We start from the raw sequence: 131,287 nt of genomic DNA, 5'->3' as shown, positions 1-131,287 counted from the left end.
CATGAAAAGATTTTGAGTGTAAGCAGTTGGAAAAAACTGTAACTGATGCCCATGGAGCATGTTTATCTATAACTTTTAATTTCTCAGTATAAAAGAAATTCCAGGCATCATCAACATAAGGAATTAAATCCATCCTGTTCCAAATAATACATAACAAATCTTGAATAAATACATCATTATTCATATTTTTAAATTGTCTTACCTTGATTATTTTAGGTGGTAGACGAGGTAACCTTATTTTCCAGGTACAAAAGATAACTGAGTGGTCACTAAAGCAATCAGATAAAACACCTGAATCAGCAATTATTTTGGGATGCGTGACCAGAATCCAGTCTAAAAGAGACCTGGAATTTCCAACCACCCTGGTAGGTTCCCGTATTGAGTAAGATTTAGGCTTTCAAACTGATTCCTCTCTTTCAAAGAGGAACTATCAAGCCACTTTCGATTGAAATCTCCCAATACTATAATTTCGTCAGAACAATTTAAAGAATTAATAGTACTAAGAATATTATTTGTTGATTTTGAAGGGTCATATTCCAGACGGATATCAGGTGAGAACTTTGGGTAAAAGGTAAACATAACAGTTATAGGTGTGGCAGATGTTTTATTAGTATATTCAGTCCAGCCCGATCTCATCCCAAGGCGTCATATACTGACGCTTTGACAAATCGTCTACATCCAACGCACATGGCACCCTTTAGCGTCAATATGAGACGCAGATAGAAATGGGCCAAAAGGCGCCTCCTAGCGGTCTAACCCTAACCCTACCCCAGACCTAAACCCAACCATAACTGTGCGTGTCATATTGACGCTAAAGGGTGCCATGTGCGTTGGATGTAGACGATTTGTCAAAAGTGTCAGTATATGACGCCCTAGGATGAGAATGCGTTGATTCAGTCTCACTTCTTAATGATTTAAATATGTTCTACCTGTTTTTTTCCGTAGTTGAACCCATCGATGCGTATACAGCCAGACTCCCCTCATTTCCATAAATCTCCTGGCTTGAAGGACAAGATTCACTGTGTGGTGTATGTGATCGACACCAGCAAAGTCCTCTCTGAAAAAATTATTGACAAGTTTGTGGTTTTTCGAAGGAAAACGTACTCGGTTACTAACGTAACCTCGGTTCTCTCTAGAAAAGGGAACGAGTACTACGTAATATCTTACGCTAGGGGAAAAAATCTTTTCCACGAGATATTGAAGCCAAAAATTATCCTTGATTTTGAAATAACGTAAAACGCGTTGCGGCAGCATGCAGACATAGGCAAGACGGCTCGCACGCCTATTGGCTGCCCTGCGGCAACTGCAGCAGCCTATCGAGAGAGGCCTCTCATGACGTCAGATCCAATGGGGGCGCTTCGCGCCCACTACGTCACGTCCCGCCAAAACAGGCATGGCTTGGGCGTATAAATATAGCTCGACAGGCTGATAGAGAGAACCGAGGTTACGTTAGTAACCGAGTACATTCTCTTACGAGAGGTCTCTGAAGAGTAGGTTTCTGAAGAGCATTTTTGAAGCCTAAAGTGGGCGGAGCCGACCGTCGCCATCTTGGCTTCGCGTCACCGCTCGTCACTCCCGGATAACAGAATATGGGCAAAGAGGCGGAGCTGAGGAGCCTGGCTATCTGAAACCACGCCCACCTAGCTCGACGTTATGGACTTAGCTCAGGCTTGGGAGCTAATGCTATATGCTACTCACAGTACCAAGTTTGCGACTGCACAGGGCCTCACGCTAAAGTGACAGTTGATGATTAAAATCAGAATGCCAATTAAAAGGTCCTGTTTTTGCCCTTCGAAATATTATAATAGTTAAAAGACATAGCTACAAGTGAGACTGTCTATCGTGATTCTGTACAGCTATTCTGCTAGTTGAAAATGTATTATGCAGTAACTTTACAATATTACTCTGAGAGTGTGTGTGACCGTGATTATGTGCATACATGTCAGTCACTCTTTTATTACAGTCTATGGTCCGTCAGGGCGGCATCGCTCGTCAAGTTCGTAGAGAGCTTTATTATTCAGACCATTTTAAATTCTGGTGTCTCGTGGAAAAGAGTTTTTCCCCTATAGCGTAATATATTACGCAAAACGAGAGACGTCTCATAGGATAACCAACGAGCTGGGTGAGGGAATAACAATAATGAATTCGATTTAAATTAATTTTAAGTGACATTTGAAATTGTGACACTTGACAATTTCAAGTGTATTTTGTCATTTAAATAATAGAATATTAGATTTTCAGCCTCTCTCAAGAAACCGGAGGTTAAGTCCCTTTCTCAAGAGCATTTCTTGATGTCTTCTTCTGTACAATTAACACAAATGTTTAACCACTAGAGCGGTTTCATCCATAGGTTAATGATCTCTGGGATTTTATAGCACTTAAGGTGTTATTCTGTACTTCAGGTATTCCTCAGCTGGTTCTGCTCACTAAAGTGGATGAGGGCTGTCCCTTAGTGGCAGAAGACCTGAAAAATGTCTACCAGAGCCACTATATCAACAAAATGGTACAAATGAATGTATATATGACTTTATAGTTAGTATTCTATACACCTTCACATCTTGTTCTTGAGTATTTCTGATGAACTGTTTTGTGACAGGTGCAGGAGGTGAGCGCTCAGCTTGGAGTTTCTCTGTCTGCTGTGATCCCAGTGAAAAACTACTACCAAGAACTGGACATAGACCCTCAAACTGACATACTGCTTCTAAACGCTGTTGTTCAGATACTCAGAGCCGCTGAGGGCTTTTTTGATGATTTTTACAATCCAGAGGAGAGGTCTGAATAGAGCTCAGTCTCGTTTGCTTGTCTGACCTAAAGATGGATGTAGCCTATTATTTGTATTAACAGTTTTTATTTTTCGGTTTACACACAATCACATTTATATTTGTTACGGTCTGTGGTTTGAGTGTTTTCCTCTCTGTATATGCGTAACATCATTACTCATTTCATCTCTCTGAGTAGGCCTATATGTTAGTTTAGGTTTACCCTTGTGCTAAAAAGTAAAAGTGTTACTTATTTTTAAGGGCGGACGTGGCCATTTGTAAACTCAATGTGTTTGGTTTCTGGTGTCATACGTTGAATTTTTTTTTATTGTTGTTTGTTTGTGTTTAGGTCATTTGCTGTTAAGCCATTTATTATTATAAATGGCTTATTTTTATAATAATAAAGAGATATTTTATAATAATAGAGTTCTTTCACTTTCTTGTTTCTCTGATGAAACATGTTTCCTTTTGCATCTGGTAATTTGTTTTTGTAATAAATGTTTCAATATAATTGCATCCTGGTTTCATGTGTCCTTTATGTTGCTTTCACCTTTGCAGTACAATTGTAGTCGGTTGATTCCAAATTACATGACAAATACTGTAGTTATAGCATAATCCATTACATTACACATTTAAGTAATATAATCTGACTACTTTTTGATTCCTTTTGATATAACTTATCACATTGATTTGACTGGGATAATATTGTACCATATTGATATAAAATACAAAGAGAAAGAAAATATATGAATAACATGAAGTGCATTAAATGTTACATTACGTCAGGGATTTCCCAGACTGTGTGTTTTTTTTTAAAGAACTCCAGGTTTGTGAGATTAATGAAAAGCATTTTTTAATGAACTCATAAAATTTAAAAATGAAAACAATCAAAATAAATTACTAGATAAAAAATATATATACATATTACTTGTTTACCATGTGACCATTCATAGAAGAGTGAACTTAATTTCATTATTTATTATCATAATAAATGTAATATAAATATTTTGGTTGTTGTTGTTTTTACAGGGCAGCAGAGCTACAGTTTAAAGATCAGAAATGTCCTTCATTTTAACTTGATCTGATAGAAGCTTCATTAGTTGTCATTACTAAGCTATTTTGTCTTCTCGAGTTTTAATTATGAAACATCACATAACTGATTTACTGAACCTGCCAGAAACAACTCTGCAACGGCACGTTTAATTTTTGTGGCGTAGGCTACGAGGAAGTGCAAGTTGCGTTTCCCTATAAAAGAAAGTAATCTCTTTCGGGGTAGAGAAGAAAGCAGGCGATTCTGAGGACTTGTTCCAACGTTGTTCCAACGTGAGCTGTTTTCATTATATATTTTTTTATATTTCATTTGCATACTTAATATAATTTGATCAATTTTATTATTTGAGTCCTTTCGGATTAATTTGGGTGCACGATGTGGCAATAATCTAAAGCTTACGTTGCTCTTTTATGTGTAGGCTATAGCATACATATTTTATATCAAAATACTTTTCAAGAACCTTTCCTTTCTATTCCATTATAACAGCATTCTTTAAAATGTTGGTTGAATGTTTTTCAGATCATTATGAGCACCATCACATCCAGTTTGACAAAATGGCAGAAGATGAAGCTCTGCTCCTTGCTCAGCCATGACAGACTCAGCCTGCTGTTCAAAGCCAGTGTGCATGGCTACAATGTCAATACATTTCACCAAAAGTGTAATAAGCAGGGGCCAACAGTTATTGTAGCTTACAATAAGTCTGGATATGTTTTTGGAGCTTTTACTAGCAAAGATTATGGTCAAACTGGCCAAAATGTTGTGGATGACAAAGCTTTTCTCTTCAGCTTTAATGACAAAGAGGTTAAAGAAGCTCCTCTCCGTGTGTTCAGTGGAAATCCCCAGTATGCTTTCACTGACACTGGTCCAAACTTTGGTTCTTTAGTGTTTCTTTACAATAACACAGCCACCGTCTACAGTAATCCAGCAACTTACAAATTCGATCCACATAAGATGCATGGGTATGACTTACAACTGACAGAATGCGAGGTGTACAGAGTTGAAGGTTTGTAATATTTCAGATAATTGCTGAGAGAATTTGTGCACTTTTAGAAATGGTTGTGTGAATATCTGGTTTATTCTGCTTTGGATTCTCACCAGACTGTGGAGGACTCTTGGAGAAACCATGGAGAAATGTGCAGTGGAACTCTGAGTGAGTGAAGCAAATTTAGTGTCTTAAAAGTAATTTAGATGTTAATTTGGTCTGTTGTCTTTATTTTAAGATCAAGGTATTTTACTAAATGTTACTGACTGTGTTCCTTAAGGAATTTGACAATGAAATGATTAATTATTTTAGGACAAAGAAGGCGCTCTTTAGCATCATCTCAGACTGGAAGCCTTCTGTTAGCTCAGTTAAACAGGCTCGGATTCTACTGGTGGGTCCTGTTGGTGCTGGGAAATCAAGCTTCTTCAACTCTGTCAAGTCTGCATTCAACGGTTATGTGAGCAGCCAGGCCAACACTGGCACTGCTGGAACCAGTTTGACCACTCAGGTAGAAATACCCTGATAATTATACCTCTGATATTTTACATTGGGAAATATTGTGTAAAGTATTTTAATTAGTTATATAGTTATATATGTTCTGTATTAAAAAGAATTGCTATATATTTGTGCCATGTAGTTCCGCACCTACCACATAAAGCCAGGCAGCGGTGTCAGCCATGTTCCCTTCGCTCTGTGTGACTCGATGGGTCTGGAGGAGGGTTTGAACAGCGGTCTGGATGTGGATGATTTTGTCAGTATTTTGAGGGGTCATATTCAAGACGGGTATCAGGTGAGAACTTTGGGTAAAAGGTAAACATAACAGTTATAGGTGTGGCAGATGTTTTATTAGTATTTTTAGTCTCACTTCTTAATGATTTAAATATGTTCTACATGTTTTTTTCCGTAGTTGAACCCTTCGATGCCTTTACAGCCAGACTCCCCTCATTTCCATAAATCTCCTGGCTTGAAGGACAAGATTCACTGTGTGGTGTATGTGATCGACACCAGCAAAGTCAAACTCCTCTCTGAAAAAATGATTGACAAGTTTGAGGTTTTTCGAAGGAAAACCAACCGGCTGGGTGAGGGAATAACAATAATGAATTAGATTTAAAGGAGAACTCCGGTCAATTTTAACATTGAGCTCAATTTTTTGTAAATTTGGAGTGCTGTCAATACAGAGAACGACGACAAAAATCGGTGTTGCCTACACCGTGTTATCCTCTTTTTAAAATTTGCACCCTATTGACTTGAATGGGGCAAGTTTTAAACCTGCTTTTATCCTCTTAACATCCTTGATGTGTCATTACAAGTGCCCAGCCATGTTGAGTGATTCCTTGAGAGTGAAGGAATCAATCTTTTATTAAAGATATTAATAAAAATTATTTTAATTCAACAAGCGCACATACCTGTATTTACTTCCTGTTTTCGGTCGAAGTCCACAGTAGTCGACTGTCGAGTTCACGCGCGTGATCATAGGTAACTAAGATGATTTTTCACTCAACAAGGAATCACTCAACATGGCTGGGCACTTGTAATGACACATCAAGGATGTTAAGAGGACAAAAGCAGGTTTAAAACGTGCCCCAATCAAGTCAATAGGGTGCAAATGTTAAAAAGAGGATAACATGGTGTAGGCAAACAGATTTTTGTCGTTATTCTCTGTATTGACCAACACAGTCTCACCCCAAAACGTCACATACTGACGGGTCTTGACCATACGGCAACATACGACGAAAAGGGTACCCTTTAACGTCCATGTGTAACGATTCGGGTTATGGTAGGTTTAGGTATGCGTTAGGGTACCGCTAGAAGGCGCTGCTGGTGCGCTTATGTCTGCGTCGCATATTGATTGTTAAAGGGTACCCTTTTAGTCGTATGTTGACGTATGGTCAAGACCCGTCAGTATGTGACGTTTTGGGGTGAGACCGGGCTGTATTGACAGCACTCCAAATTTACTAAAAATTGAGCTCAATGTTAAAATTGACCGGAGTTCTCCTTTAATTGAATTTTAAGTGACATGAGTGTTTTGTCATTTAAATAATATAATTAATTAATAGCTGAAAATAGATTTTCAGCCTCTCTCAAGAAACCAGAGGTTAAGTCCCTTTCTCAAGAGCATTTCTTGATGTCTTCTTCTGTACAATTAACACAAATGTTTAACCACTAGAGCGGTTTCATCCATAGGTTAATGATCTCTGGGATTTTATAGCACTTAAGGTGTTATTCTGTACTTCAGGTATTCCTCAGCTGGTTCTGCTCACTAAAGTGGATGAGGGCTGTCCCTTAGTGGCAGAAGACCTGAAAAATGTCTACCAGAGCCACTATATCAACAAAATGGTACAAATGAATGTATATATGACATTAAAGTTAGTATTCTATACACCTTCACATCTTGTTCTTGAGTATTTCTGATGAACTGTTTTGTGACAGGTGCAGGAGGTGAGCGCTCAGCTTGGAGTTTCTCTGTCTGCTGTGATCCCAGTGAAAAACTACTACCAAGAACTGGACATAGACCCTCAAACTGACATACTGCTTCTAAACGCTGTTGTTCAGATACTCAGAGCCGCTGAGGGCTTTTTTGATGATTTTTACAATCCAGAGGAGAGGTCTGAATAGAGCTCAGTCTCGTTTGCTTGTCTGACCTAAAGATGGATGTAGCCTATTATTTGTATTAATAAGTTGTATCTTTTGGGTTTACACACATAATCACATTTATATTTGTTACGGTCTGTGGTTTGAGTGTTTTCCTCTCTCTGTATATGCGTGACATCATTACTCATTTCATTTCTCTGTTAGTTTAGGTTCGCCCGTGTGCACCGGTGTTACTTATTTTTAAGAGCGGATTTGTAAACTGAATGTGTTTGGTTTCCGGTATCATCAGCTTTATTATTTTGTTATTGTTATTTGTTTGTGTTTGGGTCATTTGCTGTTGAGCCATTTTAGAGTTATTTCACTTTGTTTCTCTGATGAAACATGTTTCCTTTTGCATCTGGTAATTTGTTTTTGTAATAAATGTTTCAATATAATTGCATCCTGGTTTCATGTGTCCTTTATGTTGCTTTCACCTTTGCAGTGCAATTGTAGTCGGTTGATTCCAAATTACATGACAAATACTGTAGTTATAGCATCATCCATTACATTTGTCAAGTCAAGTCAAGTCATCTTCATTTATATAGCGCTTTTAACAATGTAGACTGTTTCAAAGCAGCTTTACAGTAATAAACGGATAAATTAAGGTAACAGAGATTGTTTTGGCTTCATAGCGGTTCTTGAATAAATATATTTTCCAGCTAAAGTTAGTTTTGATTGATTCACTTCCGTCACAAGGATCATTAGTTATTAAATTAGAGACCGCTAAGACGACACCGTTCTCTCTTACTCAGACTTTAAATGCGAACCTGTAAGAAACACTGATGGCGCTCATGTGCACATCAAGAATTAATTCTATAGTTATGCGCATTTGAATATATGTGCGCAGGTTTGTAATTCCCTACAAACCAAGCCTTAAAAAATTACTTGACTGGCCTTTTTTTTTTTTAAAAAGGCAAAAAAATGTGTCTACATTTTTTAGACAGAATTTTATCACTTCAGGGATACGCGAAACCGAAATTATCCCGACAACGCTTTATCTATAGAGTAGGAAAGGGATCCTTCACAGGGGAGAGACTAGTTGGCACTTCAGCACTGCATTGTCCTCGGGTCCAGATGAAGGTCCTTCATCAGATCTGGATACGGCCTGGATCCGGCAGGCTGCGGGAAAACCTTGGGATAAACAAAGACACTAAAATTAGCGTAGATGCCATTCTTCTTATGATATAACGAGTACATCAGGATTTATGGAAGGTGTTCCCATTTCCGGCTGACCTAATCTATGCAGCCTAACATTGAATTATAGAAGTCTATAATGTATTACTGCATGTGAATGCTAGGTCAAAGAGATGTGTCTTAAACTAGTTTTGAACATACATGTTGTCGATTTAGATGAATTAACGAGTTTAGAAAATTCTTCCTCTCCTATAGCAATAAATGAATCAAATTTTTCCTCAGGGAGACTACAATGCACTCCCTGATGTGATACTGTAGTAGACGGTTGCATAGTTTTAATTTTGTCCCTGATATTATCAATCTTATAAGTGAAGAAGTTCATAAAGTCATTACTGCTGTGTTGTTTGGAAACTTCTGGGTTTGAAGCTTTCTTTTTTCGTTAGTTTAGCCACTGTTTCAAATAAATACCTAGGATTATGTTTATTTTCTTCTCATAGGGTTGAAAAATAAGCAGATCTAGCAGCTTTTAAAGCCTCTGTGTGCAATCGAGCTCTATTTCCATGAAACGTGAAATACCTCTAGTTCTTCTAAGCTATCTGGATGCTGAGATGATGAAACTGATTAGGAATATTATTGATAAAGCAATCTTTAGTTGCAGAAGTGATAGGTCTAACATATTTATAACATGGAGTCGCTTTTGCAGCCTTGGCTAAATGTAATTTACATGAGACTAGATAGTGATCTGAGATGTCATCGCTCTGCTGCAGTATTTTTTTTAAAGAACGGCAGGTTTGTGAGTTTAATGAAAAGCTATTTTTAATGAACTCATAAAATGTAAAAATGAAAACAATCAAGAAAATTACTAAATAGATAAAAAATATATATACATATTACTTGTTTACCATGTGACCATTCATAGAAGAGTGAACTTAATTTCATTATTTATTATCATAATAAATGTAATATAAATATTTTGGTTGTTGTTGTTGTTTTTACAGGGCAGCAGAGCTACAGTTTAAAGATCAGAAATGTCATTCATTTTAACTTGATCTGATAGAAGCTTCATTAGTTGTCATTACTAAGCTATTTTGTCTTCTCGAGTTTTAATTATGAAACATCACATAACTGATTTACTGAACCTGCCAGAAACAACTCTGCAACGGCACGTTTAATTTTTGTGGCGTAGGCTACGAGGAAGTGCAAGTTGCGTTTCCCTATAAAAGAAAGTAATCTCTTTCGGGGTAGAGAAGAAAGCAGGCGATTCTGAGGACTTGTTCCAACGTTGTTCCAACGTGAGCTGTTTTCATTATATATTTTTTTATATTTCATTTGCATACTTAATATAATTTGATCAATTTAATTATTTGAGTCCTTTCGGATGAATTTGGGTGCACGATGTGGCAATAATCTAAAGCTTACGTTGCTCTTTTATGTGTAGGCTATAGCATACATATTTTATATCAAAATACTTTTCAAGAACCTTTCCTTTCTATTCCATTATAACAGCATGCTTTAAAATGTTGGTTGAATGTTTTTCAGATCATTATGAGCACCATCACATCCAGTTTGACAAAATGGCAGAAGATGAAGCTCTGCTCCTTGCTCAGCCATGACAGACTCAGCCTGCTGTTCAAAGCCAGTGTGCATGGCTACAATGCCAGTACATTTCACCAAAAGTGTAATAAGCAGGGGCCAACAGTTATTGTAGCTTACAATAAGTCTGGATATGTTTTTGGAGCTTTTACTAGCAAAGATTATGGTCAAACTGGCAAAAATGTTGTGGATGACAAAGCTTTTCTCTTCAGCTTTAATGACAAAGAGGTTAAAGAAGATCCTCTCCGTGTGTTCAGTGGAAATCCCCAGTATGCTTTCACTGACACTGGTCCAAACTTTGGTTCTTTAGTGTTTCTTTACAATAACACAGCCACCGTCTACAGTAATCCAGCAACTTACAAATTCGATCCACATAAGATGCATGGGTATGACTTACAACTGACAGAATGCGAGGTGTACAGAGTTGAAGGTTTGTAATATTTCAGATAATTGCTGAGAGAATTGTGCACTTTTAGAAATGGTTGTGTGAATATCTGGTTTATTCTGCTTTGGATTCTCACCAGACTGTGGAGGACTCTTGGAGAAACCATGGAGAAATGTGCAGTGGAACTCTGAGTGAGTGAAGCAAATTTAGTCTCTTAAAAGTAATTTAGATGTTAATTTGGTCTGTTGTCTTTATTTTAAGATCAAGGTATTTTACTAAATGTTACTGACTGTGTTCCTTAAGGAATTTGACAATGAAATGATTAATTATTTTAGGACAAAGAATGCGCTCTTTAGCATCATCTCAGACTGGAAGCCTTCTGTTAGCTCAGTTAAACAGGCTCGGATTCTACTGGTGGGTCCTGTTGGTGCTGGGAAATCAAGCTTCTTCAACTCTGTCAAGTCTGCATTCAACGGTTATGTGAGCAGCCAGGCCAACACTGGCACTGCTGGAACCAGTTTGACCACTCAGGTAGAAATACCCTGATAATTATACCTCTGATATTTTACATTGGGAAATATTGTGTAAAGTATTTTAATTAGTTATATAGTTATATATGTTCTGTATTAAAAAGAATTGCTAAATATTTGTGCCATGTAGTTCCGCACCTACCACATAAAGCCAGGCAGCGGTGTCAGCCATGTTCCCTTCGCTCTGTGTGACTCGATGGGTCTGGAGGAGGGTTTGAACAGCGGTCTGGATGTGGATGATTTTGCCAGTATTTTGAAGGGTCACATTCAAGATGGGTATCAGGTGAGAACTTTGGGTAAAAGGTAAACATAACAGTTATAGGTGTGGCAGATGTTTTATTAGTATTTTCAGTCTCACTTCTTAATGATTTAAATATGTTCTACATGTTTTTTTCTTAGTTGAACCCTTTGATGCCTTTACAGCCAGACTCCCCTCATTTCCATAAATCTCCTGGCTTGAAGGACAAGATTCACTGTGTGGTGTATGTGATCGACACCAGCAAAGTCAAACTCCTCTCTGAAAAAATGATTGACAAGTTTGCGGTTTTTCGAAGGAAAACCAACCAGCTGGGTGAGGGAATAACAATAATGAATTAGATTTAAATTAATTTTAAGTGACATTTGAAATTGTGACACTTGACAATTTCAAGTGTATTTTGTCATTTAAATAATAGAATATTAGATTTTCAGCCTCTCTCAAGAAACCGGAGGTTAAGTCCCTTTCTCAAGAGCATTTCTTGATGTCTTCTTCTGTACAATTAACACAAATGTTTTACCACTAGACCGGTTTCATCCATAGGTTAATGATCTCTGGGATTTTAAAGCACTTAAGGTGTTATTCTGTACTTCAGGTATTCCTCAGCTGGTTCTGCTCAGCTGAAGTGATGAGGGCTGTCCCTTAGTGGCAGAAGACCTGAAAAATGTCTACCAGAGCCACTATATCAACAAAATGGTACAAATGAATGTATATGACTTTATAGTCAGTATACACTGTTCTCTTTCACATCTTGTTCTTGAGTATTTCTGATGAACTGTTTTGTGACAGGTGCAGGAGGTGAGCGCTCAGCTTGGAGTTTCTCTGTCTGCTGTGATCCCAGTGAAAAACTACTACCAAGAACTGGACATAGACCCTCAAACTGACATACTGCTTCTAAACGCTGTTGTTCAGATACTCAGAGCCGCTGAGGGCTTTATTGATGATCTTTACAATCCAGAGGAGAGGTCTGAATAGAGTCTCGTTTGCTTGTCTGACCTAAAGATGGATGTAGCCTATTATTTGTATGAATAAGTTGTATCTTTTGGTTTACACACATAATCAATTTAATAATTTAAATTATTAAATAATAATAATTTATTTGATGTGTTGTTTCTGTGTAGCCAGCAGTCGTCCGCAAGGGGCTGCTGGCTTATATTTCATTGTATTTGTATTTGTTTATTTATTTATTGGCCGACATCAGAGAACCTTGAACTTGATTAAATTTTGTTTTATCATAATAAATGTTATATAAATATTTTGGTTGTCAGTCAAGTCACCTTTTATTTATATAGCGCTTATTACAATAGGCTACATATTGTTTCAAATTAGCTTGCAGAGATAACAGGAAAATAATGCAACAACGTTTGTTTCCAGAAGAAAATATCTCAGTCTAGCTTAAGTTCAGTGATTAATTTTGTTGTAAAAAAAAAGAGAGAGAGGAAAAGTGATTAATTTAGTTAGCTCATTTATAGTCTATATAGCCACTTTGGAGAAAACCGTGATGTCGTCCAGAGCTGCGTTTCCCAAAAGCATCGTAAGCCTAAGTTGATCGTAAAAACGATCGTACGACTGATCTTAATATTATGGTCTGTTTCCCAAAAGCATCGTAGCTTAAGTAGCACTTGAAAATCTACGTAGGACTACGAGTGCTCTGGAGTAATCGTACATCCCCAAGTGCATCGTAAAACAGATTTATGAGGTCACCTGCAGGACAACCGGCAGATTACACTTTTATCTAGATATAACACACTGCAACGTAAGTAATATAGGCCTAATAATGTTTTGATTGTACTTATTGTACACTTTATTTTACTAGTTTTTTGTTTACATGAATTTATAAATGAAATAATTAAAAAGGGAAGAAAAAGATAGAAATACACACCTAAATTAAATGAATTAACAAAAAAATATATAAAAGAAGTAATGTGGAAATTATGCTTCAAGGGCAATATAGTGATGAATTTAAAAAAAATCTGTCAATAACGTGCACGAAAACCAGCCATGTATTGGCGATTTTGTGGAGTGTAGTAAGTGAGGAGACAAGAGACGGAGATGCGTCGAGTCAACTTTACTATCCACTTCAATATAACTATCACCAGTACAGCGAGTGATATCAAAAACAAAACACAACGTCAAAACCGGAACTCGTCATCATTTTAACCTCCCCTTCCTTAAAGGTACAGTCCCTGGTGAATGTCTCTTTCAGACTTCCTTGTGGGTCACTACACAGGCCCCCCCAGAATTCACCCATAATAACAGGCCAGGCCGAACATGTACCCCAAATAGAACAGTCCACCACATAACAGTCCCTCCAACAAAGTCAACGTACAGGGGGGCGGACTGGGCGGCCATATCGGCTGCGCCTAACAGTAGAGGGGCCAAGGGCAAGGGGCGGGGCAGGGGGCGAGGTTGCCGCAGGGGGCGAGTTTGCCGCAGGGGGCGAGGTTGCCGCAGGTGGGCGCCCCCGCCGCGGGGGAAGGGCCAGCTGAAGCGGTTCGCCAATATCCACATGAGCAGGCTTGAGACGGTCAATAGCCACCCGCTCAGGCCTGCCCCCCATATCCACAACAAAGTTCTTAGACCCCCCCACCAGGACGCGGAAGGGCCCATCGTATGGGGGCTGCAGCGGTGTCCGATGGCCATCGTGGCGGATGAAAACATACTTGGCCAATGGTAAATCCTTGGGCACGTAGGACCGGGGAAGGCCATGGTGAGACGTTGGAATAGGAACAAAGGCGTCCGCAATGTCCCGAGACGCAGCCCGATGAGAGGCTACTGACCACGGGGCCGTGGCATCTGGAAGAAACTCCCCCGGGACGCGCAGAGGCTGGCCATACACCAGCTCGGCCGATGAGGCTTGAAGATCTTCCTTGGGGGCGGAGCGAAGGCCAAGCATAACCCATGGGAGGCGGTCAGCCCAGTCGCTGCCCGTAAGGCTGGCCCTGAGCGCGGCCTTCATGTCACGATGAAACCGCTCGCACAATCCGTTGCTCTGTGGGTTATAGGCTGTGGTACGATGGACCTTCACCCCAAGGACCTCGGCGACCGCAGACCAAAGCTCCGATGTGAACTGCGGACCTCGGTCCGAGGAGAGGTCAGACGGTGTGCCGAAACGGGCCACCCAAGCCATAATGAACGCCCGGGCCACTTCCGCTGACGTAGTGGAGGACAGGGGAACTACTTCTGGCCACCTGGTGGTCCTGTCCACCATGGTGAGGAGGTAGGTGTAACCACGGGAGGGGGGAAGTGGGCCCACCAGGTCCACATTCACATGATCAAAACGTCTCTCTGGCACTTTGAAGGGTGCCAAAGGAGCCTTGGTATGACGAGTCACCTTTGCGCGCTGGCACGCCACACAGGCCGCAGCCCAGGCCCTGACGTCCCTCCGCAGGCCCGGCCAGACGAACTTGGCCCCCACCAGCTTGGTAGAGGCCTTCACCCCCGGGTGGGAAAGACCATGGATGGCATCAAAAACTTTATGCCTCCAGGCAGCAGGTACCATGGGGCGAGGTTGCCCAGTGGAGACGTCGCAGAGGAGTGTAGCATTGGCCGTGTCAAACATCACATCTTCCATAAGCAGCGCCGTAGGGCCCGTCCTGTAGGCTTGCACCTCAGAGTCCGCCATTTGATCCGCAGCCATAACCGCATAGTCGAGGCCCAAGTGGACGGAACCAGCGACCGCCCGGGAGAGGCAGTCGGCGACGAAATTGTCCTTGCCAGCCACGTGCTGAATGTCAGTGGTAAACTCGGAGATGGCCGAGAGCTGACGCTGCTGTCGACCAGACCATGGCTCCGTAGACTTGGCCATAGCAAACGTCAGCGGCTTGTGGTCAACGAAAGCCGTGAACCGCCGACCCTCCAACAGGAAACGGAAATGACGTGTGGCGAGGAAAAGACCCAGGAGCTCCCTGTCGAAGGCGCTGTACTTCCTCTCATTGTCCCGGAGCTTCCTGCTGAAAAAGGCCAGCGGCTGCCAGGCTCCGCTCACCCACTGCTCACACACAGCCCCAACGGCGTAATCAGAGGCGTCCGTAGTAAGAGCAACTGGGGCGGTCGGAGACGGGTGCGCCAGCAGAGCAGCGTTGGCCAGCGCAGTTTTGGCAGCATCAAACGCATCAGTCATCTCTGGGGACCAATCCAACACGTCCGCCGGTCTCCTACCCCGCAAGGCGTAGTACAATGGACGCATGAGCTGGGCCGCACGGGGGAGGAAACAGTTGTAGAAATTCACCATGCCCAGGAACTCCTGCAGAGACTTCACAGTGCGTGGGCGTGGAAAACTGGCGACGGCCTCCACCTTGGCAGGGAGGGGGACTGCCCCCTGTGGGGTGACGTGGTGGCCGAGGAAAGTGATGGATGACCGGCCAAACTCGCACTTATAGCGAGCTTGGCAGAGTCGAGGCGCCGGGCTCGTGCGTAGACTGGGGGGCCCACCGTGGTGATGTAGTGCTCCACGCCATGCTTAGCCACCGCCGATGAAAACGTGGGCGTGGTGATGTCAGGGAACTCAGCAAGTAGGCGTTGATACAGGTCCCCGTTGGCCAGCGTGTTTGACAGACAAAGCGCCCCTGTCCCTCCCAGCGTGCAGGGGTACGAAGCAAAAGAGAGGGCGTCGATCAGGCGGCAGTTTGTAACATCCACCAACAGTCTATAAGCGCAGAGAAAATCCGCCCCCAGGAGCGACGTAGACACAGCAGCCATGACGAAGTCCCAGCCGAAACGCCGCCCGCCGAAACACACTTCCACATGCCTCGTGCCATAGGTACGAATGGGCGTGCCGTTAGCGGCGTCCATCGGGGGGCCGTGCCCGCCAGCCATGGTGTCCACAGGCTGCGCTGGCAGGATGCTGCGCTGAGCCCCAGAATCGACCAGCAGCCGCCGGCCGGACAAGGTGTCAGTGACGAACAACAGCTTGCAGTCACGGCCAGCGCCCATAGCTGCTAATGAGCGCCGGCCCTGGCTTTTCCCTGGGCTCCAAAACTGCAAGGCTGACGACACTGCTTGGCTTTGGCCCCAAACCTGGAATGGTAATAACACCACCCGTCCTCACGCTGTCGGCGGGCCGTCACAGCCGCTGCAGTGTCTGGGTCGTCCTCCGAGGGTGAAACAGACGTGCGCTGGGTGGGCAGCAGTGCATGGACAAACTGCTGTCGGTTGGCGAGGAAAATCCTGTCCGCCTCCACAGCCAGTGCTCGGTAGTCTCTGGAGGAAGGGAGGGGGGAACTAGCCAGTGCGGTGCGCACGGGTGCTGGAAGCTGCCGCAGGAATATGTGGGCGAAAAGGAATGAGGGATCCACCGCGCCCAGCACCGCCAGCATCCTCTCCATTAACTCGGACGGCTTGCTGTCGCCCAGGCCATTCAGGGACAGCAGGCGGTCTGCCTTCTCCAGTTCTGACAGTTCAAAGAGGCTCAACAGGAACGTTTTAAGTGCGTCGTACTTGCCGTCAGCTGGAGGAGCCTCTAACAGCGCCATAGCCCTGGCCGTCGTCGAGGCATCTAAGGCCGCTACCACGTGGAAATACTTTGTAACGTCCTGTGTTATTCCTCTCAGCTGGAACTGTGCCTCGATGTGCTGAAACCACGGCCGTGGATTGTGCTGCCAAAAGTCCGGTAACTTGATGGTGGCTGCGTAGATAGCGCCGACATTAACCGGCGCCGCGGCCGCAGCGTTGTCACCACCGTCGTTGTGAGACATAATTCAGCCGTGTTCAACTCGCGTCGGGGTCACCAAATGTGGAGTGTAGTAAGTGAGGAGACAAGAGACGGAGATGCGTCGAGTCAACTTTACTATCCACTTCAATATAACTATCACCAGTACAGCGAGTGATATCAAAAACAAAACACAACGTCAAAACCGGAACTCGTCATCATTTTAACCTCCCCTTCCTTAAAGGTACAGTCCCTGGTGAATGTCTCTTTCAGACTTCCTTGTGGGTCACTACAATTTCTTGGTTGGCCATCATGTGGTCCCATGCCATCTTAGTCGTCCTCCTCTTCCACCTCTTCATCTTCCTCCCTGTTAAGTAAGGGCACTCTTTAAAGTCCGCGTGAACCGGAAGTTGCAAACGACTTTTCTCAAGTGTTGTGACGCATTTCCGAGTGAAACGGAATATTGAACAGAGGGCAGGGTTTTACTTTAGCGCTCCTCCTCTCCATCTCTGCTCATAGCAGAGTAACGGTTTGAGGGGAGTGGTTAAGCGATTAACCAACCCAAGTAGTCAAGCCTATGTCATCAGAAAAGAACGCCATTCCAGACCCGGAAGTAACTTTTCAGACTTTGATTAAAGATAACTTCGGCAAACAATTTTTTTCCGTGTATTAACTTGCACGGATTAATTGTTCACCACAAGATTAGTAATATCCGCTAACAAAGTAAATAGGGTCAATTTTGATTTCATGCCGACTTTAATGTAATCTTTTTGAAAGGTATCTTTTTTTTCAGCCATTTTGTCAGTGCCTCCGCCTGTAGGTGCTTTATATAGACTTGTCTTGATTGCTAATCCACAACAAATGACGATTATTAGGTTAAACGTTCAGAATAGGAATACATATAAGGTTATATTTCAGCACTTCGCAAATGGACAGCGACTCTTAAGTACTCAGAGTCGTGGTGTATGTGATCGACACCAGCAAAGTCAAACTCCTCTCTGACAAAATGATCGAAAAGTTTGTGGTTTTTCGAAGGAAAACCAACCAGCTGGGTGAGGGAATAACAATAATGAATTAGATTTAAATAAATTTCAAGTGACATGAGTGTATTTTGTCATTTAAATGATGGAAATTCAATTTACAGTCTCTCTCAAGCAACCTGAGGTCAAGTGCCTTTCTTAAAGGGATACTCCACCGTTTTTTCAAATTAAACTATGTTATTCCCTTAACTAAGACGAGTTGATACATACCTCTCTCGTTTCAGTGCGTGCACTTAATTAATCTGGGGCGCCGCGACACTTTGATAGCACTTAGCTTAGCCCAGTTCATTCATTAGGGACCACACAGAGATGAAGTTAGAAGCGACCAAACACCTCCATGTGTTCCCTATTTAAATACAGTTACACAAGTAGTTACACGACCAAGTATGGTGACACAAAATAAAACGTGGCGCTTTTCTAAGCGGGTTAAAAAGGATAAGTGTGGCGGAATAGCACTGGGAGCACTTCGACTCGGCGCAGTAATATCATCACTGTAATATCATCAGGAGTGATGATATTACTGCGCCGAGTCAAAGTCCTCCCAAGTTCTATTCCGCCATACGTTATAGTTATCCATTTTTCCCGCTTAGAAAAGCGCCACGTTTTATTTTGTGTCACCATACTTGGTCGTGTAACTACTCGTGTAACTGTATTTAAATAGGGAAAACGTGGAGGTGTTTGGTCGCTTTTAACTTCATCTCTGTGTGGTCCCTAATGAATGAACTGCTATCAAAGTGTCACCGTGCGCCAGAGCGATTAAGTGCACGCACTGAACAGGTATGAGGAGAGAGGTATGTATCAATTCGTCTTATTTAAAGGGGTCATGACATGAGAAACCAAATTTGCCTTGATCTTTTGGTATAAGAGGTCTTTGTACCATTAAAACGTCCTGCAAGTTTCATAGCTTAAGACGTCCTCCCCATTATAAACGAATCATTTATTTAATCACGGTACGAAGTGACGTACCAGCGTTTGCATATTACCGCCTCCAGCACAAGACAACTACGCTTTAAGCGCAAGACAACTACGTTCATTTCGTATCGTTGTCGCGCCTCACAAGTGTTCAGTCGACGGACAGCGAGTGGGTCTGTGTACAGGGAAATTACGATGCCGCAGATGTGCTGTTCCTGGCTGTGGACAAACAACATCTTTGAATACGCTGCGAAAGATCCAGTCGTCAGGGAAAAATGGATGCACTTTATTTTTTGCGGACGTCTCAGTCACGGCAGGGTTAGTTTAAGCGTTTGTTCTATACATTTGAAGGATGACTGTTTTGAGCTTTGCCAGAAAACTGTTGCTCAAAGATAAGTCCGTGCCGACTATTCTGGGCTCAACATCGACGACGCAAACTCTAAGTAATGTATTTAAAACTTTAAACTACTTTTTAAATACGCTGAAAGATCCAGTCGTCAGGGAAAAATGGATGCACTTTATTTTTTGCGGACGTCCCAGTCACGGCAGTGTTCTATACATTTAAGGATGACTGTTTTGAAGAAAAAATCCCAATATGATGCTTGGCTTTGCCAGAAAACTGTTGCTCAAAGATACGTCCGTGCCGAATATTCTGGGCTCAACAACGACGACGCAAACTTACTTTTTACCATGGCTAATATAAACACATTTGTATAAGAGAATCTTGAAAATATGTCGCCTTTCTAGTAGGCGTACGTGATAGAAAATTAAAAATGTTGCCTTTATCAATGCTGCATCTTCAAATATGGCCTGTGCATTTTTGTCCGTGGTACACCCTATCATTTCATTGGAATTAGTTAAATAATGTTAAACTGTTAGCAAATTAAGCTATAGGATAATTATGCAACAATAATCCGTTTTCAAGTGTCTCGGGTTAATTTTTTTTTATTAATTCAAAATAGTTTCACTTTCCATGTGGACACGGGTTGATCCAGTCTTCGTTGTTGTGGTGATCGTTCATTTTCCTCTGATTCCGGCTCAAACATAAGGTTTTATCATTGCAAGAGCCATCGCTTCGCATGCATCACCCGCTAATAAACAGTTGCGCCGAATCCGCAAATGTTCTGTCTGGGGGCGTTAATAATTGATGCATAGGCACTGACGTTAGCCAATCATAACAGTGGGCGTTAACACTGAACTCTTAAAGGGGAAACACCCCCAAAACAGACTGTTTGAATCAGAGGATGAGAAACAGGGTGGGAAAAGGTCATAAATCACTACATTTTAAAAGTTTTTTGTAAAAAAAAACTATAGTAATATTATATTTGCACCTAAGGGAACATAATAATAAAATAAAAAAAAACATGTCATGACCCCTTTAAGGGAATAACATAGTTTAATATGAAAAAACTGTGGAGTAGCCTATCCCTTTAAGAGCACCTCTTGTGGGGATTGAGTGTAAATCTTTAACCATAGAGCTGTTTCACCCACAGGTTAGTGATCTCTGAGATTTTAAAGCACTTAAGGTGTTATTCTGTACTTCAGGTATTCCTCAGCTGGTTCTGCTCACTAAAGTGGATGAGGGCTGTCCCTTAGTGGCAGAAGACCTGAAAAATGTCTACCAGCGCCACTACAGTATATCAACAAAATGGTATATATGAATATATATGACTTTATAGTCAGTATTCTAATCACCTTCACATCTTGTTCTTGAGTATTTCTGATGAACTGTTTTTTGACAGGTGCAGGAGGTGAGCGCTCAGCTTGGAGTTTCTCTGTCTGCTGTGATCCCAGTGAAAAACTACCAAGAACTGGACATAGACCCTCAAACTGACATACTGCTTCTAAACGCTGTTGTTCAGATACTCAGAGCCGCTGAGGGCTTTTTTGATGATTTTTACAATCCAGAGGAGAGGTCTCAATAGAGCTCAGTCTCGTTTGCTTGTCTGACCTAAAGATGGATGTAGCCTATTATTTGTATTAACATTTTTTATTTTTCGGTTTACTCACATAATCACATTTATATTTGTTACGGTCTGTGCTTTGAGTGTTTTCCTCTCTCTGTATATGCGTGAAGTTTAATCATTTCATCTCTCTAAGTATTTGTTAGTTTAGGTTCGCCCTTGTGTTATGTGGATAGCAGATGAACCCAAGCGCAGACAGTATGCAACACACAATGTTTAATTAAAGACAAAAACAGGGAAAACAAAACCCACGAGGGGGCAAAACATAGACAGGAACAAAAGACTACTTTAGACAGACAACATAAGACTAAGATTCAGAAAATAAACTAGACACTAAACTAACAGTAAAGACAAGATCAAAAACTACTTTCCAGACAAGACTTACAACAGGTAGCTCACGGGTAGTTTCACACAAAGTTTGACAACGTATGATAGACAATGAACCGACACAGGACAGCAAACACAAGGGGATTAAATAGGGAGAAACTAATAAATGGCAACAGGTGAAACTGATACAACAATGAAGGCTAACGAGGAGAACAAGGGGGCGGGGTTAAGTGACGAGACAACGCAAGCACACATGCAGCCCAAATACAAGGCCATGTGCTTGCACACAAAACATGGGTCTGTCATGATCCTGCCTCAAGACTAGAGAAAATCAAGGACACAAGGGCAGAATCATGACACCTTGTGCATGTGTTACTTAGGTTTCACTTTATTTGGATGGTCCCTTTAACACATTCTGTTGTCTATAAGTAACATTGCCCCTTCATGTCTACTAACTATCATTAGAGTAGTAGAGCATTAGTAGACTGGTAGGGTTAGGGTTAGAATAAGTTGGCATGTAGTTGCAAAGTTACTTATAGTCAGTAGTGTCTGTTGGAGGAGCATCACAATAAAGAGTTTGCTGATATTAAGCAGACAGTCTATTAATACTCTAATGAGAGTTAGTTGACATGTATTTGCACAGTTACTTATAGTTAACAGAATGTTCAAAAGGGACCATCAAAATAACCGTTACTTATTTTTAAGAGTGGACGCTGCCATTTGTAAATTTAATGTGTTTGGTTTCTGGTGTAATCCGTTTAATTATTTTTTTTATTGTTATTTGTTTGGTTCATTTGCTGTTAAGCCATTTTAGAGTTATTTCACTTTTTTGTTTCTCTTATGAAACATTTCCTTTTGCATCAATTTGCTTTTGTAATAAATGTTTCCATATTGCATTCTGGTTTCATGTGTCCTTTATTTTGCTTTCACCTTTGCAGTGCAATTGTAGTCGGTTGATTCCAAATTACATGACAAATATTGTAGTTATAAGGTAATCCCTTACATTACACATTTAAGGTAGGCTATAGCCTAATATAATCTGACTAATTTTTGATCAGGCTACTTTTGACCTAACTCATCACATTGATTTGAATAGGATAATATTGTACCATTGTGACGTAGAGGCGGGGACAGTCGGATCCATTTGCAGATATTTATTAAAGGAGATGACAAACTGAGAACAAGCAGACAGAAACTCAAAAGATGTCAAGGGCAATCCAGAATCGAAGTCAAACACGCATTAGTCATAGGCAGGCAGCAAAGGTTCACAAATGAGTCCAGAGTCCAAGTTCAAAATACACAAGATCAAGTCAAAGCACTCAGTAGCAAGAGATACAAACAAAGACAGAGGTTTGGTAAAACAATACTTCACAAATGAGAACAGAACAGTCCAGATAAAGGGGTGCTTAGGGTGCACAGGTGAGACTGATGAAACCATAATGAGGTGATTAAGGAATAACGCAGGAAGAGAGTGCCCTCCAGTTGTTCATGCGGACACTCCAGCTGGCATACATGACAACCATTGATATAAAAATACAATGAGAAAGAAAATGTATAAATATCATGAAGTGCATTAATGTTACATTATGTCAGGGTTTCTAAGACTGCGTTTTTAACGAACTGCAGGTTTGTGAGTTTAATGAAAAGCAATTTTTAATGAACTTATGAAACATCACAACACTGAATTGCTGAACCTGCCAGAAACAAACCTGCAACGGCACGTTTCATTTTTATGACGTATAGGCAACGTGCCGCAAGTTTCGTTTCCCAAGAACGAAAGTAATCTCTTTCGGGGTAGAGAAGAAAGCAGGCGATTGTGAGGACTTGTTCCAACGTTGTTCCAACGTGAGCTGTTTTCATTATGTTTTATTTATTTAGTTCATTATAATTATAATTTGAATTATTTGAGTCCTTTCGGATGAATTTGGGTGCATGCGGGAGCAATAATCTACGTTGCTCTTTTATGTGTTGGCTAATAGGCTATGTACATATTTACCAATATATTCAAAATACTTTTCAAGAACCTTTTCTTTCTATTCCATTATAACAGCATGCTTTAAAATGTTGGTTGAATGTTTTTCAGATCATTATGAGCACCATCACATCCAGTTTGACAAAATGGCAGAAGAAGAAGCTCTGCTCCTTGCTCAGCCATGACAGACTCAGCCTGCTGTTCAAAGCCAGTGTGCATGGCTACAATGCCAGTACATTTCACCAAAAGTGTAATACTCAGGGGCCAACAGTTATTGTAGCTTACAATAAGTCTGGATATGTTTTTGGAGCTTTTACTTGCAAAGATTATGGTCAAACTGGCCAAAATGTTGTGGATGACAAAGCTTTTCTCTTCAGCTTTAATGACAAAGAGGTTAAAGAAGCTCCTCTCCGTGTGTTCAGTGGAAATCCCCAGTATGCTTTCACTGACACTGGTCCAAACTTTGATTCTTTACGGTTTCTTCACAATAACACAGCCACCGTCTACAGTAATCATGCAGCAACATACATATTCGAACCACAGCAGATGCATGGGAATGACTTACAACTGACAGAATGCGAGGTGTACAGAGTTGAAGGTTTGTAATATTTCAAATAATTTATGAGGGAACAGTGCACTTTTAGTAATTTGTTGAATGCCTGGTTTATTCTGCTTTGGATTCTCACCAGACTGTGGAGGACTCTTGGAGAAACCATGGAGAAATGTGCAGTGGAACTCTGAGTGAGTGAAGCAAATTTAGTGTCTTCTTAAAAGTAATTTAGATGTTAATTTGGTCTATTGTCGTTATTTTAAGATCAAGGTCTTTTACAAAATGTTTCTGACTTACTGTGTTCCTCAAGGAATTTGACAATGAAGTTAATATTTTTAGGAGAAGGAAGGCGCTCTTGAGCATCATCTCGGGCTGGAAGCCTTCTGTTAGCTCAGTTAAACAGGCTCGGATTCTACTGGTGGGTCATGTTGGTGCTGGGAAATCAAGCTTCTTCAACTCTATCAACTCTGTATTCAAGGGTTATGTGAGCAGCCAGGCCAACACTGGCACTGCTGGAACCAGTTTGACCACTCAGGTAATGCAACTTGATTATTACACCACTGATATTTTACAGAATTAAATATTGTGATTGGTTATCTCTATTCTGTATTTAAATGAACTGCTAAATATTTGTGCCTTGTAGTTCCGCACCTACCACATAAAGCCAGGCAGCGGTGTCAGCCATGTTCCCTTCGCTCTGTGTGACTCGATGGGTCTGGAGGAGGGTTTGAACAGCGGTCTGGATGTGGATGATTTTGCCAGTATTTTGAAGGGTCACATTCAAGACAGATATCAGGTGAGAACTTTGGGTAAAAGGTAAACATAACAGTTATAGGTGTGGCAGATGTTTTATTTATGTTCAGTCTCACTTATTAATGATTTAAAGGAATTCTACATGTTTTTTTTCTCTTATAGTTTAACCCATCGATGCCTATACAGCCAGAATCCCCTCATTTCCACAAATCTCCTGGCTTGAAGGACAAGATTCACTGTGTGGTGTATGTGATCGACACCAGCAAAATCAAACTCCTCTCTGACAAAATGAATGACAAGTTTGCAGTTTTTCGAAATAAAACCAACCAGCTGGGTGAGGGAATAACAATAATGAATGAGATTTAAATTAATTTAAAGTGACATGAGTGTATTTTGTCATTTAAATAATAGAATATTAGATTTTCAGCCTCTCTCAAGAAACCGGAGGTTAAGTCCCTTTCTCAAGAGCATTTCTTGATGTCGTCTTCTGTACAATTAACACAAATGTTTAACCACTAGAGCGGTTTCATCCATAGGTTAATGATCTCTGGGATTTTAAAGCACTTAAGGTGTTATTCTGTACTTCAGGTATTCCTCAGCTGGTTCTGCTCACTAAAGTGGATGAGGGCTGTCCCTTAGTGGCAGAAGACCTGAAAAATGTCTACCAGAGCCACTATATCAACAAAATGGTACAAATGATTAAATATATGACTTTATAGTTAGTATTCTATACACCTTCACATCTTGTTCTTGAGTATTTCTGATGAACTGTTTTGTGACAGGTGCAGGAGGTGAGCGCTCAGCTTGGAGTTTCTCTGTCTGCTGTGATCCCAGTGAAAAACTACAGCCAAGAACTGGAAATAGACCCTCAAACTGACATACTGCTTCTAAACGCTGTTGTTCAGATACTTAGAACCGCTGAGGGCTTTTTTGATGATCTTTACAATCCAGAGGAGAGGTCTGAGTAGAAGGTTCTGGGTGTATGTTAGAATTACAAAGCATACCTCTGTTTACAATCATATTGTTTTAGGTGATAAATTCATCTTTGTTTGTGTAAGGTCTGTTGACATTTCTACTGTTGCTCTTAACATGCAAACTATTGGTGATCCAAAACATGCAATCAGATGTCTAATATTAAAAGCTTTCTTTTCAGTTTGAGAGAACAATTTGTGGTTTAGAATTGAAATAAAGGTATTATTAAAGGTCTCATGAAGTTTTTTGTTGTTGTAAAAGATAATGAAATACATTCACATTGTACAGTATACAACAATGAACCGTTTGAAGGCAATTGTTTGTACTTGATCTAACCCTTAAAATATACTTTTGTTTATGTAACCTAATGTAATTATAGATTCATTTAGTGAAATTAAATTAAAAACCAGTTAATTTAGAAGCATAATATTTAGGTTAAGTTGCAAAACACTTTTTGCAAAATGCTTAAACTCACAGTACAAAAACTTCATTCAGTCTTCATGTGAGATTGCCTTTAGAGCAACTATGTTGCAGTCATCTCACGGGGGCAGATATTTCTTCCTGACACCCATCCTTTAAGAATCCTCTCATTCCCAATGTTTACAACCATACAGATCTATCCACCTGGTTTTGCATTGCAGAAGTAAGCTAATTTCTCTGAATTTGTGAGACTTCTGGTTCATTAGCCACTATAGGTAAATAACTAAGAATTATTAAATAGAAACAAAAGTGCTACAAACCAGTGTGTTTATAATTGCAACAATACATTAGAATAATATGGAATAAGAAACAGCAGTTTGCAATATCAGGCAGCATAACAAGCTGTTTTGTACAGCTAAAAATAAGCGGATGACACCAGAAGCCAGACACATCAAATTTGCTCTTACGTTAAAAATAAGGTGGATGATGTCCTCTGTGGCTAGTTGCGTATTAAATGAGTCTTAAAAGTTAGTCGTGTAATTGTTTTTTCTTTAAGACTAGTCAAAACTTTTTTTCAAGACATTTAAACAGGTAAATTTGTATAGTTTGAATCTGAAAAGTAAAGCTTTTCAGATTACCCCTTGACTAACTGTTGGTCAGACAAGTTCTTAAAACTCAGTCTTAACATTGTGACTATGTTTATGCAACTGTAGTTCTTAAAACTCAGTCTTAACATTGTGACTATGTTTATGCAACTGTAGTTCTTAAAACTCAGTCTTAACATTGTGACTATGTTTATGCAACTGGCCCTAAGGTCTGAGAGAATATCCTTCTCATCATTTGCGAGACTCATTTCAGGAGTGCTCTCATGAAATACTTTTCTTCTCCACTAGTAGGCCTATGCTCCTCCTTTTCATACTTTGGCCGCTTTCCCTTCTCGTTGGGCCCAGGAGAGCCTTCTGGTGACCCAGCTGGAATGGGGGTTATTTGTGGGGCTCCAGGCAGAATCTGATTGAGAAGGGTTCTGTTGGCCGCTGCCAGCTGTCCTGAAAGAGTCCAGAGTTTTTCTGAGCCATGTGTTCTTAGCAGCCTGAAGTTCAGTCGTCACAACTGCGTTTTGGTGCTCCAACTCCTTCAAGATGATAAACAAATGATGAAAAAGAAAAACAATTTTTAGCATAAAAGTATGCATTTAAAATCATTAACATGACACTTCAGTAACACTTCAATTTATTAACGCAAGTTAATGCATTATATTATGAACAAAGAACAACATTTTTAACAGCATTTGTGAATGTTCATTTATAAATTTACTATTGTTCACTGAGTCATGTTATTCACAATAAGTGAAGTGAACTAATGTTTATTTATACAACTTGAATTGTTAAAAAAATATTGAAATAGATTAATACATTTGTAAAAGTATTGCCCATGGTTTAAAGAAATGTAAACTTAAAATGTTAAGTAGGCCTACAATCAACTTTGATGTTTATGTCATTTCAATTTTAAGTCATTTTTATATTATGTTTATATAATTTTGTATAGCTTATAAAAAAGTTGGCAATTGCTCAACTTATTATTTTACACCTAATGTTATTTTTATTAATTTCTTTTATTTTACTTTTCATTTTATATTTAGTCCTACATGAAAAATTATAATTCAGTTTTTCTTGGTTAATCAATAAAGACTTTCCCAGAATCAGAAATGTTTACAAACGTTGTAAAGCAAAATGGAGTAAAAAAAAAAAAAAAAAAAAGTGCCAACACAACCGACTTGACAAAGGTGCCAACTTTGATGTAGAAAAGTTAGGGCTGTCAACTTTAATTTAACGTCCTCTCGACCATTTGGTAGAGCACATTTTGAGTCACTATATTTTATTGAGAGGAGTACCTAACTTAACTCAAGCTGATTGAGCCATCTCTACCGTCTGAGGTACGTTAAGACAAAAATCCACTAGATGTCACTGTGTCAATAAACAGCACTTGTCACAACACTTCCTCAAACATGGATTTCAGAAATTCAAAAATTCAGAAATTTTTTGGTGAAATTTTGCAATTTTTGACATATACACTTTACAAAATTATGTTACTTGGTGCCATGAAAAAACTTTAGTTTGGTTTTAATCATTTTTCAAAAACATGCTCAACCTATTTGATTTGGCACATAATGGTTAACTGTCACCCCCCTTTTTTAGAAAAAAAATTCAAATGCACTATTAAAACTTTGTTGTAATTCAAGAATGCTTTGGATAAAGAAAACACTCAGCACATTATTGCTGAAGTGAAAGCACTTAAAAAAATTGAAAGTAAAAAGTAATGGAAGTTTACATTTACATTAAATCAAATAGACTGTACTTAATATTTTTTTCTTTTATATAATATATATATATTACAAACAATTTTTTACTATAAAGTCAAAGCCATATATCTAACCAAGTTGTGTTCCAAATTTGAAGTTGATGTCACAAAAATTGAAGTTCCCATGAGATTTTGTTTAGGTCGGTGACATACATTCCATTGAATGTAATTGTATCCTGCCTCACAAATTAATACATTTCTGTCCAAATATCACTTCTGTCACAAAATATGGAACATTGAGACTCAGATAAATAAAGAAGATTTAATATACACAAATATTTGATTTTGATTGTTTTTAAATAAATTAGTATTATAATTCATATTTTCATAGTTCATATGAAAATGTGTATAGGCATTTTTTTTTTTTTTTAACCTTTAAGTGTCATATCAACCATTTGGTAGAGGTCGATATTTTTTAAATTAGCCTTTAATTAAAATTACGGGATGTGTTGAAAAAAAAAAAGACAATGATTGTGGTTACTAGCATCTAGCGACATAAGGAGATAATACATTTTTCAAATGCCTTTTTCTTGTTGGGACTGTGAACAAGTTAAGGCGTTAACTCATGCGATTAATTTTTTCCAGTTTAACTCGTTAATTTTTTTAACGCAATTAAAACAGAATTAAAACAGTGTTTTTCTGTCATCCTTTAGCCAGCGTTACTTAGCCTACATTATATGATCACGCTTTTCTTCATGCAAATGCTTTTAACCATTCAAGCGCGACAAGACAAAATAGAACACGCTGGCTGTGAATGTCCTGACACACACTGGACCTAGAGGGGCGCGCGCCAGTATCGTGAGTGAATCGAGTTCTCTTTCGCGCTCGAACGAAAAATAACACTACACTCACAATTATGCTAAAATTTCCGTTTTGTCGAGTATCCTCATAAAAGCAGTCTTAAATACGTTAAATAAAGTCTTAAAGGGATAGTTCACTTTAAAATTAAAATTCTGTCATCATTTACTCACCCTCAAGTTGTTTCAAACCTGTATTAATTTATTTCTTCTGCTGAACACAAAGAAAGATATTTTGAAGAATGTCAGTAACCAAACAGTAGTCTGTACCCATTGACTTCCATAGTATTTTTTTTTTCCTACTATGGAAGTCAATGGGTACAGACTACTGTTTGGTTACTGACATTCTTCAAAATATCTTTCTTTGTGTTCAGCAGAAGAAATAAATTAATACAGGTTTGAAACAACTTGAGGGTGAGTAAATGATGACAGAATTTTAATTTTAAAGTGAACTATCCCTTTAAATGAACGTAGCCTAAAGAGTTGTGAGAGAACAAGAGGCGTGTGGTGTGAGATAAGGATATGTCTATATTTAATTTATAGCATAATTATGTTTGATACCTTATACAAAATATGGCATGGGTTGATTTGAGGATTGTTTGAAGTTCACTTAAATTAAAAGTTGTTATATTTTTTGAAGCCCAATATATGTCAAAAAAAATTATAGCTTTCAATTACACTGTATTGTTGAATGGCTATAATTAATATATAAAATGGGATCATTTTCATTCAGACATCAGTAGCTTTTAGTTTCAGATACTGACCTTCATTCATAAAAAGATGCCATTAAACAAGTATTTAAAATATACTGCCTTTATGTTGTCTCTATATTAATTTGGAGATTAACTGTTAAATGATTACATTATAAAATATATCAAAAACTTAAGTGTTTTTAATTGTGATTAATCATAGAACAAAATGTGTGATTAATCGAGTTAATTTTTCAATTGATTGACGGCACTAAGAAAATATATATTTAAAATCTTCTGAAAAAAGAAGAAGTTCCAAGTCACATGCTTTTCATCAGACTTTCATGCCTTACTTGTATCTTGCATTTGGACTCCACCATCTGTAGCTTGGTCTGGGCTAGCTCTCTCTCTAAGTCTTGGACCTGTTCTCTGAGAGAGGCCTGGACTTCCTCCTGAGCAGAGCTATCTTCACTCTCAGAGCACAGCCGAATTGATCCATCCATACTAAAGATGTGTCTGCACCGCTCACACTCCAGCATCTTGCTCTGATATAATAAAATGTATACAGTGCATGTGAGAAAATAGTCTTGTTTAAGGAGAAACATGATACAATAAGACTGACGGTGAAGGTCAAGCTGCTTTGAGGTCAGTTTGTTTCTTACCTTGATAACTGCGAGCTCTCTGTCTGCTTGAGCTTTCTGGTTTTCAAGATTAGTGTTCAGTTGGGAGCAAATCTAAAGGACGCAAGAAAATGGGCTGAAAGTTGGCATCAAATGCAACAATGTTTATTGAATATGCGGAGTTGTAATTGGACGTTTACCTGCTTGTAGTCGGCGATGATGTTGTTTGATCTCTTAATGTCTGTCTCAGCTTTGTCCAGCTCTCTCCTAAACATCTTTTTTAGCTGTCGAACACATCAATGCATTAGACAAGGGCAAAGCATGAGCTCTCTTTCACAGAACACTTTACTCCTCAGGTCAGTGATGTTAAAGCACCTGTGAAGTCTCCTCCTCCTTTCCCCTTTTCTCCTCCTCTGTAATCCTCAGAAGCTGTTTGGTTTTTAACAGCTCCTTGGTTAATTCATCCACCTGGTCCTCGGTCTGAAAAACACACCAGATCTATCTAAACACGCTCAGAAAATAAAACGGAAAATGAAACCAGCCTATTGCATATGATGCATGATAACTCGTAATAATTTGACAGACCTGATCTAAAGCTGTCCTCAGTGCAATCTTGCTGGTGACAAGTTTTTGTGCAAGATCATCATTTTCCTGCTCCAGACGCAAACTGGTTTCCTGAAGCATACGGTTTTCTCTCTAGAAAAAAAGAAAGAAAAGCATTAATGCCACAAATCTACAACCCTGAAGTATTCAATGCATGAGTATGAAAGAGCCGTAGTTTTGTAGAGTGTTGCAGAGCAGGACGGAAGCTTTTTGTTTTTGTCAGGGTGTGATCACTTACCTCATACCTGTCGAGTGGGTCTTCTGGCTGCAATAGGTTATCTCTTAATTTGGGCTTTTTAGATGGCACCTGTTTAAAAAGAAGATTCAAATAACTTTCAAATCATATCTGGTAGCCTATACGCAAATCTAAAAGGCATGAAAGGAATGCAACATCTTCTAAGTACTGATTATATAATATTCATAGTTGCAATTTTATTGATAATTTTTCAAAATGAATAGATGTATTTAATTCATATAAATCACACACACACACACACACACACACACACACACACACACACACACACACACACACACACACACACACACAAGGGGGTTTTGCTATCCTTGTGAGGACATTCCATAGGCGTAATGGTAAAAATGGGAATTTATACTGTACAAACTGTATATTCTATCCCCTTACACTGCCCCTATCCCTAAACCTACCCCTTACAGGAGACATTCTGCATTTTTACATTTTCGAAAAAATATAATTTAGTATGTTTATTAACCCGTTCCCCTCATGGGGACCGCTGGCTGGTCCCCACAATGGAGGTGATTTCAGGTTTTACTATCCTTGTGGGGACATTTGGTTCCCACAATGTAATATAAACAAAAGCACACACACACACACACACACACACACACACACACACACACACACACACACACACACACACACACACACACACACACACACACACACACGTACATATTTATTGAACTTTTAGATCATATCAGGTGCAAAAATCTTAAAGGCATGAAAGGAATGTACAGTAACATCTCAAGTATGTATGTTAAGTTCATAGTTAAGCATTTCTTGCTATTTTATAATGACTTTTTTTTCATTTAATTTTTTTTGTGTATATATATAATGCATATATATATAAATATATATATATATATGTATATATATATACATATATATTATACACCATGCACGTATATTTATTATAATATTTATGTTCGTGATCACCAAGGAGTAAACATCTTAACAATAACTGATCACAAACACACAAATATATTTTTTACAAGAGATTTTAAAATAAATTAATAATAATAACCATGCTGTTGTGCTACTCCTTTAAATATTCCAGCATGCCAGCTTTAAGTCAACATGTGACAAACGTGCGGTCCAAGGTTGCTGAACTTACCACTTGTTTCGGTAGCGACTCCACCACTAGACTGGCCAGGATCTCCTCCTCTGACATTTGGTCAATAATATAGGCATCATAAGCAACAGCAATAGACACTTCTTCCATCATTTTGGCAGGCGAGTAGAACACAAGTGATCTCAAAATACAGAGTAGGCCACTGAACTTGTCTGGAGAAATGACAACAGGTTTGACAAGCAACTGTCTATATCTGTCTTGTCTCAATGCAAGCCCAGCCCTACCATAAGACTATGGGAGGAGTTTCATTTCAGTCCACCTTTGTCCTGTGGTTCTTCACTTACCTAGCAGGTATCAAAACACTATGGCCTTCCAACTGCTCCCCGTTGAACTTCCTCACAGTATTATTCCACAATCCGGCTGCCAATACTAATTATTTCCTCATTGCTAAATCAGGTTCCAGAACAGATATGTTTTTTTCAGTTTTTTTTACTGTCACAGTTTAGAGTTTGCGAGCCTGCCTGTGGCTTCAAGCACAGGGCTAAAGACTGTGAAATTGAAATTCTTGCTGTAATCCTGCAGGTCGCCCCTCACACAAAAACACTGTGGTTTGCCGGGGACAAGCAGGTGCCAGTACATTCCTCCATTCCTTAAGCTGCTTATATCTGGCTGCTGTATATGTTCAGTGGGATTGATGGAGGTTGAGAACTGCTGTTTTTATCATTTCACTGCAGCTTCAGGGAGGCATCGTGCAGATATTATTAATCAAAATGGTCAAAAACACTAGTTAGTTTCTTATAAAACTATACCTTTGCTTCTTTGTCTGTTATGCATAGCTAATCTGTTGTGGTCATCAGCTTGAACAAAGCCGAGCTAATAAGGCGAAAAATAAGAAGGAGAGAATGAGAAGGGGAATGTGAACAAAAGTGGGGGAGGATGTTATTAGTAATTGAAAGAAGGGAGGAGAAAAGAGCAAACAGTGTTCAAAGGTTCTTGTATTGGAGGAGGCGGAGGCGTCCAACTCAGTCTTCAGGTATCGTCATGAACCTGCGAAACAAACAAACAAACGCACAACTGTCTCCAACGGTGAGGTGGGAGTGGCTCTCACCTCCATTTGCTAAGTGTGCTGCTCATTATGGCTGAAAACTCATAGTGAGTCAGTGGAAAGCTTCACCATGCTGAGAGTGAAATTATTTTACAGTTGCTGAATTGCAATGGAAATGAGATGCATCAAACAGCTATTTGCTTAACAAGATCTTAAACTGGTCCTTCAAGTCGTTTTACACAATCACAATGCACAGATAGAATGCAGTCCCAGCCCTGCTTGACACTCCCGGTTAAGTATCTTCAGTGCTTTTAAATATCAAAGTGAAAGAAAAATGTTGCAAAGATAAAACGGTAAGATTAGTGGATTCTGGTTTTGTCAAAATGACACTAATGTCTGTTTACTCGAGCAGTGGTTTTGTACACTACCGTTCAGATGTCTGGTGTTAAAATAAATACTTTTTATTCAGCAAGGATGCATTAAATTGATCACAAGTGACCGTTAACATGGTTACAAAACAATTCTATTTCTAATACCTTTTTAACTTTCTATTCATCAAAGAACCCTAAAAATATATAGATTTTCCACAAAAATATTAAACAGCTCAACTTTAACATTTACGCATTTGGTAGACACATCCAAGGAATTCATTTTATCAGTCCTTTTTTTCCTTGAGAATCAAACCCAATGACCGTGAGTGGCACCTGTAGCGCCATATGCTACAGTTTGAGCTACATTTCTCAACATTAATAAGAAATGTTTGTTGAGCATCAAATCAGTATAACAATGATTTCTGATGGATCATGTGACACTGAAGCCTGGAGTAATGATGCTGAAAATTCAGCTTTGCCATCACAGGAATAAATTCCATTCAAATAAATACATTTTAATATTATTTGCTGTATTTTTGATCATTTAAACGCAGCTTGGTGAACAAGAGACTTCAAAAGCATTAAAAATCATATTTTACCCCAAACTTTTGAACGGTAGTGTGTATGTTTGTATCAAAAACTTAGTTCATAACCCTCTTAAATTTTTATTAATTCTATCCTTAAAGCTAAAATGTTATCATTTTAATTGAGCAGTTTCCATTGTAAAAACACCACATGACCTGCTACTGGGGCACATTGTCACAAAAGGGTCAATGAAATGGACAAAAAAGTGGAAATGTTCAATTAGCTTTTTTGGAAGTAAAACATTTTATAACCAGTCTTTTTCATAGTTTCCTGTAATCCACAGCTAGAATATAGCAACATAAATAGGAATATGGAAGAAAAACACAATTAAAGCAAACAGAAGCATTGGCAGTCAGTTCGAAGATACAAATATATAGAGAGACTTGACAGGAAACTTTTCAATCATTGAAATAATTTGATCTTTATGTACATGTATTTTATAGATGTGAAATGGCTTTTATTACTCTGATCACAATTGACCAATTTTATAAAAGTCTACAGGCATTTATAAATGCTTTATTTATATTCAAAAGCATTCTGTGAAATATGTGCACAATAAGCTACTTTTTTTCTTCAGTATTTTAAACCATAGACTGATGTACTTCCAGATTTTTGCACCCCCCCCCCCCCATTTTTGCCAAAAAAGTATTCCCATGTAAAATAGAAGTGCCTTTTTGTGATTTGTAATGTGATCCAGTAACTAACAAAGAGTGTTTAAGACAGAGTAAATATCGACATCAGAATGCACAATTCATAAACCAATGACTATTGAAACAAGTATGTGAGAAAATATAATAATTTACATACACACTTTTGCAAAGACAAGGAAACTATTGTTCCTATAAGTATCACTTCGATAAGAACAATGAAATGTTTTTCATATTTTCCAGTCATTTTCTCTCAGTGACTTTGCCCTAAGAAGATTTTTTGAAAATGTTGTGCATAAATCTGAAAATGATATGACATTGGAGATATCAGCAACTGCACTGAAATGTTCATTTAAAAAGCTCTTAATTGTAAAATAATTATTATAATTAAAATAAGTGAGAATGAACAACATATGACTCCAACCTCAATCTTATTTGATTTTTCATTTTCAACAACTGTCAACACACATTTCACACTGTGCCACTGTGAATTTTAGTTGATGTGACATATATTTAAATACGAATTAACCAATATATTCATCATCAGTAACTCATTTGACATTTTCCCAACAGATCTTCATACATTAAGACAAATTACATTTTGGTTCATTTCTCATCCTAAAATAAGTGTTTCAAATAAAAAGATTCAGCATATCAGGGGCTATTCAGATAAAGCTGAATGTCATGCTTTTCCCAACAAAAGTACTTTCTTTTAAAAGCTATTAAAAACTTGTGAGGAATGTTTGCCTTTTATGTCACTATAAACAATGAAATACTTGAGATGAGCATAACGCTTCCTTGGGATGCTCCATTTCTTTTTTATAAATTTTAAATATGCTTATATATCTGACTTTTCCAGATAAATAAAATATCCTATTTGCATTGACATTTAAAGGCCCAAACCCCCACAAACACTTCACGTCATATAACACACAGCCCCCACAGCCGAGAGAGAGAGGGAGGGGTGTGCAAGAAGAAGAGGTAAAACAAAAGACAATGGAAGACTGAAGACGGCCTTAGACCTGCGTGGAAGAATGACATGGCATCCTGTAGGTCTTTATGACTCTTGGCGCAAGGAGATGGCACGGCAGATGCTCCGGTTCACAGAGGCAGCTCTGTCCCTGGGTCCATCTCCGGGTCTGTGAGGGTCAGACGTCAGTGCTGATGGCGCGTGTATTGGTGTAAAAGTCTGGCGTACTGCGGTTGCTCAGCACGGGGCCGTACATGGCGGCCAGACCAAGGGCGGTGGCGCCATGGTTCTCGTAGTGAGCGGGCATGTAGGACAGGCGTTCGCCGCCATTACGCATCTCATCCGAGCCACGGAGGTAGTAGGGCGAGCAAGTGGGGCAGTAGCTTTGCTGCGGAGCGGGGTCGTAGGGCAGCGAGAGAGGTGTGACGGCCGCCCCGTCCACTCCCGGAGCGCTGCATGCGTTGCAGGCGAACTGTGGCTGAGGATCTCCGACCGAGCCCGCCTCCCCTTCTGACTCATTCCTCTTACAGCAGTAATACTGGGATGGAGGGACAGTTTGATATACAGGGGAAACAAGATCAGGAATTGGCGCTTCAACACAGATCTTCCTCAAATTGTTGAGTAACATGCTGAGTGTACTTGAGCACGAAACACAGAAAGATTCTGGAACGGATTTTAGTTATTTACATAATAGTGCTGTTCAGTCGTGATGTCATTTAGGTCAAGGCTAAAACAAAATTCAGTACTTTCTTATGGGTTTTTGATTATTTTTTGATACATACTCTCTTGAGTAGGTACTTATTTTGAATAAGCAATTACTTCACGACCGCTAAAAAAAGTATGTTCGAAATAGTATGAATGTAATTCGGATCAGCATCAGTTCATTAATTGTCTCCCGTGACCTCACCATCGTATGCACACTTCAGAATTTTGCAGGAAGTAGTCGGTCATCCGGGTGATTTTGCCTACTCTTTTATGAATACTGTGAATTAGGACATACTTGTTTTGTCACGTATGTTACTGTTTTTCACCTACTATATAATTTGAATGCAGCCATTTCTTGCAAACGTTCCCACGACTTTTCCTCATTTTAGTTCAATTGTAGCTATGTTGAATTACTACGTTCCCTCGTTTTTTTTTGTGGTCTCAAATTCAATTGAACGAAAACTACTGAACGAATTAGCATATTGTGAAAACGAATTAGCACAGCGTGGCCATGATTTACCTAAAATGCGGAAAATAAATATGTCATAGCCTACTAAATTTGTAGCCACCATTTCTATTTTTGTCATTTGTCATCGCATGTCATTTGTGGACCTCTGTACTTATCCGTTGTTTTTGAGCGTTGCACTCAGGTATATTGTGTCCCGCTCATTACATTCCAAAAGAAGTTCAATAAAAAAAACAACAACGCAAAAAAATCTGTTTACCTCCACTGTCTTGCATCTCACGTTTTAAACACAAAAACGCGATGTGTGTGAATAGTCCCTTATAATCCCTGTAAATGAAATGTAAATGCAATGCTCACCTGGAGTCTACAGTAACAAAGCACTGCAATGATACACAGGAGTATCACTGTTGCGAGAATTCCTCCGGTTATGACAACAGTTCCAGCTGTCATCCGACCAGATCTCCATCAAACCCTGAGAGCAAGGCAGAGAGAGGCAATTGTCTTACTGAAACTTCATTTCCATATGTAAAAACAGACTGAAACTGCTTTGTTAGTCCATTCACAACACCAAAACAAAGTTGACCATTTGAAACCATTTTAGCTAAATAACATTCTTAGGACCCCTGATTCATGCGTGGATGGATGGGATTAAACTCAGCAGCACTTACATTAGAAGAGAGCAGAGGGGACGACAGGCCACAGGGAGTTTGTATTGCTGCTTCTCCTGACACACTGCTCATCGGTCGCAGACGCTCACCAGTAGAGTTCCTGGATATCACAAAAGAAGTGGAACATGTGATATGTAAAAACAGATTTGTTAAACACTTCTATTTCAGCAATAGGATAAGAGCCACAATAACCATTCCATCCAAAAGGAGGCAGTATAATATAAGATATCACCACAGCACAGTATACTTATGTGGCATCAAAGATTAAGAGGTTCACAAAGGATCTTTTTTGCTTGCAGATTATTTAAATAGTAATGTAATAATTAAGAGAAAATTAAAACATATATATTTAACAAAGAATGTGTTAAGAATTATGGTTATATCTACAAAAACACTGTAAGCGAAATATACAGACACTTGTTCAACAGAACAAATGCAACAACCTAAGGTAAACTGAGAGGCGACATTACTACAGGGCACTTTGTAATAGGGCATTGTTCAAATATAAATCAAATATTAAATAAAATAATCAATGTCGCCTTAAAGGGTTAGTTCACCTAAAAATGAAAATTCTCTCATATTTACTTACCCTCAACCCATTATACTGTAAGTGTATGCATTTCTTCTTTCAGCCAAACACAATTGGAGTTATATAAAGAAATATCCTGGCTCTTCCAAGCTTTATAATGGGAGTGAATGGTACCACAGATTTTGAAGCCCAAAAATGTGCATCCATCCATCCATCCATCCATCCATCCATCCATCCATCCATCCATCCATCATAAAAGTAATACATACTGCTCCAGGGGGTTAAATAAAGGCCTTCTGAAGTGAAGCGCTACGTTTTTGTAAGAAAATATTAATATTTATAACTTTTTAAATTACAATCTCTAGTTTTCGGTAACGGCCGTACGCGAGTCTAGTTCTGGTGGAAGGGTGACCTCTGACCCGACGTATGACGTATTGACGAGAGGAAAGAGCAAAACAAAACACCAGTCAGGAATTAGAAAAATTTAAATTTAAATTTTTTAAAGAGAAATGTCGGAGGAAGTTGTATTTTTTGCCTAGCCTTATTTGTTTGAACCGCAAGAGGCGTCTACTCCCCCCTAAGCTTACGCTACTCCTACATCCTACGCCATGCATCGGGTCAGAGGTCACTCTTCGCGTATACGGCCCTTACCGGAAGCCAGGGATTATAGTTTATAAAGCCATATATATATATGGATACGCATCACTTTGCTTCAGAAGGCCTTTATTAACCCCCTGGAGCCGTATGGATCACTTTTATGATGGATGAATGCGCTTTTTTGGGCTTTAAAATCTAAGGTACCATTCCCTCTCATTATAAAGCTTGGAAGAATCAGGATATTTTTTAATATAACTTTTTTATATTGACTAGCAGGCTCTAGTTCAAAATCAGGGACGTTCTCAAACCCATCACACATACTCTTCCAGTCCATTTTTTTTTTCTCAGAGTAAAAGCACTAAATTATATACAGGAATGGTGGAATGCTAATGCTGTTAAAAGCAATGTGCCATCTATTCTCCCTGGAATGTGTCCAAGCAGCGAGTTCCTGTCCCCCTGCGTTCCTTGCCAGCGGTTAAACTGGAGGAAAGTACTGATCTGGGTTCTTGTGGCTGCTGGAGGTCAACCCCCCCATCAGTGTAACAGTGACAGCAACGGGCCACTGATAGGACATGTTTGGACAATCACATAGCCTGATGAGCTAGACAAGGTCGCGGTAAGTACACAGAGACCATCTTGGCAATGCAGCTAATTTCTTTTAGAATGCAGCTAAATTATCTACTAGAATAGGGAAAGGCTTAAAAAGTTTGTTTAATTTTGTTTGCTAAGCTTACATAATGCATGCATGAATAGTCAGCCATGGGCAACAAAAGCGGAGCGAGTAGATATTGAATCTGACAATTCTGACTTTTTTTTTCTCACAATTGAGTTTAAATCTTGCAATTCTGACTTTTTTTTCTCAAATTTGCATGATGTAAACTCACAATTTTGAGTTATAAATTGCAAGATAAAAACTTGCAATTGTGAGTTATAAAGACAGAATTGCGAGATATAAACACAATTGAAAGGAAAAAAGTAAATGTTGCAATTCTGACTTTAGAATTTATTCAGAAAAGTCAGAATTGCACGATATAAACTCGCAATTGCGTTTTTCTCAGAATTGCATTATAAAGTCAGAATTGTATAATATAGACAAGATATAAACTCGTAATTGTAAGAAAAACGCAATTGCAAGTTTATATCACAAAATTCTATAAACTTGCAATTGTAAGAAAATTTCAGAATTGTGAGCGGTTTTTTCCTGTTATAACTCATAATTGCGAGTTTATTTCTCTGAATTCCTGAAAAAGAATTCAGAATTGTGGGATATAAACTCATAATTGTGAGTTGCGGAACCGAGGGCAAAATAAATATATATGGTGTTATTGTTTACAATTACAGTCTTATATTCAGTAATTTAAGAGATTTTAAAATGTTTATGATATTATTAGAGACACAAATATTCTCACAAAGCAAAGAATCTCCCCCCTCTGTTCCCCCCTCGTGCTAGGGGCGTGGTTAGTGAGCCAGAGCCATCATTCTTCACATGGCACCACAACTTCCAATAGAAAATTAAACTGCAGTGTAGCCATCGTTCAACCTGAAGAGGACAGCACTCAAACGTTTTTACACCATATATTGTAGAATTAAAACACTTTATAGCCAAATGTCAAAACATTTACTCGAATCAATGAACAGCCCTAATAAAGCCCCAGTCTTACAGATCATTAACTAAAAAAAGTTGTTTCAGGGTTTAGTTAACCTTTAACACTAACTTTTCCAATAAAAACTAAAACAAATCTAGTAATTTTTGCTTATGGTTTAACCGAATCATCGAAGGTTAAGAGATTAAATGCAAAAATGTTTTATTTTATTTTATATATTTATGTTTGCATAGTATTCTGATTCTGCATTTCACTGATTTTATTCATTTTGAGGAATATTGAATCTTTTTTTTGTGCAAGTGAGAAGAGTGCACGCTCATGTTTACACACAACACCTCTGCACTTTGATTTCGAACAAGTAACTTAGTAAAGTAAAGAAAACAAAGTAACTTGCGTTACTTATTTGAAAAAGTAACTCAGATATTTTGTTGTAAAATTTTAAAGTAATGCGTTACTTTACTAGTTACTGTACCTGAAAAAATAATCTCATCATGTAATGAGTTACCCCAAAAATGTTTGAGATTAAATTACTTAGTTTTACTTATCTTAAAGCATCCACTAAGAAAAGTCTGTTATAATGCACAAAACAATCCGACTAGCAACCAGACAAATACTGTAATATTGTATGAAAAAGTCCTCTGAGGATTTTAATTCAATGGATAAATGCTGCGTTCACGCCCTGATGGCTGGCTGGTCTTAGCTGTCTCGCAGGCTGGTTTTAGAGGGGTTTTGGACACTTTTTTTAGCTGGTCAGGCAGATCTTAGCTGGTCAAGCTGGGAGACCAGCTAAAACCAGCTTAACACCATCTTGGCCAGCCTGGAAGACCAGCTTAAACTAGCTACTTCCAGTATAAACCAGCCGTTTTAGTTTTTTTTTCCAGCAGGGCGCCATGTCGTGGTTACTGTAATTTCGAAATGACAACATGTGACATTCTACTCAAAGAACTCTACTGAATTACGTATTTCTATGGCAACACTATCAACGGCTAAATGAATCTGCTGCAGTCAGATGAACACTTTGTACTAGTTGAAATCTCGTTATTCGTATATGTAAATTTCTAAATTTGAGTTAGTTGAACATAACTGATTCATGCATTTTCTGTAAAGCTGCTTTGAAACGATGTGTATTGTGAAAAGCGCTATACAAATAAATGTGAATTGAATTGAATTCATTACAAAAATTACGACATGGAGTGTGTTTTCCCCCCGTTTCACTGCCCGTTTTCAACGCAAAAATGTGTTCTTTGTGAATAGCCCCGAGTAGTAGTAGCTCAAGAATGTTTCGTTCAATTTGTGACGACACATGAGTTGTCTGAGACAGTCATCCGCTATTTTTGACGTGGCTGCACATGTAAAAGATCCTTTCGTAATTTGTTATGTGACGGCCACATAGGCTCAGTATCTGTAATCGGGATGGGATTAGTTCACCTCCCGAGTACTGTATGTTTCATTCACTAGTCCAGTAGAAACTGCATAAGCAACGTTTGCGTAAGTGGACACATTCGAGGGGATTTGGCTATTGAAAATGTAACATTTACATGAAATCTGTAAATCAATTCAAAATTTACAGCTCGAACAAACAAAATTACGCCAATAAGGGTTATTACATTTTGATAAATGGGATTCAAAGATCCAAGTGAGTTAAATGAACTGAACTTCCCATCACAATTAAGAATAGTATGCCATTTTGAATCCAGCCACTGTGACGATTTTACCAATTAGGTGATCAGTTGATCTTTTATTTGAGAGCTACAGTAGGTGGGATTTCCTTTTCATAACACCGACGTACAAAGAAATCTTATTCATTTTCCAATGTATAGCCTGCCTCTTTCTTCATACACCCAATATGACTGACCATACATACTGCATAACCATATTACAGATAAAACCACACTGCAGTGTACACTGAAGCCAAAAAAGCAGAACCATTAAATTGAGCAGTGCTTTAAATTGGTCAAGTCCCTGGAGAGATTTTTTTGTAAATGGAGAGTCAATTATTCATAGCGAAAAGTAAAAGACACCACTAAGCGCAATGAACACTGAGATAATACTCCTACCATACCTTTTGTTTGGTGGATTATATTTCGGTGTTCTTGAGGTGAATGAAAACTTAAAAAAAAACCAGGCCCGTCAACGCTGATGATGGCTTCCCATCGTCAACACAAACATGTTCATTAACAAGAAGCACATGGTGTACATTGCAAGAAATTGTTTGTGTTTGTATGTTTCAATGTGTCTATTCATGAAACATGTATAATAATATGAGATGATCCCATGTAGATGCATGTGTATTATGGCATGTGAGGAGAAGCAGACGGAGATGAGGTGCAAGAGGAAGTGTGACCCGGTGCAGACCTTGTCAGCATGCTCGTTTATCACCTGGCTCACTCTACACCAATGAGTCTGCAGATCAATACACAGATGCTCGTATATCTCCGTTGCCATGGTACCCAAGGCTGCTGACCCACTTCTCCCCAAATACCCCAGCACCCATCTCCTTCGCCCTTTCTCTTTTTGCTTTCCTTTTATTGTAATTTCCCCTCCATTTACCAGTATATTCAGTGCGTCACCAGTATATGTCAGCCATCTTTACACTGTGAAGGCAGCACAGGAACCACATCTGAAACGGATTGGATCGATTCCTTTTCTTAGAGCTCTTCCTGCCCGATTTCAGGTGAAAAATCGGATCTATTGGAGACGTCCAATAGATTACTTAGGCACGCCGAAAGAACACCACAGACACAGTACAATCAACATAGGAAAATCTGACAGTAAAACAAGCAGCTGTGAAAAATATGATACACTGGTGTTTTGCCAGTTGAGAAGTTTCTCTTTTAATTCCTTTTATAACTATACCATCTTGATTTTTTATCTCTTTTAATCCTTTTTTCCTTGCTTTTATTTGTGAAAAATCCCAGAAATAATGGTTTGGCCCTATGGGTGGGGTCCCTTTAACTCTGATTATTAACTGATTATTTAAATTCCTTTCTGTGTAAAGCACTTTTAATTACCATAGTGTATGCAATGTGCTATATAAATAAACTTGTTTTGAAACAGTATATATATATACTGTTTCAAAACAAGTTTATATATATATATATATACACTCATACATGTATAAGGTCTTATGAGCCTTTCACCAGCTATATTTTTAAATATATAGATTCAATTTATGTTCATCATGTCTGTGAAATTTGTTCTGTCTCAGTTGTTAAAATGCTTTATGTACATACAAATATTTGCACGTCAAGAAAAAAAAGTTGAAAAGTTTTTTTAAACTACAAATATATATAACTATAAAATATATATATAGCATATTTTATACTTTATGCTGCATTGCGTCTTCACAGACACCTTTTGATCTTGAGAACATTATAGAGTTCTCTTCACCTGCTCACTTCATCTCACCTGCTCAAGTATCCCGACTTTCTCTTTTTCTCTCCTTGCCTCAAAAAATATGTCAGCTCTCACTTCTTTTTAAAGAACCACATGATGCCACTTCCCCTCAGTGCTCTCTGGTAGTGTGTGCTGTCTGTCCTTCCTGTCTTTGCTCCAGAACAGTTATGGACTTTTTATCTGGCAGCTCTATCTGACCTCTTATCTGTCCGACTGCACCAGGCCCAATATAGCTGTGGGGCTTCCACATGTTTATGACACAAATATGTCTGTAACGTTAAAAGCAAAATCAAATCATATAAAACCTGACAGGAAAACAACATTGAACTTCATTTAGTGTAAAGAAGTTGCATTAATGTCTCCAAACAAGAGGCTGTCATATAACTAAATGTGAGCAAAATAACATTTAAATGAATACTCACTCGAAAGCTGCTTTTTTACGGTGTTTGCTGTTTTTTTTACTGTTTTAAGAAAAGCAAATGATAAACACATAACCTAGTTTGAATAAACACTATAAACACCAATAACATTAATAAGATTTATATAATAAGATTTTTATTAAGATTAGCAAAACTAATAGTAGAATACAAACTCTGCTATAAAGACCAATGCTGCATTTGGTTTGAAACTTGCTTCGCGACTGTTAAAAGTATGTTCTATATAGTATGAATGTTTGTAGAATGAAATTCAGAATCCGGCATGTTGTCACTGTCAGTGGCATCAGTTGCGTCGCTTCACTGTCATTCATAAATCCTCTCCTGTGGCCTCATGGGATTGCAAAGTCTCCATTAGATGCACACTTCAGAATCACGGCGGAAGAAGTACCGGTAAGTCATCTGGGTACTTTTTAGCCTACTACTGTCACGGGTATGGTGCGGATGAAGACAGGCTGAGGCCCAAAGTTCCAATTCAAACTTTTACTAGAATCAAACTTAAACGAAACTGGTACAAGCAAGGGTAACACATCCAATACAACGTAACATAAGCAAACATTAGCATAAGCATTGACCGACAACTCAAGGGTGAGAGACAGGAACTTAAATACACAGAAGACAACGAGTGACGACAGGTGATGATGATGATGATTAACAAAGACTAATTAACTAAACAGGTGACGAAAATGAACTAATGAAAATGACGACAGAGATGATGAAAACACTGAAGATGGAAAACAAACTAAAAGTCCATGATAAACAACAGAAAACACATTAACAATGTGACAGAACCCCCCCCTCCCCCCAGGCGCGTCCTCGCGCCGTAAAACATCCAAAGGGGTGGGAGGGTGGGCGCCCTGGAGGCTGATGAACAGGTGGCCGATCTGGAGCAGGAAGCCTCCAGGGCGGAGCAGGACGTGCAGGTGGCCAGGGCGGAGCAGGATGAGGGCGTGGCCATGGCGGAGCAGACGGACCCTCAGGCGTCCATGGTGGTGAGGACCCTTCGAGTGGCCACGGCGGAGACGACCCTTTGGGCGGCCATGGCGGTGAGGACCCTTCGGGCGGCCATGGCGGTGAGGACCCTTCGGGCGGCCATGGCGGTGAGGACCCTTCGGGCGGCCATGGCGGTGAGGACCCTTCGGGCGGCCATGGCGGTGAGGACCCTTCGGGCGGCCATGGCGGTGGCCTATAGCCCCCCCCCAAAAAGTACTTGGGGAGAGTGACAGGATTTGGAACCGGCTCAGGGACAGACACCGGCTCAGGGACAGACACCGGCTCAGGGACAGACACCGGCTCAGGGACAGACACCGGCTCAGGGACAGACACCGGCTCAGGGACAGACACCGGCTCAGGGACAGACACCGGCTCAGGGACAGACACCGGCTCAGGGACAGAAACCGGCTCAGGGACAGACACCGGCTCCAGTGTGTGCGCAGCCCACACACACCACATGGTTGTGGCCATGATGGCCAGACTCGCGGTCACTGAGGACACAGGCGGTGGATACATGGCGTGAATAGTCTCTGGGCTGGACGGGACCAGCGGTGCAGGAAGCTCTGGGCTGGACGGGACCAGCGGTACAGGAAGCTCTGGGCTGGACGGGACCAGCGGTGCAGGAAGCTCTGGGCTGGACGGGACCAGCGGTGCAGGAAGCTCTGGGCTGGACGGGACCAGCGGTGCAGGAAGCTCTGGGCTGGACGGGACCAGCGGTGCAGGAAGCTCTGGGCTGGACGGGACCAGCGGTGCAGGAAGCTCTGGGCTGGACGGGACCAGCGGTGCCGGAAGCTCAGGGCTGGACGGGACCAGCGGTGCAGGAAGCTCTGGGCTGGACGGGACCAGCGGTGCAGGAAGCTCTGGGCTGGACGGGACCAGCGGTACAGGAAGCTCTGGACTGGACGGAACCAGCGGTGCAGGAAGCTCTGGGCTGGACGGGACCAGCGGTGCAGGAAGCTCTGGGCTGGACGGGACCAGCGGTGCAGGAAGCTCAGGGCTGGACGGGACCAGCGGTGCAGGAAGCTCTGGGCTGGACGGGACCAGCGGTGCAGAAAGCTCTGGGCTGGACGGGACCAGCGGTACAGGAAGCTCTGTGCCGGGCAGCGATGAGGGCTCTGTGCCGGGCAGCGATGAGGGCTCTGTGCCGGGCAGCGATGAGGGCTCTGTGCCGGGCAGCGATGAGGGCTCTGTGCTGGGCAGCGATGAGGGCTCTGTGCTGGGCAGCGATGAGGGCTCTGTGCTGGGCAGCGATGAGGGCTCTGTGCCGGGCAGCGATGAGGGCTCTGTGCTGGGCAGCGATGAGGGCTCTGTGCCGGGCAGCGATGAGGGCTCTGTGCTGGGCAGCGATGAGGGCTCTGTGCTGGGCAGCGATGAGGGCTCTGTGCTGGGCAGCGATGAGGGCTCTGTGCTGGGCAGCGATGAGGGCTCTGGCGCAGGAAGCTCTGGGCTGGACGGGACCAGCGGTGCAGGCGGCTTGGAGCTGGACGTCAACCGTCCAGGGTCGAAGAGGGACCAAAGCGGAGAATGGTGTCGGGGTCCATCTCGACCACCGCCTCTACTGCGGCCTCCACGGGTCCCGCGAAATCTGGCCAGACGGGTTCCCTCAAACGACCCTCCATGGGCAAAGGCTGGGAGATCTTGGCTCTCCTTGGCCAGGGCGAAAATTCTTACCCATTCGTCCATTTTAGATTGGTCGGTCAATCTGTCACGGGTATGGTGCGGATGAAGACAGGCTGAGGCCCAAAGTTCCAATTCAAACTTTTACTAGAATCAAACTTAAACGAAACTGGTACAAGCAAGGGTAACACATCCAATACAACGTAACATAAGCAAACATTAGCATAAGCATTGACCGACAACTCAAGGGTGAGAGACAGGAACTTAAATACACAGAAGACAACGAGTGACGACAGGTGATGATGATGATGATTAACAAAGACTAATTAACTAAACAGGTGACGAAAATGAACTAATGAAAATGACGACAGAGATGATGAAAACACTGAAGATGGAAAACAAACTAAAAGTCCATGATAAACAACAGAAAACACATTAACAATGTGACAACTACTGCTTTATGAATAATATGAATTCGGACATACTACTCGACTCACACACTGTTTTTTGCCTGTAGTATGGAAGTAGCCATTCAGATGCAGGGCAGGTTGCAGTCTAGTCCAGGCTGGTTTATATAGTGCGATTAATTCTAGTCTTGTTGGTCAGCTTGGGTTAGTTCACCCAAAAATGAAAATAATGTCATTAATGACTCACCCTCATGTCGTTCCAAGCCCTTAAGACCTCCGTTCATCTTCGGAACACAGTTTAAGATATTTTAGATTTAGTCCGAGAGCTTTCTGTCCCTCCATTCAAAATGTATGAATGGTATACTGTCCATGTCAATAAAGGTAATAAAGACATCATCAAAGTAGTCCATGTGACATCATTGGGTTAGTTAGACATTTTTGAAGCATCGAAAATACATTTTTGTCCAAAAATAACAAAAACTATGACTTTATTCAGCATTGTATTCTCTCCCGGGTCTGTTGTGAATCTGGGTTCACGACTCCGCAGTGACACTGCTGACGTAAGACGCTGCTGACGTGTTATCTGGTGCGCCCGAGCTTCGTTTACAGTCTGAGGGAGACGCACGATGTAAACAAAACAATCTTCGCAAACATGTCTAAGGATTTCGACACAGAGGAAGACTTGCATTTTTTTGCCCATCCATATTTATTTGAACCCGAATACTACACGGACGAGATAACACGTCAGCAGCGTCTTACGTCAGCAGCGTCACTGCGGAGTCGTGAACGCAGATTGACAACAGACCCGGAAGAGAATACAATGCTGAATAAAGTCGTAGTTTTTGTTATTTTTGGACAAAAATGTATTTTCGATGCTTCAAAAATTTCTAACTAACCCACTGATGTCACATGGACTACTTTGATGATGTCTTTATTACCTTTATGGACATAAACAGTATACCGTTCATACATTTTCAATGGAGGGACAGAAAGCTCTCGGACTAAATCTAAAATATCTTAAACCGTGTTCCGAAGATGAACGGAGGTCTTAAGGGCTTGGAACGACATGAGGGTGAGTCATTAATGACATTATTTTCATTTTTGGGTGAACTAACCCTTTAAGAAGCCTGGTGGAGCACCAACATCCAAAACAACATACAGTATTCTGGTGAGCAACTACTGTGGTCTTTTCAGCAGCAGTGTTGTTTTCTTAGTGTAAATAACCTCATATATCACTATTTAAAGTGGCAGCAAAACAGTTCACGTCACTGAGCAAGCTAAACAGGACAAAATAAGTGTCATATATAGTTAAAGAAATGCTAAATCTAAATGGCTAGCACTGAACAAACTCCTGTTTGACAAGTTGAACCCTGTGCGACTATCAAACAAGCTAATTTCCCTCAACATTCTCATTTTCCTTCTTTATGATTTCACCAGCTTTGCAACAAAATCACAGCAGCATGGCGCTAATAGAAAATAACTTGCAAAGAGCTGAGACTGCACTCTGTATGGACAGCCCAAAGGGCCATTATTGGAACTGTCCAAGCTTTCAGTTACTCTAATTGCGGTTCTAGCCTTAATAATATACACTTTAACCACTGGGTCTAATAAGAAAATGGTAAATGGTAAATGGACTGCATTTATATAGCGCTTTTATAGACCCATGGCCACCAAAGCGCTTTACAATTTGCCTCTCATTCACCCAGTCACTCATACATTCATACACCGACGGCGGTGTCAGCCGTGCAAGGCGCCACTCAGCTCGTCGGGAGCAGCTGGGGTTAGGTGTCTTGCTCATGGACACCTCGACACTTGGTCCAGTGGAACCGGGGATCGAACCACCAACCTTTCAGTTTGTAGACAACCTACATGAACCACTGAGCCACTGCTGCCAAAAGAAACGAGAGACGGAAATCAAATCCCATTCAGCGTACATTTTCTCATAATCCTTTTTCATTGTAGAGAATTCTCTTACAGTGGGCTGGTTTCTTAAAGGATTTAGAGAGATCATGCTCAGCTTCTCTTTGGGAGCTGAAAGTAGAACTGAATTTAATCTTATCACAGGTCATTGTAGATTTTTTTTTTTTTTTTTTATTGTATTCCTTGTCAGATCAGACTCAAAAATAGATTAATAATAATAATTCTTATACATCAATGTGGTAACTGATTCTATCTGTCAAATAAATGAGCATTCTGTCATCATTTACTCACCCTGTCATCCCAGACCTGTATGAAATGAATCTAAAGAAGAAACATAATCTATATTATTGGAACCCATTGACTTTCATTGTATGGATGAAAAAAATCTATGAGACAGTTTTCTAAATATCTTCTGTTCCACTGAAAAAAAAAAGTCCTACAGGTTTGGAACGACATGAAGGTGAGTACATGACAGAATTTAGGGTGAACAATGCCTTTAACACAAGATTAACATTTAAAATTTTAAATGCCTTTAAAGGGATAGTTCACTTTGAAATTAAAGCGTACCTGAAGTGCATCCAAAATGTAGGTGTCTTTGTCTCCGCAGTAGTTTCAATTTTGATATTTTTAGGTCAAACCGTTCTTGTCTGTCAGTCATATAATGCAGGTATATAGGTACTGTCTCCAAAAGCATGCAGAGATGTCTCTAATAGCATGCAGAGAAAAGTCCAAATTAAAAAATTCCCCATCGTAAGTGCACATTGATGGCCTAAGATGGCGCGAACTCATCTGTGAGTGTTGAGTTTTCACTTATTCCCAATTTGTAAACCTTCTATCTTGACACACTACTCGCTTCATTGTTCAGGTCAATCAAAGGCATACGTTGAGCCGTACAGCCAATCACACGCGTTTCTGCTGAGTTTAAAAATGCAACGTCCAATCGAAGGCGGTTAGATCAGTTTCCGGGGAAGAAATCTGGTGTAAACAGATAATTTGGACGTCAATGTGTAAAAGAGATAAAAACTATATAAATACTGTTCGTTTTATCACATAAACCGCTTGTTTCGTGTCTTAGGCCATCAATGTGCACTTACGATGGGGACTTGTTTCATTTGAACTTCTCTGTGCATGCTCTTTGAGGTGGTGACCATACACCTGCATTATATCAGACAGACAAGAACGGTTTGACCAAAAAATATAAAAATTGAAACTACTGCGGAGACAAAGACACCTACATCTTGGATGCACTTCAGGTAAGCGAAAACATTAATTTCAAAGTGAACTATCCCTTTAACATTTTGGAAAAGTGTCAGTTAATAATATCAAGTAGCTGACAGCTGTAAGAAGTAACACTAAACATGCATATATTAAATACTCCCTGATGTATAGAACCACTCAGTTGAGCTCAATGGGCTCTGACACAGTCAATGAGAGATATTTAAGGAACTATTTAAAGGAATCACAGGAGCGACTGACTCATTGAGTTTTATCAGATCAGACTGTGAGAGTTTTGGAGATTCGCTGAGATTCGACTTTGGAGAGAAACCGATAATACGAGATAGCTTGCTAAGCTCCTTGTTCTCACCTTCATTTTACTTATTCCACCATCATAAAGTCTGAAGATCCTGGTTATTCAACTTTAATGTCTTTTGGATTGATTGAAATAGAGCTATGCTTTTAGTTCTTGTTCAGTTTTCCACATCTATCGTCAAAAACCCCCACAACATTTTAGAGTTTTTTATAATACAAATAAAACCTCCAAATCTATAACGTCTGATGCAGTTTTAGCTTCTCTCTCTGTATGCCAGCGGGTCTCTGCTGCCTGATTTATGGACGGCCAGCATGCACATCCCGCCCCAAGGACAAATCAAGAGACAGCTTCAGATGTCAGGCTATAAAGCAGCTGCTGACTGGGTTCTTATTCAGCAATTGCCGCTACCCCACTTAATTCACTGGCGTTTATTTAAAGCACAAAGAGAGACTATCAAACATTGAGTGGTGATTCTTTAAAGAAATTTTGATGGACATGGCGCTCGTGGTTTAAGGTGACAGATACAAATGTTACTGTCAATCAGTGTGAAATTGATGATCTCAATGTGCTTTGAAGAAGAAAAAAAACTTAAGGTGAATATATATATATATATATATATATATACACACACACACACACACATTACATTATTTTATTTTTTATTATGTGAATAAAAATTTTTATTTACATTTTTTTATTTAATTTTTATTGTGAATTTTTAAATAAAACACACGTTTATTTTATTCCGCTTTTTTATTTCGTTCAAAGATGATAATGTAAAAAAAATTTTTTTTTTATTATTTAAAGCTCATAAAAAATTGAGATGTTCATGTCCACATGCTACATTAAAGCAAAACATAGTTTTAAGAAGTAGTTATATTGATTTAGCAGTATTGTGGCAATTTTTGCAATACTGCAAAAAAAAAAAAAAAAAAAAAAAAAAAAGTTTTATATTAGTTTGAATTGTACCTGTTAACATGTCACTATTGTCACTTAATGTATAAATGCACATATATTTGCTTAAATAGACAAGCTTGATTGCTTGTATCATTGCAAAATGTAAACTATATTATCACCCAACACAAAACATTTGACCTGCCTTGGCATATATGAGCAGACAACTATGTCAGGACAAGAAATCAAATAAAAAAAATCATGTAAAATAAATACATACAACAAACAGTCATAAAATTTAAATGCATGTTCCCACATTTCAGACAGGATCACTGACAAAAGCTCCAAACCAACCTGCGGCAAAAGCTGCAATGCTAATGGATTCATTCAGGCGAAAAATGAACTTTTTAAATCATTGTTTACACAGCGTGAGTCAAATAAAGTGAAAATGGCAACGCAGTCAAGTGTGCACATGTCCAACTCAGCAATAAGTGTTAAACTTCTCTCTTTGGATAGCTCAAGCAATACCGAGCTGATGACTCAGATGCCGTGTGCTCTGTTCACTCATAAACGCATTGTAATTTGTTTTTGATGTGTGTTACATTAGTCAGCAACAAACAGAAACCACCGCAATCACAATGCTGAGAGGCTTCTCCTGACAGCTTGTCGGCCTGATCTATGATGTCACTTATAACAACGCTGTGGGGAGATAGTAAGGTGAACGTCCTTCTTCATTATTAAAATGAATCTCTCCTCCGCAGCCATGCAGAGCCAGTTCTGGCGCTGTGAAATGGAGAGGCAGGAGCTCTGATCATTTTTGAATGAATCCCTTCTCCTGACTCCTAAATAATGGCATGAATATTTCGGTGTGGAAGCCTCTAACTTTGCACTTGAAATCATGGCAAGCCTGCAATTTTAAAGTCGGCCCTTTTCAATTATTCAAATATCATTCCAGTAACAATATTTTTCCATCACGAGGCCATTTAGCCAGGTAGCGAAGGAAGGATTTTTCACCCCATTCTCTTCAAAAAGCACTCATCTCTGCTGTGTATGAAGAGAATATATTTATGTCTAAATCTGGGACAGTTGCATGGATTTCAAAAATGAACAGAGAAAAGAGGAATATCGTCACTCGCTTTTCTTTGTCGGAGAGAAATGCAATCATGTCCATTTATACCATATAGGTAAGATTATTATTCCTTTTAATGTCAAAGTTGTTTCTAACTAATTGCATGGATGTAGTCAAATATGAAAGTTTAAGAATCTGCCATTGAAAACCAATCTTAATTGGCAGCTAATCCTAATATTGGGGTACACTGTAAAAAAATATTTTCATGATTTGTTATCACAACTTTTTATCCTTTGTCAAATCAACTTTCGATAACTAATGTGTGAAGATAACATACTATTTTGAGTTTCTGTTTATTAAACCATTCTTCATTGTATTAACACAAATTTGTAATTACAACGTACTAAAATGTAAGGCAACTTGCTTTTTAAAGTTAAACCAACATTTTTTTTTTTCAAGTGTACAATAATGTCCCCCTCATTGTCTATAGTTTACGGTCCTGCAAGCAGTTCATAATGACACATAATCAAACAATCTTCCACCAATTTCCCTTTTTTTCATAGTATAGTAGTATTACATCATGTTGTCGTCGCTCTTTGGCTTTTAACCCCATTGCTTGCAACGGACAAGTATTGTTCCCAACGGACAAGTATTGTTCCCAGAAAAGCCCTTGATGGGCTCTTCCTTGTCAAGTCGACTCACAGTGAGACTGTGTTTGACTCAGGCAAATAGGCTCCCTCAACCAGTACATCTGCCAAGAGCACACTGCTGGAGAGCTTGCCATGTAAATCCAGCAAAACAAACAGTTGAAAAGCAGCTCCAAACACGCCAGGCCCCCTTGGCAGATAGAGCATCACTGGCCTAGAAATCATGTCTCCACTAAAACAGCATCTGTGTATGTGTCGTGTCTGCTAGAAACAGACAACATATGCTTCCCCCTCTGGAAAACATTACTTCTTGGCCAAAAGCTGCTTTGCATGAGACATCTGACTACTATTATGCTCAGATGTCACAAAAATGAAATCTACACTATGACAAACTATCCATCTATCCATCCATCCAAATTTAATCACTGTATATACAGTAGAAAACAAACAAACAAAATAAATAAGTAAATAACTCTAAATCTGGCACAATGTAATCACTTTATACATGTCTTTTTAATAAATATATAAAATGTATTTTAAATTATACATACTTTACACAGTGATCATCATTCTTCAAAATCTACTAGAATAGTATTGTCAAAAAAGTGGTTCAACATAAATTTGTTTTTCTTTTTTGGGGGGATGGTAACCATGTTATATTTTGCCTGGAGTGCCAGAATCACCAGATTTTAGGGGTTTCTCACTTTCATAATTTCAGTTTAACCCTGCACAAGGTAGGCCTATACTACAACATGAACAAGTGGACAACAGTGTATTGTGTACAAAGGTTCTGCATAGTGATCCCACTTTCACTGTTGAATGCTTGCTATATGTTTGTAAGAAAGTGTGTGTGTGTGTGTGTGTGTGTGTGTGTGTGTGTGTGTGTGTGTGTGTGTGTGTGTGTGTGTGTGTGTGTGTGTGTGTTTAATTCATGCAAACAAAGAGCATGCACCAAAATTCATAACCATTTTATAAATGAAAATGTATGTACTAGTATATTTATATTGGGGGATATGAATGCTGACATATCTGATAATAATTCTTTGTTTGGCCAACAGCTAATTAGGTTTTGCCTGGATAGCAAGTTGTTTTTTTCCAGCCAAACATTATTACCAGCAGAAAGCTTTACATATATAAGTGAGGCATGGAATACAACATCCTGGCTGGATCACTGTATATGTACAGCAGATGCACATGATTCCCTAGATAAACTTGAAATATTATATAACTTAGCTACAACAGACCACATACCAATTGCAATTATGCTAAATGTTGAAAGTTTACCTGAGTTGACTAAATGTGAACATTCCGAACGAAAAAGCAAATTAGACTGGGCAAGACTCACAGCAAATGATCTTTGGAGATATAAATTATTGACAGAGAAGAGGTTGAGTAATATAGAAGTCCCAAATGAGACTATTGTGTGTGATAATGCTGGTTGTAAGAATCCTAAGCACAAGTACAATCTATGTAAGCTGTATGATGAAATAGTGGGTTGCTTAGATGATGCCAGTAGATCTTTTTGCCAAAAAAGGGTTAAAAAATATAATTTTAAGGCCGGATGGAATGATTATGTCTCTGAACTGCATTTGCAGGCCAGAGTAGCATTCAAACACTGGGTCTTAAAAGGTAAAGCTAGGTATGGCCCAGAATTTGAGGATAAGAAAGTGGCAAATGCTAAATTTAAATACGCTCTGCGATATATAAAAAGGAACGAGCTGTCCATGAGAGCAAACTCATTGGCCAAGAACCTTCAGCAAAATAATGTTTATGAATTTTGGAAAGAAGTTAAGGCTATAAATAACAGGAAAATACCTATGCCGAATAGCATGGATGGGGCAGTTGGGGCTGAGGATATTGTCAACTTGTGGAGGAAACATTATGAAGGTCTTTTTAATTGTGTGGAGAGGAAGGACTTTAAAGTTGGTCATGTATCAAATGATGTAGGTATGATTATTACACCTGATGAGGTGAAGTACGCAATCGAGAAATTGGCCGATAATAAAGCTGGTGGTCCAGACCGAATAACAGCTGAACATTTGAAACACGCTAGCTCTAGGATCTCAGTGCTACTTGCTTTGTGTTTTACAGGTTTTTTATTTCATGGAGTGTTACCTGATTCCATGATAACAGTCTTACTAGTGCCTGTTATTAAAGATAAAACAGGTAAAATAACCGGGACAGAAAACTATAGGCCAATTGCTTTGGCGAGTGTCCTCTCGAAAATATTTGAACAAATCCTCATGGATAGGGTCAAAGAATATTTAACAACTACGGATAATCAATTCGGCTTTAAAAGTAAGCATGGCACTGATTTATGCATATATTCGTTAAAAGAGGTAGCTAGTAAGTTCAATGCTCATAATTCCACAGTTTTCATGTGTTTCTTAGATGCTTCCAAGGCGTTTGATAGAATTAACCATACTAAGTTATTTACAAAATTGCAGGAAAGAGGGGTTTCCCCATATATGATAAGAATCTTACATTTTTGGTATATACATCAAACTCTAAAAGTGCAATGGGGTGATAACGTATCGGAGCCGTTTTATACGACGAATGGGGTTCGGCAGGGGGGGTTATTGTCACCCCTTCTTTTTAACCTATATGTGGATGGTCTTTCGGTAGAATTAAATGAGTGTAAGACTGGATGCCTGATAGGTGATAGTATCATTAATCATTTGATGTATGCTGACGATGTTGTCATTATGTCTCCGTACAGTGCCGGCTTACAACAGTTGCTTCGAATTTGCTCAAGCTATGGTATGAAGCATGACATAAAATTTAATATTAAAAAGAGTGTTATCATGATTGTTAAAGCCAAAGAAGACCTTAAACTAAATTTTCCTTCTTTTTATTTAGATGACCAAGTTTTAAATGTAGTGAATAAAGTAAAATACCTAGGTCACATCATTAAAAATGATTTAAACGATGATGATGATGTGCAGCGCCAGTGCTGTAAACTTTATGGGCAGGCTAATATGCTTGCTCGTAAATTTTGTATGTGTACAGATGAGGTTAAAATAACTCTATTTAGGGCATACTGTACTTCTTTATATACAGCCCACCTTTGGTGTAAATACTCTAAAGCAAAGATGAGAAAGCTTCAGGTGGCATTCAATGATGCACTTAGATTTTTGCTTAAGCTTCCAAGGTGGTCAAGTGCAAGCCAAATGTTTGTGGGTAATAATGTGCCTACGTTGAATGCTGTTTTAAGGAAATGTATGTATAATTTTATATGTAGATTGAGTGTTTCAAAAAATAGTATTATTAGGGTCTTAAATGACATTACATTGAGTGATACAAGGTATTTTTCTTGTTTTTGGAAGCATTGGAAAGAAAGCTTGTATGTCTTTTAAATTGTATTTGGTGTTTGTTTGTTAATTTATGATGTATGTTTATATGGACCCATGGGTCTGGAATAAAGACATAATAACCGGGCACATTTACAAATTGAATTGCCACTTCAACCCTTACATTAGACTGCATTATCAAAATCAAACCATTTCAGCACAAGTGCATGTCAGCTCACAGAAGGACATTTCAGTTTACCTTAAACCTGCTTCTCCTCCAGGGTGCAGGGTATTATTCCAAATGACTGCTGTCTGTCAGTAGTGAACACTACTGTAACTGTTCATCTGGGAAAGGATCGTCTGAGGCTTTGCTTCGTTTGCAGAAATGCAGCGTCCACTGACTGAACAGCTCGCTTTTATTATCTATCTGAACGGATGGCTGTCACATCATCATTTGTTGCGCCTGTAATTCCGTATATCCCTTGCGAAATGCCGCGTGTATGCTGTGAGAGACAATATAACACATCCGAGCTCGCAAATGAATGAGTAGTATTAGCCAGATTCGGTGTAGTGTGCAGGCTGTGAAGAGCGCTTACGGTCCCTCAGGAGGAAGCAACAGCCTGTGAGATGATGATGATGCTGCTGCTGCACGCGCGGCGCGGAAAGGGTCAGGAAACGAACCCACACCTTTACAGACGTTAAACGAGAAGAAAGCATCAGCCAATGAGCGTGCGTCATGTTTCACATGACCACCGGCCAGAGAATATGTCACAAATGAAAAAAGTGACAGCATTCACATGCAACATGGCTTTATCTTTTGGAAACGTGCTGAGTTTATAATGGTCAAGTAATTAGGGATCATGAGATCCTATTTTTTTAAAGTTAATTTGACTACATAGCGAAAAGGTTAAAGTTGACTACATAAAGAAAAGGTTAAATAGACTGCAAAGCATTTGGTTGGTTATGCTATATATATATATATATATATATATATATGTAAAGTCCAGGTTCAGAAAGTAAAAGTCCTCTCAGTAGCCTATTTTGTTCCAATCATCTGAATTTCTTCTTCTTTGTGTTTTAACGGCACCCGAATTTGTTAATTAGCAGTTTTTCAGCCAGTAGATATCTAATAAGTGAAATCAGCTGGCTGAGTTCATGGGTGGAATAAACATATGACAGGACTTTTACTTTCTGACCCCTGGCTTGGACTTTACACCTCTATATAGCCCGGAATCAATCAATCAATCCATTCATCCATCCATCATCTATCCATCCATCCATCCATCGTAAATGGTAGGCTACTGCTAAAAAAAAAATAGTCTAATAATATATCCAAGACAAATTAACCTCCTTATACCGGTATATAATAAGACAGTAGACTTTAACAGGCTTTTTTTCATATCAGTGCTGTTGCAAGAAACTATAAGCAGATGAACCACTTGTTTGAAACACAATGCTGGTCTACTGACCTATTACAGTAATTGCACATTTTATATTGCACTGACTGGACCAAATAAACACATCAGTAAATGAATATTCAACTAATTATGATAATAATCAAACCCCACTCACAATTTGTTTTGTTTTTTGAGGGAACTTTACCTTTTAGTATCACGACTTGTCAATCTGTTTTTTTGCAAGCAAAATAAATGAAAATACCTTCTGTTTACAAACTAGTTCCAGTATGAGGGAAGATAAATGACTTTTGCAGACTTAAACAAAGACACGATCCCGCATCAGTATGCACACAAACTCCATCAAGCTCTACCTATATGCATGCACGCACATTTATACGGGCTCACACACACACACACACACAGCAAGGTGCCACATCACTGACAGGTTTGATTATGACAGCTGGCAGAGATTTGTTGCATAAATTAGAATACCAGCAGAAGGGATCTGTGACAAATCTGAATGAGCCTTCTGAACTCATCTGTGTCAATGCATTTAAAGCAGGAAATGTGCTTTAGTGCAAAGCATAGGCCTACGTGTCATTTGACATCTTTCTAATTAAATATTACAAGACTGCCATTCCCTCCTCTCTCACTGCTACACTGTCTTTAGATGTGAAGGAATGATTACATAAAAATGTCACCTCGATAAGCATGATATGTTTTTTTTGGTTGCTGCAATGCCATTTTCCAGCCACTGATCTTTCATCAAGTATATTTTATATCAGTGATGATGTTCCGTTTAAAAAAAAAACATAACAGTACATTAGTACACAAATTATAATTACAACTATGAATTTATCTGTTATTAAATGAATAAAATTAGGCGTCTGAATCTAGCATTAGCCATTATCTCATATCGAAAGGCCAAACCTAATTAACCTGCCTTACAGAAGCCCTTGTTTCTTTCCCTTGCTTTGATGCCTGGGAGGCACATAATTCATGTCCTTCTTATATTTCCATGATCCGTAAGAGCAGCGAGGCTCCCTGTAGAACAGGAGGATGACTTTTCCCATACATCTGCCTTATTTATTCATATTATCCAGTCGTTTTCCTTCTCAGCTACACCTCCTCCCACTTAAGCAGTTTGTCAATTAATACACTCCGCAGGAGTGAGATGAAGCGACAGCATGGTGACGAATCATCTAACTACAAAAGGCAGGCAGTCTAAATATTTAGAATGTGATCTGTGCCTGTTTCAGCAGATTGATGAAATTCTAGCCAGTGTAGCGCATCTCTAAAGAGTGCTTCAGGACAGCAGTATCAGAACAACAAGAGGCGGGGTGGTCAGAGAAGAAGAGATATTCTGGAGCACAAAGAGATCAACTCTCTTGCTGTGCTGCTATGTGCCACCTGCCTGGACAAGGAGACCCAATGCCAACTCCACGTGATGCCTGGTAAGAGTTGGCACCGTGACAATTCAGCTGAATCTAAGGTCACATTTGGAGTTGAAGGCAAGCTTTTAAAAATGAAACACCACCTATAAATCAGATCCATATATGGCCCCCACAATAGCTCACATTATTTCAATAACCTGCTATCTACCTTATTTTTCAAGTATAAGAGTGGGTGCTGCCATTTGTAAAATACGGTGTCATCTGCTTCCAGTTCTTTTCAGCTGTAGGCCTACAAATCAGCTAGTAGGTCTAATATTGCAAACTGGTATTTCTTACTATAATATTTTAATGTATTGTAATAGGTTTATTACTGCACTTTTACAATTTCTTCTCATTATTTCCCTATAGCGGTGAATGTCTCGCATATTCGCTTTGAAAAATAAGGTGAATACTAAATGGAAAATTTTCAACATAGTAAACATGAAACAATATTTGCAACACATTTGACTTCTGCTTCTGAAATCAGACAAAACAAGACTTAATAAGCAGAATTTTAGGTCGATTCCTTAATTTATATATAGCCTAAAAAAAAAAACTGTAGAAAATGTGTTTCTTTAACGCTGTTATGTGATTGGGACGTCATTAAAAATCATGATGCTAATCAGATGATATTTCAGGAGTATATTTCAAGTTGATGCAGGACAACACTGTGGGAAATATTAAATTACGCACCAGAAGGAAGTGAGGCGATTGGCGGAGTGGAAGTAAGGGCAAGGTCACAGGAGGACTATGAGACTACATGAATCGCCATGGTGCTCACGCTACACAAGTGTTTTTGTCATCTGTCGTCTTCTTGTCTTAGCGCTCATACTACACAACACAAGAGATATATCTCACTGCAGAACCACACGTCACAGCAGTCTGGGGACAGCAGCGACAGGCCAGAAGCATCAGATCGGTAGTTAGGATCCACTATTGGGCCCTGTCCTAAATGGCACACTTCATGTGGACTTTCGGTCTCGTGGACTTAAATTGCGCGTGCTCGCTGAGTCTACGAGTCCGTAGGCCATCCTATTCATCATTTTAACGCTCTGAAGTGTGCTCAGCACCACCCCCTTTATACCCTTGAAGCGGTCTTCCGCGAAGCCCGCATGGATGCAGGCTTCACGCACTTTAACTACCCAGAATCCTTGCGAAAGGCCAATCAGACAACGGATGGGAGGAGCTTTCGCTCACGGACAATTGTTAACATGGCTGAGAAGAAAATATTTAAGTGTGAATATCATGGTTTGTATGACCTAGGTGTACATTTTACCAGTTGTTACCTAGTTTATACAAACATTATGGTCATCAACCAGTGGTTGATGTCTCAAACATAAATATATACAGTATTTATATTTAATATAAACATAAATAGCTTGCTGAATAATAGGCTACGATCGCATTATGATTCATTAAATAAATAGAACCGAATGTCAGGGCTTTACTGAGTATATGTAAATGTAGAAATATAATACTTAAACAACAACCGGACCGTCTTCCTATTTCCGGCGTGACAATCGAGTCTGTCCCAAAAATACCTCTCAATGCGCCCACGTGGACTCGCGCCAAGGGCCCTATAGGTCTGCACTACATGACGTCACCAAAGTGTGGACTCTGAGGAAGTCACAAGTCCGGAGTGTGCCATTTGGGACAGGGCCTAACTATAAGCTCTACCTTAACGAATGCCCAACCCCACCCAACCACTGGGTGGTTGATGCTATAAGCTCCACCGCAACACCGGTCTGAGATTACTGTCCTGGCGCTGCTGTCCTCAGACCGCTGTGATGTATGGCTCAGCGGGTCTGCAATTGGTTACACAATGCCGATAAGGTAGCCTACACTAACTACATGAATTTTTGGCAAAAAATTCTCAAATGAATTCGTGAGATATTAGAGAGCCTCTCATCAAGCTCGCTGCACTGTCCAAGACATATGTGCAAAAAAAAGAGAAATTGGGCAGTAATATAGGGATTTTTTTCAACTTTATAAACTTTAATCACTGACTTCCGGCAACAGCCGTACACGTTCATGAGAGTCGAGTTAAAGCGGAAAGGGTGACCTCTGGCCCTTTCAAAAACACATCGCTTAATTTCAGAAGCCCTTTATTAACCCCCTGGAGCCATATGGATTACTTTTATGATGGATGTGCTTTTTTGGGGGCGTTAAATCTATGGTACCATTCACTCCAATTATAAAGCTTGGAAGAAACAGGATATTTTTTAATATAACTCTTGATTGTGTTTGGCTGAGGAGGTTACACCCAGGATGGCTTGAGGTTGAGTAAATTATGGGATAATTTAAATTTTTTAATACACTATTCCTTTAATGAGCACTGTTTTGGCCGAGATCCGGGGTTTTTTGTTTCAGACCTTGGAAATCTGTTTGCGACAGCAAAATACAGCCAAAAGTCGTGTAGTGTGAGCCTGCCTTAAGTGTGCTCTGTGACGTCAGCCCAAAAGAAAAGTCGACTCGTTTCTGTGGCGGATAAAATTATTACATTTGGTACAATCAATTTATCACATCCAATAATACCAGGATCCAGTATTGCGAAAGTATATAGTAAATTCATTTTCCATGTTTACGTTATTTTCTAATGGTGATTCATAATGGAGATGAAAATATTCAAATGCAGACAGGCCATTAGTAGTTTTACGGTGCTTTTAATAAATATATTTGCACACTCTGAATTCAAGCAGTTATATTAACCATCCCTCAGTTTGCAGATTGAAGTTGTGCCAAATGCAGAATGACGCTATAGCAGTAAGAGAAGCATCATCAATTTGGTCTTGCATGCTCAAATGCCCACCTCTAAAGCATCATTACACATCCTCAGTATCAGGCGTCATCAACTGCTACTTAAAAAGCAGTCCAGCAATCTCTTACTGCATCTCCTTCAAATATATTTCATACTTTTCAGCACGTGTCATTACATTATAAATTTATTAGTACAAACTTAACACTGCAGGCCTATTGATAAAATACACACAATTCTGAGTCATGTTTATGTTTTAAAGGTCCACTACAGCCAGGGATGGATATAATGAGACCTTGTGATCTGCGTCTGTCAGCAGGAACCCCAAACTGAGCCCCATCCATGCCCGCACACACAATCACACAACATTCACATCAACGTCATTTCAACAGCAGGGCTCATTATATGAATGCATCGTATGAGTGCAAGGGGAGACCTCCATTCCTTCCGTGCTCATCTTTGCTCAAGTATGATACAGAAGACAGGAGGAGAGGATGGAAGATGGAGGTAGGGGGTGCGTGCCTGCTTGCCAGTTGGCAGATTGAGTCCATGCTTTTGTTTATTTGAGAATCTTGTGGTAAGGATAGAGATTGAGGGTGGAAGTAAAGGCCTGGATATCTGTGATGGTAGTGGCTGAGGCCAGTAAAGTGGAAGCGGGAAGGAAGGTGAGTTTGGAAACCTCCCCATACAATGACATCTTACTGCCCCCCTCCTCTCCAGTGGCCGGATGCTCCTTACTAGGAGGGTCGTTTTCTTCTACTCCATAACCAACAACCTGAAAAGACAATGCAACTGTAACACCTGGGGCCTGGTGTATAAACGTTGCGTACGTAGATTCACTGAATAGTTGAATCTCAAGCGAGCGGTATGCGGGTAAACTTACATGCACACTGAGCTTCCGGTTGCCTTGACCCCGATGCTCCATGAACCAGTTCACCAGTTCAGCCTTGGTCATAAGTTTCAGTGCATCAATCTGTTGTACAAGTACAAAAAAAAAAAAAAGTCCAAGTATATTCCCACAATTCATCATTAACACATTGCTGAGCTGTCAGACTTTGCTCATGTGCAACAGGGCTCCTCACCTCTCGGCTGAGTCTGTCGAAGATGTATTGCTGCGTGACCACCTCTGTCCAGTTCCTGTCCACCTCCTCGCCGAGATGGGTGTCTTCGCAACCCTTCAGCTTGACGAGAGCAGTCACCTGTGTCTTAAAGGCCTCATCACTCAAGCTGCTCATCTTCTCTCCAAAGCTCACCAGAAACTCCTCAATCTTTGTCTCCACCAGCTCAGTGCTGGAGCGCAGGAAGTGTGTGAAAAGAAGAAAAGTGTTTTTTGTCAGTTTCAGACCACATTAATGCACCCAAATTAACAGATTACATAATTTACAATGTGCATAAATATTTGCCCCCAATATTTGAACTCAACACGCACTATTAACCTAATAGGGTTCCCACACTTCCTGACCACACTACCATTCAAAAGTTTGGAGTCATTCGGATTTAAAAACATTTTTTTTTCAAAGAAGTCTCTTACGCTCACCAAGGCTGCAATTATTTGATCAAAAATACAGTAAAAGTCGTAATATTGTGAAATATTTTAATACATTTAAAAATGTTATTTTAGAATTAATTATTAATTTAATAATTAGATTTTACAGCAGCCATTACTCCAGTCTTCAGTGTCGCAAGATCCTTCAGAAATCATTCTAAAGCCGGGTGCACACTACGATTTATAATAGTCCTTTACGATTGTTCCTTGTCAGACTGTATGAACATGATCCCCGCTGTAAACCATGTCACACTGTAAGATCAAAGTTGTCAATGTTAGACTGTACGACAGTCAAGAGGTGTCAAAAACGGACGCACAAGATAAACTCCAGATGAGTTTTCATCAATGACGCGTTCGGTGATGTGAGATTGTGAGCTGCATTACATGCGGGATTGAAATGGTGGCTACAAAGAAATCTCTAATGTTCATTTTGGACATGGCTTGTCTTGAAAAATGAATGACAATTTGATGGTCGTCGTATGAGAGTCACATCTTCTGACACCGCCAGAATATCGTCGGAGGTCAAATTTTAGCACAACGGTCATTAATTGGCTGTCGGTTAACAAGTCAAATTAACGATTTAAGACTTCAGATTTAAGCCATGGATCAGAGGAATCTTTGCAAAATTAGTCTCAGGCGGCCAAATCGTGGCCAAAATCATACAGTGTGAACTCGGCTTGAGATAATGCTCAAGTAACATTTCTTGTTATTATCAATGTTGAAAACAGTTGTACTGCTTAATATTTGAGGAAACTTTTCTTCAGGATTCTTTGAAGAATATAACGTTTAAAGAAAGAACAGCATTTATTTTGAATGAAAATGTTCTGATTAATCCTTGCTTAATAAAATATGATTTTCTCATAACTTTTAGTTGTTTGTGAAGACTGGATAAAGATTTTTTTTAAATCCTTTGATAGGGACCTCAAGATTATTTCTAGATAAACAAATACTTTAGAACTAACCTTATTAGATTTTATAGATTTTTTTTAGAAATTCACACTTTTGAATAATTATCCTGTTTCCAGTGGTAACCCTGATGTACCTGAACAACCTTTATCAATATAGACTTTTATGAAGCAATACAATTTTATGCATCATTAAATACATGGATGTATTGTTAACATTCAGTGTATTTCACTTCAGAAATACTAAAGAGAGCCAATCAGTGAAAAGTAACACTGCAATTTAGTCAAGATAGAGGTGGAGATAAAGGTTAATTATGATTCTGAATTCAAGAGGCAGCAGCTGCAGTACATAAATCAGATAATTCGGATGCAGCAGTGAGAACTGCAACTAAAAAAGCACAGCGAGTGCTCACTTGAACTTTGTGGCCTGAGTCTCCACTGTGACTGAGAATCCAAGGACACCTGATGTGTTTCTACAGGTCGGGTAGACGTGATATCTGTGAAAATAGATGGAGTGCAACTAATTAAAACCAGCAACTGGAGTAAGATAATGTCTTAATGTTGCCCCTTCACCGCAGACTTACCCTAGTGTCTCTTTGGTTCGGAGGAAGTCAAAGCATGGCTCCTCCATGTGCATCTACAAGACAGCAGTCACAATGATAAGACATGGGTTAATGTAATGCCGCCCGTGTACGAACATGCTTTAGTCTGCAGCCAAAATAGTAGAATAGTACAGAAGTCGCCTTATTTAGGAGTTTTCTGATTTAAGCTGCAGAAGGGTAAGCATTTCTGGTAAGGCTGAACGATATTCAGTTTTAACATCGACATCGCGATGTGCGAGTGAGCGATAGTCACATCGCCGGAACATGCGATGTGAAGGGTAGTAGCACCAGGAGACATTACATGCGCTTCATGAGGTACGCGCGCGGTCTCTTGCTCTCTCTCCCTCTCCGCCATGCACGTGCTGTGCGGTTTGGAGCACAGTCTCTGTCTCGCGGGCGCGCTCGCTCTAGATTCCGGAGATTTTAACTAATTCGCGGGCATCAGTGAGCCGCTATCAATATGCGGAACTTCCGGGAGACTTGGGATGTCTGTATTTCTATACTGAAATAATATCGGCAATTCGGCATTAGAATAATTTATTTTTCATTAGGCTATTTTTTTGGTGCCCCCTCAGCTCTTGAGGCGCGTGGTGGGAGCGGCGACGCTGACAGGTGTTATGGTGTAAAGCTGCTGTTTAAATGTGTTCGGCTTTTCTGTTTACAGAAACATGTTCTCTAATCTGTTTAGAAGATTTATTACAAAACTTTAACGTTTTATATCATTTTGTTTATTTCATATGATTATGATGACCAACACCAACACTGGCACTTTGCTTTACTTTGGCACTTTGGCTAAGAAAAGTTGACTTAAAAGATTGTGAACCAAAATGCTTAAGTTGTTTTATAAAAAATATATTTATTTTAAGTTATCAGTAAACCAATCAGGGGGTTGGTGTAAAGCTGCTGTTTTATTTAAAAATGTGTTCTGCTTTTGTGTTTACAGAAATGTTCTAATTTTGGAATAAAATATTAAGTGACCTTTTTGTCACTTGTAATGAAGCTTGCTTATTAGTGAAATTATTAATATCATGGAATGGTAATTATTGTCTTCAGCCTGGAGTTATGGCGCTCAATATCGCAATATATATCGTTTGGGGAAAAAATATTGCAATGTAATTTTTTTCCAATATCGTGCAGCCCTAATTTCTGGTTAATTAGACAATGTTTTTATTATCATTATATTCAATGTGAAAAACAACAACAACATTCCCTTTAATGAGGCTTTAGTTTAATATGCAAACAATAATCCCAGGTAACACTTTATTTTAAGTTGGCGTAGTAACGTTATTACACGTACTTGCTACAGTAATAACAGTAAATTATGCATAATTACAAGTAACTAACCGTAAACCAAACCATAACTCTATAGTAAGTACATGTAGTTAATTAATATTACTCAGTACTTATTTGAGGAAGTACGATGCAAGCAACTACATCATGTTAAAATAAAGTGTAAGCTAATGTCAGGGATTGCCCACCATGAAAAAAAGGTTATAAAAATTTTTAGCTGATAGTTCCAAAAGTTATCAGCAGCGATTAATCGGCAAAAGTAAATAAATGGTCGGACACTTTAAAATGAGAGCAAGCTCAAGCTGTCAGAGTGTTTTAAAGTAACTGCTGAGAAAGACAGAACTGGACAGTATCCAAATCAGTCTTCAGTATAAAGTAAAGTGGATGAGTTGAGCTTATGGCCATGCAGATGTGTGTGCTCAGCACCCTAAAGAGCAATAACTGAGAACTTCTTTTGAAACTGGCCGGAGAGACATACTTTATATCTCAAAAGCAGGGAATGCTGTTCTTATACTTCTCATACATATATAAAGTTACGGTAACACTTTACAATAAGGTTTCATTTGTCTATCTATCTAACCATGAGCAAATACATTTGTTACTGTATTTGTTAATCTTTGTTAATGTTAGTTCACAGTGCATTAACTAACGTTAACAAGATTTTAATAAAGTATTAGTTGTACATGTTGAAATTAACATTAACAAATATTAATAAATGCTGTATAAGAACAGTTCATTATTAGTTCATGCTAACTTATGTAGATATGTGATAGTTCACTTTGAAATAAAATTTTGGTATGATTTAGTTTACCTCAAGGGCTTTCAAGATGTAGGTGTCTTTTTCCACAGTAGTTTCAATTTTTATATTTTTAGGTCAAACCGTTCTTGTCTGTCAGTGCAATGCAGGTCTATGGTCACCACCTCAAATGGCGCTTTTCCACTGCATGGTTCGGCTCGGTTCGGTTCGGCTCGGTACGGTTCGACTCGGCGCGGAACGGTTCGGCTCGCTTCGCTTTTCCACTGCGTGGTACGACTCGACTCGGTACAGCACAGTTCGCTTTAGCTCGGTTGCTTTTCCACTGCAGTTAGTACCGCTTCAAAGTGGGTGGGACTGATCGTTAATAGTTGCCGAGACGAGAGGAACGTCTGCACCTCGTCCACTGACCACTATTCAGCCATTTCTTGTTTGATCTTTTTTTGTCAAGTAAATACTCTAAAAACAGGCGCTACCGCGTTGGCTGCTGTCTGGCTATTTAAATCTACCGGGTTTAGTGTCTCGTGTACAATGACGCTGAAGTGACGATTCTGTCTGACCAATCAGTGATCTGCAGTGTTTTCACGTCACATTTAGTATCGGTACGGTACGCTTGGAACCTCAACAGAGGTGGTACCATTTAAAGCGAGCCGAAGCGAGCCGTACCGTACCGTACCATGCAGTGGAAATGCGCCATAAGTGAGCCGTACAGAAACGAGCCGTACCGTACCATGCAGTGGAAAAGCGCCAAAGCGTGCCGTGCAGTACCGTACCATGCAGTGGAAAAGCGCCAAAAGAGCATGCACAGAGAAGTCCAAATTGAACAATTCCCCATCGTAAGTACACATTGATGGCCTAAGACACGAAACGAGCAGTTTGTGTGAGAAAACGAACAGTATTTATATCGTTTTTACCTCTTGTACACAACCACGTCCAAGTGATCTGAGGGCGCGCACGCTTTCTGGTGTGTGACGTATGCGTGCGTTCTGGCTTAGTCTGCGCAAGCGCCGGAAAGAAAACATACGTAATTGTTTTCTTTACCGTCGGTTTAAACATCCCGGATAAGCGCAAATTAGTACCATTTCTATTAGCCGTCTTACCTACAATCTCTGTTCTGTGTAAACAATGAGTGACGTACACGCACGAGAGATCACTTCCGGCGCACACTTCACACACCAGGAAGCGTGCGCGCCCTCAGATCACTTGGACGTGGTTGTGTACAAGAGGTAAAAACGATATAAATACTGTTCGTTTTCTCACACAAACCGCTCGTTTCGTGTCTTAGGCCATCAATGTGCACTTACGATGGGGAATTGTTTAATTTGGACTTCTCTGTGCATGCTCTTTGAGGTGGTGACCATAGACCTGCATTGCACTGACAGACAAGAACGGTTTGACCTAAAAATATAAAAATTGAAACTACTGCGGAGACAAAGACACCTACATCTTGGATGCCCTTGAGGTAAGCTAAAACATACCAAAATTGAATTTCAAAGTGAACTATCCCTTTAACTATTGTTAACTAATGAACCTTATTGTAAAGTGTTACAGTAATGTTTACTGTAAGCAATACCCTTCGTTATGAAGTCAGCTACCAAAACGGAGTCATACTCACCACTAGTAGCTCCATCAGAGTGTGCTCACGTAGGTTCTTAGGACCAGACTACCAAAAGACAGAAGTAGAAATTAGGGATAATCACTGAGATTATAGCAATACAATATACAAAATGTAATGCGCTGCTGTTGGTTTAGATCAGCAAAATAGACATGCATTACCTGGTAATAGACTGTGACCTCAGAGTTCGCATCTCCCTTGTTGAGAGACTTGACTTTGCAGAGATGATGTTTCTGCGGGAGCTCTACCACTCTGAAGAGAACAGGGACATCTACTGACAACTTCTTGAACTGCAATTTTCTGAAAGCGGAAAAAAATGCAATGCTATTTTTTAAAACATTGTGGTACTGCTATACAAAACAGCTGGTAGAAATTAAAGTGCTTACTCAGTAACATACTGCAAAAACCCCATGGATTCCTACAGGTAATGAGAAAATAAAAGTTACAAATTTAGGTTTAGGTTTACATCAATGTTAAGCACTGTTAAGTTCAGGTTAAGCACTAACGGCAGCATTCATGGGATGTTTTGGACCTTGAATGTTCCTCGAACAAGCAATGTGTGTGTATAAAAAGTGTGCAAACTCACGGTGCTAGTAAAGTTTCCCTGCACTAGTCCTTCAGCATATAGCTCAGACTTGAATCTGCTCACAAACTCCATGAGCTCACCAACACTTAGCCCATCCAGCACAGCCTGGTACTTCTGAATGGTTGACCAGCGAGAGTGCTCTAGAATCAGAAGCCTCACGTCTCTGAGGAGACACATATGGACAGACAGAGAGAGAGCTATGAGAGGAAGACCATGCTGTTCTTCTTTTTCACTAAATATATTGCAAAGGCTATATAGCCACTAGTATTCTGGACTGCAGGGGTTGTGGAGGGACCCACCATGGTGTTATATACCAATATGCTTCAATTTGCCTATTCCAGAGTCATTTTGACACCACATACTGCATTTTATCTGGCATTAAGAAAGAATGCAGGACAAAAATTACAGTAGTACCATTTATAATGTTACAAAAGATTACAAATTCAAATACGTGTTCTTTTGAACTTTCTATTCATCAACACAAAAATAAATTTCCACAAAAATATGAAGCAGCACAACTGTTTTGATAATAATAAGAACTGTTACTTGAGCAGAAAAGGATTTTCTGAAGGATCATGTGACACTAAAGACTGGATTAATGGCTGCTGAAAATTCAGCTTTGCATCACAGGAATACATTACATTTTAAAGTACCGGTATATTAAAAGAGATAACTACTCTTTTAAATTGTAATAATATTTCACAATATTAATGTTTTTTTCTCTATTTTTTATCAAATAAATGCAGCCTTTGTGAAAATAAACTTTTTTACATTAAAAGATCTTGCCAATCCCACACTTATGAACGTTAGACCTTTTATGGCGGCATAACACAATCACAAATGTGTGCAAATGCTCGAATGTTGATTCGCATGCATAGCGGCCAGAAAACACACCATAGATTGGCAGTGTAAAGATAAGAAAAATATTTGAAGACTTGCATTATCCCACCAGATGTAAATTTTCTAAACGAAAGAAACTTATAAAAATGAATATACGATGTCACTACTTGTGGGAGGGGTTACAGGGGCAAATAAAGTGTAACTGCCGTAAAGGCAAACGTAAAAGAGACACACTTTCCAAGCTTCTCAGGCTTGATGAGGATGTTAAAGTAGGTTTTCTTCAGCTGCTCTGCAAACATGCTGAATACGTCAGGAGCGGAAGAGAAATCAGCGAGATAATCCACAATCAGGTTGAACAGCAACTGCAACAAATGTCAGCAATTTAAACAATAAATAAAAAAAAATAAAACCAATCTCTGAATATAACCTGATTTGCACTTGTTACTTACCGGTAGTTTGTGGTTGAAGCCCTTAACCTTGATGACAAGGCCATGCTCCCCTGCAACCAATTTATATTCTAGCTGAGCCACATCAGCCTCGTAGGCCGGCTCTGCCAAGTTATGCACCAGGATATTCACAAAGAGGTCAAAAAGCACCAGGCTAAGAGGAGAGAGGAGAGAACAAAAAGAGAAGGTCAGATGAAAAGGTAAATTGATGAGCAAGAATAGAAACTAGAGATGAAGTCATTCCAAAGACCTAAGCAGACACTAATGGCTAGATGGGGTTTCCATGGCTACAGCATTTACAAGATCCTCTTTTCACATGATCTTACTTTTTTGGAGACTTCTGCACCACAGGTGATATGAGGTGGAAACGCACGTATGCTGGAGGAAGAGAAAGAAAACGAAAGTGTGAGCTGGGTAAGTGAGCACAGAGGTTCGGCAAGAGACTTTTTGAACTCCCCTTTCAATCTGTTGTGCTATTAGACATCGGGTACATGATATATTGACTGTAGAGACAAACACAATGACACCTTTGGGGATCTTGAACTTGTTGTCCTTCTTGTACCACAGACACCCTCTTTCATTGTTCATTATTCTGACAGGGTACTCGGTGTCTGGACAGTCAGAGGTTTTGAGGGCGAAATCAGTGGCTGGAGGTGAAAACAAACGGTCATGAAACAGGCTACAGATGCAGTACCTGACAACAACATTATAAGACGTCAACCAAAGACACTCACCAATGAACTTGTTCTCAACAGGTAGGTGAAGGCTCGGGTTTAAATCGAAATCAGAAACCCAAAGCTCTCTCCAGTGCTGCTGTATGTCTGTAAAGGACAACAAAAACATGGTTCAGACAAGTGTTTGTGTCTCCAGAGCTGCACGATATAAGAGGAAAATTGCTTAATGCTATTTCTTGCATAATGCGATTAACTAACAATAAATTTCAATTATACTCAAGTAAATTTAAAACCAGGAAACAATAAGATTCAGCAAGCACATCTGCCTGAGAAAGGAAGGAAATTCAACTTGAAAGGAAGTGCACTTGAGTAAGAAATAGCAAATCTTTTACTTAAATTACATTTTGTAAAAACTATTATTCAGCATTAATGTAAATCAAATGGAATTTATATAACAAAAAGGCTTAAATAACAACTAGGGATTCGCTGAAATTTCAGCTACTGACATTTTTCAGCTGAAACAGCTATTTCTCTCAACTTTAAAATTCTATTGATTTTATTACAAAATTCAAACAAAAATTGTTTTGGCGCTCTTTAATACTGACAGATCGCTGTAGCGGAGTTCAAGCGGCAGAACAGATCAAGCGTATGTGAATCGATCATCTTATCTCCTCTCCACTACTATTTACAGCACAAAATAAACATGGGTCAACATGAAGTATGTTGAAAGATACATTACAACTTCACTCAATTAGTGTTTCAACCGGAGAGAGACATCAATAAAACAGCTTGTAATGTCACTTAAAGTTACATTTACCTCAAGCAAGTTATTCAATGTCCATAAACTCATTAGTTGGCTAGTAAAAAAGAATAATAATTTTGCTAAATATATGCACTGTATCACATTTTTGTATATTTTAGTGATGCATGTTTGAAAAAAATCTGTCAAGAAAACAAGTTTTTACAGTTTATTGTCGTTTAAATACTTATATTTTACCAACAAACTGGAGTAGAAACAATATTAAAAACCACCTTATGTGCAATTTAAATGTTAGTACAACTCAGTTTTAGGTATTTGAGTGTTGATTATTAAATACGTTTGATTAATTAATTGATTAATAATTTATTATTGTTTTTTAGCCAAGTGCATCCTGAATTTTCGGTTTTGGCCCAGAATTTTCATTTCCGTGCATCCCTAATAACAACTTTTGTGTGCAATATGACATCTTGAACATTAGAATAAATAGATTCTGGAGAGAACGGAGAGTTAGATCCACCCATGCTTACAGGAAGCAACAGCTTGTTGTGCTTGGACTTAAGATGTATTTCCTTTCTGAATAACCACCCACAATCTTGTGGTTGTCGTTTACTGTGGTTATATTTAAAACCAAAATCCTCCCACACAACCAAGGGGCTTCCTTATTTTGGCATCAGATCTTCATCTACAGCAGCAGTGGCTGCACGGATTCATTTTGATAAGCTAGCGCATGTTCTCCACTTCAAACTGGCCCTACTTCCGCTTGTTTGTTCAAGTGTATGAGTATATTAGGTATACTGTATATAATTATGTGGTTTATTAAAAGCTTATTGCAATAGGTTAAAGCTGCAGTCCGGCACTTTTTTGTGTTTAAAAATATCAAAAAAGACATTTTTGATAAAAAACTTAACCAGCCAGTGTTCAAAACTATCTGCTTGCCTTACCTCGATTCAAAACGGTAAGCTTGTAATAATGATTTTAATTCCAGTGGTACTGGTGGATTTCCGCGGGAATTTCGAGCATGTCTTTGCGTCATTACGTCACTTCTGTACACATAGAGAAGGAGTCCCCGGCTAGCGTGTGTGGATGATGGAGGTGGAGATTTAGCTTAGCACTTGGTATGGCGGATCCCTAAAGTTTAAAGCGACAATCACCAGTGAAAACTGGAGATTCACCAGTTGTAAAACCCAAAAGACTTCGGACTTCAGAGTGGCTACAGAAAAAAAGAGACTGCAACCGAGCCCAAGCTAAAACAAGGATAAACATCGACAGGGCTTTTGAAAGGTGGCGTGAACTCCGTGTTTTAAAAGGGGTTCGAAATGTATGTGAATAAAATTTGATTATATTACAGTTTTAAATAAGCATTTGATTACACATACGTGTGTGTTTTTTTATTTCAAAGAGGAACAGTTATAAGGAACATTAATTTGTTGGTATGACAATTAGAATTTATACTGCACAGAAATGAAAACTGAACTACAGGTAGCCCTAATACACATTAAATGTAGTCACGCAATAATGATGTAGTTAACATTAATAATTTGAGAACAAAATATATTTTTCACGTTTTGACGTGATATAAGCAATCGTTAGATTTAATCAGCATGATATAGCCTAGCCAACTGCAATGCTTCCCCCCACCCCCCGAATTTGGTCAGAACAAAAGTGAATGTTACTTACTGTTCAGATGACATTTACCGATGAAAATTCTAATGTTGGTTATACACTTTCAAAAAGTATACTCTGACATTGCTGATGACAGTACAGTATCCACAGCGACATGTTCTCCTCAATACATTGTGTTCATCCGCGCTGTTTCATGCCGATTTACTACCCACGCACAGTTAATAATTCCGCGAATAACTGCAATTGCAGATTTCGAACAGAGATGGCGACAAAGAGGAAAAACGACGGACTGCAGCTTTAATCTGCAATGTTAACAATTCAACACTGTGCATTCTGACTTTCACTTCCAGACTGAACAAATATGGACGCATATCAAACGGAATGAAAACAAAGAACTGAAATTAAAAAGAAGTACAAACCTTCCACACTGTATTGGGTGCCAAACCACTTTTCCCTGAGTGGACACTGGCCTTCATGCTCGGGGGACAAAAGGAGCAAGTTGGCCTTCTCTGGTGTAAGGAGCTTCAGTGCAGCAGAGATCACCTAAGAGAAAGAAAATGCCCGCAGTTATAAAAGATTTCCTCTTTTCTTTCGCTAGGCATGCTAAAATGGCACAAATATGTACCTATATTTTACAAAACCTGTTATAAATTAAAATCAAGAACAACTACCTCCGGTTTGAACTCAAACATTAGCTGGTCTCCTGTTAAAAAGTCCTCTTTTGGGAACAGCTGCATGTTTTCACAGATGTCCTCCACATACTCAATAGGGTCAGTCTGTAAAAGTAACACTGCAAGTACTAAGTCTACACACAAATACTCATCATTTTAAAATGATTCTAATAGCCAGGAATACACAAATACTACATTTTTGTTTGAGAAACAGCTAAGCGTTCACAGGCCGACAATAGTGTAAAATGCTTAATCGCACCTGCTCCTGATAGTGGAATTCATTGGCCTCGATCTTTTGAATTTCTTCATATATTCTGCCAAAGAAAAACAAAGCTTTTCATAATGTCTTTCAAGCTTCATTATTGAGTGTAGTGTGTGCATAGATTCTACTTCAATAAAACCCTGTGTAGCACACTTCACGTAAAGGGCCTACCTTTGTTGGGGACCAAGAGTCTGAAGCATTTTCAAGTACTGGAAGACCAGATGAGCAACCTGAATGAAGGAAAATATGCAAATGACCATGGATGCATTCCTTCTGAGTGGGACTAAACTTTAAAGCAATCGTGCCTGTTATAATTTGGGATGGCAAAGGGGTGTGTTTGTGCCTCAAAGGCTTTGTAATCCTATTTTACACATAATCTAGCAAAGCTGTTAGTTTCTTAGCTTTCCCCCAGAATTCCTATAATGACATTAAGTGTGAAAAGAATATTATATCTTAAGGATCCTTGTAACTGCTTATTTTTTGACATGAACTAAGTGTATACATGTTAAACAATGCAGTCTTTGGGCTGGTGACCCTTTGCAAACCTCATAGAAGTTCTGGAAGCCCTCGTCGGTCAGAGTGATGGAGATACTAAAAATTGAGTAGGTGGTGTTCTGATCAAAACCAGTTTCACTGTTTCCACCAAACAAAGCCAGAGCCCAGCACCTAGTCAGAAAGATAAAGAGATCCAGTTCAATCGTTTTTGGCGTTGGTACAAAAGTTATGCACAACACTTTACTATATTACATGTACAGGTTACAAAGAAAGCACATTGCCACTCAATAAAAAACAAATCATGAGAGAAAGGTCTTACTTCCTCCTAAGCATGGACAGAATGCTTCCAGTTCCCTCGTGGCCAATCAGCCAAGCGATGTAATGGAGAGGCTTTACCCTGAGGACCGACATAAAAAAGCTTTGACTAAGCGTCACATTATTTGAGAAATAATATTGGCATTCCAATACAGACCAACAAAATCAATACGTAAAGACCCAATAAAATGGCTTTATGAGAGCAGTTTTCTTTATATATTTGCTATTGAAACAGGAAGATAGGGCAGGACATAAAGATGTGGATATACTGTAGATGTTCTCAAGCTCACAGATAGAGTTAAATCAGCATAAGTCCCTTGTTGATTTCATTGTGATTTAACTACACTTTTCAAAAGATGTTTTAAAAATGAAACCCAGTAAAAAAACACTGTAAATATTTTTTTTTACTGAAAAGGACCATGCAGAGCACCACCTTGGCTGGTTTACCTGTAATGCTTCTCTTGAGGGGGTAGAGCCCATGTGATGGTGAGGGCATGTACTTTTCTAACAGGCACCACTGGAACAAACCACAAACCAAATATTGGTTGTTAAAATATTGGAGTTTCAGACTTTGTTCAACTTTATTCGAGTATTAAGTTCTTTAACATACCTCGGTAAAGTTTGTTGAAGTCAAGTGTTTCAAAGGGGCTCAGCTGGTCTGAAAAATCAGGCTTTGACTGCCCACTGGAAGCAATTGAAAAACGTTTTAATTGCATTCATATCATCACAATTTCAGAACTCTAAATAGTCCTTTGCTTACTTGTTGGGCACTTGACTGAAGATTTCTCTAACCCATTCCTCAAGGGTGTCAAGATTCTCTGTGACGTTAAGAATAGAAGAAATTTTAGGATCATTTCCCATTAGAAATTCCATATCCAAGTAAAGTTCTGCATACATTACCTACCTTTAGACTGCACAGCTAAGGTCATATAGTGAGCAGAGTAGTACCTCTTCCAGAACTCACGGAGTCGCTTGTAAACATTGATATTATTTTCCTTAGGTTCAGTCTTCAGGGTCTGTGCATTTCCTTAAATACGATCACCAAAATAAAAAGCAACTGAAACTCTAGAACAAATCAAAGAGCAACTCTAAACAGCTTTGTATGTTTGACTTACCCCAGCAGAACTTGCTCATGGGATGGTTGGGCTTTGCTAGGCTACCAAAGAGCATTTCCTTACGGTGAGAGTCTGAAGGCTTAGCAAGCTGGTATTCTGTGGCCAAAACAAAACAACAAACAAACAAAAAAACATAAGGCTGTTAAGCTGCCTAGTTTAAGCTATCAAGACTATTTTAACCTATTAAAGCTTCACTCACCACTGTCCACAGCCTCAACCTCACGATCAATGGCGTCTTCAATCATAAGAGGGCAGATGAAAAACTGAGCCCATCTGAAAAAAGACAATTGCATTATTTAAAAGGTTATGTATGGCCAAAGGTTAAAACATTTTTATTTTAATGTTTTTGGTTAGGAAAATACTCAATGGGATTGTGCAAATTATTACAAGCACACTTGTTCTAAAAAAAAAGAAGAAGAAGAAAAAAAAAGAGGACATCAGGATGATGTGATAAGATCACATCTTTAGAGCTACTTCACCTGTCAAGGGCTTCTTTGAAGCGCTTCCTTTGCACATCAAATTGGAAAATGGTTCTCTCACAATCAGTTGAAGCATTATCACTGCCACCATGCTTTTTCAGGAATGCATCAAAGCCATTTTCAGAAGGGTACTTTTCACTGCCCATGAACACCACTGGGACATAAGAAGAGAGATACGGTCAAGTGAAACATTATCACTGAGAATAAAGCATTACTGAATACAGTAATGGCAGAACAGCTGCAGGTGTGACTTACTGTGTTCAAGGAAGTGTGCAAGGCCAGGTAGGTCATTAGGGTCACTGAAACTCCCTACGCCAATACAAAGGGCCGCTGCAGACTAATTTCAGGAGGACAAAAAACTTAATGCACTGAAATCATTTCAACACACTAAACCTGTTATTTTACTGTAATGCCCGATTTTCATTTTATAGCCGATAACTGATAAATGATTGATATTTAGAATTCTACATTACTTTGTCTAAATAAATTAAAAGTAAAACTACAAACTAAGATCAGTCGGTTTAAATGTAGTTATGACAGTTTTACGACAATATTACAGTTTGAATCCATAGACAACTTAATCAAACCTGTTTTTCAGATCCTTTTTTCTTCATCCTGTCATTTTCCTCATCTAGCTCCTCAAAGTCACTATCCTGACTGTCCCCTTCCTCTACAGATTCCTCGTCCGTTCCTTCCCCTGAGTCTCCCTCCTCTTCCTCTCCCTCTGCCTCTTCCTCCTCCTCTTCTGAATCTTCATCATCATCTTCAGCTTTTCCATCTAAACCACTCCGATCAGAGATCAGAAGAGCCCTCAGTCCGTTACTCAGCTCAATGTATCTGGATGAAAAGAGAAAATATTCTGTTAGCCGTTTAGTCATCGGCACTTGCATGAAGTGTTGTGTTTCACACTAAGAGATGGAACCAGAGCTTTGGTTTTACTTGTGTGATCTCATATTTCTGTTGACTCCCTGTACTCCAGTGCCAACATATTGTATCGTAAAATGATATTTTAAAAGGTTTCACTTGTTGTTTTAAGAATAAGACAGGTGACTGATAGATAGAACCTAGATATCAGTTTTAAATCTGTACATCTGGCCTTTACCTGTATTGTTTGGGGTCACTTGGGGACTTAATAATTTGAGGGTCCCCTGGGTTGTCATCTCCACCACTGTCCCCTGGAGGTGCGTTGGGGTCTCTGAGTGGTTCTCCCCGGTCTGGACCAGCAGACTGAGCAGGGCTGCTAGCTGCAGCACATTTGAACTTGTTTGTTTGTGGCATCTTGAGAAATGATGCTACTTTAGCACTGGAGTTGAAGTGAATGGGGCGGTTTATGAGCCTGCTACAAAACAGGGGAAACGCACGCGCAGCCTTCAACAGAGCGATCCTGACTTTGTTTTTTCAGTCTAAAAGAAATGATATGTATATTAGAAACATGATCACCATTAAAAGTAAACACATTATGTACGCTCTCTTAAATGATACAGTCGGGTCTGGCTTTCACGAGGGAATACTTTAACTTCGGAGACATCTTTTTTTACAATGATCATCACTACTGTGCTACAATGAAGCTAATCCGCTACAGACACAATGTAGTATGACGCAAAGGCACAGCGATTCACTAGCTATGTTTAATAAACGGATTCAGCTAATTTATCTAAAATATGATACGACCAAGTGAGTTCAGCTCCTGGCAATATTTGACAAAGTTAGTCAAGTTTCATCGCCGTCTCATACCTGCTGTCCTGGTGATGGGTCAGCCGAACTTTACAGCACAGGGCCTGTCACTGGTAGGTTGCGTCTATGCAACAAGAAGAGTTCTGATTCGTCAAAGATCATTGACGTAGTAAAACACGAGTCTGTGATTGGCCAAAGTTATTGCCAGGGTGAATACATCTGTTTCATCTGTCTCAGCATTCCATACGATGGTGTGTTGTCTATGGGTAATGTGGATAGCCTACTTTGGATTTCCACCATCGATTACGAAACTTTGTAATGACACGATGTTTATTCTTGTTCCTTTTTTATTTAAGTAAACGCCAGAGAACATAATCCAATCGCCCAATACCCAAAATACTATTTTTATTTGTGATTGTATGTGTCTATACATGCACAGTGATTTTGGACCGGTATTTAAAATCACAAACGTTTTACTTTACTTTTAGAGAGATGGTTTTGTGGGTGTGTGGATGGATGGTGATCCAAAATAAATTACATTGAAGAAAAGGATGCAGCCTACATAATTGGTAAGAAAGACATACCTAGGCTATTACTGCATTAATGACATATAAATACACACCATCCCTTATGAATTTATATACATTTTAAAGCTTATACTCTTTTTGTTATTAAAAAAAGTCCATGGACGTATTATGTGTGAACTATATCAAACACATATGACCTTTATAAGAACTGTAATATTGATATGTCTAAGATTGTCTTGACTATAAAAACATATTTTGCCAAGTCTCTATTAAACCATTAAAGCCTGGCATATGTAATAATAGTAAGAAAATATTGTGTAGAGAAAAGGCCTATTTAGGCCTATTTGAATTGGTGTCAATAGCCTATATCAGATTGCTGACCAGCATATATTGAATGTTCAGTAAACTAATAAAAGTGCACAGCACGGGCACAGCTTAAGTGTTCTTTTGAACCTTCATTCCTTTCCATTTAATTACCTACAGGTACCCCGTGAAAAGAGGCTTATATGCTGCATCCATGACAACCAGATGTGGAAGAGTATGCTGGTGAGATGTAGGCCTACTGTCGTTATAAGACTATCAAATGTTAAGAGTAGGTTATGCACATTGCACAGTGTTTTTGTTGCATATCACATAAATGCTGCTATTGTGGATTAGACCTGCTGGTTTGTGCTTGAACCGCCTTATGTGTTGTGTTTAATGAGTTAGACCCTGCTGAGAGTGAAAGAAATGGACGTTTTTTCTTGCAAGGTTCTTATTTGCTGATGTTTAGAACAGGTAATCTGTTCTTAGTCATTTAATTCTGGTTAATTGTTTCTATATGTTACGATTTGAAGGCTCTCCGAGTGGAGATAATCATAATCATTGGATTCCCTCCCTGTATAATCCTGTGTGGGTATTACATGCCCGACCGTGAACGCGTTTGCATTGTTTAGTAGTGGATGACTGCAACTCTCTCCGTCAGTAGGGGGAGCTCTCGTCATGGCACATTTTCTGCTTCATTTATTATCGCTGCTTTGATGTAATCTTTTAGCATTTCAAGTATGATGCTTCACATGATAAGAGGTGATTTCCCTTGGAGCACTCCTCCTGTTTTGTGCAATGCTGTGTCGCAACATTTTGAGTTTGGGTCTTGTGTGTTTCAATTTTTAACAAGATACTTTTGACAAGGAAATGCTGTAGGCCAGAACAACACTCAAAACCGACAAACAAATCAGACACTGAAAATTAAAGGGATAGTTCACCCAAAAATGAACTATTTTTTGTCATCAGTTACTCACCCTCATGTCTTTCCAGACCTGTATGAGTTTCTTTCTTCTGTTGAACACAAAAGAAGATATTTTAAAGAATGTTGGTTGATCAGACAGTTGACGGCACCCATTAACTTCCATAGTGTTTTTTTTTTCCTACTGTGGAAGTCAATGGCTACCGTCAACTGTTTGATTACCAACATTCTTTAAAATATCTTCTTTTGTGTTCAACAGAAGAAAGAAACTCATATAGGTTTGAAAAAATTTGAAGGTAAGTGATGACAGAATTTTCATTTTTGGGTGAACTATCCCTTTAAGTCCTTGTGAACAATACAATCTTGGGAACAATACAATCTTGCCCTGAAATATTAATAATTTTATAGCAAAATAAATAAGCCCATTCAAAATGAATAATATAACACAATAATAATAATAATAAAGTGCGATGTTTAGGGTCCATACAGGTAAAATTGAACAGTTTCTGACAATTTGTCATCACCGTTGATTTTAAAATCTAAATGGCTACATAAGTGCTTTAGAACTTAATGCTGATTTTTAATGGACGAACATACACATAATGATAGATGATTTAAGCTATTGTGCTATACTTAGTCAACCTACAGAATGGTCCTGAATGGTCTTATATGAAAAGATTTAACAAAAGATTCTAATTGGTCAACATAGGCATTCAGTGGTCAGATGTTTCCAACTATTCGCTGTCGTCCATGGCAACGCTGTATATCTCATAACTGATGGCACTTCAGTATACTGTAATTTTGCTGCAGTGTTCACCTTGTTGCTATAGGCTGATTGTTTTGTACATTTTAGTAAGCAATATAAAACATACATTTTTACATGATAACAAACAGCTGTTTTTTTTTTTCATTTATGTGTAGTACACCTGTCTGTACAGACACTGCCATTCTCCTGCATGGCTTCTAAAATAGCACCCTTCATCCACAGCACTTAATCCATCAGGAGTTTACATGGGGACTCCAAGGGAAAGGTTCCCATGGCAACTGATTTATATCCTAATTAAAATGGGAGGGTAGTTTAATTAGCCTAACACTGGTTATTGCTCAAGGCTGGCCGTCCTTGGTGGAGGTGTGAGGAGAGGGGTCATTGCTCTGTGCTATCCATGAGGAGCACCTCACTAAATGGTTGAGGCACCTGTGGATCCAGATAGCTCCCTCTCCTGCACCTCAGCGTCAGCTACGCCCTTCATCTTCTGTTTCTAAAGCTGGATAATTAATGACCAGCTCCAGGCTAAATGAGCTTCAAATGGCCTGACCACCAGATTACATCTCGTGATTTATTTTTCTTCTGGAAAAATTACACCTCTAATTGTGTCTCTTCAGTGGCAAATTGAGACAGTTGGTTTTGTCAAACAGTCTTTGTTGGTTTCATGTGAGAGGGATTTATAATTGAACGAGAGTGCTTTAAATGATTTGTTAATTAGTCCAAGGTGGTTAAAAATCATGTAAATCCTTAATACAATCATTCTTCAAACAAAGCTAATCTTTTGTAATTATATTAATTACATACAATTACTTGCTTAAATTGATCAGTGGAAAGCATGACTTGGCTATTATAATATTATGGAATGGAGATTGAATTGTTTTCTTTGAAGGGGGTTGAAATATGCGTTCAGGTCAGAATACGGCATTCGTTTTCAGAGACGGTTGGGGTTTCTGGACCCCATTACTATCCTGTCAATCACCTCATCACCGTGTGCCCTACACCACCTTTAATAGCGATCATAATTTCAACCCCACGCTCATTTCTTTGTTTGTATTTTTTGTTTCTCGTCTAAGGTCTCTGGTCAGTAATCTTGTAGCAATGTGATGGAGAAACACTGCTTTAATCACCTTTAACAGGCTTTTGAAGAAAAGGGAAGCTGCTGTCGCAAGCTAATTCACTGGAACATGTTCAGATCTGCAGCCCTGATCTGTGTGACGGCATTAAAGATTTTTTTTTTTAAGGATCTTCAGGAAAATGCTTTAATGCTCAAAGGCACAGAGAGCTGCTGAGACAGAGTATTAACTAGCTTTAGCTTAGATTCTCAGTTACCTGTGGGAAATTCACAATAAAGGGAAAACTAAAGTCGATATCCCTATGTGTTCAGAATGTTACTCTGGATGTATGAGAAATTAGTTGGCTTTGGTTTTAATAATAAAAAAAAGCGATTGAAGATAGCAGGCTGGTATTTATTAAGCATTTATTTATCCATGCATATCACTGTCAAATGACAAACTCATTATGAAGTAATTAACGGGTGATTTATAAGATAATTAATCAGCCATATGAGAAATCAGCAAAAGTGGGCATCAAGTCAACATTGTTCATTCTCAGTTCCAAAATAAGCAACATGCCCATGTATGAAGCACCACATTGTTGTGCAGTAGCAGATGGCACTATGTTTCCATGGTAACCAAATTAAGGTTTCATTAAATTGTTAGGGGCCTATATCATGAAGGATGATGAATAAGTAACACAAGAAGCCATATCGCTCTGGGAATAGTTGCAGTATTTTTTAATAATACGAGTAAAGTGGCCTAAATAACCCGTCGCCAGCGTTACGTATTCTGGGTACAAACAAACTCAACTACTTTCTCTCGTAAATCAATGCAAATCTCACAAATATGTCTCATGAGAGCGCGCGTAACACATTAAATCGCGTTAAAAAGCCAAGTTAATTCTGAAACGGGGTGTCGCGCGCCGACTGCTGCCGCGTTCATATTATTCTCATCATCTCGCGCATATTTTGGAGCGTTTCATAGCAGGGCTGCAGGCAGGCGGGCGGGCGCGCGCGCTCGATGCAATATATTTTACTTGGAAACCGAAGTCCGAGGCAGCGCCATCCTGTGATTTTATTTCCATGCCAACTTAAACCGGGTTAGTTTTTGTAACTGTTTCCAACCGAAATGTTCTAAGATCTCGCTCATCATCAGTCCTCACAGTGGTGCTGAACTGCAGCCTTCGCTGTCTTCACTGTTGAGCGCTCGTCAGGGGAGCGGACCTGCATCCTAAAGCAAACCTTTCTGAGACATTGCAGTCCTGTCACGTCTTCGGCTCTCCTATTTGCTTCCACCACGAGAGCGGAGAGAAGAAGAAGAAGAAGCGGCTCAACGGTGGTGACATGGCAAGAAGCAGCATTATTTAAAGTGCTCAATCTCCTGCTCTTTTAATTCCACTGCAGCAACCTGAGTGAGTAGCGCACATTTCTGCTCAGTTAATGCCTCTGATATGGATCCGGACGCGGGCGGTGGTAAAGCCAGACAAAGGGGAATGCTAATAGATTGCATTTTAGCGCACTGGATTATCATTATGTGTTAATTATATATCTGACAGCCTAATATAATGGCATGAATCGCTCTTGGTAAGCTAATGGACAATACATTGTGTTTAGCTTCCATAAGTTCAGCTTTTTCATGCAGTGCTTGAATGGTTTCCTTATGTCTGTATTGCATACTCAGTTCAAAGCTGGATCTGCTCTTTGGGTCTGTTCTATCGAGAAAGCAATGTGGTTATATGGGCTGGATTTCAGTTTAACTTTGTCTTATTTTTATTTCATTTTTGTCTTGTTGGGTTTACATGGATTTTCCAAATAAGAATATAATTTTTCCTATTATACTTTACCTAAAAGTACTGTAACTGCAAGAAAATATTTTTTCTGTTACCCTAAAGATTTTGCTTGCAATAATATGCTTTGCATGCATTAGTGGCGGCCTGAGGGAGCTACATTATTTCAATGACCTGTATGCACATACCCCTTCAGCAATCAATAGAACCTAGGTCTTATTAACATCACATTCCTAAGTGCCCTGCTGTGCACATTAGCTAATAGGTGCTCATGGAGGAGGGGAGAAAGAAATATTTTCCATGGAGGTCAAATTGATATTCCAGAGTCATTAGCTGATTTAGAAACTAAATCGAAACCTCTAGAGAAGCATTATGCCTTTAAATGGATTATGTCACATTTTGCATCTTCTCAATATCACTTTAGTAAATGCAGCAGGCATACTTTTAAGTCGGTATAAGCTCTGGTGCATTTGCTGACATTGGTAATTGAAGCCTTTATTTTTTATTTCGACTATATTGTTTGCCGTAAAAAGCTGCAGTCGAAGCTGCTAAGCTGCATTATGCTCCGTCATACAGTATAGATGATAGCCTGCCCTATTCTTCAGTATTATCACAACTAACTTGTCAAGAGTCAACATCATTTGAATTGAGCAGTTGTTCATCATCCTCTCTGTATTCACGCCACTAAAACTGTTGTATTTTTTTCAGTGCAGTGAAGGAGCTCTTGAGGCTATGCACTTGCCTGCATTTGGTGAAAGCATGTTGTGGGTTACACTGCTAAGCACAATTGCACTTGGATGGACGACACCTATCCCTCTACTTGATGATTCAGAAGAAATAGACGAACCTTGCTTTGAGCCCTGCTACTGCGAAGTGAAGGAAGGCCTGTTTCACGTTCATTGTGACAGCAAAGGATTTACAAATATTAGCCAAGTCTCACAGTCATGGCTTAGACCATTCAAGCTCTACCTGCAGAAAAACTCGTTACGGAAGCTCTACTTCAACAGTTTTTTGCACTTGAACAATGCAGTGGCCATTAATCTGGGCAATAATGCCCTGCAGGACATCCATGTTGGGGCTTTCAATGGTTTGAGCTCCCTGAAGAGGTTGTACCTTCACGAAAACAAGCTGGAAGTGTTCCGGAATGACACATTTCTCGGACTGGAGAGTTTAGAATACCTTCAGGCAGACTATAATGTTATCAAGAGAATAGACAGTGGGGCGTTCCGAAATCTCCACAAACTCAGAGTGCTCATCCTTAATGACAATTTAATACCCATGCTGCCGGCGTTTCTTTTCAGATCTGTCTCTCTGACGCACCTTGACTTGAGAGGCAATCGACTAAAGACGTTGGCTTATAAAGGGATTTTGGAATATATCGGTCGCAGTCTTATGGAGATCCAGTTGGAGGAGAACCCTTGGAACTGTGTCTGCGATATCATCCAGCTCAAGGCCTGGTTGGAGCGGATTCCGTACACTGCAGTTGTTGGTGAGATCACGTGCGAGTACCCTTTCCACCTCCATGGAAAAGACCTCAGAGAGATCAAACGCGGTGAGCTTTGTCCCTTATTAAATGAAGGCGAGATTGAGTCAATTCTAGCCGTCCTACACTTACCATTCTACACAGGGAGGGCGAGGCCTACAAAGCCGTCATCTATAGTCTCCCCTAATCAAAACACTGTCTCCTCTGTGGAACAAAGAGAAAGACCTCCAAAGCCAACAAAAAGACCCAGGCCCTCAAAAACACCACCAACACCACGCAGTGTGTTCCCTAATCAGCCGCCTGTAGCCGGATACCAGACACGGCCGCCTATACCTATCATTTGCCCCATTGGATGTACCTGTAACTTGCATATTAATGACCTTGGTTTGACAGTCAACTGTAAGGAGAATGGGTTTCGGAACATTTCTGAGTTAATGCCTCGACCCTTGAACGCCAAGAAGCTTTACTTAAGTGGAAATCTCATTCAGAGAATATACAAGTCCGATTTTTGGAATTTCTCCAGTCTTGATTTATTGCACTTGGGAAACAATCAGATATTTTACGTTCAAGAGGGGGCTTTTGTAAATCTCCCTAATTTGAGAAGCCTTTACCTGAACGGTAACAGTATTGTGAAGTTAACTCTTGATATGTTCCATGGTCTGCACAGCCTTGAGTATTTGTATTTTGAGTACAATGAGATACGAGAAATCCAGCCGGCTGCCTTCAGTTTAATGCCCTCCCTGCAGCTTGTCTTTCTCAACAACAACCTCTTGCGAACATTGCCCGTGGGAACGTTTGCAGGTACCTCGCTGACACGCCTGAACCTGCGGAACAACTACTTTCATTGCCTCCCAGTCAGCGGCGTTCTGGAACACCTGCATGCTGTAGTCCAGATCGACCTAAATCAGAACCCCTGGGACTGCTCCTGTGACATCATCCCTCTCAAAGAGTGGCTGGACACGCTGAGCTCAGTGGTCATAGTCGGAGAAGTGGTGTGTAAGACCCCCGAGCTGGTCTCAGGAAAAGATTTACGCTCTCTGAATTCTGAAGTGATTTGCCCTGAGCTCCGACAGTCCTCACTGTCTCCTGCCGAATCAGATAGTGGGCTTATCACTACGTATCCCGAGGTGGGGCCGCACCCGCCGAAAGGTGCCATACCCCTCTCTGTTCTCATTCTCAGCCTGCTGGTTCTGTTCGTGTCTGCCTTCTTTGCTGCTGCAGCACTTTGCGCGTATGCTCTTAAAAAGCGTGAAAAGCTTCCCTTTAGGAAGCAAGGGGAAGTGGGCCTGGCAGGCATTCAGATGGAATGTGGAATATTCACAGAACAGCCACCAACCTTACCAGAAACTCCTCCTTCCAATCACGTGTACGATAGCATCGGTGCTCCCTCTTCGCACATGTGCAGCAACCCCGTTTACAAAAGCGGACAGGAGGAGTCGGGGCAGAAGCATCCATTCTCAGAGACAAAAGAGAGCGGTTCGCACTACAGAACGCTGGTGGAGAAGGAAAAGGAGTGGACCATGGCCATCTCCAGCTCCCCCATCAACACTATTGTCAGCGTCGGCCCGCCGTGTGGTGACATTGCCGGCTTTCATGAAAACGGAATACTCTGTCCAACTGTCATTGATAGCCAAGGTCCCACGCCCAAGGTGGGATTAGTGGACAGTCTTTTTGGCACAACTCCCCAGTTTAGCAACCTGTCTGACAGACACACACATCCTCCCTCAGAGTATCCACATGCCAAACAGGATGCCAGACAAAAGCAAACGATCACAACCACAGGGACAAGGACAGGATGTCCTAATCAAACCCAAAGTGATTACCCTGAGCTGAGGGCTAGACTCAAAACAAAGATGGATTACATTGATATGCTGGAGAGGTCATATCAATTTTAAGACATGTCAGATATAAGACTGCACATCCAAAATGAAAATGGTAAGATGGAAAAAGAATTCATGCGATGTAAGATGGTACGGTTTTCCCTCAAGTTGCTCTGGAGGAAATCCCTTGTTCAGATTTTTAAAAGTGCCTTCATAAGAGCAGCCAGCAATGTTGTAAATGAGTATTTTTGTATCACAGTTTTATTTATCTAAAATACATAGATTTACATTAGAAGGAAAAGGATCAACTGCTGTTTCCAGACTTTGCAATGTTGGTAAACGTGAAGCAAATTATTCGTATGAATGCAGGGCGTGCGGTCTTGGCTTTTAACTCGTTTGCATCAAAAACTTCTGAGATATTTTTTATTTAACTAAAAATTGTCTATCAGCAATAGAGATACTGCAGTTATTGTATAACTGTTAAGTGCTTTGTTGAATCTGTATTTTCAAATTGAGTAGATTGTCTTTATCTGGACTTATTGAATGGTTTTATGGACCAAGGTAAGGTCAAAACATGTAAAAGATTGGGAACTATTGATCATGTCTAGGGACGTACCTTTCCATGGTCTATCTCACATAGGCAGAGACAGATATGTGCATATATTTATTCTTAGATTTCAGTGTTGCAATTATTATTGTAAGACATCATGTTAAATCAGTGTATAATGATTATGCCTCTGGTTTAGCCTTCCTTGAAAAAATAACCCATGAATTCAATAAAGGGTGCTAAACTAAGCCAAGTTCTGCAAACTGTACCATTTTGAGATGCAGACATGCAGATTTTGGCCTCTGCTGCACACACACACACACACACACACACACACACACACACACACACACACACACACACGCTTATAATATGCTTCAAAAAAGATTCAAAAGAACAAAGTGTTTCAAACGAGACCTTATATGCTGGAAACTAGAAAATAACAGCGTGAAATTTGTCAGAGATTGCATGATATTGACACAGTCAATTTGCGGGAGACTCTGTCAGGTCACCCACATACCTGGAGGAGAGGAAGCAGAGAATATGTGCAGCATTCTTACAGCATCCTCTGCAGTCTCCAGTCCCCTGAGTGTCCATGGGAGGGCATCAGTTAGATACACCTATTCACCATGCATAAGCTGGCTTAACCTAGTTACGCAGCATTGCGTAAGGGTGAAAAATACCCTTTTTGGCGTCACACTGTAAAAACCTTGAATAAAGCCAAAACTGGAAAGAGATGAAGCTGAATATTTATGAATATCGGAAGTTTCATCATCCCGCGATTTGACTTTTTTTTTATTTTTTTTTAATCCTCATTCGCATTATCTTCTTTTATAATTTCTCGTCTCGTCTCATTGCATGAAATGCAATTACAAACCTCCACTTAGAGCCAGCTAAACACACATTCCCATTTTGGTCTCTAAGAGCTACTGTAAACATTAAAGTAATGGAGTGTCTAAAGTATGAAAGTGTGTGCCTGATTGTTTTAGTTGCTCACAAAAGGGTTCTGCTATTGGTCCAGCGTCTCTAATTTGCCAGTCGACCAGCTGAAAGTCCAAGGACACGCGCGTGAAAGAAGGGTAACGTCAGAACCCCGGATATGCTCTTATCGCGCTGCCCCTGTTTATTTTTGCTAATGTTGTACTTGGCAGATTCCATCCCTCACAGGCCATCCATCATTTACACAGTTGGACGTTTATAACGGCATTTCTGCTTCTAGCATACAGACCTGCTTGTCAAAGAGAGCAGCTTCCTAACCACCTTTCCTCAGTGATAATTCACAAAGCTTTTGTCCAAAGTATGAGGAGAGATAATCCTCTCAATGCCACTCCAGTAACCCTCATTATACGCCTCTGCTACCCAATCCCACAGACGGCCTGGCCAACTGATCCTGTATGCAGAGAATGCGATCGCAGGGGCAGTCAGCTGCTCTGCTACATAGTGCTCATGTGCCTCGCCAAGACAAAGTGGCATTTAACCAAGAGACCATGAACAGAGAGAAATGGGCAAATATGAAATGACAGCTTACGTTTAATGGTTGATGCAATCTAACTAACCAGCAGTTACTTTCTTTGAGAGTATTGTGTGACTATTTTTATGGGAATACTCCTAACATAAAGTGGCATCATTATGAGGTTAATAATTACTTCTGGAAAATGCTCTCAGAACAGCCATTTAACAAAACACTGTTATTATGAATTCTGAACACGACATATGGCGATGAATGCGAAAATGTAATGCGCCGCACCACGGATAATGTGTTCCCAACACGTAAATGAGCCACAAAGTACCTGCAGAATTTTCAATGGGATGCAATTAGTCAGCAAACGGTGTGTGCCGTTGCTCTCTGACATTTGCATTTTTACCAGAGACTGTGGCCTTTTCCTCTGGCTGTCACGCCTGTAATGTGTCTGCTCAGACATGCCGTCAAAACCCTTGCCCCTTGGGAAATTCAGGGACACCATAGTGCAGGCAGTTGTCATTTTACTTAGTTGAAAAGCTGGACAGCTTGGACATGGTTCAAGTGTTCCTCTGTCGTCAATGCTGTTCTTTTTCCAAAATTTATCACAGAGCAGAAAAATATGAAAAAATCTCTGCATTTAGATGCGCTTCTCTTTAAGAACTAGGCATGTTATTGTTCTGAAAAACCTCAGCGAACGCCTTTCTAATACTGATAATACCTTTCTATATGGACCAATATTGCTGCGGTATTGTGTTGGGTGATATTTACTGCATGTGGTTTGTGCTTCAACCTTTCAATATATTGAAGTTACTTTTTTTTTTATAAAGAAAAGAGGAATAATAAGAATGTACTTGAAAGGGACAGGCAGAGACAGAAAATGGAAAGGTTCTTTAGAAACTACACACGTATAGCTTAAGTCGTTAAATATAAGATTTTACACATTTAATCCCGAACCAATTTAATCCCTGTGATCACTATACTATACTATACTATACTATACTATACTATACTATACTATACTATACTATACTATACTATACTATACTATACTATACTATACTGTACTGTAAAATGACAACTGCTAAGTGTTACTCTAAAGGACTACGTCATCTAATCCTCACATTTTGTTTTGGTGGTTTATTTAGGTTTATTTAGTGAACATTTTTGATTTGAACGAATATTGGATATTGAATGAATATTTAATTATCATTTCCTTTTTTTCACATTATATTAGGTTCTTTTTTTGTGAATGAATGAATATTAATTTTTCATACTGTACATTATAATGTTGTGATGCCTAAATTAACTAAATTAAATGATTTATGACAGTTAATATGAAAAATATTTTTTTACTTATTATCAGTCAGAATTGTAATTTTGAGGTGTCCCTATTTAGTAGTCAGTGTACTTTCCTTATACTTTACAACACTACAACTACAGTATATTTTTCCCCGCATTCGCATGTCACTCACTCATGTCACTCATGTGGCTCACATCTACCAGATTGTCAGATCAGCTCAGAAACCCTGACTGAATAATAGATTGTGGTTGCTACTAGTATAGGAAATGATAAGAAAATATTACCTCACACCACACACTTCTCTAAATGTACAGCCGGTGCAAGAACAGGCTTGTGTTTTGTATGCTGTACAGGTTCAATCTCTGTTTGAAGCAGCTTTGACACCATACTGAGAGCTTTGTCTTGGGAAAAGAGAGTAGGATGCTGTCAAACCAGATTTTTTTTTGTTTCTCCTCCTTTACTTTTCGTTCTTCATCTGGAATTAAACTCTGCCAGCAAGTCGAAAAGTTGTATTTTAGTGTACTTTTTATGCCCAATTTCTTCTTACAGCACAGCGGTGCTGATACAGTTAGTGTGAGCTGGTTATTCCCTGTCCATGGTGCTGAATTTCTTTTGTGCAAAGGATAGAGAAGGTATCAGCAAGGCGTTCTGCAAGGCTCTGTGCTGTGCTGTGCAGCTTTTGCCGTGTGCTATTTCCTGCAGTGGGAGCTGTTTTTATGCATTTGAGGATGAATCTTGAATCTAGTACACTGTGATGCAGCAATCTGCACCGTCTCTTAAGTCCACCATCTGTTGTAGTTCTAGGACATTTATGGGAGATCTGTCAGTGTAATTGTGTGTTTGTCTTGGCTGGGAGGGCATTGATCTGACCTACGGCATCTAACGGAACACCAGTCACTGTCTCAGTAATTACAGGTTTTCATTAAGAAATCTTGATCAGCGTGCAAGGGGATACGAAATGAAAACAAAGAAAATTATATGTGGTATTTGTTTATTTGAATTGAATTGATCTGAATTTCTATATTTAAACGTGTAAAAGAAATGCTTTTTATCTCTGATATCTGCCAAAGTGTTTATGGGAAATCACTATATTACAAAAGAGGCTTCTTGGAACTTTAGACAGCATGGAATGCTTTTAAACTGCACTTTATTTTTAATTAGGCCTAACTATTATTCTCAATGGAGAATTTTGCTGATCATGGTTTTTTTCTTTCTTTTCCCAGCAGCATGTTTCCTGGAAATATCTCTCACCTAGCAAATTCCTAACATCTTTCCTAATCTTATATAAAGGGAGAAAGAGACAGACATGCAAGCACAAAGCAATTGTGTGATGATTTTTATTATGCTAATATTAAAATGCTGAAGTCTCCACAGAGATGTTTACGCCTGTGTCAGAGTGAGCTGCTTTGGGCAGGGGGGAACTAAACGTGGAAAGCAAACATAGAAGCAGGTGAAAAAATAAAGCAGAAAAAAGCTCAAATGGACAAAGGAAGCTCTTTGTTTATTAATCTCCTATCCACATTTCATGTCCTACTCAATCAGTTATGATAGAAAATTATGTTAGAGATCATGTAGCTACATGAAACGAGAGAGTGAGTCCTTTGATACTGTCGACATGGATGACGGCAAATATAGTGCACAACAGTCGGATTCCGGAAGTAAAAAATCCCATTAATTTTCTCCATAGGGGAATGTATTGCGAACTATAACTTACAAACCTTTAAAGACAGACCCACTGTGAGCTTGATGGTATATGCTTTTGTTTTTAAATTGTGTTCGGAAATAGTTTTGTGTTCAGTGGAATTCCTGGTGAAAAACTACATTACCCATGATTCTGCAGAGAAATCTCATCCAATCAGAGAATCAAGATAAGCAAATCTCTCCAAAAGAACACTTAAGCACCTTCCCACAAGCATTCATGGAGACTGTAGTTCTTTCCCTCATTAAAGGAGTCATGAATTGAGAAATCTAATTTTCCTTGATTTTAATATATAAGAGGTCATTGTACTATAAAAACTCAAAAGTTCTTAGTTAGTCCAAAAACACGTTTTATTTGATTTAATTTTAATTTTATTGAAACTGCCCAAACGACTAGTTTTGGATTTTGTCACATTATGATGTAATAGTGTGACAAAAGACCTTTTCTGTAGAAGAAAAATCAATGACTTCTACATCATCGCCTCTTTAGCCCCGCCCACCGATTCACCCATGTCATATGAATAAATACTTCTTACATATATTTCATTTATATATAAATCTAAATAATTGGTATTAGATTTATATTCATATATAAATCTTATTTTATATGTATATATAAATCTGAGATGCAAACACACTGGATTACTATGAAAGAGATGCCTTTGAAGATTACAAGACCTTTTACAGTGACAAGCTGTGGAAAAAAACAGTCTTTGCATTGCCTTCCTTGTGATCATATTAAGAAAGTGTAAACTTTATTTTGACGTTGTTCATTTATTTGCTTAATTTGACTGTGGATTCGGTTTTAACAAGCAAAAATGCAGTTTTTCAGCATGAAAATAAAAGATGACGCAGTTCCGACTAAATGGATCCGACAGCAATGTCGCAACACACAAGTGTGAGTAACTATGTTTTTACCATACGTCACTATTGCTTTGTCTGAAACAGATTTGATATGTACTACTTACTATTCATACTGTATGCTAAAGTAAAATTGTGAATAGTTGTGAATAGGCTAGGCCTATCGCATGACCAAACCGGAACCCTGGTCTCATCACATCACTTGTCAGAGACAGTGTTAACAGCGGTATCAACTGACGCCGATATCTATGGACTTTTAAGGCAATCAACTAGATCACTGTGTTACTGGCGTTTTATTCTATTTAAATATCTAAACATAAGTGTGAAGAAGAAAAATGTAAAACTTTTAAATCTCAATCTGCATATGCGAGGGACATTGGTTATGCTCATCTTTGTTACCCAATCATAGCAGTGGGCGTTTACGTGACACGCCCATCAAAATGGAGTGTTTGAAAGAGAGACTTGGGATGTTTTTTGATGTAAAAATAACATTGTAAATGGGCCTCAGAGAGCATTAAGAGAGGGATTCTTTTTAAATCCCTATGGGGATTTTTATGAATAGGAAAAATACTTCCAGATCCAAGGTCACTGAAAAAGTGGACGGGCACTGTTGCGCTCTTTTAGGAAATATCTAAACAGCATGATTGACCAATCAGAATGAAGTATTCCAGAAAGCTGTTAGGCTATATAAAATAATATACTGCAGTAATGATGGAATTCAATGCATAATATAACACGTTTCCATAATAAGCTAATTACAAAAGATTCCACTGAGCAAGATAAGACCATAACTAGCGAAATGCAAAGTGCAACATTTTAATTATTAAATCTCATATCAGATTGACAGAAATAGTTTCGCTATCTTAATGTTTGTATAAGCAACCTGAAGCTATGTAGTGTTTCTGCATGATAAGACATAACAATAATAAAGAGTGTTTTTTTTATGTTTTATATTGGATGCAACAATATAATTACAAAGAGAGCATAATTAGAGTCGTGTGCCCTACCACCTCAAGAATATGCCGCTTCAATTTCTTTTTCAGTCAATCCCAAACCAATCAAAATATCTGCGGAGGGACATATCCACTCTGTTTTTTCTTCCCCCTCCATTTTCCTTCGTTTAAATGAGAGTGCTGACCCCATTAGATAAAAAAAAGAAGAAAAGACAGACTGCGTTCATTTTGAGAAGAGTGATTAATTACAGATGTTACTGAGACAATGAAATATAGATCATACCGACTGGGACTCCAGCCGGGTTTACTCAGTGTCAGGCTCTTCCAATTTTGATCAGAAGGAAAGGAATTTATTGCCGAGCTCTTTGGCACAGGTTTTTGTGATCATTAACATTCTCTTCAAAGGCTTGCAAAAAAGCATACTAACCAAAAAATAAAATAAAAAAATAAATCCACCCAAAAAGGGAGAGAAGGAAAGCTGTGACTTAGTGTGATGTGTTGTGGTAGATTTATCTAGATATTTTTTTTGCAGAGTGTTGCAACTCATTTGGAGCTTGTGTGGCTTGTGTAAATGGCGTTCTGAAATGAAATCTCTAAACCAAATCCTTTGGTCGACAGATGCACGAGAGAACGAAATGGAAACGAGAGGATGTGCGAAGGAAAAGGCGAGAGAAGATATACTTTGCATGGCTGAGATAAAGGACAGATCATTAGTCAGGGCTCTTAATATAACTGCAGGAACAGGAGAGCATGGCACTGCCAGTTTTTAGACATTTGGGATCTATTTCCATTTTATGTGTACTCATTTCATAACTATCTGCAGATGTTAAACATCTAGTTTACGTTAATGAAATGTGTAATTTACTTTTACACTGATGACATGACTTGGGTTAAGCTGATTTTATTTAACCTTTTTGTTTTATTTCTACATCTTTTCCTGCACATTTTAATTTTCTCCTGGAAAAACAATGACAAAAACAATCTGAGTACACCTGCATTTTGGAACATTTCCCAAAAAAAAGCAATTTATTATTATGACAAAATGCAAATTCTGATACACAACTCTAGCTACTAATCAGATGTAAATGGAATAAGTGTTCTTATTATAAATAGCATACATAAACAGGGTTCACTTTTTTCTTTAAAAAAAATCCGATAGATAAGATAGATAGATATAAATAGATAGATAGATAGATAGATAGATAGATAGATAGATAGATAGATAGATAGATAGATAGATAGATAGATAGATAAATGTATCAAAGTTTTCACAAAAAGATTAAGCATCACAACTGTTTCAACATTGATAATACTAATAAATGTTTCTTGAGCTCCAAATCAGCATATTGGAATGATTTCTAAAGGATCAAGTGACACTGTAGACTGATGATGCTGATTCAGCTTTGCCATCACAGAAATGTGTTCAATTAAAAATATATTAAAATAGAAAACGGTTTAAATTGTAAAAATATTTCAAATATGGCCTCTTTACTGTATTTTTGCTCAAATAAATGCAGCCATGTTGAGCAAAAGAGACTTCTTTCAAAAGCGTAAAAAATCTTACGAACCCCAAACTTTTAATTTAAAAGTTTAAATTACGGTATATGGGTATAAAGTTAAAAATACGGTAATGTAACTTGCAATCTCATGTTTCAACCACAGATGTCGGTAGAGAGGACAACGTTCTGTAGTGCATCTTTGAAGAGAAAGATCATTCTAAAATGTTGTCCCAAACCTCTATCATGACTTGCATTCTTTTTTGTCTCTTGAAGAAATAAAGTCATACAGGTTTGGGACAGCATGAAGGCGAGTAAAGCATGACAGAAATATAATTTTTGGGTGATCTATCCTTTCAAGGAAACTATAGCTTTTGCTGTATTAACTGCTCTCTACTATCTGACCAAAATAAGAAATAAAAAGCTATTTGTGGGTTAACAGTAGTTTGGGAAGTGTAAAGTCACCAATAATTCAAACTTGATCATTTTTTTTTTAAATATTAATATTTAATCAAAAACATTCACTTTTAACCCTAACATTTAACACTTTACAACATCTCTTCTCCCATGACGTGTGCAATGACGAGACAATAGGCAGGAATAATCTCTCCCCTCCAGCAATCTGACAACAATACAACGATCTAATAAATTCCCAATGGATAAAATCCAGGCCTAGATTTTTTTCTCATTTGCGTTTCAGTCGGATATACATCACAATAAGAAAGAATTGCAACTTACACAATATTATATAAGACGGTTGCAGCTTCCTTTTAATGATATGACTGATCATCCTTTTGTAATTCATAAAAAAATAAATCCAACCTTGAAATTCCAAGGATTACAGTCTTTTTTTAACTGAATTATAGTAGGCTACTATATTACATTACATATGCCTACTATAGTGGAATTATGGATTAAAACACCAATTCTCACATATCCAGTTTAATGCCAGATCTGCTCTTGTAATTTTATTTTGCAAGTCTAGGTTAAATTCAGTGGAGTGAGCAGGAGTGACACTGTACATTTGACTTCATAATGAGAGTGAGAAGATTCACCATGCACTCATTACCGTGAAAGGAAATTATGTACAGAAAAAAAAGTGCACAAGCTTGTCCCATAATGCTCCAATAAAAGCTTAATGATTTCCTCAGTTGTAACGCAGGCAGAGTTTAGCGGTCTCCATTATGAGTCTTTTTTCATTTCCTCAGAGGAGTGCAGGTTATTGTTCACATCATCACTAGTCTCAATTCCAGAACGGTTAGTTTCAGAGAGCCCAGCGGCTTCAGGGAGTCTTCTCCGCTCTTAGGCTCGCTGCCAATCGTCTCTTAACTCTGACTGCTGGAATAACACCCTCACAGTATCAATTATTCCAGTCTATTTCCCAGTCTGACACTCGCCATTATCCTCTCAGATATCATCGCTGTCATTGAAATGGAGCCATGGCGGATGCGTTTGTCTACCTGGGAATTTGCGCCTGCTCATCCCTGACATGGAATGGATGCACAGATGTCACATTAAAATGATGGCTCATCTTTTGCGACCCACGTGTTCCATAGCCCATCTTCTGCAACACAGGCCCCCGTCGTAATACGAAGGGCTTCAACTTTGTCTAGACTCTTGAAGACGGAGGAGGAGGAGGAGGGATCAGATGGCCAAATCGATTTCGCTTCAATAAGGTGCTCTGCTCACACGCATGTCACAACAGTGATATTCAAATGATTTTTGAAGTGCTTCGCTCGCAGAGGAAGCTCTACAACGTATTCATTCGCTCACCCGTGAATGTGGAGAGAAAATGGTCCGTGACTAAGCACAATCTCTTTGATTTCAGCGTTGAGGATTCTGGGACTTCACTTAGACCAGATGAATGATGTGCGGTGTTTTTTTTCCCCCTCGTATGATCGAAATTGCGTTCAGATCAATTACAAAGAGAGGCCTTGAAGTGGTAAGCACTTTTTTACTGTTAAGTTTGCCCTGGTTATGAAACGTACACACCATCAAACGTGGGCCTGACCTTGGCTAGCGCACATGAAAGAGAAAATGACAGTGGCGGCTGTATGATATGCAGTGGTGCTGTCTTCTGCAGTCTCTTATTTAGGCCTAGTCCCCGAAGTCATTTGCAAGGATAATTAGAGAGGTACATGAATTGTATCTGCAGAGCTTCTCTCCCCGTCCTTAATAAAATATGAAGTTTTTAATGACAGTGTGGTGTTATGCACCATTCATTATTCATCACTTTACGTAACCTTTATGTAAGTCCTAAATTAATCGGAACTTCAATAAGTTTGAGGGACGGAATTCTGAAGGTTTCACGGTAGTTATCGATTGCAGGTTCTGATTCGGAATGGGACAGCCCTACGGAAATGAGGAGGATGAGCACACATGAAAGGGAGTCCTGCGCACAAGCACATCGTAGATCAAAACGATGAGATCAATCATTCAGTGGTATTTGTTCATGTGCTGGATACATAATCTGTTCCATACAGATTAAAAGAGATTATAGTTGTAGATCGGTCGTGTTTCAAAGCGCCGTACCTGGTTAACGGATTTCATGGCTTTGCAGAGATAGAGAGTGCGAATTTGCATTTCCCTGAAAACAACACAGGGAGAGCGTGTTGTTTTAAGGGAATTAACCTTTGATGTTAATGAGGCACATTTCCAAAGCACATTTCAGCAGCCATATCTGAACTCTCCACTGCACGCTATCAGCTAGCATCAGTTGCAGCAAAGCAAACTGTTCCCTCAATCTCCCTCTCTCTTGCTCTCTCTCCACAAGGCCACTAGCCAGGTTTTGTATCCCATGAGACCAAGAGGGAAGAGTTCACTGAATTATGGATGTTTTACAGTGCCAGGAATTCTGTTGAAATCTTCTGCAAATAAGCTTTAAATCACTGCAGTGTCAACGCAGATTACCTCGAAACCACTGAAATGCTTAAAATGCAGCCAAAAACTCAGCAAACCCAACAAGTACAACAGGGCAATTTTGCAGACAATGCAGCAACGGAGGCAGAAAGGAAAATAGCATGTTCAGATGTGTCTTTATATTATGCTAATACTAATTTGTTTGTTTTTCAAGGAACTTAAGGGGGCGTTCACACTGACAGTGATTAAAATGTTGGAGGTCGCTGAGCTGTTGGTTTCGACTGGGCGTTCCTGTTGCCGCGGTACTGTCTGCATTCCCATTGGTCGTTGCCCTGTCCTGTCGATGCTCGTTTACATAAAGTTGAGCTCATGAGAATAGATGATGTATGTTTGCTTTGTCTCTGTGGATCACTGTCGATGTGTGGCTGGTTAGCATGGCTCTGTTGACCCTTGCTGGCAGATGTCGTAACTTCATCTTTCACCGTTGATGGCAATTTATGTTTTAGGCCAAATATAAACATACAGTAATTTATTATAATATGTATTTTAGTAGTGCCCAATTCATTTTTAGACATTTGTAATTGGATGGGAAATATTTATACTATTTTATATATTTATTTTATACGCTATCACATATTTTATCACCAGCCAAGTAGGCCTAACTGCTTGTAAGATGAATGGAAATGCTAATAGCTCTTTAGGTAAAGACCTCCTTAGTTTACACAAAATAAACCATTAATAGGATTTATTGATCACAAAAAAGAGAGGGAAAAGTAAATGAGGTTTGGTTGGACCTTTAGCACACAGTGTCATTTTGAGCTTCCTCTATTCAAACTCTAAGCTTGCCTCAAATCACTAGAGTAACAGCTGTGGTTGTTTGCTAAGGGGAGCTAACCCAACAGCTATGCCTCAACCTGAGCTTAGATGTGCTGTCGCTACAGACCTCGGTGGCCCATTGTTAGACAGACAGCTACAATCTGTTCCTGCCAAAGGCCAGTTTTTATTCTTCTTATTGGGTTTGGTCTGAGCTCTCAGGGTTACTCCTCTGCATCACTCTTCCTCTCTCAACACACTGAGGTTCCAGTTAAAGGGATAGTTCGCCCAAAAACTCAAATTCTGTCATCATTTACTCACCCTCAAGTTGTCCCAAACCTGTATGAACACAAAAGAAGATATTTTGAAGAATATGGGTAACCAAACAGTTGACTTATATAATATGTAAAAAAATAAAAAATACTATGGAAGTCAATGGGACCCATTCAACTGTTTGGTTACTGGCATTCTTCAAAATATCTTCTTTTGTGTTCAGCAGAAGAAAGAAATTTATACAGGTTCGGAACAACTTGAGGGTGAGTAAATGATGACATTGATGAACTGAATAGAATAGAAATGAATAGAAATTATGAACATTTTTATTTTTGGGTGAACTATTCCTTTAAATCCTAAGAGATGTTTTAGGACATCTCTATGGTGGGCAAGAGAGCTGTACACATGCAAATAGAAAAAGACCAGCAAATTAAGAAAACATCTTTATCAGTTGGACACATGTGCTGCAAATACTTACAACGCAACCAAATATAGAAACGTACTGCAAATGGCACAAAGCTGAACTGCTGCAAAGAAAACACATGCAAATAGGAAAAAAAAACACATGCAATTTAAGAAAACATCTTCACCAGTTTGACAGCACATGTGCTGCAAATGCAACCGAATACAGAAACACGCTATAAATAGCAGACATGTTGCAAGGGGAACCCAACAGGTGACAAACCTGGCTGGGACCGCATATTGTTCAATGTCTACTCATCAGTGGTGTTGTCAATTACCTAAAAGGTGAGTTTTTTTGTTTATTTTAACGTCTTGTTTGTATATATGTGTGTTGTGAGTATTTGCAGAGCGTTTCTGTATTTGGTTGCGTTGTGAGTATTCGCAGCACATGTGTTGTCAAACTGATGAAGATGTTTTTTTAATTTGCATGTGTTTTCTTCAATTGCAGCACACTGAGCTCTCTCGGCCACCATACATTTCACCTCCCTATCAACTAAGAACAAGCTAAACAAACAAAGATCAGAGTGCAGATTGGTATATGGGATTCTTTTATTTTCTAGATTTTGCAATCATTAATGATGTCACATTCTTAGATTGTTTGAGATGTTTTCATCGTTATAAAATTATAAGTTTCTAAGTAGGGTTGCAACGATATTAAAATTCTGTCTGGTACTGATAAGCCAATTTTTTTTCATATTATGGCTGATATCTGATAATTGGCTGATATTACATTTCTATACTATTTTGTCTAAATAAATAAAAATGAAACAAGAACATGTTTTTTAAATGTTATAGGTGAACTTAGTCATCACAAAATATAATTGAATTTAATAAAAAATCGTGTATCCGTATTTCTTTGACCAATATGAGAGTGTATAGAACATTTCTTTAATCATATCTCTGGCATCTGAAATATGATTGAATATGTGCAATAAAGCATTCTGCCGCCAGAGCAACAACAACAACAAAAAAACATACTGGTGCTAGGAAAGAAACTTTTTTTCTTTCACTGCAATGCAGAGAAAGATCCATCAAGACTGTACTTGATATGTCTGTTTGGTATATTGTTTATGCCTATTTCATCATCATGGCCACCACCACAGTGATTGCATCATCTCTTGCACTGAAACATTTGAACCCCCAGAATCCAGTAGAATTTCCCTTAGGTATTCAGCGTGAGTTTGACTGCAGTCCTTATTTCAGTATTTATATTTTTCGATTTCATTTCAACACTCAAACAGATTAGTGAGAGAAAGAGAGAGAGATAGTGAGCGTGTGTGAACATCTCATATCATTTGGCTTAATAAATGCAATTCTGTTCCAAAGTTTCAGCACAGCCGAGTGTCAGAGAGAGAGTGTGCTATTAAGCATTGTGAAGTTCAGAGAATTCCATGAGTTGCTTCACACAATGGCTTTCATCTAGATTAATTGAAAATGACTTCGGCTGAGTACAGCCTTTGCAGACACAATGTCTGCTCGGTGCTGTAATTATTATCCGTTGATTTGGACCATGCTGTACAATTTACTCTTTCTCCTCTCTTTTTTTCTCCTATCCATTATTGTTGTTTGGTAAAGTAGAAATACAATTTCACAGCTCAGAGGCTGGGTCAGGACTGGAATTATGATTAATAATATTCCACTGAAAATGATTCAGTTCTCTGTGTTGGTGAAAACTAATTACTCTTCTTAATTGTACAAAATATTGCCTCACGAGACATGGAATATTAGAGGGAAAACAAAAGACATGCACTAAGCTATAGCATATTACCCAAGTTTCACCCAGCGCTTTTTGTAATGACCTCTCAAAGGCGTATCGGTGGTGTGCAATTATTGATAATTCAAGAGAAATTCCTATTGAATTATTCAGAAACAGACTCACAGCTTTCATTTAACATCTCAAGCTGTCTGCTTTATGATCCCTGTTCCCCATTCAGATAATTGAGCCAATCCATTTGGCTTGGAATGGTGATAAAGTCCTCTGTGCTAGCGAGTTCAGTTATGACACTTGAGTTATTAATTAAGCATCTTAAATTTGGTCATTGACTGTAATGCAAGGCAGTTAAATTGCCAACAGAACCAAGTTGCACATTGTGTCAATTTACATGAAGTTAAAAGACTTTTGTAAATGCATTATCTTTCCAACTTCTGCCCTGTAGCTCATCCCTATAGTTATTCTTCCCCTTCGACAATACACCGAGGGAGAATAATCTGATCCTTTACAGAAGGAAGCACCGTTTATTTATCACATGACCGCTGTTGCTTGGCAACCCAAAGCCTTCGGTTTATCCACCAGCACAAGTAATAAATCCATTATACAGAAAAGCAAAGTAGCCTCCACAACAGACATACAACTCATTCTTCCATTTCCTATTGCAACAGAGCCTCTTCATTTATTATTTGATATTGAATTATTAACAATGAATTGTATCTATCTATCTATCTATCTATCTATCTATCTATCTATCTATCTATCTATCTATCTATCTATCTATCTATCTATCTATCTATCTATCTATCTATCTATCTATCCATCCATCCATCCATCCATCCATCCATCCATCCATCCATCCATCCATCCATCCATCCATCCATCCATCCATCCATCCATCCATCCATCCATCCATCCATCCATCCATCCATCCATCCATCCATCTATCTATCTATCTATCTATCTATCTATCTATCTATCTATCTATCTATTTTCGATATCAGTTTTATGTTTAACACAGTTATTTTGTGTTGTATGAAAGTTGTATGTAAGATCTCTCTGTAGACAATGAATGAATGTTGTCAATACAGTTCATCTTATCAAATCAACAAAATGAATTTTCCGTATAAGAACCTCATAGACACCTGTGAACCTGAGAGCAATCCAGACTCTTCCAATATCTGATAAGTGAGAAACAATAGCTTTTTCTAGATACAATCTCTCTAAAGTGTCCACTTGATTTTTTAGATTGTCCCTGTGCTATCTGCTGCCGGACTATCTTGAGATCCTGTCACCAATGCCGCTGCATTGGGGGGGAAACGGAGGCTATCAGGTGGTAATCTGTAAAAAAAAAAAAAAAAAAACTCTGAATGTGGGGTGTATATTGTGTTCTGCCACTTCAACCACAGAGACAGAGAAAGTGATCCAGCTTTTAATGTTTTAGACTTCCCAGCACACTCTCTTGTACTCGGCTGCACACATTCAGAAATGCGATCGAATGTGACCTTTTTTCCTACACAGAAGTGGGAGTATGTTTTTGAAGAGTTCATCTCAAAGCCTTTGACTTGATTACTCAAGCTGTGCTGTTTGTGCTTGCAGGCATCATAAAAGACAGAGAAACCCACAAAATAGCAGTTTGAGAGCTGCTATTCATGTTGCAGAAACACAGGTCAATGACAGAGCTTTTTTTATGTTTTATTTGAAACAAAACTATTAAACGGGCTGCCTATGACATCACATGTCAAAATGTTCTAGTTGTATATTCCTAGCCAGAATTTCTAGCAAGCAATCCTTTAAAACGTGCCAGTAAGCAAACTAAGATACTACCCAGACGACCTTGGCACAGAGCGGGCAGAGAGCAGACTCATCTTTGTGTGTGGTCACTGGCTGTGAGTGTATTCAAGGTTGGAGGACCAGAGCGTCAAGTGTGGTGCTTAGAGGAAGGTGCGGGAAGCCCTTAACTGTGACCGAGTATCTACAAAGACGCTAATCCGAAATAATGCCTATGGCACCTGTATTTCTTTTTATTGTTTTCCTCTTCCGTAATGATGTGGGCTGACGTCATCCTCGTGACCGTCTGCCTGCAGTGATTAAAATAATGATCAATCACAGTGCACTGGATGGGCCCTCATCACGCTCACATTCCCACTGGGGCTCGAACACATTGATGAGAGCGGTTGATCCATTCACTAATGATTCAGAGCAGAGTTAGAGTCAAGACTCATTACAATAACAGATGATGTGCTCTTTGATGACATGGAATTGCTCCAAGGAGTAGTTATTGAAGAAGCCCTCACTGAAATTAACGGTGAGAAGCTGTGTTTGTGCTGGCATAATAGTGCAACCTTGAGATGCAAAGGAAACAAATGCAACATAAAAGATGTGTGCATTCCCGACTCCTCCACTTATTCTCCATCACGCATTCAGCCATGAAACTTCCATGCCTGCAGTTTCTTATTTGTCAAAGGAATAGCCTGTTTCTAATGTTTAGGGATAGTAATAGCAAGTCATTTAACAATTTTTGTTTAATTCTGATTTCTCTTAATGATTCAGATTTCTTAACAGCCCTATTAACATTTTTTTTTTTTTTTTTGAGTAAGGAATACTTGGAAAACAGAAATGTGATTTTAATTGCTGTAATCAATAATATATGTAAATCAACAAAGAACAAAAAAAATGTGTTCATATAAATTTCCTTCATTTCTTTATTTTTTTTAATAAAATACCACTAATTTATGTCTATTTTATTAATATAAATGAGTATTTATTTATATTTTAAATTAGCTTTGATTTGTATCACTTCACTTTTCATTTTAAGATTAGTTTTAATAACTTTGTGCTTTTGTCATTTTTATCAGTTTTTTAAATATTTACATTTAGATTTAATTTATTTTTATTTCAGTTTTAGTTTCTGTAATTTTAGTACTTCAACTTAAACGAAAATTAGAAATGTATATTATCTATATAATATTATAAATCATATAATAATAACAATATTTTTGCTTTATTTAAATGACAAGATGATTTTTTATAGTTTTAGTTTTAGTTGACAGTAACACTGTATTTGTAGTTAGACATGACGGAACTAGATTGACTCAAAATAACCTGCTCATAAGAGTCATTGCCTCAGGTATTGGACTCCACCGGTCAAACTGTATGGTTTTGATTCACTAACAAAAATTGCCTCATAAGAGTCATTCACTCAAGAATCGGAGTGGTGTGCTGTATATGTCACGTTAAAGGCCCTCTAAAGTGCCTTGGAACGCAAAGCTTTGTATGATGCCTTGACAATTTCCACTGAAACAGGAAGCTAAGGCAGGACATATTGAATGGCTCCTCCCCCTTTTTAAATAGCCAATAGTGTGTAGTTTACCTCACAGACTGCAAGTCCTACTTGACAATCTAAATTCTAGCCATTTCATTCTTCAGTTAGAAAACAGAAAAAAACGTGAGTGTTTGAGCAACCGAACACATCTCCAACCCATATTGCTCCGTGACGTGTCAGTAGTTGCTTTGCCCAGGGGGTATTTAGCATAGGGGGCGGGACGCTTTATTGGACGAAGATGTGATTAGAAGCTAGCTGACACCAGACCCTTCTCAGTTGTAACTGAGAGTAGGTCTGGGGAAGGTTCATTCACAGCCCATTTCCAAAGGGGCGTCACCAATGTTCGTCCTAAAACCAATCAGAGCGATCGTCATCGTGTAAAGCCCGCCTCAACGTTTGTGATTGGTGCCTCGATTTGGAAAAATGGGAAATGGGCTTGAATGGGCTCTTGGCCAGACTGACTTGCAGAGCAAATCTCAAATTTGCCAGAAGTTCATCAGGGTTTTCCCAGGCTAATGAGAAGCTGAAGTCCACGGTGATGTCATACAAATCCGTGATCCTTTTTAGCGGAAGTGAGAGACTGTAAGTTTTGAATTCCTTATATCTCCTAAATGAGAATGTTGTCATTGTTTTGAAACACACCAGCTTATCCATAACCCCAAGGCTAACATATTCATACTAAAAGCTAAAAAACTTAAATTTTGATTTCAGGGGGCCTTTAAATATTACCGCCTGAAACACTATCAGAATATTTTAGTACAATTTCCATCTGCATTGAAAGAATGCACGTGCAAGAACTGTTTACGGATCCGAATGTCATGAAAATGATTCGGTTCACTGTATTGTTTTTCTGTGATGGGACTGGCCATCAGTCCATGGTGTCCCGAGACGCTGAGAGGGGCTCCAGCATCCCTGCGACCCTGTAGAGGATAAAACGCTTTGGAGCATGATTGAATGAATGTATTGTTTTTTTTTACGGAACAAGGCCCGGTTCTCAGTTTCCAACCTACCAAACAAGTGATGTTGTTGGATAAATAGTTCATGTAGAAGGCTAAAATGTGGGTGGCCAAATCCGGCCAAAGTGGCAAAAGAAAAGAGAAAAAAAAACTGATAACAGATGTTAATGCATGCTAATGGTAGGCTGAAATGTTCATGCACTTTCTACATCAGCATTTCCTTCCATATTCACTATCACCAGCTCTCTCTTAAGTACTTTTTTTTATTTATTTTTTTGCAGGCAAAGTGTGTGGAGCTCTAAGCTCCTCATGGCTGCAGCATATGCAGAACGATAACAAACAAATCTGCTATAAATTCTACAAACCATTTATGAATCACTTTGGAACTGCATGTATTACATAAAACATTTCCCATATCAGAGCATTAAATAGATAAACCCAGAAATTTACAACCAACTCTGCTGAAATTCAGCTCAACTGCACACAATCTGAAAAAAGTATATATACAGTATATATATATGTATACATCTCCTCCACCCTGCTATCTCTTTCCGTGTCGGGGCGGAGTGCGTTTCTGTGTGTGTGCAGCTGTGCAGCTTCTGTTTAGACTCGACTCCAGGGACGTCGCTTGACAGTAATCCTACTCCAGCCCTGATCTTTCAAACACACTTACAGCTACAGTGTACGATACAAAAACAAAGAAATGCTTCAAACTCAAAATCAATTGTGACTATAAATAACGCTAACTAGCCATTTGTTGGGGACGCATAAGTGGAAGACATCCCTCACCTAGCCTGTTCAATCAATAGGCTCTCATTAATGTTATCCATCGTCATTATCATCTTGCTGTTAAGCGCAAGGCTTAACCTTACAGGAGCGTGAAGTTCCTCATGATTGCATATGTTTCAGTTGCATCTCTGCACTTCTGCCATTAGTAATTCATGAGCTTCTCTTTTTTGAATTGAGCTGGGAAAATGGAGGAAATAAAACCATTTCTCTGCATTTTTCATATTCTGTGTCAAAGTAATTAGGACCGCTGCATTTAAACAAAAACTTGGCATCACGTACTCCAGGGAAGGAGAACAAACAGGAAGCATTATTTGTGTGTGTGCAACTTCCATATTTATCTCCTTACTATCTGAGCCGTTTACGCATTTAAAATAATTAAACTATTTTAATGAAGCTCAGCATGCAATAACGGTCTTGGAGTGTTTAATTATTTTAATAGTTTTGATTCGGCTGTAATTCTTCACAACGTTCATCAATGGTGAATTATATCTTCCGTTTATTACAAGCTGATAGCTCATTTCGCAGAGTCATAGCGCAACCATAAATAAAGGTCTTCTTATGTTGTTTTTGAGTGTGCTTTAAAGACATCTACTGATGCCTAAATTAATTTGATTTTGACTAATAAAGCATCTGCATGCATCCTTTTTCAAAGATGAAAGAACTTGTTTACCTTGGTTCACTAAATCTAGGACATTATTGTGAATTAATTTGCAGGATCATACAGGTGGTGAAGTAAATACCAGGCATAATTCAGTTACATATTTAATTAATGTAAATTAATATGACATAATTATAATGGAAATTTATCCTTAAAGCTGGCAGTCACTTAGTGGGAAGAGATTTACACCATGACTGCAGCTTAGAGAAACGGGGCTTTAACTATTTTCTGACACAATTATATTGTACTACTTTTTGACATAATAATGTGGGCTATGAGTCATCATCACTGTTAATTAATGCTTGACAATGGTCGATGTTGCATTGCACTGCAGGACGTCAGAGCATTCATGAGGTATTAGACAAAGCGTTCTCCAAAATACTCACTTTTAAATAAGCATTCATTTGAAACAGATCAAACTGTGAGAGACAGTGAAAAGAGCGAGAGCCACAGCTCCAGTGTTGAGGAAAAGGCCTGTTTTGTATGTACAGACACAGAGCTCATTACAGAAGAGGCAGAAGCCAAATCCTTCAGTGCCCGTAGGCAGGGATTTACCGAGGAGGAGATAAAAGCTGGTTCATGATCGCAATAGAAGTACATGCTTGGTCACTGCACTTAAACACTTCATTGTTTTGGCATTCAGTTGAAATAGTGCTTTGACGGAGCTGTGTGAATACAATTGTTTCTGTCAAATTACATCTCTGTTCTCATTATAGAAAGGAGTTTTGCTGTTGCTGCGAAGAAAGTAAAGCACAACAAGTTGGGAAGCTGTAAGTGGGAATTTTACACGCTTCGAAACGGTCGTTGTCAACACCTTCTGTGTGGTTCGCAATTGCTTCTAAAATGTGTGACCTCCAGCTGCAAGAACACAATTCATTAGCACGATGCAAGGGCATCACTGAAGGCTTCTGCTGAAAATAGCAGCAAAAATCATTTTGATTCATATTCTTGAGTATGTAGCTGTGCATTCATGTGGGCAAAGTATAACAAGCGATTTTGCAGTACTAACAAAATCAGTCTCCGCAGCACTTCCTTTTCTACTGTAGGCATTGACATCGATTCCTAGATGCATTTGATTTGCTCCCCATCATTTACTTTAATTGTGCAAGCTGTTTGACATTCCCCGAAGAGTCAAGAATTGTCAGGAATGCGGCGAGAAATATATCAAGGCTGCGTACGTACATGACAGATATTCTTGTTTGACTGCGCTGACTTTGTAATCCCATGAAAGTATAACTACCTGGAGGCTGCACTTGTGTAGGCTGGTATACATTTTCTTGATGTCTGATTACAGAATTAACAATACGCTAAAAAATCTAACCTCAAGGGGTGCGGATGGGACATGAGCAACAAATAAACAAATACAAATATCCTTTTAATAACTTTCTGGGGTTCTGTTGTTTCCCAAATTGTGTTTAATATCAAGAAGATTGAGTATGCAGATATTGCACTGATACTGCAGAGAGCAGTCCCAGAATATGGAGTAGTCCTCATTACGTATCCCTCACCAGTCTAGCGTTTAATAGTTGTAGAATATTGTAAAATGACGAAAATTAAACTGCTCGGATTCATTAGCTCTATGTGTTGCCGCAATAAGAAAGTAATTAAACCACTGCAGGCATTATGATGCTCCAGTTAAGAAAGAGGCCAAGTTTTTTGAATTTGTTTGTGCAGTAATGAAAAATGGATCCGCAGATTTTTGATAATGTTGGTTTAGATTGGCAAGAAGACACGAGCCGTATACTGTCGTATACTGTCACAACATTCCCAGTGTTTGTTAAAATATTATTTATAATTTCAAAAATATATGTCCTGATCACCCTGACTCAATGTACTCTTATTTATTCAATTTGTAAAGAACTTACAAGATTCTTCATCAAACATTTACAAAGCAACGAGAAAGGCAGCAGCAACACTCCCAGAGAGCAGAAAGGAAAAATACAGAAATAAATGAAGAAAGAAATGAGGACATGGATTTGTGCTGTACAAGAACAGTGTATCATATTTCCAAGCAAAGTCTTATTGGTTTGTTTATTGAAGCTGGTGGAAAAACTCATTTTATGGATAGTAATAAACCTCTCTCTTTATTGAATACACAGATCAATTATAGACTGGGGAATCAAAACTGTAATCTTTTTTCCCCTCCTGTGAGCACAGACCCACAATTCTGCTTCGGCTTATGACAAACAAAGGAACCTCTGTCTAGGAGTTTTATTTCAGAGTCCAGATATAAAAGAACACTATGATAATAAAAAAAAAAAAAAAAATGTTGAATTGAATCCTTTTTGTCTGTTTATTTAAAAAGAAACACTTTTTTTTTTCATTTTTGTGTCACGACTGTTTCATGTTTTTCATGCATCTGTTGCAAAGAGAGCTTTGGCATCCAGCTTTCATCTCTACTCTACTCTACTTCACTATCATCTACATTTGTTTTGACCCCGGCGAGGACAAACGTGATTGAACATACTTTGTTCAGAGAAACAGAAACATCCTGTTACAATCAGACTTGGAGAGCTGGCAAATTAAAACTGTGATTCATCAACAATAGATTGAAACTGAAACAAGCTAGTTGGACAGAGAGATATGGTAATAACATGACTCATAGGTCGGCAAGGTCACCTGACGTTCTGTAGCTAAACCCCCCCCCCTACATAAAACGATGTACATTCGACAGCTTCCAAAATCGGCTTTGATTAGCTATGATGGCAACTTAGCATTGTTCAACCGTATGTGCTCTAAATCATGTAAACCCCCTGCTGATGCCTTCCCTGTGAACTCGTAAACAGCGGCTGGCTGAATTTTCAAATCTGCCGATTTGATTAACGTCAAAAAACAATAACCATCAATTACTTTCACAGCGACTTCCTGACAGCCAGTTGCCCATGCGCTGCGATATTTGATTTCACATTAACCAACTGCTTACATGAATTGTGGCACATTTCAGGCTAGCTGGCAGCTTGCTATCTCTTGGTAAATCTGTTTCTTATTAATGTAAATAAGTGGCTATTGTGACATCCTCTGGAGAAAATTAAAACACACTTATATAGATATGTATGCTCTTTGAACTGACTTAGATTGTTTAAACATTTGTTCAATAAAATGTATGGATAATAATGGATAAGTGTGTGTTGATTTTATTTATTTAGTAGCATTTAAAAAAGCTGACTTAAATTCTAAATTATTTTTCTATGAAATCTGTTTAAATGGAAAGATAGTACATTTAATTAAGGCCTAATCAGATAATCTCTTGTCGGAAATATATATTTTTATAAATCTTTCTCTCTTGGGAAAAACATTCAAAGAGTTTGTTGCTCAGTGCACAGTGCTAAATGAAGTTTCTACATTTTGATTTATTGTTTTTGTAGTGTATAACGAAGTTAAACATAAGGAACGAATAAGAGGTATGATTATTGACTATATCCACAAGCAGGTCTTAGTTAGACCAGAAAGCTCATCAGCATCTGTCATGCGGTACTGTAAGAACAGGAGTGAGAACGTCAATGAGGAAGAAAAAAGATAGAGAGAAAGGCGGCAAGAGAAAAGAAAGGAGAAAAAGAGTAAGAGAGGGTGGGGAGGATGAGACGGCCACACGAGAATCGACTCCTCTGTAAATCAATTATTCAGCCAGGTTTCACAACAGTCTGAAATCTTCTATCATCATGATGAAGTATGAAAACACAAAGGAGGAGAAAAAAAACAAGACTTTTGTTAAGTTTTAAACATCAATATAATATCTTGGCGGCCCATGTTTGTGAAAGAGGTGCATGCTGCCTGAGAAACCACAAAAAACAACATGTTAGCTAAAAAAAGGAATAGGAATTTGTCTTCCGATCAGGGCCTTTAAAAAAAAAAAGTAAATGATTGCATTGTGAATGGTGATCTGTCCAACGCGAAGGTTCAAAATCACAGCACTGAATATCAGCTCTCTTGCTTTTGTTTTTACACAGCATTTCTTCGGGAACTTCAGACAAAAAAACAAAACAATTTCACCAGTTAGAATGTACATTTGTTTTCTCCACCAAAAAAAAATATTCTAAAAGAAGGCAAATCATCAGTCTTGCTGGCACCACATGCAATCTGAAATAGCATATTTTCCAGGCAAGTGTTCTGAAATGACTCCACTCCAGGTTGTTTGTTCCTCATTTGCTGATTCATATGTTACTGTGAGAGAATTGAAAACAGACGCTCTAGTTCTCACCACTCATACTCTGGTCTGAAATGTAAAGAACACAGATGAAACAAACAGTGAAAAGTAAGTCCCAGTGCAGTTTCACTAACTTTTTGCATTTTTGGAATGCAGATTGTCCAATCAGAACTGATGGATAAAAGAACAGTTAAACATTTTTTTTCACACCTTGGAACTGATAAAAATGTATATATAAAGTGTCATCAATTGTAATTTATGCAGTGTCATCTGCTATTATTTGCACCTGTGAATGACTTTATGTAAATTAAACATTCAAGGAGTTGTGAACATATGCCATAATACTAAAGCTCAGCATTTTAAAGTTCCCCTATTATGCTTTTATGCGAATACCTTTCATGCAATGTTCAAAATAGCTGTTTGTGAATGTAGGTCTGAAGGTCTAGAAAGTTTTAAGATCGAAGTGCACAACAAAATACATTTATTGTCTCTCTCTCTCTCTCTCTCTCTCTCTCTCTCTCTCTCTCTCTCTCTCTCTCTCTCTCTCTCTCTCTCTCTCTCTCTCTCTCTCTCTCTCTCTCCCTCTCTCTCTCTCTCTCAAAAAAGAAAGATTCTGAACTGCTGAAACGTGTCGTCAGCAATTCCAGTCTCACTTCCTATTACATAGGCTACCTACATAACAATGTAACAAATTTGCATAATGCCAGCCTATGGTCTTCATTGGCTGCCCGCAGTGATGTCTACTGTGACCTGCCCTATAGTTGTAGTTGAGGCCTGGAAAAGTTAGGTTCGTGTTCTCGACATGTCGAGAAGATGTTGTTTTCAGCGCTGCGAATCCACTTGGTATGCGCTTCAAAAGGTTGAGGACTCGCGTTGGATTTGATACGGTAAAATCGACACCCTTGTCACCATCACTGTGTATCAATTTCTGAGGAAACCCCCAGAGCTGAAATTCAGATGTGGTAATAGGCATTTTGTTTCCGACACACGCTGTAAGCAGTAGACCAATCAGAGTAGACTGGGCCATCTGACCAATCAGAGCAGAGAATAGGCTATAGCGGAAAGAAGGGGTTAGAGTTATCTTTTTCTGAGTTTTTGAGAAATTAGGTGAATGAGGTGATGAATAAAAATAAAGTGTTTTTTTTTCCCCCTTAGATGCATGTAAGCCTATTAAATAGGAGCCCTCCATAAATTTGGAACCTTTAAAATAGCATAATAGGGGCACTTTCAAGAACGTTCATTAATATTTTTGGGAGTTATTTTAAGTTATGGAACACATTAACACATATGGTCAGAGATAAATCATGTTTTAGAGATGCTATTTATATTTTTGCCGGCACCTCCGTTTTTAGTCGGTCGAGGATCTTGCTTCTGTGATCAGTCCAGCCCGTTGTAGTATGATGTTGGATAACGCTTCGTCTTCACTTGGATGTTATGTTGAAAACACCCTCCAAAACAATGAAAGCTTTTGAAAGTTCACACTTTTTGGACAATGTTGTGGCTTTTATTTGGAGCTCTGGGGAAAATCGAATCTATTTCATGAAGATTACTCTCCTAGAGGCTGCAGATGGCTCTCACCGGGTTACATGCTTTTGATAATTGCTACTGCAGAGAGGCCTGAGGTTACAGCAGAGTAACGGAGCATTCCGAATGAGAGCCATCAAAGTGCTTTTCATTAGCCTCCTTCAGTCTCCTTATCAATTAACTCCTTTAAATCACACATTCACAAAGCTACAGACGTTCGGCGAATACGGAACGCCATAGTGGAGCGCCATCATCAAGACAACCACCAGACATCTCACCTTCACAGAGAGTTATTCTAGAGGGAGAGCAGGCCTGTATTCTCAGCCTTTCACTTTGCGGTTGTCTCTAATAGCCGTGATTATGCATTATTAGTTATGCCGGCGTATTGGACTGACTTTATCAGCTCGAAAAAACAGCGAGGTGGGAGTTTTCGAATGAGACCCTGTTTTGTCCCCGTCTGACAATAAGGCTGCAATTACTGATTTGCCATTTCCAGTGAGTCCCATGCCTATTGTTTTAAAAGGTGCAGAGGCAATGATTGATGCGGATGTTTTTGTAGCTGTAATAGAAGTCCTGTCACTGACAGTGAAGACGTGATGGCCGCATTGTGTTTTTGTGGGGTATCCATCTATCAGATTGTCATATGGTGGCTTGCTTGGCACCGATAAGCTAATTGCCTTTTATCAAATAAAAGAAAGCAAAAATTCTCAGATCGATAAGACTATCTTTAAAGTGGCCTAATTGCTTAAGAAATGGGTGGAGAATGTATGAATGCGGCTATTAGAAAATGTTTGCAGGGATAATTTGCTCATTAAATGCATGCCTTGATCCACAGATGCACTGATACAGTTAGCACTGAAATCCAGCGCTTCAATTCTACATTCACGGCACGCGTGACAGAAGAACATCACAGTCTCAATAGGACTCGAGATAACCCCTAACTCGTCTGGCGTATTTAAAATTCAGTTCTAGCACAATAATTCAGTTCTTGTAGGCTTCATGATCACAACCAACATGCTACTTATAACAACTCATAAATCATATACACTGTGATGGCCACACTTTTACATTTGCATAAGGGTCCCTGAGATGAGGGTCATATTTGGTCAAGCATAATATATTTGATCGTATAGAAAAATATATAAATATTAATGAATATTTGAAAACTTATGGTGAAGCTTGTAGTTACATGTTACTTGTTATTGTAGTTATATGTTGATATGTATATATATATATATATATATATATATAATCATTAAGATGTGAACACTGATATTTTTCTTACTTTTTACTTGATGGTTACACCATCTGACTTTTTGAGAGTCATATTTGAAACTTCTCAATTTTTCAAAACAACATGAAACAGCATAGTTATTGTGATCTAAAACTAATTAAAACTATTAACAATTAATTTGATTAACTGAAATAAAGCTGAACTACAATATAAATATTAGATGAAAAAACTAAAGCTTACATTTTTTTTATTTAACTGAAACTGAAGTAATACTTCTACTGAACATATAACTGAAATAAATATAAATTAAAGCTAAATAGAAATGTTTTAAAAAATCATAAAAATAACCAAAGCATATAACAAAATTACTAAAACTGAATTTAAAATAAAATTATACAAATAAAGGCTAATTCAAATGATTAATAAATAGAATAGTTGGCTACATAACTAATATTAATACAAAAAGGAAATTTTTTCTTTTTTTTTCTTCTCTTTTAATTATTGACAGTTATATTTAGGCATGTTATTGCCCTAAAGAATGAACCACAGCAGAGCAGTTCATTATATACAGAGCATCACAGTGCAGCTCATCTCTTTCCGACAGGCGACATTTGGATAATAATGGTTAAATCTGACATAATTATTTCGTCTTAGGCACAGACTTCTAGTCACGGCTATAAGAAGATGCAGCGATGAGCTAATTTACTGTATTGTCAGAGGGCCTATCATGGCATCTTATTAGGCTGCATTGCAAATCCTAAGCTAAATGATCTGTGTCTGGCCTTCCGAGGGAGAAAACAGCATTCTGCGGCACAACTTCCGCCAGCCCAAATGAGATGCAAGATTTGAAGAGGAATCCTCTCCCCCATACAGATATAAAAGCAAGGACGTGCACACAGCCGCCTCCCGATCCAAACATTGACTCATCAACACACGCCACCTGTGAAAACACCAAGCTATTTTCACAAGAATAAAGAGATGGACCAACTTGCACGTTTAACTGTTATGCGCCACACTTAATTCCAGCACAGTTGTGTGCGTGAGTGTGTGTCCTAAACCTACAATTTATCACATAAATGCCAGATAAACCTAATCACTATGCTAACATTTGCAGCTCCAATTGTGCCAAACACAGACGCGTTAATTAATCTAATGTTCTTGCGGCAGACGCACACAGTCGCACATGCAGTCACGCTGTGGGAGTGATTTGTAAGGCACCATGTGGGGCTCTAATCTGCGGGTTGCAGCGGGATCTTTACAGCCTGCTCACGGGCCCGAGTGGCAGAAATTAGGCCCAAATTCAATCAGTCGTCCAAGCCGTCCCGGGCCTTTCCTGCAGGCCTCGAGGCGCCTTGGGACGCGAGCTCCATCTGCACTAGGGGTAGAGAAAGCTTGCGCTCATGGCGCTGGGGAGTTATGAGTATTGCAGGCACCATCTCTCCGCACATTAGTGTCACGGCTAAACTAAATAAGGACTCGGGTTTGAGTGTTTTAATTTAATTTAGGGAACAACGTGGTGTTGTAAATCACAAGGATGAGATGCTGGACTGCATCTGGAAAAGGGTTTATCTCAAGGCAATACCAGTACGTTGAGTCAAAAAGAAATCACACCCTGAGATTATATTCCTGCAGACAGCGTTCGGATCTCTGTATTTCTGTCATATTCGGAAGCCGGAGCCGAAAATAAATAATGGCGGAGTCAAACAGCTCCTATTTTTCCGAGTAAGTTAACTTTCATACGGTCATTGTTGAGGGATTTTTGCAGCGGCATCGTGCGCTGAGAGCACTGTATTACCCGATTGCATCAACTAATCCGCCAACCTATTTGCTGAGGAATATACAGAGCAAGACACTGGAGAACTTATACGCGTCTGACTTGGTCGTCTGTGAAATTGATAAGCCACAAGAGATCGACCGTTTCTTATGAAATGTGCCGAGCGACAAACATGCATAAAACACCGTGGAACACAGAAGAGCATAGCAGGAGCCATATGCACCGCACTCAGGTAAATTGTCTGCATATCTCAAATATAATTCATCATCCCCAGCTGCAGTCCTGGCATATTCATTTTTCTTTCCCTCTCTCTCTCTCTCTGCATGCTGAAGGATTGTGGGCGATGTGATAGGGTGCATATAGGTTGTCCCTTGAGGCCAAACTGACATGATTGGAGCATCCCATTAAAACCAGAATGAAAAGTCCTCACAATGGGAGAAACTCTTGGGAGCAAAAATCGGCCCTGGAGAACGCATGAATCCCATGGTTTTCATCAGCAGGTGAGAATGCGATCTTGCATACCTTAGTTTGCAGCATTCGTGTTATTTCAAATTGATTTTTGCAAGAGTGATATGCACAAACTGTGCAACGTAAAAGAAAAAAGGTTAGGGCGACATCAAATAAAAAGCTAATCCGCAGCCAGAGCTGATCCTTTCGTGCAAATGGAGTGTAGGTTGTAGGAGCTTTAGCCGCACAATCAGTGCAGGGGTTTGTGATGCAGTGCTCCATTGGGACCTAATTTACAGAGAGAGGTGCTCCACAATACTACAGAGCAAAACCCCAACAAACAAACTACTTACCAATTCATTTATTCCGGCACTCATGCACAGGAGACACAACTATTTTCACTTTTACCTTGTGCTTCAGGAGCACCGTTTCTAATGCAAAAGGTTTTTTTTTTTCTCCTTCTCTGCAAAAATCTTTTAAAGAGGGAAAGAAAGTCAGCATTCAAATAATTGTTTAGGTTCTCAGCTGCATACATTCATGCGTATAGATTTAAGGTTTGGGTTCAGTAGGCAATCTATAACTTTAAATATTCATATCAAGTTTTAAAAGAATGCCTTTAGCTTTAGAGAAATATACTTCTTCAATGCAGCAGAGCAGTTTTTACGTGACTTCAATAAGGTTGATTTTAAATAATAAAGATGGTTGTTTTGAGTTTAAAGGCCTTTAAGAAAGCATCCAAATTATGAGAAGATTGAATTTTTAAGTATGCAATATGTCCGCTTTTGATTGAATGACCTTGAGCTCACATGCACTTCTCAAGCGATGATTCATGGTTTCCAGCATTATTTGAGAATGTTCCAAGCGGAAGCATGAAAAATGTGAAAAGGAGTTTACATGCTCAGTGTCACAAATGTGCTTATTTGATCAGTGACCTAGAAAAAGTTCAAAATCGAAGCTATTTCTCATTATTACACAGCACTGCTCTGGAGGACTTGATTGGCAATTGCAACATTATTTTGTAATATTCGCTGTAATCCTTGGCACTGGCAGCGCTGTATATCCTGGGTAACTGAAACTACTGGCACTACTTTCATGTATGACACACCCTGGACTTGTCTCTCTTTTTCTTACAAACGCATCTGGCATCATCTGCCTATTTATTCACATAAATGCCAGATTAATAGTTATTCATTGTAGTTAAAATGGCCTTATACTAATGTATTGTTACAGTGTTTGTCTGGTTGCTAGGCTGATTGTTTTGTATATTATAATGGATTATATATTTTCTTAGACATTTTCTTATTACATTTAAATAATATGTCCACATATTTTTTTCTTTAAATTGGCGAAGAACCCCCATCGCAATTTAATTTGCGATATTGAACATTACTTCAATTTACGTGTTTTAATTTGTTCAAAATCCTAAAACTTAGTTTATTTACAAGTTTCATTCAACATGACATGTATCTCAGGATGTTTTGTATGCTATCACTCTCTTTTTCTTCCAGATGCTGAATGCACATTTGACTTCACAGTAAAGCTGTCATTTATGACCACTCTAAGCAAAATAATAGATTGGAAGGTTTGGGAATATTATTCAATTTTACAGCCCGTCGTGAAAGAGGGTTTTTACTTCCCTCACAGATGAATCCGTCTGCCCAATTGCTGTTCCTGGTAATACACAATAAACAATATCAAAAGGCATTTTTTGCAGAACAGGAAGGGCAAGAATTGATCACGCTCTTCCATTACTGGAGCACAGGGAGATGAAGAGATGAAAGAACATCAATGTGGAGAAAATGTGCGAAGCCACAGAGAAGCACTGCCCGGCATAATGACTCAGCTAGCGCTCAGGGACCAACAACTTTCTGAAGCATCTCAGACATTAGGCGGAGAGACGGGATGCTCCTTGCCCAGTGCTCCGGCTGTGGGCGCTGCCTGATGCAATTAAAGCGAGCCCACAGTGCCTGTGCGCAGACGCAGTGAGATGCCTCATTCTACTGAAGTATCACATCAGTGTTGCAGGGCCGACCGGGTCCTAATCTACACTTTTTCGACAGCCGGCACACCATGCATAATTAACACACATTACTAATTCAAACCTAAAGTGGTTCCCATGTAATCTACTGCAGTTCACTTTAATTAAACACATGTACTCTCGGACGATCTGCAAATGCGTATGAATGAATAAAGAACTGCAGTGAACTTGTGGTCATGTGCAGCCATGGACACATAAACTGAAAACGATGGGATCTTTTCAGGGAAATAAACGTTTGAGATATAGTGTACCCAAAATGTTTTTTGGACACTTAAAAAAATCATTGCACGGAAAACAAAATATAAAAGTGGCATCTCCAAACAAATAGTAACTACTTTTCTCTAAGCCAACTTCAGTTTTTATGAGCTACTGTATTTTTGCATTGACTTTTAACTAATTGGTCTTAAGGTGATTTTTGGTGGATGTATACAAGTCAGTTTCTCTCAAGTTCTCTCATCACTTTAACTAAGAACATATTACACTAACAGTTTTGTCTGAAATTTCTTTTAAAAAATGCATATAGTCTTATGTACTTTAAAATTAACTTTTTAACCAAAACAAAACTTTGAATAATATACAAATTATTTATAAATCAAAGGGAAAAATCAAAAGGAAATGACGTTTACTCGCGCTCCTGAGAGCCTCTCTTCAGTTCAATGACTCACGAAATAAATGATTATACAATGTTCAAGGTAATGGCGAAAGAGCCAATCTATACTGTAAATGTCAATGTGTCATGCAAAGAAAAGGGACTAATTCAAACTATAGTCTCAAATATACTTTACAATCAAACTATCATAAGTGTAGCCTGCCTTCCTCATCTGTCGACATGATGCTGGTGCAAGATATCCACATTGATCAGAATCAGATGCTTTCTTAACTGCTACTTTCTCAAGCTGTCATTTTTTTATTTATTTTTTGTTATTGAGAGAATATAAAATGTTGCTCTTAGCAGCGTGTTCATTATCTGTATATCGCTGCAAAGGTATTTCCAAGTGAAGAATAAAAAATAACTTTTACGTGAGTAGGCCTATGTGGGGGCCTTGAAACACCTTCAGTCTCTTGTACGTTACATGTGTAAGTTACATGTTATGTGTGTACGTTACATGAGCAGTAAGTTGCTGCAGTTCATTTAAAGGGATAGTTCACCAAAAATAAAAAATTCTGTCATCATTTACTCACCTTGTCGTTCCAAATCCGTAAGACTTTCGTTCATCTTCGAAACACATTTCTGTCTCTCCATTGACAGTCTATGCAACTACCACTTCAAAGCTTCTAAAAGAGATTATAAAACTAATTTATGTGAATCGAGTGGTTTAGTCTGTATTTTCTGAAGATGATGAATGTTTATGTGAATAAAAGCCTAAATTCAATTTGTTCATCATATAAAGCGATCATGTCTCTTCAATTTTTTTTTACTAAAATGCTCGATTCATATGGATTAGTTTTACAATCTTTTTATGAACTTTTTGAAGCGTCAAAGTGGTAGTTGTGTAGACTGCCTAAGGGACAGAAATCTCAGATTTCCTTAAAAATATTTTCATTTGTGTTCCGAAGATAAACAAGTTTAGTTTAGTTTAGTTTTAGTTTAGTAGTAGTTTATTTTGAACATGTACAAAAAATATATATATATACATATATATATATATATATGCACATACACATTTATAAAACAAAACAAAAATATATACAGACATGCATACATATACAAACTTAAAATAAAAATAGCAGCTAAATAAGGTCATTTACTTCTCAGTACAATTTTCCAAAATTATTGTAAGTAATTCAAATTAGAAGTTCCCATGTTCAAAAAGGAGCAGGAAGAAGTTCATAACAAACTTTTCAAGTCCTACCCCCTTTCTCTATTTCTATCCTTTAGTTAAATACAAAACAATTTGATGCTTCTTTTATACATACATCTTTTCATACACCGTATATCTACAGTTCACAGTAACAGTAAACGAAAGTCTAATAAATAATGACATAATTTTATTTTTTGTGTGAACTACCTCTTTAAGCCACAGGCATCGTTAACAACAAGGGTTTCTGAATTCTAGATATAGCCCCTTTAATTTAAAAGAGACAAAGAAATGTGTTAATGTGTCTTTAGTATCCAAATATTTTTTGAGGCAACTGTGTTTTTTTAAATCTGCATGACTTTAATTAAAATAGAAATTCAATACATTTATGATTGATCTTGGGATGTGCATAAATAAAACGAGTTTAAAAGCAAAACCTTTATCAGTTGGTGTCCATAAAGTATAGGCTGACACTCTGCAGTGATTTGTAACCGAGCGTTGGAGATTGCCAGGAGCCAGGCTGAACTTTGACCTCCCCTGAAACACATTATTAAGATAAACCCTTTAAAGAAAAGTCGGGAGACTGGATTTACTCTATTGTGCTTTAAACACAGTAATGGAAACAACCCCAGTGGGCAAGCCTTTGCTGGAAAGTGTTATCAGACAGCTGACCTACTGAAATATCAGTGTTGTGACCCATGCTGCCCCTGCATTAAAAACAGCTGTCTCCTCACTGAAGTCGGCCGGAATGGAAAACGCATCTTTGGTAAATTTGACAAAGCATCCTTAGTGAACTGAAATTGTGTTTTCAATGCAAATGAATTCATTTCCATCTGTCGTCCTTTACTGTTCCGGTTCAGCACAGGCTCATACACGCTCACGAAAATTCTGAGGCAACACATTGCGAGAGTGTCGAAGGTAAAGTTCAGAGACAAATTGTGGAGGTGTAAGGAAGGCAACAGGAAAATTATACATCTGTTCTATTGCTGCTCAAACATGTACTTTGACACAATTACCTTGTGTGAGTGAATTTTCACCCTTCGGCTTGTGAGAAGGTAGAGCGTGCTGGTGACAGGTGGGAACGGAGCTGAGGATTGCCTCCAAAGTGCTTGGAGAAATTGACAAGCTGCTAGAGGGATAGCAGCAGTTGATACTTCACTGCCAACAAACATCTCAAGCTTAGTGATATGACTGCAGAAGACACCTATCACTCTTTTAGAGTGTTTACCTGTGTTGTTTGTCATACATTGGTACCATACATCTTTCAAATGCTAAATGATTTTTTAATTGATCACATTATGGTAATAGAATCCCACTATTTGATGAATTAAAAAATAAAATCCTACTAATAGGGTGCAGTCAGGATCTCAGTCAGTACTATACTGGCATCCAGTGGCTGATATGGGAAGATTGTGGAAACGCCTATAGCGATTCTACCTCTATACCCTGTTACACCAACAAATTACCCTCTCTTACATGCATATGACCACTCACACTTATTTCATGCATGTGAAACTAAACATGAATAATTCATGAGCTTGGTTAGCATTTTAAATATAAATTTAAATACCAAATCCCGTGAAATTTATGTTAAGGTTTTTTTTTTTTTTTGTGGTCATTAATATAGTCTACCATGCCATTCCAGCTTCAAAAATGTCTCAGTGTTTTGTGTGTGTGTGTTTTGGACATAAAATAAAATTCAAAGATTTACCATGCAAATGTGTTTCTCCTTGCGAGTGAAGTTGACGTAGCCTAAAATAAAATCCATCATATGTGATCAAAAAGATTACTTTTTTAAGTATCTTGAGTTTAGAATCGCACAATGACTAAAACATGCTATTAATGCTGAGTGCTGAGACAGGAAGCAGGAGACGCGCTAGTATCTGAATGTGCTTACGCTTGTGTATTCAATTACCTCGCCCCAAGTTAATCCATGGTTCAACAACAATTTTAATTTCATGGAAGAGTACACAAATACCTGGGGATTGAAAGATTTCTGCATTTTAATGACCTGGGTTACAGTAGGGCTCCTGCCGGCACCGTCTGCAGACTTTTTGTGCAATGGCGGTCGTTCTGACTGGCGAAAAAATAAACAAACGCTCAGCAATCTATCAATCAAGCGTGTTGCTATGATAACCAATGGTGTGAGGAGGCAACACGTCTCCGCTGAAGTGCTCTCTCCATCAGTAACACCAGCAGGGATTCTCTGGCTCTTTATACACCCGGGCAAGAGAGACACAAAATCGAGGTATGACTGAACACAGATAACTGACATGAAACCTAGCCTACCTCTAAAATGACTGAAAGCCTCAGTGCTTGAGTTGAGCACATGTGATTATCTTTTGGATAGGTGATGGAAATGAAAGTCAGCACGTATAGCAGAGAAAGTAAAATTCGGTGAAACTTACCTTACGTGCATGCAAAGCGTTTTGGGAAGGCTGGATAGCCTACATTTTGGTGTCTGCTCTGCAGCTTCAAATTCAGAATGGAGATGTGTGACTATTGTCTGCGAGTGCAAATCTCCACATTCAACTTCACATTTTTATTTGACTTTTTTTTTTTTTTTTTACATTGGAGCTGTGAGCATTAGTGTAAATTGGTGCATTGGTGTACATTTTAGCGTACAGGTATGCATATTTATTGTACGTTCTCAAATTCACACATGCTCTCAAGTTTTGCTTTTAACTATTGTGTATCCAATGGACCCCTGTTGATTTCCATACAATTAGTCCAAAATCTAAAAAACTTTTAACACTCATTTTACACTCACAAAGGTTTGAGAACCAGACAGCAAAAAGACTATCTACACAAAGTAAATAGTATTTACAGTACAAATGTTAGATACTACTATAGTCATTTGCAAATAGTCACAACGAGTAGTTAGAACATCAAAGAAAGCTAATTTTGAACAAAGAAATATGTGGGTCAAATTTATCCGTAATACACAGGGAGTTCATCATTTCTCATATTTACATTTTTTTCAGTCTCTGACAAGCTAAAATAGAGGTTTTATGTTTTTACACAAATGGTGCATTATCAATTATATCAATGATAATATCAAAATATTATCAAGACAAGAAGGTTAGGCTATAATGGAATCTGCATTGACAGTTATAACTCTTATTTGTGACTGGACAGACTTGTGTCCAAATGTGTAAACTTGCTCCGATAATCCAAGAATACAGAAAAAACAAAGCTGTCCCTGGTAGAGGCTCATTAAACTCAACTCAGACCATTTTAAATGCTAATTCTGCACTGGCTCGTGGGCATTCTGCATTAATGCCTGCATTTTTTTTCCAAATCCAGAAGACTAGAGAGCATCACATGAATATCAAACATTGAGTATAAATTAAATTGGAGATTTTGACTGGAATGACTTTGAGCATCTGATTTAAATTTAAAATTCCAAATGCAAAGCCCACTTTGGAAAATGGAATTTGTACTTCAGAGCCATCAACTCTCTGGGTTGTTTTTATTCTATAACAAGCACTTATTATGATGAGAGCTATTAAAGCAGGCAGTAGAGGAGACCGTGCCAGCAGTGTCTGCAATGTCAAAAGCCCCTGTGAAACGTCCAACTGACAGCCTCTCTCTTCATAAAGAGACTTTTCAGCAGGTTCTGCCAATGCCAAAGGTCAGATTATGCACATAACCGCTGTTGCTTTATCAGGCTCGCGGACAGAGCCCCGCCGAACCCCTCACCAAGAAGTGGTGGCCCTCTGTCTCGTATCGACAGGTGGAGGGAAATATTATGAATACAGTCGACGGACACAGTCGTGCCCGCTGACATTTCCAATCAATAGGCCTCTATAATTGATCAATCTGCTGCAGCTGCAAACTTCCAAACTGTTTCAACAAATAGCTTCAGACTAAATAGTTTTCACAAGACAAATCGGTGAGCCTAAAAGGGCATCATTAGATATTAAAGCAGAAGCAGCAACTTGTCTGTGCTGGCCTTGGGCGTTCTATTTAGAGTCAGTAATAAATGGTTTGCTCACCAGTATCATCTGTCGCCCTGCCTTGGCAGACACTTAGCTTTTCTCTCAGGGATTTCACCACACAAAACTACAGCAGAAGGCCTATATTGGCTCATGTGAGATGATATTTAAAGGGATAGTTCACCCCAAAATGTAAATTCTGTCACCATTTACTCACCCTCAAGTTGTTCCAAAAATTGTATGAATTTCTGCTGAACATAAAAGATATTTAGTAAAATATGGGTAACTTTAAGGTAAATGCAGGAACAGCCAAAAAGTCCAAAAGAGTTGGTACACTCTAAAAATTGCTGGGTTGTTTCAACCCAAATTTGGGTAAAATATGGACAAACCCAGCCACTGGGTTACATTTAAAAAAAAAAAAAAAATGTTAACCCAACGGTTGGGTTCATCCATATTTGACCCAAATTTGGATTAAAACAACCCAGCATTTTTTAGAGTGTAGATAAAAAAATTACTTTGGTGAGTTAACCCAAAAAACATATCAAAGTTTAACAGAGAGGAGCTTGCTAATAGTAGAACATGTCTTACAAAAAAAAACATCACTGATGACGCTGTAAAACAAAACTTTTTTCCCCCCCATTTGGCCTCTAAATGCGTTTTTGTGTGTGCAAGAAATCTTCTATTATGTGTGCTAGCTCCTCTCTTTGTTGAACTTTGATATGTAAATATTAGGATAAATAACCGCAAACGCTATGGGAAAGAAAATAGTTGAAAAATTAAAAATCATCCCTCATATCGTTCCAAACCTGCTTATTTTTTTCCCCAGTGGAACAAAATATATTTTTAACAAAACAAAACCAAATTACTGTTACCTTTGATCAAATTAAAGACATTTATAATTTTCATATTATATATATAATTAATATATTTTATATTATATATAATCTAATATATTTTATATTACATTATACATTTTATATTATTGCAGAAAATTTTCACTTAAAATAAATGCTGTTCTTATTTCAGGATGCAAAGATTCCTGGGGGATTTTTTTTTTTTTTTTTAAATCTAGGTTCCCCAAAAAAAAGAAAATAACCCCCCCCCCCCCCGCAAAAACGCCACAATTTTTTATCTGTTCTCAAAATTAATAATAAGGAATGTTTCTTGAGCACCATTTCAGAATGATTTACATAATTTTACCATTTAGAATGATTTCTTAAAGATCATGTGACACTGGCTGTCACCACAGAATTTTTTTTTAAATTACACTTTAAAATATATTTAAGTAGAATACAGTAAATGTAAATTTTAGTAATATTTCACAATATTACTTTTTACTGTTTTAAATAAATGTAGCCTTAGTGAACATTAAAGACTTCTTTCAAAAACATGAAATCTTACAGAATACTTTTGATGTTTGTACATAAAATCAAATACATGTGTTTAGGTTTCAAGTTTCAAACCAAATCGCATTATGAGACTATCCTCAGCATCTTTCAGCCCAGGACACCCCCTTCTGTATCTGCTCAGACATTACAGAGCCCATTAAATATCCACTTAAACAGAGAAAGCCGAAGAGCTCTTCCATTAACTGTGCTTCTTAATGTACATTACAAAGCAGACTTCATAAAAGTCGTCTTTTTAACTCCCTTGCTGCATCTCGGGGATATATTAAGTGAATAAATTAAAAACCTCCCAAGACCGAGAATATTAAACATTTGGAAACTATTTATTGAACATTTATAACCAAATATCTGTTAAATACATCATTTATTCTTATTCTTTATGCCTGAATGACAAAGAATAGCAATATTTACACTTTGTATATGGAATGTTGCATGACACTTTAAGGCGCAAAGTCTTTTGGCTTTCATTTGATTGGAACAACAGTGAAAGAAAAAGGTAACGAAAAGTGAAAAATCATGATTATTCAGCTAAGAGTAAATGAACATGTCTTGAACTCCTCATTTCAAGTTCCTACAAATTAGGCAAAAGTTTATAAATTAGACTTTCAAAAGACAAAAATCTTTGTATATTACACAAAACTGGCTCCACACTCCCGCACACATCACAGCTGTGTCTCCTAGGCGACGGTTTTGAAGGTCTGCAGTATCAAGTTAGTTTGGTGGATAAGCCTGTTGGCACTGATAAAGACGTTTATTGCCCTGCGGACGAGAAAGAGAAAAGTCAGTGCTCGGGACATCAAATGACCCATCATTTTCATTGAGAAATGCACTTTCATAGAAGATCTGTAAAACAGATGTCTGCTTGAAACATGAGCACTGCACTTTGAAAAAACATCCATCACTGTCTGCTTGCTTACTTACTTTCCATCTTTGAAGTATGTTTTCAGCGTATCACTGAAGCTTTTGGAGTACTTCACAAACTCCTTCTTTTGGTGTTCAAGTGCCTGGGAAAAAAAAAAAAGTCTCAATATTAGATTTCATCTGAGTTAAAAAAAATAAATAAAAAAATAAAAAGTAATCCAAGTATGATAATATCTGAATTTTCACCAAGTTGAGCTCAATTGACAGCATTTGTGGCAACTTTCAAGACAACCTTCATTATCTTTATAAATTTTTTTTGGATGGTTTAAAAGCTTATAATTTTATAAAACCATTTACCGGTACATTCATTTTTCTGTTAAAACTTGTGTATTTGAGATGTTGTGCAGAATTTTTACGGTCATTTAAAGGTTTTAGCCATTTTAGCCATTTAAAAGTCCTAAAATTAGACAACTTTTCACAGAAAAGGTTAGCAAGTATTTTTACACATTACAGCTGCACGATTTTGGTTAAAATTAAGAATTGCGATTTTTTTTTTGTTGTTTAAAATAGATCTCACAATTCTTAATAGACAACTAAACAAAGTAACAATTTATTACAGATTCTGACAAAATGTTAATATTTTATTTTATCTTGTTTTTTGTTTTGTTTTTTTTAACTGGTTTGAATGAATGATTTGATGCCTCACTCAAAGACTTCACTTGTTTTTCATTACTGGATGAATCAGCATTTTTGAACGAATCTCTTGAAAGATTCAATGACAAATACATATTTTAACAGTAACTTGTCGCCACCTACTGGCTTAACAATGTAATTGATACAATCTTTATTTGAAGCATCAAGTTACTTTCAAACGGTGATTTACTCTGTAGACATCAGTTTTTATATACTAACAATAAACGTTTATCCCAGTACTAATAATTAAAATTTATTGTAAGAATAATGATACTGTGTGGTTGAAAAGACTGAGGCTGTTTCATACCTATACATGACAACCCTGGGTCAGTCTCTCTGGGTCAGCGGCAGCGCCAACACAGGTTTGAATGTTCTGCTGTGATCAGACTTGTCAAAGATTTTTTGTCATAGCCGAAACGTTGTCATTAAGGGTGTTTGAGTTGATATTGCGATCTTTTAACGATTAATAGTGCAGCTCTACATTGTATCTAATGGAAAGAAAGTTCTGGTCACTGTTCTAGTGCCTAATAAACTTACATATTGTTTATAGCTTGTGGCTATACTATTGAAACTTTTACAAATTTGCCACATTCCCTTACATTGTAAGAGTTTTTTTTTTAAGACTTATTTTGTTGTAGAGCTGCACTGTTAATCGTTAAAAGATTGTGATCTCAATTGGGCAATGTCTATTAAACCTTTAACAAGTCTGATCACAGCAGAACATTCAAATCTGCGCTGGTGCCGTTGCTGACATAAAGAAAGCAGTACCAAACAGCTTCACAAACAGTCTTTTCAACCACACAGTATCATTATTCTTACAATAAATTTTAATTATTAGTACTGGGATAAAAGTTTATAGTTAGGATATAAAAACTGATGTCTACAGTAGTGTTCAAAATAGAGTAAATCACCTTTTGAAAGTAACTTGTCACTCCAAATAAGGATTGTATCAATTACCAGTGGCGAGTCGGAGACAAGTGACTGTTAAAAAATGTATGTGTCATTGAATCATTCAAAAATGCTGATTCATCTAGTAAAGAAATAAGTCTTTATGAGCAAGTAAATTCAAATTAAATATTTTTAAACATACTGCAGCAATTAACATTTTGTCAGAACCACTAGTAAATAATGTTTTCTTGTTTAGTTGATTAAGAATTGTGGGAGAAAAACAATAGTGATTCTCAATTTATCCAGAATTGTGCAGCTCTGCAATCAACATTACGAGCTGTGAGTTGAGCTTAACTTGTATCAAACTCAAAATATCTCTTAAAAAACATCCCAACTTGCTTGTGCAACAGCATTCCTGAGAAAGAAGAAATACTTACCCTGCGATTCTGATACTGATATTTCTTAAACACATTGTTGACTGTGTCCAGCAGCTCCTTTATAGCACTGGCGATGTCTCTGTGGAAATCAGCGAGAGGTCAGGAGTGATGAATACATTTATGAACAGTGAAGCACTGACTCAGCAGTCAGGCAGTGGAGAATGGCAAGATAATAGAGGCGAGGCCCATTAAAATGTCTACAAATCTTTCCCGTTTGAACATCTCCTGAGGTCTATGTATCCATGTTATTGTCAGCTATGCGAGATTGCTTAGTCGATTAATTGCTGGCTGATTGCTTGATTAAAACTAAACCACTAGACTTTATGCAAGGATATAAAGAGGGGAAAATCTATAGGCTCCAAATGATTTCGACTGCCGTTATTGCGTGACCATTACTCTAGTATGTAGTAAGTAAGTTCAACATAAGTAGTCATTTAGCGGTCCTCTTTTATCCCAAATGACTTACAGGATGCTTAATACTAGGACAATCCCCCTGGAGCGACTGGAGGTTAAGGGTCATGCTGATTACTGGGCCAGGGGCCGGTTGCACCAGTTGTACATAAGTATTGACATAAAGGGGCACTAAGTTACAACTTACGCACTGCTAAATACTTTTGCATTGCACCAATGCACTTAAATGAAACAGAACTCTACGTACAAACTAAATATTTACAGAAACCTTGACCACGAGTAACAGTTAGAATAAGGCAGCAGACCGACTGAATTGCATCCATAAGCTAGTTTACCAGACAGACATGTCAATGTTGACATCTACACTTGCTTACATTTTAAGAAAGAGAACATTATGTGAATAAATTACTTTGTTAATGGCTCTTCAACACAAACATATGTGCATCATTCCATGTAGTCAAATAAATTACATTTATTTATTATTATGACAGTTTCTGGGTGTTCTTTACATGATTAGGTCGTATGTTTGAATGGGAAATATTTTTTATTGTTAATTATGTGAGGCAAAAGAGGTTAGAATCAAGGATACACTGAAATTCACTGCATTTCAACTGCTATTGAATCATTGATGGTGTGTAAATGCAGCTATGCATAAAGGCCGTAACACAAAGCCTATGTCAAAAAACTAGCGGCGATGAAAGCTGACAGTGTTGTCGCCTTGTGTTGACGCGTCTGGGTCAAATAGCTGCGATTAAACACACCGCAAAGACCGCAGCCGACTGCCAACTAATGTCTACATCATCAGGTATCAGTCAATATTTGTCCTTCAAAAAGAGAAACCGAAACTAGGACTGCAGATATACATACCGTAAACAAAGCAGTGCTTGCTTACCATTTTAAATGTCAATTATGTTGATCATTTTCTCGTGCTCTATTGTCGTGTAACTCGACTAAAGCCGACGTGGAGCACACAGCAAAAAACTAGCCCGACAGACGCTTGCCGACCGAATGGAATAAACGGTGCAACAGAATAACGTAGAGTTAGTAACAAACCAGCTAGTAGTTACTAAGCTTCTAGTGTGGACTTTAGGTTCCAGTAAGAACTTACAAATGGCTGGTGCAACCATATCCAGATCTTTAACACTATGCCATCAAGGTTAAAGGGATAGTTCAACCAAAAATGAAAATACTGTCATCATTTACTCACCTTCGTGTCATTCCAAACCTATAAGACTTTCCTTCATCTTCAGAACACAAATGAAGAAATTTTGAATGCTAGCTTTCTGTCCCTCCGTCGACAGATACACAACTACCATTTTGACATTTCAAAAAGTTAATAAAGAGATCGTAAAACTAATCCAAATGAATCGTGCGGTTTAGTCCAAATATTCTGAAGAGACTGGATCGCTTTGTATGATCAACAGATTGAATTTAGGCTTTTATTAACATAATAAAAAAGTAAATAAGTAAATAATGAGTTTATTTATTGAGTAAATAATGACAGAATTTTCATTTTTTGGGTGAACTAACCCTTTAAGACAAGGGACAGGATCCTCACTTTATGGTCTGTAGGAAGCGCACTCTGTCGTTGATCTCGTCTGGGATTTTACTCAGGATATGTTTGAGGGCTCGTGCTTTCTCGTTCAGGTCCTGGAATTCCTGCTCTGGTCTTTCAATCATATACTCTGTGAAATATGAGTCAGACACAAACCGTCTTAGGTTCAGATACTAAAACAGGTGCACTTTGATATTTACTGGAAAAACAAAGAGACTTTGATGATGGCCAATCATAACTTGTATTATGTTGAGCGTTACTGCAGGAAAGATCCAGAAATAGGGATTGTACTAGAGGCAAATGACTTTCTTACCTTCCACATCATCTGCAGCCATGCGCAGTAGTGACTCTGTGAAGTTGATCTCCACGTTCTTCTTCTCCAGGATCTTCATGATGATATCCTGAGTGAGCCCTG

The 131,287-nt window shown here is 38.8% G+C and overlaps 8 protein-coding genes and 1 pseudogene across 15 annotated transcripts in view; 5 read left to right on the top strand and 4 right to left on the bottom strand.

Moving 5' to 3' along the window:
- Nucleotides 1-2,831, top strand: part of LOC306998982 (interferon-induced protein 44-like) — a gene marked incomplete at its 5' end in the record, with an annotated part of 11,905 nt that extends 9,074 nt beyond the window's left edge. The window contains 4 exon segments of the mRNA XM_079613379.1: nt 505-551; nt 946-1,116; nt 2,384-2,503; nt 2,597-2,831. Of these exon segments, the coding sequence (XP_079469505.1) occupies nt 505-551; nt 946-1,116; nt 2,384-2,503; nt 2,597-2,782 (524 nt within the window). The 3' untranslated portion in view covers nt 2,783-2,831.
- Nucleotides 2,832-3,980: 1,149 nt separating this feature from the next.
- Nucleotides 3,981-7,823, top strand: LOC306999139 (interferon-induced protein 44-like). Of its 2 annotated transcripts, none has more exons than XM_079613620.1 (8): nt 3,981-4,082; nt 4,330-4,813; nt 4,909-4,960; nt 5,105-5,300; nt 5,430-5,582; nt 5,700-5,871; nt 7,029-7,129; nt 7,223-7,823. In XM_079613620.1, exons 2-8 carry the CDS (start codon nt 4,336-4,338, stop codon nt 7,406-7,408), a joined length of 1,338 nt encoding a protein of 445 aa, XP_079469746.1. In that variant the 5' UTR covers nt 3,981-4,082; nt 4,330-4,335; the 3' UTR covers nt 7,409-7,823. The 2 variants fall into 2 exon arrangements, with proteins under 2 accessions (XP_079469746.1, XP_079469747.1); XM_079613621.1 differs by having other exon boundaries at nt 4,013-4,071.
- A 1,963-nt stretch (nt 7,824-9,786) lies between these two features.
- Nucleotides 9,787-20,901, top strand: LOC306998119 (interferon-induced protein 44-like; annotated as a pseudogene). The gene is made up of 8 exons (XR_013800687.1): nt 9,787-9,849; nt 10,097-10,580; nt 10,675-10,726; nt 10,871-11,066; nt 11,196-11,348; nt 11,465-11,636; nt 20,469-20,574; nt 20,666-20,901. The product of XR_013800687.1 is annotated as an interferon-induced protein 44-like (transcript).
- Nucleotides 20,902-22,637: 1,736 nt separating this feature from the next.
- On the top strand, nt 22,638-25,695 carry LOC306998117 (interferon-induced protein 44-like; the record flags this gene model as incomplete). 3 transcript variants are annotated; one of them, XM_079611919.1, is made up of 9 exons in its annotated part: nt 22,638-22,840; nt 22,958-23,059; nt 23,298-23,784; nt 23,876-23,927; nt 24,076-24,271; nt 24,380-24,532; nt 24,652-24,823; nt 25,078-25,178; nt 25,272-25,695. In XM_079611919.1, exons 3-9 carry the CDS (start codon nt 23,304-23,306, stop codon nt 25,455-25,457), a joined length of 1,341 nt encoding a protein of 446 aa, XP_079468045.1. In that variant the 5' UTR covers nt 22,638-22,840; nt 22,958-23,059; nt 23,298-23,303. The 3 variants fall into 3 exon arrangements, with proteins under 3 accessions (XP_079468045.1, XP_079468047.1, XP_079468046.1); XM_079611921.1 differs by having other exon boundaries at nt 22,638-23,059; nt 23,885-23,927; nt 25,272-25,457; XM_079611920.1 differs by lacking the exon at nt 22,638-22,840 and having other exon boundaries at nt 22,966-23,048.
- Nucleotides 25,689-33,398, bottom strand: rabgap1l2 (RAB GTPase activating protein 1-like 2). 2 transcript variants are annotated; one of them, XR_013797518.1, is made up of 9 exons: nt 32,322-32,519; nt 31,187-31,255; nt 30,931-31,041; nt 30,721-30,825; nt 30,546-30,629; nt 30,388-30,459; nt 30,079-30,270; nt 26,686-27,013; nt 25,689-26,588 (listed from the first exon to the last, which is right to left on the bottom strand). XR_013797518.1 is itself a non-coding variant. In XM_079611922.1 (9 exons), the coding sequence occupies exons 2-9, from the start codon at nt 32,430-32,432 to the stop codon at nt 26,795-26,797; spliced, it is 963 nt and encodes a 320-aa protein (XP_079468048.1). In that variant the 5' UTR covers nt 32,433-32,491; nt 32,624-33,398; the 3' UTR covers nt 26,193-26,794. The 2 variants fall into 2 exon arrangements, 1 of the variants encoding a protein (XP_079468048.1); XM_079611922.1 differs by adding an exon at nt 32,624-33,398 and having other exon boundaries at nt 26,193-27,013; nt 32,322-32,491.
- A 1,112-nt stretch (nt 33,399-34,510) lies between these two features.
- fam163aa (family with sequence similarity 163 member Aa) lies at nt 34,511-57,716 on the bottom strand. Its single transcript, XM_079613765.1, has 5 exons — nt 57,261-57,716; nt 56,924-57,167; nt 37,737-37,836; nt 37,426-37,540; nt 34,511-36,435 (listed from the first exon to the last, which is right to left on the bottom strand). Exons 4-5 carry the CDS (start codon nt 37,516-37,518, stop codon nt 36,076-36,078), a joined length of 453 nt encoding a protein of 150 aa, XP_079469891.1. The 5' UTR covers nt 37,519-37,540; nt 37,737-37,836; nt 56,924-57,167; nt 57,261-57,716; the 3' UTR covers nt 34,511-36,075.
- A 4,425-nt stretch (nt 57,717-62,141) lies between these two features.
- On the bottom strand, nt 62,142-79,031 carry nrd1a (nardilysin a (N-arginine dibasic convertase)). The gene is made up of 31 exons (XM_079614384.1): nt 78,962-79,031; nt 78,330-78,630; nt 77,815-78,064; nt 77,483-77,564; nt 77,228-77,381; nt 76,948-77,021; nt 76,749-76,844; nt 76,538-76,660; nt 76,394-76,451; nt 76,244-76,317; nt 76,081-76,150; nt 75,638-75,715; nt 75,369-75,489; nt 74,995-75,053; nt 74,821-74,875; nt 74,562-74,666; nt 74,310-74,433; nt 71,568-71,654; nt 71,361-71,480; nt 71,160-71,211; nt 70,837-70,987; nt 70,622-70,749; nt 69,548-69,710; nt 69,348-69,379; nt 69,123-69,261; nt 68,962-69,009; nt 65,285-65,337; nt 65,114-65,197; nt 63,332-63,539; nt 63,133-63,222; nt 62,142-63,024 (listed from the first exon to the last, which is right to left on the bottom strand). Exons 2-31 carry the CDS (start codon nt 78,503-78,505, stop codon nt 62,809-62,811), a joined length of 3,270 nt encoding a protein of 1,089 aa, XP_079470510.1. The 5' UTR covers nt 78,506-78,630; nt 78,962-79,031; the 3' UTR covers nt 62,142-62,808.
- An 885-nt stretch (nt 79,032-79,916) lies between these two features.
- On the top strand, nt 79,917-92,120 carry LOC306999263 (SLIT and NTRK-like protein 3). 3 transcript variants are annotated; one of them, XM_079613791.1, is made up of 3 exons: nt 79,917-79,974; nt 84,969-87,678; nt 92,099-92,120. In XM_079613791.1, exons 1-2 carry the CDS (start codon nt 79,957-79,959, stop codon nt 87,636-87,638), a joined length of 2,688 nt encoding a protein of 895 aa, XP_079469917.1. In that variant the 5' UTR covers nt 79,917-79,956; the 3' UTR covers nt 87,639-87,678; nt 92,099-92,120. The 3 variants fall into 3 exon arrangements, with proteins under 3 accessions (XP_079469917.1, XP_079469916.1, XP_079469918.1); XM_079613790.1 differs by lacking the exon at nt 92,099-92,120 and having other exon boundaries at nt 84,969-88,325; XM_079613792.1 differs by lacking the exons at nt 79,917-79,974; nt 92,099-92,120 and adding an exon at nt 83,455-83,885 and having other exon boundaries at nt 84,969-88,356.
- Nucleotides 92,121-126,327: 34,207 nt separating this feature from the next.
- Nucleotides 126,328-131,287, bottom strand: part of pdcd10b (programmed cell death 10b) — a 7,017-nt gene continuing 2,057 nt past the window's right edge. The window contains exons 4-8 of the mRNA XM_079613760.1: nt 131,186-131,287; nt 130,876-131,002; nt 128,907-128,985; nt 126,949-127,031; nt 126,328-126,786 (exon numbers count right to left, since the gene is read on the bottom strand). The exon at nt 131,186-131,287 is cut by the window's right edge and continues 16 nt beyond it. Of these exons, the coding sequence (XP_079469886.1) occupies nt 126,705-126,786; nt 126,949-127,031; nt 128,907-128,985; nt 130,876-131,002; nt 131,186-131,287 (473 nt within the window). The 3' untranslated portion in view covers nt 126,328-126,704. The remainder of the gene's footprint in view (nt 126,787-126,948; nt 127,032-128,906; nt 128,986-130,875; nt 131,003-131,185) is intronic.

This window comes from Phoxinus phoxinus (genome assembly GCF_949152265.1).
Source record: "Phoxinus phoxinus genome assembly, chromosome: 5".
Taxonomy (NCBI): domain Eukaryota; kingdom Metazoa; phylum Chordata; class Actinopteri; order Cypriniformes; family Leuciscidae; genus Phoxinus; species Phoxinus phoxinus.
The sequence above is the reverse complement of the archived record's forward strand: the minus strand, read 5'-3'. Positions and strand labels throughout refer to the sequence as shown.

Excerpts from the sequence above, each read along its gene's own strand:
- LOC306999139 (XM_079613620.1), top strand. The coding sequence starts at position 4,336 with ATGAGCACCATCACATCCAGTTTGACAAAATGGCAGAAGATGAAGCTC. Across the intron at positions 4,814-4,908 it reads CGAGGTGTACAGAGTTGAAG|ACTGTGGAGGACTCTTGGAG; the intron begins GTTTGTAATATT and ends GATTCTCACCAG. Across the intron at positions 5,583-5,699 it reads ATATTCAAGACGGGTATCAG|TTGAACCCTTCGATGCCTTT; the intron begins GTGAGAACTTTG and ends TTTTTTCCGTAG.
- rabgap1l2 (XM_079611922.1), bottom strand. The coding sequence starts at position 32,432 with ATGATGGAAGAAGTGTCTATTGCTGTTGCTTATGATGCCTATATTATT. Across the intron at positions 30,826-30,930 it reads TGAGGACAGCTTTAGATCAG|ACCGAGGACCAGGTGGATGA; the intron begins GTCTGTCAAATT and ends TGTGTTTTTCAG. Across the intron at positions 30,630-30,720 it reads AGGAGGAGGAGACTTCACAG|CTAAAAAAGATGTTTAGGAG; the intron begins GTGCTTTAACAT and ends TGTGTTCGACAG.
- fam163aa (XM_079613765.1), bottom strand. The coding sequence starts at position 37,518 with ATGACAGCTGGAACTGTTGTCATAACCGGAGGAATTCTCGCAACAGTG. Across the intron at positions 36,436-37,425 it reads TTTGTTACTGTAGACTCCAG|TATTACTGCTGTAAGAGGAA; the intron begins GTGAGCATTGCA and ends CCTCCATCCCAG.
- nrd1a (XM_079614384.1), bottom strand. The coding sequence starts at position 78,505 with ATGCCACAAACAAACAAGTTCAAATGTGCTGCAGCTAGCAGCCCTGCT. Across the intron at positions 71,655-74,309 it reads CACCCAATACAGTGTGGAAG|ACATACAGCAGCACTGGAGA; the intron begins GTTTGTACTTCT and ends TGTCCTTTACAG. Across the intron at positions 65,198-65,284 it reads CGAACCAAAGAGACACTAGG|ATATCACGTCTACCCGACCT; the intron begins GTAAGTCTGCGG and ends CTATTTTCACAG.